Source organism: Panthera leo, chromosome F3 (genome assembly GCF_018350215.1).
Source record: "Panthera leo isolate Ple1 chromosome F3, P.leo_Ple1_pat1.1, whole genome shotgun sequence".
Taxonomy (NCBI): Eukaryota; Metazoa; Chordata; class Mammalia; order Carnivora; family Felidae; genus Panthera; species Panthera leo.
The window spans coordinates 41865652-42005237 of NC_056696.1; the positions used below are offsets into that span (position 1 = coordinate 41865652).

At 52.4% G+C, this 139586-nt stretch overlaps 4 protein-coding genes, 1 long non-coding RNA gene and 1 pseudogene across 10 annotated transcripts; 3 read left to right on the plus strand and 3 right to left on the minus strand.

Annotated features, from left to right (window-relative positions):
- The first annotated feature begins 1042 nt into the window (after positions 1–1042).
- On the plus strand, positions 1043–35178 carry ADORA1 (adenosine A1 receptor). 3 transcript variants are annotated; one of them, XM_042926008.1, is made up of 3 exons: positions 1043–1128; positions 1997–2394; positions 33222–35178. In XM_042926008.1, the coding sequence occupies exons 2-3, from the start codon at positions 2054–2056 to the stop codon at positions 33859–33861; spliced, it is 981 nt and encodes a 326-aa protein (XP_042781942.1). In that variant the 5' UTR covers positions 1043–1128; positions 1997–2053; the 3' UTR covers positions 33862–35178. The 3 variants fall into 3 exon arrangements, with proteins under 3 accessions (XP_042781942.1, XP_042781941.1, XP_042781940.1); XM_042926007.1 differs by lacking the exon at positions 1043–1128 and adding an exon at positions 1505–1649; XM_042926006.1 differs by lacking the exon at positions 1043–1128 and having other exon boundaries at positions 1505–2394.
- A 533-nt stretch (positions 35179–35711) lies between these two features.
- Positions 35712–43937, minus strand: MYBPH (myosin binding protein H). Its single transcript, XM_042924781.1, is given in 14 exon segments — positions 35712–35782; positions 36644–36716; positions 36718–36831; positions 36957–37093; positions 38333–38492; positions 39100–39241; positions 39436–39525; positions 39527–39632; positions 39996–40088; positions 42555–42672; positions 42674–42723; positions 43476–43610; positions 43728–43758; positions 43761–43937. Coding segments are annotated over 14 exon segments (1497 nt in total).
- Positions 43938–47012: 3075 nt separating this feature from the next.
- Positions 47013–55510, minus strand: CHI3L1 (chitinase 3 like 1). 2 transcript variants are annotated; one of them, XM_042924985.1, is made up of 10 exons: positions 55331–55510; positions 55062–55091; positions 53923–54124; positions 53373–53429; positions 52603–52753; positions 51408–51529; positions 49988–50111; positions 49072–49254; positions 47897–48013; positions 47013–47662 (listed from the first exon to the last, which is right to left on the minus strand). In XM_042924985.1, the coding sequence occupies exons 1-10, from the start codon at positions 55383–55385 to the stop codon at positions 47522–47524; spliced, it is 1182 nt and encodes a 393-aa protein (XP_042780919.1). In that variant the 5' UTR covers positions 55386–55510; the 3' UTR covers positions 47013–47521. The 2 variants fall into 2 exon arrangements, with proteins under 2 accessions (XP_042780919.1, XP_042780920.1); XM_042924986.1 differs by having other exon boundaries at positions 55361–55509.
- LOC122211670 lies at positions 48867–84955 on the plus strand. 2 transcript variants are annotated; one of them, XR_006198772.1, is made up of 3 exons: positions 48867–48900; positions 68083–68213; positions 84657–84955. It is a non-coding gene; the product is annotated as an uncharacterized LOC122211670 (long non-coding RNA). The 2 variants fall into 2 exon arrangements; XR_006198771.1 differs by lacking the exon at positions 84657–84955 and adding an exon at positions 78074–78799.
- On the minus strand, positions 82844–99509 carry CHIT1 (chitinase 1). 2 transcript variants are annotated; one of them, XM_042924983.1, is made up of 11 exons: positions 99095–99509; positions 93503–93532; positions 91052–91253; positions 90400–90456; positions 88897–89062; positions 88544–88668; positions 87797–87920; positions 85743–85928; positions 85308–85421; positions 83842–83968; positions 82844–83284 (listed from the first exon to the last, which is right to left on the minus strand). In XM_042924983.1, the coding sequence occupies exons 1-11, from the start codon at positions 99495–99497 to the stop codon at positions 83049–83051; spliced, it is 1770 nt and encodes a 589-aa protein (XP_042780917.1). In that variant the 5' UTR covers positions 99498–99509; the 3' UTR covers positions 82844–83048. The 2 variants fall into 2 exon arrangements, with proteins under 2 accessions (XP_042780917.1, XP_042780918.1); XM_042924984.1 differs by lacking the exon at positions 99095–99509 and adding an exon at positions 94626–95023.
- Positions 99510–104905: 5396 nt separating this feature from the next.
- On the plus strand, positions 104906–105946 carry LOC122211669 (annotated as a pseudogene).
- The last annotated feature ends 33640 nt before the right edge of the window (positions 105947–139586 follow it).

Genomic DNA, 139586 nt, shown 5'->3' on the forward strand with positions numbered 1-139586 from the left:
CACATGTTCTGGTTGAGGGTCTGCCCCCCAGGTGGTCCTTGGTGGGGACCAGTGAGCCACCTCAACTGTAACTGCACCAGGAGGCAGCCAAGGGAGGGATCAGGATGGGGCGAAGTGTGGAGGGCACTGTGTCAGGAGTCAGGAGCCTGGTTTCTTACTCTGGTCCTCTTAGGATTTTGCTGGGTGATCTTGTGGAAGTCCCCTCCTTCTTTATCTATCAGGGCATTTAATTTATCTATGAGGGGATTGGATAGGATACCTTATGGCTTAGGTACTTAGGTGCTGTGAAGAGGGAGAAGGAGGAAAGAAAAGGGGCACAGAAGGGGTGACACCGGCCAAGATAATCTTAGGAAAGTAGGTCACTCCTCTGAGCCCCAGTGCCCTCATTTGTAAAATGGACATTGCTAATAGACTAACAGGCCGTTCTGAAAGAAAGAGGAGGAAGAAATATAATGACTCAGATAAGAGCCTGCAAAGTGATGTGCTCTGGAAGGATGTTAGTTCCTGAGACTATGCAGGGGCTGGCTTCATGGGAGAGCAGGGTTTCAGGATTGAAGGGTGGGACAGTGTGTAGAGCTTCCAGCTGACTGTGGGGGGAGGTAGGGGTGGGTGGGGGACATCCCGGAGCCCTGCAGGTGAGAGGTTGTGCGGTGTCGGGTGCAGGGGTGCCGCCGGAGGCCAGACCAGGGCTCCGGGTATCCCACATAGAGAAGGGAACCGGTGAACACACGGAGGCTGCACCTCTGTCCACTCCCGAGACTGGATTCACACACCAGACCCTGCGAAAATCTCACATTTTCCCAGCTTTTCTCACCCAGAATCACTTCCTTTGTTTAGAGGAGGGGGTGGGGGAGGAGACGGAGGGCGAGGAGGGAGGGGCCCGCGGGTGCCGCCGCCGCCCCCGCCCCCTCCCGGTGTGCGGAGCCCGGTTGTCACTCAGCTCCCGCGCCGGGGGCGACGGAGGCGGCGGCGCCCGAGTCGAGTCCCAGCCAGCTACCGTCCCCCTGGACCTCCCAGGATCGCCCAGGCATCCCCGGAGCGAGCGGCTGCCGAAGGCGTCGAGCTGGGAGGGCGCAGAGACACGACCGTGCAGGTAGCTAGGAGCTCTGCCAGCTTTGGTGACCTTGGGTAAGTCTGTGCCTCGGTTCGCCGCTGTGGCTTCCTAATGGGGATGCAGGAGAGTGTTGAGAGGGGCGGCTAGACGTCCCTTGGGACTGGGGTGGGCGAGGGTCCGTGGCCCGGGAGGGTCCCTGGAGCGGAACCAGGGCACTGCTGGGAGGCGGGCGCCAGCAGCGGCTTGGGTGGGTGGCGCCGGGCACGTGTGTGCGCCAGCTGGGCAAAGGCGGGGCCCGCGCCCCGGTCTGCGGCTGGGCTCGGTCCCCCAGACCCACGCCTGCCAGCCCAGTCCCAGGTGCGACACCGGGGCGCTACCTCTTTAAAAGCGCCTGGGGCTGAGCCTCCGCCGCACCATGTGATTGCTGGAAAGGCCGGGCTGGGAGAGCTGCGGCGGGAGCCCCAGGACGATGAGCCGCCGCGCGGGTCCCGGAGCCCAGCCCTGCCCGGCGCGGCCCCGCGGCTCGGCGCGCCCCCAGGTGCCCGCAACTTTGGGCACCGCCTCCGGGACCCCCTGGTGGCCAGCGGGCAGGATGGTGAGCTCCCTGCAGCCTGTTCTGTGGGCATGGGTGGGCAGAGCCAGGCAGAGGGACCCCTGTGGGGTGCGTGTGTGTGCGCCCCGGGAGCTGCCTCACACCTGATAAAGGAGCCAGTGGAGGAGTGAGCGCCGCTATTTTAAGTTGTCGAATGGACCCTCTGGGGAAGATAAGGGGAGGGGACAAAGATCAGGCAGAGAAAGGGCCAGGGTATCCCGCCAGCCTGGGCAGGCACTGGGTGTGCCAAGTGGGGCACAGCTCCAAAGGGCAGCGGGAGTTTCAGAGCTGCCCGGGCTCCCCCTGCACCTGCCGGCAGGCCTCCCCACCCCAGGCTTCCGTGACCACAGGTGCCTGCCTCGTGCCCCTTGGTGCCTGCCTGCTGATGTGCCTCGCCTGTGCCTGTCATGCCGCCCTCCATCTCGGCCTTCCAGGCCGCCTACATTGGCATCGAGGTGCTCATCGCCCTGGTCTCTGTGCCCGGGAACGTGCTGGTGATCTGGGCAGTGAAGGTGAACCAGGCGCTGCGGGATGCCACCTTCTGCTTCATCGTATCGCTGGCGGTGGCTGACGTGGCGGTGGGCGCTCTGGTCATCCCACTAGCCATCCTCATCAACATTGGCCCACGGACCTATTTCCACACCTGCCTCATGGTCGCCTGCCCTGTCCTCATCCTCACCCAGAGCTCCATCCTCGCCCTGCTGGCAATTGCCGTGGACCGCTACCTCCGCGTCAAGATCCCGCTCCGGTGAGTCCAGAGCAGCTGAAGGTACCCCTGCGCCCCACACTCGGTGGCTCGAGGGCCATCTAGAGAGGATAAAAGGTAGAGCGTAAGGCCCCACAAAAGCCCGATATTCCGCGGGCCGTTGTGCCCCAGCCCTCACTCTGCCTTCCTGTCCTCTGCTCTACTGAGGGAGGCCGAGCTGCAGTGGAAGCCGTGAGAGCCTGGGTTGCTGGAGGAATGTGAACCTGGCAGTGCCCACGACCCCAGAGCTGAAGCTGCGGCTGCTCTCCTGACGTGGCCAGGAATCCCAAGGCTGCCTGTGCAGCCTGGGGTGGGGGGTTTGGAGGGGCAGCCAAGACAGTCGCAGTGAGCTCAGGGTGGGAATAAACAGCTCCGCCCGTTCCGGGGAGGTGGAAGGGGCAGAACAGATTGCTGGAGTGGGGCGAGGATGGACTGAGGGGGACGTACCAGGGGCAGAGGAGTGCTGCTTCTCGAGCCAGACCCGGGCAGGCTTCCCGAAAGAACGCAATCTTCGGCTCTCCTGTTCTCTGGCATCTGTGGCCAGCTCCGCCCTCCAGGGCTGTCCTTTGAACCCAAGCAGTCTGATTACTTCTGCCCAGCTCCCACTCATGGGATCCCCGTTGCAGGCAGGAGGAGGGAGAAATTCAGGCACTTGCTTTTACTGTGCCTGTTCTGTCCCTAACCCACGTGTGTCTTTGCCAGTCACAGCGGAGGTGCTTGTGCTGTGCCCAGGCAGCGCCGGGGTGGGTGGCCTGACAGTGGCAGCCCTCGTGCGGGTGTCCAGTCCACGACGGGGCCTGCCAGGCCATAATCTCGTCGCCAGGCAGTGCCTGGGCCACCCAGTGCCAGCGAATGCCTGGGCGCACTGCCAGGGCTGGCCCGGCTGGGATGCTCTTGTGAGGCGGGCTCGCCCCCTCTTTGAGTCTTGTCACCAATAGGTTCCCTTTCTACCAGGGAGCTCTGGCCATCTCTGGCACCTGCCATCCCCAGAGTCACTTCCATATCTGGGACATGGGGCCTCTGGCCTCACTTGGCAGCTTGCCCGGGGAAGGCCTCGGCGCCCACGCTTCTCCTGTTTGCCTTGCATTTGTGCACATTTACCTTTTCAAAGCTTTTCTTCATGCACCACCTTTTCCTATTCCCTCCGTGATCCCCTAAGGGAGGTGGAGTAGGAGCTGGGAAAGGAGAAACTTCAGAAAGACCCAGAGGGTCTCCCCAAGCTGGTGGGGAGCACAGCCTAGATTCCACCGCCCACCTTCCTTCCTGATTTCCCCCCCCCTCCCCCCCCCCCCCCCACCATCCCAGACTCTGCGCCTTGCTTACGGCCCTCACACTTTCCCAGGGGAGGGGGGTGAAGATGGCTGCTCAGGGGACAGGGAGAGGCACAGGAGGTGGCCCTGGAGCCCCGCAGGCACAGCCGCAGAGGGGCCTTCATGCTGCCATTAGTCCCAGGTCGTGGCCGGGCTGTGCAGAGGAAGCTGGTCGCAGCCCATTAGAGTGGGCTGGGCCTCTGAGCGGGACCATTACAACAACGTATTGCCACATTAGAAAACTCACACAGATACGCAGATGTAGGAAGGCCTGCTCAAGAAATTCTGTCTGCTGAGCGGATGCCAAGGTGAACCAAAGGCCTGATCCTGCTGTGACAGAGGTCACAGGCCTGCCGAATGTGCCCTACTTGCCCTGTGGGGAGGGGGCTGGCTGTGCCAGTAGGGACTGCAGGCTCGTTCTTCCAGGAGGCAGCTGTGGTTGTTCCTTGCTCCAGCTTCCGGGAGCCAGGGGTCTTGAGGAGCCGCTGCCTTCCGAGGGCCGAGGCAGGCGTGTGCACAGAGGCTAAGAATACAGGCTGGGTTCGAATCCTTGCTATGCATTCCAAGCCGTGTGACCTCGGGAAGGTCGCTTGTTAACCTCGTGAGGCTTCAATTTCCTCATCTATAAAAGGGGATATTAATAATAGTACCTTCTTCCAAAAATGATTGGAAGAATATAAAAAACCCCTATATATAAAACACTTAGTGCTATGTAATGCACTCAGTATTATCTGCCAGCCATTCAGTGGTATGTTTATGTTTGTAGCTTTAGTATCATTATTCACGTATGGCTCAAAGTGGGTCTGAATGAGCAAAGCCCTCGCCCCCCACCCCACCGCGCCCTGGTGCTTTCAGACAGCAACACACACGCCCCCACACGCGTGCACATGCGCACGCGCACAAACCCCGCGTTTCCAGGCAGATTTCAAAACACCGTTAAGTTATATTTGTACATGAACTTGTACTTTTCTTCCTGGGTGGATTGTCACTGTGTCAAGGGCAGTGATCTGAGCAGCAGCAATTGCATTTTGTCCATTTCTGCAAATTCTCCAGAATGCCTCGCCCAGTGTCTGGCACATGGAAGACACTCAGGAAATGTCGACTGAATTGGATGAGTTTTCAGAGCTCACAGGGTTGAGCCTCAGGCAGGCATTCCAGATGTCTAACCTCTAACCTTCTTGCGGGAGACTAGACCGCCCGTGCATTCTTTTTATTTATTTTTTATTTTTTTAATGTTTATTTATTTAATTTTGAGAGAGAGACAGACAGACAGACAGACAGAACACAAGTGGGGGAGGGGCAGAGAGAGAGAGGGAGACAGAATCCGAAGCGGGCTCCAGGCTCTGAGCTGTCAGCACAGAGCCCGAGGCAGGGCTCGAACTCATCATGACCTGAGCCTAAGTCAGACGCTTAACCAGCTGAGCCACCCAGGCACCCCATCTGCCCCCTGCATTCTACTTCAGGGATCTGACCACGGCTGTCCCAGTAGCTCAGGCAGTTCCTTAAGAGCCGCAACCCCGCAGTAGCTTGGGAGGGCCCTGCCCCATGGAGAGGAGTCTCCTCCGTTAGAGAAAGGCTGCTGTGGTCTAGCTCCTAAAGCCAGGATCCTGGAGGCTGGGCTGACGTGATGGGCCACTCCAGGCCCTTGCCCGTCACTGCCAGGTCCCCCTGCAGGAGGAACAGCATGATGCTCCCTGGGCAGTTACAGTCAGCAGGCTGCTGGGCCTGGGGGACTGTCTGTCAGCCAGAGGCCCCCATGCATTTGACTTGCTGCCCTGACAAGCCAGTCGGAGGTAGATGCCTTGGATGCTGGGGAGTAATACTGAGCAAGCGTTGGTGAGACATCTGTGGGGTAGCCAGGTGACAGAGTGAGCTTGGGCCCCTCCCCAAGCAAAGCATGGTTCGGTCAGTCAACCACAAATTTTATTTCATTCCATTTGGCAGAAAGCCAAGAAAGAAAAGAAGGTTCACATCCCATAGTGTGGTCCAGTGGCAAAAAAAAAAAAAAAAAAAAAAAAAAAAAAAAATTAAAAAGGAAGAAAGAAAAGAAAAAAAGATCTCAAATTGTTGATTCATCAATAACCTGTGGTCATTTACGTGTGTTTTGCATCCTATTTGCATAGCACCTCCACAGGCCTGGTAATCCACACCCCATTACCCCCTGAGCTCGTAGTTCTAGGGAATCTGCAGTCTTTATCCACCACTCCCTCACCCTGAGTTTGCTTGGTGGCCCTCGGTGGCCTACTCCAGGGGGCTGGTTATGGGGAGGAGTGCCAACAGGGGGCTCCCCGGCCAAAGCCCTCTCTGTGGGGAGGAGACCTGAGCAAGGGTTACCTGTGGCCAGATAGGCTGGGGTGGGGTTGAAGGGGCGGTGGATGCTTGGGAGTCAGAAAAACTTGAGTCTGAACCTTGCTCTGTTACTTCCTAGCCCTGCATCCTTGGATGAATTATTCAAACTCTCTGAACTTCCCCTCCCCCCCCCCTCCCCCCACCTCATGTGTTAAATGAAGGGACTAGATTTGAGGTCTCTGAGCTGCCTTTTAGCTCTAACTCTGTGGTTCTTCCTTATCACGACTCCTGAGAAGGTTGTGTTTTTTAGTTCCTAATGGGTAGGAGCTAGGCACAGTGCTATGTTTTTTTTTTTTTTTACATGCTTCATCTCATTTAATGCTCCTGGCTTCTCGCTAGGAGAGGGCATTGCTGTCCCCGCTCTGTAGACACTCCTGTAAACAGGTCTAAGGGGCAGGGAGGTTCAGTAAGTTGCCCTGACGAAAGTCTTGTCGCCAGCAGAGACAGGATTTGAATCTGGGCCTGTCTCACAGCCGTCTTTAAGCAGGGAGCCCCTGTGCCTCTTGAACCGGCCCCAGGAAACTATGGGGATTATGGAGGAGTTTCCTCAAGGCTGTCAGTGCGGTGATTTTGCTCCCCCGGTCTTTGCCAATGGCCCTCGTGCTGTGCCCGTGCTGGGCGCCTCCCTCTGAGTCCTCCTCACCTTCACTCCAGTGCTGCAGCTGAGCCCCAGGCAGCCCTGCCTCTGTCCACAGCTGGAGGCCTGCCCAACTGGGCTGCTGACCCGGGGAGGCACAGCGAGGAGTGTGGGAGGCCAGCATGCTGGGGCCGGGGAGGAATCTGGTAGATGAGGACATGTTTGCTGTTAGGCATAAAGTTAGCGGGCCTGGGTCTTTCCGGACACCCAGCGTGCCTCCTGTGGGCGTACCCCAGCAGGCGACCGTCTGTGTCCCCGGAGGCCCCGAACAGTTGTTCTCTATGGTGACACTGCTTTCACGGGGGGGTAGGCCATCTCCAGCTCCCCTGCGGGGTGGGGTGGTCAGAGGCTGAGAGTGGCTGGGGAGAGGAGAGCTGGCAAGCCCTGAAGCCTGACTTTCTCACACTTGCTGAAGGGGAAAGAGAGGCCCGGGACCCCTGTGTGTTCAAGGTCGGTCAGTCACGAGCTCTTTTCCTCCCCTCCGATCCTGACTCTCGCCCCCAGCGTCTGCTGTAAAAGGCTGGGGCAGGAGGAGCCCTTGGCAATCGCCACTCCTGCAGGAACAGAACAGAGAACGCAGCCTCCCCAGGGTCAGTCAGCAGATCAGTGGTGGGCTGAGAGGGGGAAAGTGAAGAGAGATGTCCCTCTGAGATTAAAAAGGACATTTCTTTGTTTGACCGAGGGCCAGCCTTCAGGTGGCTTATGCTGAAGAGCGTGCTGAGTGAGGGGGGCATAGACTTCAGTTGAGAGAAATCTGGATTCGTTTCCAGGGCGAAAGAAACTTCTCCCAGCTGGCATCAGAACGGCTTCCAGGAGGCCTCTGAGTGCTTTAGGAGTAAGCTTCCCAGGTGTTCGTGCTGCTTGGAAGCAGGGGAATGGCCACGACGTCCTCCCGAGAAGCCCTCTACCAAGGGCCATGGGTGGAACCTTAGAGGCCATGTCCTGACATTTGATACTTATCTCCAAGCATGAAAGCCATCTCTGTTTCCTGTTCAAATGTTGAGACATATAGGAGGGAGTAAAGATGGTAAAGTCACCAGTAATTCTACCACCTACACGTAACTAGTGTTAACATTTTGCTGTTCCAGAGAATTTTTCCATGTGTGTCTATATATATCTGTACCTCTAAATATAGATAGATTATAAATATAACTTTCACACAGTTGAGAGCATGGATGGTTTTATGTCCCATCCCATTTTGTTTACTTAATGCATTATGAGCATTTCCCCATGTCAATAAAAATGATTCTGTAAGAATTTTATGAGGGTAAAAACCGGATTGTCTTTTCGTCCATCTTTTTAGGTCTCGGCTGAAACAGCCCCTCCTCCGGGTGGACTTTTCTGACCTCCTCTCCACCTGGACCAGGCCAGTTTCCTCTGTTAGGTGCCTTGCGTCTACTTCTTGCCCATCGCTCGCGGTCCAGCTGGTTTTTCTGGGCTTGGTAAACACCGAAATGGCACGTGTCCCCGTGCCTGGCACGGAGGAGGCAGGCTGGAAGCACTTTCTGAATAAATGAGTTTCATATTTTATTTACTCATGCTTATATTTTGGGCCATTTGGATCCTAACTACAATGATACCCACAATTCACATTGTTGGCAGGGTCAGGGCCAAGCCTAGAACCCTAGGTGAGCACAGCTTCCAGCCGTCAGGGTTTTTTAATTTTTAATTTCTAAAATATTTCCCACCTCCCTTTACTCCACCTCTCCCCACTCCTCCTGCCCAATTTCATGGAAACGGCAGATCCCCAGACGTGCATCGGTTTTCCTCTGCCCGTTTGCCTTTCTGGGCTCAGCAGGGCAGGACCGGCTGGGCTCCGGGCCTAGTCCTCGTTGCCTAGTCTCTATTCCCCGAGGCCTGGACATCCTGTTTCCTTGCCCCTTGGTGAGGACAGCTGTCCCCGAGTGGGAGAGGCTTGGAGTGTGGCACTTGCTAGTTGGCTCCACTTGGCAGGGTAGGCACAGAGCAGAGAGGAAGGAGGACAGATGGTTCCTTGGGCTGCGTGAATTACCCCGTCAGCCTCAGTCTCCTTAACTCAAGCCCAGAGGAGGCTGCCAACTGCTGCAGAACGAGAAAAGGCTGGTGGGTAGCCATGGGACGGGAGAGGAAGAGGAAGCAGGTGGGTGAGTGGACCTCGGTGTTCATGGCCCCTTGGAAATACTGGCGCGGGGGTGGGCAGGGAGGTGGAGACAAGGGCCTTCCCTGACCGCAAAGACAAGGAGATGAGGCACCTTTTCCTGCACTGCTCTTCACCCGGGGAGTTTTATCCCCAGCGGGATTAGGGGTATAATGTTAGGGACATGGTGACTTTCATAGATCTATTTCAATTTTTTTTAATGTTGTATTTTATTCTTGAGAGAGAGAGAGAGAGTGTGTGTGTGTGTGTGTGTGTGTGTGTGTGTGTGAGAGCAGAGAGACAGAGTGTGAGCGGGAGAGGGGCAGAGAGAGAGGGAGACACAGAATCCGAAGCACGCTCCAGGCCCTGAACCGTCAGCACAGAGCCCAACGCGGGGCTTGAACGCACGGACCGTGAGATCATGACCTGAGCCGAAGTCGGACGCTTAATTGACTGAGCCTCCCAGGTGCCCCCCATAGATCTATTTCACAAACTGACTTGGAGCACCTGCCATGTCCCAGGCACTTTGCAGGGCTACCTGTAGATACAAAGATGGGTGGGCTGGGCTGGTCTCTACCTCCATCTGGGGGCTCTTAGCCGCTGTTGAACTTGTGGATTCCTACAGACCAAGGTGGCTGAGGACAAACTCCCAACCTGCCTATGGTGGAAGTGGGGGTGTCAGGAGACTGGCACTTGGCACCTTAAAGTGCTTGGGTGGGGCCGCTGGACCCTTCTCTACATTCAGTCTCTGCAGCCCAGGTCATGTGGCAGAGGCCCTTGAGGGATATCTTCCTGCCACCTGCCTCCGGAACTTCTCTGTCCTTTGAGAGAGTAGGGCAACTGGTTCCTTTTTCTTGTTCTCATGCAGAGCCCTGATCTACTCGTTCGTTCATTCATTCATTCATTCATTCATCCATTCAACAAATACTTATTGAGTGCCTCCTATGTGCCAGGTATTGTTATAGATATTCTGGACGCAGGATACGTTCATTAACAAAACAAAGATCCCCCTAGAGTCTGCATTCTAATGGGTTGGAGGACAGATGCTAAGTAATGAACACAGTGCCTAATATGCAGAGCGTTAGAAGGTAGAATGTGCCAATGGGGGAAGGAAAAGAGCAGTCTAAGTGGGATTGGGGATGCCAGGGTGGGGGTGGAGAGAGAGGGTTGCAGTTTTAAATGGGGCAAAACCTTAGAGGTGAGGGACTATGCTGTGCAGATATTGGGAGAACATTTCACACGGAGGAGATACTTGGAGCAAAGGTCCTAGGGAAGGAATGTACCTGACGTATTTGGGGACTGGCAAGGAGGTCTGTGCAGCAGGGGTGGAGTGATAAAGCTGGAGAGTGGTCAGAGATAGGGCTGGAAAGATGATAAGCTACTGGCTTAGAGGCTGCTGGAAGGACATGGGCTTTTATTCTGAGGGAAATGGGGAGCCACTGCAGGGTTTAGAGCAAAGAAGCAACATGGTTTGATTTAGGTTTTAAAGGTTCACTCTGCTGCTGTATTGAGACTGCACTGTAGGGGCGGGCAGGGGACTAGTTAGGAGCTAATCACATGAGAGCAGAGGTAGGTACCCTGAATCAGTGTGATGGAGAGATGACAGTGAGAAGTGGTTGATTCTGGATGTGCATGTTCAAAGTTTATTTTTTATTAAGGTAAAATGTTTATATAGGGAGGTGCATACGTCTTAAGCATACAGCTCAATACATTTTTGCATGTTGATATACCTATGTGACCACCACTGTGATCAGTATTTGGAACATTTTCAGCACCCCAGAAGGTTCCCTTGTGTCCCTCCCATGCCCTCTGAAAGGTCGCCACTATTCTGACCTTTATCCCCATGGACTGATTTTCCCTGTTCTTGAACTTTTATAAAGGGAAATCACATAGTGATTTGTGTCTGGCTTCTGAAGCTTAAAATTACGTCTGAGAGTCATCCCTATTATTGAGTGAAACAGTAGAATTTTTTTGTGGGTTGGCTGGTTTTTGTTTCTGTTTTTTTTTTTTTTTCTCATTGCTAGAATTCCACTGTATGAATGTACGGTGACTTGTTAAAATTCTGGATGTATTTTGAAGAAAGGGCCAATGAATTTGCTTATGGATTGGGTGTGGGATATGAGAGAAACAAGATTCCAGCATGACCCAAGCTTTAGTCCGAAGCCACTGGAAAGATGGAGTTGGCATTATCTAAGGCGGGAGAGGCTGTGGACGGTCCAGGTTTTGTGAGCAATAGAGTTCAGATTTAGACACCTTGAGTCTGGACTGTTGAGCGGGTGGTTGGATGGATATGTAAGGATGGGGTTCAGGAGAAAGGTCTGGACTGGGGTCATAAATGTGAGAGCCATTGGCCACGTGGATGGTGTGTAAATCCCCAAGGGGCCGCCGTGAGGTCTCCAAGAGCGGACGAACAGATAAAGAAGAGACGGGAACTGAGGACCAAGCACTGAGAGGCTGGGGAGAAGAGAAGGCTCAGACGTAGGAGGAAAACTCAGAGCCCCCAGCGCCCTGGGTGTGGTGTCCCAGAAGCGAAGCTTGGAAAGTATGTCAAGGAGAAGTGAGGGATTGGCTGTTTCAGATGCTGCCAGTGGATCGAGTGATGTGAGGACTGAGAATTACTGTTGGATTTAGCAAGAACAATGTCAGCGGAGGGGTGGGAGCAGAAAGCTTGACTGGAGAAAGCTCAAGAGAGAAGAGGAAGGAATTGAAGGCAGTTGGCGTAGATTTCTCTTTTGAAGAATTTTGTTACAAAAGGATCAAAGTAATGGGGCAGAAGCTTTCAGGCGAAGCGGGAACCAGGCATTTTGTTTTGTGTTGTTTTCTAAGATTGGAGGGGGACCTGGGCACACTCGTGTGCCCCTATCTCACGATCCAGGAGAGAGTGCAAAACCGGTGTTGGAGCCAAGGAGAGAATTTCTGGAGTGCAGGCTTCGTTTCGGCAGCCCGGGTGGGGACAGACACTGGTGGGCTGGCTTCGAGGCGCTTGGAGATGGCCTATCAGGCAGGAAGGCAGGGCGTGTGGGCGCGGATGCTGCCAGGTGAAGTTCTCTTCTAGTGTTTCAGCTTTCTCGGTGAAGTGGGAAGCAAGGTCATCAGCTGAAAGGGAGGATGTGGGAGGAGGCAGCGGAGAGAGTAGCAAGCGGGAAATAATTCTCTGGAACTGGGGGAGGGAGTAGACTCGAGACTCTAGTCTAGACTAGACTCTCTATACTCGACTCTAGCGTAATTGGAGGCAGCATTCAGGGCCCACCCGAAGTTCATGGTGATGAATTTGAAGCGAGACTCTGGCGGCGTGGCCTTGTGCTTATCACAGGCCGCGTTCAGCAGCACTGGCTCAGGCATGGAGCGGATGGAGAGTCCCTTCCCTCATTTAGAAGTGCCAGACTTTGGACCAGACGTTAGGTGTCTAATCGTGGTCAAGAAGTTGGCCCTGGTCCCTGGAGCTTAGGAACTGGTGTAGGGAGAGAGCTAGTCCACAGATAAACAAGCGGGTAGCTACAATGATAACTTCCGGGGAATTCAAGGAAGGAAGCCCTCTTTCTCCTCTCTGTGGCTGGCTCTGGCTTCTCCAAACCCTGAGTGTGTCCAAAGAGACCCACAGGTGTTCGAGGACTTAGGTGGGGGCCTTGTAGCCCTTGTGGTTCCTGGGCAAGGGTTTGGATTTTATTCTGAGTGCGCTATGAAGCCTCTGAGTGCTTTAAGCAGGGAATGACGTCATCTAAATTACATTTTTAAAAGGCCAGAATTAGCCAATGAAATATTAGGAAATCAAATCCGGTGATAGGTAAAAAGGATAATATATCATAACCAAATAGGATTTATTCCATGTGTGCGAGGGGGGTTTAACACCGAAAGAACTCAATCAGGGTTTAACACCGAAAGAAATCAATCAGAACTCATTGACGGAAAAAGGTCACCCTGCCTGCTGTGTGGAGGATGGGCCGGAGGGGGCAAGAGAAGACGATAGGAGGTCATGGCTCTGGGGGGAGGGCGGGGGTGGGCAGGGAGTCCAGGAGGCAGTAGAGATGGAGAGAACTGGAAAGATTTAGGGTATGTGAGAGTTAGAACCCACTGGTAATGGATTAGGTGTGCAAAATGGGAGAAGGGGTCAAATATGAGTCCCAGATTTATGGTTGAAGCCATTGGGTAGATGGCGGTGCTGGGTCTGTAGAGAAGGAAGAAACCGGGGGTGGGGGTGGGGGTGGGGGTGGGGGCAAGATTCAGACCCTAGTAGATACTCAAACGGAGGTGATATGATAACGGGTCCTCTGGTGGCCTTCTCTCTCACTCATTCCCCAGCTTCCTGTCCTTTCATGTGGCCCAGCAGGTGGGCCCCTTCTTGCCTCACACAGCCTTGTGGAAGGAGCCCCTTGAATACCCAGCAAGCTTCCTGGGTGCCTCCAGCTGCTCCCTCTTCTCACCTCACTTCTTGGGAGGCTATTGGCTTTCTTAGGCTGGAGCCATAGCAATAAGGCTGTATGTCTTTGGGCCCCCTGAAGCTGCCAGAAGGAGACAGCAGACTTGGGGGTTCTTCCTTGCTGCCAGGCTCCATTCAGAATGAGACACAGTGGCTTCTGGGATCGCTAAGGCCCCCAAGTGTCTGTCTGTCCTCAGGCTCCCTTGGGTGCCACTGTCCCTGGAGTCTCTGTGTGCCTCCAGAGCCTCATGTCCCCCCCTCCCCACCCCCTGCATGGCTGGAACCCACCAGACCTAGCACCATGGATTGTGCTGGTCCCCTGCAGGGTGGTTGTACCTCCCCCTACCCCCCCACAACAGGCTCCTCTGACGGCCACTGTAGGGCACTGAGTGGTGCAGTTTCAGCTACGGCAGCAAAGAGCATGGTAGTCACTAAGCAGTTATCAAGAATCAGCTCTGACACTCCCCCCCCCCCCCAACGATGGGCAGAGCGGGTGGGATGGGGGAGCCCCATCTGGGTCTTTCTTCCTGGCCTGCTCGGAGAAGCACGGTCTGTCCTTCCCCGAAGAAAGCGGCCACGGTGCAGCCTGATCTCGGAGGCCACTGGTTTCCGATTCTCCCCTCTCCACCCTGACTGAGGGCCCAGACTACCGCGTGGCAAGTGCTGGTTCTCAGTTCTTTTTTTTCTGTCCCGGCGGAACCAGGAGCTCTGATACGTACCCGCCCAGCTGGAACGGGATCTCACCAGGCAATGAACCTCTCGTGGGGGCACAAGAGGGGAAGGTCTGTTGGACAAAAGCCCCTCTACCCTACATATTTGTAATGATCCCCTTTTTGGAGAGGCTTCCTTCTTCCCCTGCTTTAACGGAGCTCCATCAGTGGAACAAAGGGTAAAAGCAGTCTCCCCAGGCAGACGGTTCAGCACTTAGAGCTGTGCCATTTTGGAGTGCTTACTTAACCTTTCTGAGCTTCCATTTCCTCCTCTGCACAAGAGGCTGCTTAATACTTCCTTCTAAAGGTTGTTAGGAGGCCTAGTGATGAGATATGTTAAGAGACTGGCACACAGTAGGCACTCAGGAAGTGGGGGCTGTTACTATCGTCAAATAATCCTAACTCATTTTTCATTTACTGCTTGATGTCACGTGGCCCCTGGGGTCCCACCGGGCTCAGATCTGTGTCACATGGGTTGTGTGCCCTGTGAGGGCAGGGTGTAGATCTCTCCATCTGTCTTGCTCGTTGTATCCCAGTACCTAACACATGTCTGGCTGGCACCTAGTAGGTGGCCGAGTCAGTGTCTGTTGGGGGAAGGAATGCGAGAATGCTGTCACGGAGGAAGGAAGGCTTAGGGGGGCAGATGGAGTGGCCACCTGGGGAAGAAGTCGATTGGGTCTTTTGTATTCACTCACAGAGGTACTGGAGCATGAAGGGTTATTTCATTAAAACATTCCCAAGAGATCAGAGGGTGGGGGGCTGGGAGGCAGAGCGGTGAAAGGTCTCACCTGGGCTTACCAAGCAAGTTGGGGAGAGAATCCTGGTCTCTGGACCCCAGCTTGGCTCCCTCTGCTCTCCACGCTCCTGTTTCCATGAGGGGAGGGGATGTGAGCAGCCCCTCCCAAGCCCTCCTTGTCCTTCTGAGGGGCCGGCGTCTGAGAGAGCTGAAGCAAGGGCTCCCCTGGGGGCCGCTGGCTCTGTAAACGCTCCCTGGGGAGGAAAACATTCAGCGTGTTTGGGGACTCAGCAGACACACCTGCCAAGGTGGCTCGTCCCCTGCAGAGTAAACACAACCCTCCCAACCCCCACATCATGGGCCTCCTGGGGCTGCCTTGATGACAGTGGCCCCGCGAGGGCTGGGGAGAGACACAGACACCATTCAGAGTGGCTGTGTCCGGCCCCAGGGACTGACAGTCTGAGAGTGAGCCAGGGAGCCAGCTAGGGGTGTGAAGGAAGGCCTGACGCCTCTGCCACCACCACCTGTAATCACGACAGGAGGCCACTGTGGCTTCAGGCTCTTAGTGGGGTATGTGTATTCATATATGCACACCAGGGTTTGTGTGTGTGCGTGTGTGCGTGTGTGTGTGTGTGTGTGTGTGTAGGGGGTTGTAGCTTTTTATTTTTATCTTTACAAATAAAAAAAAAAATAATATCCTGGGCTTCCAAACCTTTCATTCAACCTTGTTTGCTCCCCCCTGCCCCCCCCCCACCCCAGCTCACACTCTCTGAGGCCCAGACAAGAGTCCCAGCCAAGGCTCTTTCCTGTTTGTGCTCCCCAAGGCCCTCATGCCCCGCCCACCACCATGAATCCTCCCTGACAAAGGAACACAGTTTGTGCGGTCAAGTCAACAAGCGTTTTCTGACGACACAGGTCCTGTCCTCAAGGGCACAGACCTATAGTCTGGTGGGTGAGACACGGTTTACCAGTGGCCACGCAGCAAGAAGCCTGAGTAGGCCTGGCCTGCACCCAGGCACACAGAGCCAAGGTCACTCCCCCAAGCCTGGGATGCTCAGCCCCACCCCTCCCTGTACCTGTGCTTAAAACTCACTTTCCCTGGCTCCGGGCCAGTTACTTCTTAACCTGTGCGTCCTTGGAGTCTTAACATCTAAGACCATATCTTAGACACACACCCATACACCCCGGAAAGCTGTTTTCTTTTCTCCTCTTGTCTAATTCCTCCTCATTCTTTAATACTCAGCTCAGATGAGACCTCCTCCAGGAAGCCCTCCTTGCCCTACCTTCATGTGCCCACAGTTCTTCTTCAAGGGCTTTAAACACAGCTCTTGCCAAACTGCACGGAGGTAATCTCCGTCACTTGCCTGCGAGCACTTTGCGGGGGTGGGGGTCCAGGTCTATGCATCTCTGTCCCCATGGTGCCCAGCATGCTTTCTGCCCATTTTTTGTTCCCATGACTGGTCCAATGAATCAACGAATGAATGGTAACAGTAGCGAGTGATTCTTGAGCACCTAAAATGTGTGAGGCCCTACGCTGAATACTTTATACGGACTCCCTAATTTCCACATTTTCTGAGAAGCTGAGGCTCAGAGAGGCTGAACAACACACTGTCAGTCACATAGCTGCCAAATGTAACCAGAAGTGTTAAATGAACGGCTGAATGGATGGATGAAAAGATCCGTATTTGAGCCTTGACTCCAACGCTTAAGCTGGGTGATTCGGGATAAATCACTTCCCTCTTTGGGTCTCAGTTTTCACATCCACAAAATGGGCCGAATCCCCATCCCTACCACCAAGAGTTGCCTGCGAGACACCGTTCTTGCAATGGGAGGGGAGAATGGCTCCGTTGTTCAGGGGTATGTTGGCGCGGGGACGAATGGGGGGGGAGGGAGGGTTACCCCACCCCACCCCACCCGCACCCCAAATCTGCTCTCTGGCCTGCAGTTCCAGGTGCTGCCCAAGGGCTGGCCTGACTGCCCGGCGCTGAGGTAGCAGAAGGAGCTGATGTCTCCTGCGGGGCTGGAGGTGCATGAGGGAAGCAGAGACCCAGGAGCCAGATGGAGAGCTGCCGCTAGGAGATGAGGAGGGTCAGGAAGTGGGTGCTGCCCGACGCTTGGCACAGGAGCCAGGTCTGCCTTTGGAGCTGGTGTTGCAAGAGCAAGCCTCTCCCCTCTCGGGTGTCTACCACCTGCTGGAGGTGCCGACAGCTCCTGGCTCCTGCGAGATGGGCTGTGAGATGGGCCCCCGGGCGGTGGCTGGCTGCCGGCAGGCTGGAGGGTGTGCGCCACGAGAGACTCCCGGACCACACCAGGCGGGAGGCGCGCCTCGAGGTTGGCCGGGAAGGAACTAGCAGTGACTGGAGGTGCAGGCTGGCCCGGGCTTTAACGCTTTAACTCCCCGGTGATGGGGCAGCCCCTGGCCCTCCAGGGGTCCGCAGAGATGTCTCCTCCCACTGCTGGAGTCAGTGAGGCGAGGAGGGGCCTAAAAAAGGCCTGTCAGAACGTGGCCTGGGTCTGAGCTCCGCCTGCAGGCAAGGCTTGAAGGAAAAATGTTCAAGGAAGACACCTGTGAGGAGAATCAAGGACAGGGGGCCTTCTCCTGAACCGGGGTGGGGGGGTGGGGAGAAGTGATTTCCCAGTCTGGCCAGTCCAGAGGGAGACCGGGGGCTGGGAACCAAGAGGCTGACGGGTCTGCCACTCGGACAAGCCACCCCACCTCGCCCCACCTTCACGGGTAGAAAGGATGCAGGCTTCTCGGGGGTGTTACCAGGATCCGCTGAGCGGTGTCCGTGCGGAGTCTGATGAAGGATAGGGGAGCCGAGGGGCACAGAGGCCCAAGTGCATCGAGAGTCAGGCTGGCCACACTGCCCTCCCAGCCTGGGCTCTGCTACTTACGTGTTCTGACCTTAGGCAAAGTCTCTGAGCCCTCAGGTGCTACGTATGAAAATGGAAGTAATAATATTTGGCTCACGCGACTCTTGAGAGGGTGATACGTGAAAACCTAACGGCTCCCTCCAGGGTCATGGGGCTTGTTCTTCCCCTTCCTGCTGTTTGGTGGGAGGGGGGAGGATGGATGGATAATGGTGTGTGTGTGTGTGTGTGTGTGTGTGTGTGTGTGTGTGTGCGCGCGCGCGCGCGCGCATGTGTCTTCTGTCTCTGGTGCGATTGGGGTGGACAGCTGACACTCCCATCCACCAGTGTGGCTTGAGGGGTTCCTTTACATGCATGCCAAGGCCTGCCGTCGTTGGGGAGCTCAGCCTTGGGGAAGTTGCAGGCCTGGGAGGCGCAGAAAGCCCTGTGCACAGGTAGGGGTGTGTTCCATCACTGCCCTGGAGAGAGTGTTTGGGCACCTCCCTTCCTGCTCTAGGCTCTTCCATGAGTGCAGGGATGAGGGGGTCCCGAGGAAGGAGAGGTGTGGGCTGGTGGGAAGGGAATGCTTGCCCGGGGAGCATCTCCTCGGTGTCGGGAGCAGCACTGAGCGCCTTCTTTGTCAGCATATTTGATTTTATGTAGTCCTGAAAGGCTGCGATCAGCATCATTTTACACATTAAAGAAATAAGGAACCGGGGAGGTAGAGTCCCTTGAAAATTGTGACCCAGCTCCTAAGGAGCAACACTTGGATTGGAGCTTGGCGCCTGCCAGATACCAAAGTGGATGCCACTTGTGAAATACCCACTCCCCACTGCCACTGTGCTCAGGGATTTCCAGACCGGGAACCGCAGCCCCTGTCCTCAGAGAGCTTCTGGGCGGCAATGGACACGGGACACAAGATTTTGCAGACGGCGAGATGGATCGGCACAGCCTGAGCTAAGATGGCTGAGACTTCTGGGGCAGAAATGGCCAGTGGGTGCAGGCCTGGCCTGCCGCCTGGTTTCCTTTAGGCCCTGCCTGCTTTCTCTCAGGCCCCGGGGCCCGCACGTGCTCGTTTGCCCGGCCGCTTGAATCACAAGCGCAGGGAAGCTAAATCTGGAGGCGTTGTCAGCATCAGGGCAACGGAAATGATCCCACGAGGTCCACAGAGGTGAGAGTGGTGGAGACGGGCTAGAGAGGCCTCCCAGCAGGCCCTGGGCTGGGTCCTGGCGGCAGGGGGTGCTGTGAGGGGCTCAGGAGGACCTCTCTGCCACCCACAGGGAGAGTGCATCCTGCAAAGAGCACTGGGCCCAAGTCAGAGGAACCTGGATTCAATTTCAACTCAGACACTAGCCAGCCAAGCTGTGGCCTTGGGCACGCACTGAACCTTCCTGGGCCTCAGTTTTCCAATCTGTAAAATGGCAACAGTCTGTTCTTTTTTAACCTGGCAAGCTGTTTGCAACAAGTAGGATCCCTGGCTGGGAAGCGCTTTGCGATGGTGCTGGGCTGTGTCATTATCATGTTGCCAAGGTGGCGAGCGTCTTTATCCTTTCTTCTCCCATGCTGGCTCTTTTCTGTCTGCACGGTGCGGGGGGAAGCTATCCATTAAGAGGAACAGGTCATACGGGTGGCTTTGCGATGAACCTGGCGGGGACTTGTGTTCCTGTTTCCTGTAGGATACAAGACAATGCCTTTCCTTTTTTTCTGGGCTCCTCAGTCAGCCTCTCCCCAAACAAGGGTGCGGGGGGGCTACTCTTGTGCCAGATATTGTGCCGAGTGCCACTGGGTCCTGCCACCCACACATATTATAGTCTGAGAGGCTCAGACAAGAGACACCAAGGGATGAAAGGCTACGGTCCCTATCCTCCCTTCCCTCACAGCCTCACGGGAACACAGATGTGTGAAACACAAAACACCACCTTTGGAGGTGTTCCAAAGGTGTTCCAGTTCCGGTCAGCAGCGCTATGACCTTGGGCAAATCACTCCCGGGATGACTGAGAAAAGAGGGAAGGAGAGACTGTGTGCAAAACTCAATGCCAGACGGTGACAAGGGACACACCGGGAGCTGGGCCTGGCAGATCTCAGCTCCATTTTACAGATGCAGAAGCCAGGATTCTGTGAGGTGATACAATTTGCTGACGCGGCAAGTTTGAATCTGATTCAAAGGCAGGCCCTCTAATGCCTGTTAAGAGCCTGCTAGTGCTGGGTTAACCTGGAAATTCTTGCTCCCCGGCCAACCGATGTGGCTGTCAGGGATGTGAGTACCAGCCGAGGAGGTCTGAGGAAGGGGAGGGGTACGTGGTCGGGCCTCTGCAAGATTTAAATGTTGGGGGCCCGGGGCGCCTGGGTGGCTCAGTCGGTTAAGCGGCCGACTTCGGCTCAGGTCACGATCTCGCGGTCCGTGAGTTCGAGCCCCGCGTCGGGCTCTGTGCTGACAGCTCGGAGCCTGGAGCCTGTTTCAGATTCTGTGTCTCCCTCTCTCTGCCCCTCCCCCGTTCATGCTCTGTCTCTCTCTGTCTCAAAAATAAATAAACGTTAAAAAAAAATTTTAAAAAATGTTGGGGGCCCCCGAAGGTGGACCTTCTAAGTAGCCCAGATCGTCAGCATTGGTATCAGGAAAGCCACTTCGGTGCCCCCAGCCCCACCTCCCTCACCCCTGTGGCGGCAGTGCGTGTCCTGCCTGATTCTTGCCTGGTTGAGTCCCCAAGGCCCATTACTGCCAGCCCTCTGCATCCTCTTTTTCCAGCTCTGAGCACGACGCTTTGAAGTTTTCGTGAATGGTAGATGGAAAAAAAAAAGGGCTTTGATTTAATAAGCTTCCTCCTCCCCCACACACATCGTAATGTGAGATTCCGCCATCCAGGGTCGTAGCAGATGTGAGTGATTTACAGGGCTTTGCAGAAGTGGGAGTGACTGAAAATGAGTTTATCGATCAGCCCTCAGAGAAGCTGCCTCGCCGGGCCCCTGCTCTGGGACGCTGCCAGCCGCTCTGGCTGCTCTGTGCAAAGGACAGGGGTGCAGGGCAGCTCCCTGCAGAGCAGAGAACAGGCTGGGCCCCACCTCCTCCCAGGGCTGGCAGTGAGGAGAAAGGCTGGCCTTGCAGCAGAAGGAAGTGTGGTTAGACTCTTGCTACAACTATCGAATTAAGCTGGCTAAATGTACTGGGCTGGGTGACAGAAGCAGGACCCAAGCATGAAATCCTGAGGATCCCATAGCAGGTGCCTGATCTGTGTGTGCTTGGTGCAGGGTCTTCTGTCTGCTGGGAGGGAGCAGGCTTCCTCTGACCCTCCCTCAGACTTTATCCACACTTCTTTTTTTTTTTATTTTTTTCAATGTTTATTTATTTATTTTGAGAAAAAGAGAGAGGGAGAGAGAAAGAGAGAGAGAGAGGCGGAAACAGAATCCCAAGCAGGCTCTGTGCTGCCAGTGCAGAGACCAAAGCGGGGCTCGAACTCACGAACCGTGAGACCATGACCTGAGCCGCCCGGGCGCCCCTGACTTTATCCACATTAAAAGTGATTATTGACATGGTCGGATTAATATCTACTGTGTTTGTAATTGCTTTCTATTTCATTAGATTTGTTCCTTATTTCTTCCACCTGCCCCCTCTTTTTCAGCCTTCTCTGGTTTTAATTGAGCGTTTTATACGAATCCATTTTCCTTCCCCGAATATTGTTGGGTGCCTACCGTGTGCCAGGCATCGCGGCAGCTGCTAGGACACAACACTGAAGCAGACCTGGGTGCTGCTCTGGGGGTACTTGTGGTTTTATGCTCCAGAGGAGAACAAAGAGTTCAACTTATTGTCCCATGTGGGGAGGAGGAGGGCGTCAGGCTCCATCTGTGACCCAGGAGAGCCAACATCCTACCTCCTGCCACGTGCTGTCCTGGAAAGGGGGATCTGTGCCCTCCCTGAGTCCACCCGGGGGAGTGTGGGTGGGTGCAGGTGTCCCCCCTTCCACTGCTTCTGGAGCCCCCCCCCCCCCAGCTCATTTCCGTGGCTGGGGCAGAATAGAGGGGGGCCACCTGAGCCAATGCAGGGTGGGGGGCTGGCGGGGCTCAGGGCCAGCGGCTGTTGCCCCGTTCTCCCCCCGTGTGCTGCTGACAGGGAAGGACTGGAGTCTGGGCTGGGCCTGGCCGGGGACTTGGCCGTGTGGGGCTCGGTGAAAATGCACACGTGCAGTGAGATACACGGCAAACAAAGCATCGGGAGATGCCGACCAGCAACCGTGGGAAAGTGCTGGGGTTCTCACTGCTGTTATTTGGGCTCCAAACCCCACTGAGCTGGATGTCCGTGGGGAGAAAGGCCAGGACCTGGGGGGAACACACAGCTCCTTCCAGGTCCTAAGAGCAGTCCCGCTTTTGGATGGTGAGGCAGCAGAAGGGACTGGAGTTAGACCTGGGAAGGATTTCCTGATATAAAAGCAGAAGATCTGGAGTGGAGGCCTGATGGTGGGAGTGGACTCTGGAAAGATATCCAAGGTGGAGAATTGCCCCTGCCCTCTCTGTCCTCCCACATCCTGCCATCTGTCACATCTTTTCTAGAGGAGAGGGCTGGAGGCTCTGAACGTTAGGAAGCCCCCTGGGAACAGTTGCCTCCCCAGGACGAGCATCCCCGTCTCCTAGGCTGGGGAGGGTCTGGCAGAGGCATTGCCTGTGACTCCAGGCTCAGCCGCGGCGCAGAAGGCCTGTCTCCTGGGTCCCAGCTGGGCTACTGCCTTTGGGATGCTCTGGAGTCTGCATGGGATCTCCCTGGCAGGGGTTACGTTATGGTCCCTTGATGGACATAGGCTTTTAGGCAGATGCTGACTATCCTGTGGTTTCTAGGCCAGGAGATGCTCAGAAGGGAGGAAGGAGAAAGAACGCGGGCTCCCCCTGAGTCTGCCCTGCTGCTGTCTGCAGTCTCCACACCGGCCACTTCCCCCGAGAGAGCTTTACTGGGCCCAGGGCCCTGTGTGGGGTTTCGTGCGGGGCTGAGCAAGCTCCCATCCTCCCCTGCTCCCTCCCCACCCCGGGCAGATCAGGGAACACAGACTAATTCTGTACCAAGGTTGAGTTAGGTGGGAGAGCTCCTGCGAAGAGAAACTGAAGCCATGTGGCCAGTCTTCCAAAATGAAGCAAGCAACTTTTTTTTTTTAGTTTGTTTTTTTTTTTTTAACGTTTATTTATTTGTGAGACAGAGAGAGACAGAGCATGAGCGGGGGAGGGGCAGAGAGAGAGGGAGACACAGAATCGGAAGCAGGCTCCGGGCTCCGAGCTGGCAGCCCAGAGCCCGACGCGGGGCTCGAACTCACGGACCGCGAGATCGTGACCTGAGTCGAAGTCGGCCGCTTAACCGACTGAGCCACCCAGGTGCCCCAGCAACTTTTGAATCTGTGTCCCTGCAACCTGCTTTGCATCTCTTTAGGAGCTGACCGTATTTGCCAGTGGAGTCAGGGGTGTCCCCTGGGTGGTGAAGTGATAAGGTGAGGTGACCACGCTAGGCCCCAGCTGCCACTATTGACCCAGGGCCTAGACAAGTTAGCGCACCAGCCCCACGGTCACAGTGAGCCAGCAAAGGGCGTCTTCTCAGGAAGGCCACTGTGCCGAGGACAGAGCTGAGGCTCCAGTCGTCACTTGCTCAAGGCCACGGGCTGTTAACCAGTGGAGCTGCAGCTTGAACTCGTTCAACTCAGTCAACAGAGCGAACTCTGACTCTGCAGCACACTTCCTTCATTCACTTACTCCTTCACTCACCCCCCCCCACACGCCTCTTTCTCTTTCTGGCCTTTGTCACTGCCCATCGTCCTGTCTGTGGGGCACATAGCTAGAACACGAAAGCTGAGGGGAGGAACTCCCTTCTGGGAGACTGTGTGTGCCTCACCCCCACGGCCCTCGGGCCCCTCCTCCCCGCACTGGGAGAGGAGTTTGGGTCTCAGGCCACCCCCCCACCCCTCCAGCCCCGCTTTCTGTTAGCGCCAAGCTCAGCTCTCTATATAGGATGATCGAACGCATTCCAGAAGAGGGGGCACACCGTGCAGAGCTTGGGAGACATCTGGCTCAGTCCCACATCATCTCGATTGAGGACACAGATGCCCCAAAGGGGAGGGGTCTCACCCAGACCAGCTCACTCCCAGCAGAGCCTGGACGGGAACCCCTCTCTCCTGACCCACACCACAAGGAAGGACCCCAAGGGAGGACTCTGTCTCTTTGGGGGTCCTGAGGTTGCTGCCACGCGGACAGGCAGCACGGGCCCCTCTGTGCTCTCGAGCCCAGGGAGGTGCTCACGTTCCCATGTCCCTCCTGCCCTGCCCCGCTGACGTGCCAGACACACTGGAAGATTCTTGGCTGCCTCTGGTCAGTGGCCACTGTCTGAAGAGGCCAGAGAGGCCTGTGGAAATGATCCCATCAGGTCCCTCTCCCCAGAGGCAGGTCTTTCCACTTCACTGGAAAAGGAATTTGGCCCTTCACCACCACGGTCGGTCGTCACAGTAAAGGCCTCGCTGCACCAACCACTCACAGGCCATTAAATCCGTATGCAGACAGGGTGGGTTTTTCCGTCCCACCCACCAAATGAGTCAGAAAGTCACCCTCGGCAGGTGGGGCCATTTGGCCTTGGTCTTTTTGCCATCCTGGCCTTACCTGACAGCAGGAGAGAATTAAGTCTCAGAGCAGGAAATGGCCAGGAATGCCGAGGTCTGGGTCCGGTTTCCCCGAGCTGCCTGATCAGGTCAGACCCCCTCCTTCTCCAGGGCCACCCGGTCACTGGGATGTGGGGCCACACCTGGCCTTGGGAGTCAGAGAGCTGCTTCCCATGGTGGGTGGGGAGGAGGTGACTGCGTCTCAAAATCACCCAGGGCATCGTCTGTTCGGGGACATTCCGACTCACCCTGGGCTGGGGGAAAGGACTGAGGATGGCAGGCAGATGTACTTGGAAAATGTGCCTCCTCCGAATCAGAGAACCCTGCTCCCTACGCCCTACCCCCTGCAGCTGCCTTTGCAGCTCTGACAAATCCAGATCCCTCTCTGTAAGGATCAGGGAAGGCACACCCACAGAGAAGAGGTGCTTCGTGGGGTGGCACGCAGGCCTGGGGCAGGACTGGTGATGCCAGCTACACGTGCAGCCTGTGAGCCTGGGCTTCATGCCGGGAACCTCGGCCTCGTGTGTTTCGGCAGGGGCTGCTCTCTCGTCACCCTGGCCGCTCCCTTTGGGCAGGGGCTGTGCCTACCTGTCAGACAGAGAGTTCCTTTGGGGCAGGAGCTATGTTTTTTTCTGCTCGCTCCCAGATCCAAGGGAGAGGCTCTGAATCTCTAGCGGGGAGGGGTGGGGAGGCGGCTGGTTTCTGAATCACATACGCACACTTGATGGTCTGCCCACCAGGCTGTGGAGTGATCTGTCCTTAGCAAGTGACCAGGAGCTATTTCCAAGGCCCATTTACACTAATGACCTAATCAATTTATCCGCTCTTTTCTTTCAAGTTGCTCAGAGCATCCGCTCCTTCTCTCTGTAGCCTTTGGGCTGGTCCTGGAGGTATCAGACAGATTTCCCTCTTGGGGACTGGTGACACTCGTATCAGACACGGTAGCTGATGCCACAGGGTCTGAAGTGAGCAAAATTCAAGGCAGGGTTACTAGGACCCAGGCATCCTGGCCCCTCCCAATGACCCCTGATCCAGACTCCCCTGGGCAATGTAACTGTTAAATATTTGGCCCCTGGAGTGTGCCCAGCACCTTTGATTGTATCTGGTTTCCTGTTCTCCTTTGGGAGGAAGAATTTCTCTGCAGGAAGTAGTTTAATAGTCTGAAAGCCTTACTTCCCTGGTCTTGGGATCCAAGTTTCCAGTCGCAAGTGGCCAAGATTCTTGATAAGAAGGGAGGCAGGAAGGAGGGGAGAACAATGTAGCCTCGCTCCTTCTCAGACACCGAGGAAGAGGGAAGGAGAGGTGGAGGGTTCAGTACCCGACTCTCCAACCCGTAGGGCTGCAGATACACGCTGACAGCTCCCCGCTCCCCTCCCCAGCCCTCGGGCCCAGTGCTCTGGCCACGTGACTGGGAAACAGGGACAGCCAGACCTGAGGACCTTCCCTGGCCTCAACAGTTGACAGGACACTTCATCACCCCTGTCTTCCAACAAGGCCACATTCAGCCCTTTCCAAAACGGCCATGTGGCTTCTCTCCCTCTTTCTTTCTCTCTCTCTCTCTCTCTTTTGAGTCAACACATACTTGTGAAGAGTCTGGTCAGTTCTCTCATCCCCCTGGCAGGGAGTTCTCTGTGATGACTGTGTTCAGTTCTTCCTGTTCTGGCTTCACTTCTGAGCCGCTGGGGTCTAACGGGGAACTCAGAGATCATTGAGGTGTTTACGGCTGAGGGCCTTGAATGCCAGGAATTGGTTCCGCAGGTGAGGAAACATCTGAGAGGCCAAATGGGATAGTGAGGTAACCCAGAGATTAGCAGCCACGGGAAGGTAGCCCTGGGCCGAGGGACAAAGGGAGGAGGTGGGTCCTGGGGCCCAGGGGCTGGTGGAAGCTGGGACCACGGTGGGCATGTCTGCTGGGCGGTAAGGCCAAGGAGCCGATGTAACGGCTGCATAAGACTCACAGAGAGGGGTAGAAAGATCCTGGCTTTCCTCTCCTCCCTCGGTGCTCCAGTGCTCACCCGCAGACCCCCACCGACTCAGGAGCTTGGGAAACGCAGCCTGCAGGGCTCAGCCCCTGGTGACACACAGCAGGGCAGAAGGAGGAGGGAGGCTGGGGACAGCCAGCTTCAGGCCCAGGTCTTGTGTGTGCAGTGACAAAGTGCCCTGAACACTTCCTCTGTTTGGCAAGTTCTCCATCCACCAAAGAGAGATCTTTCGGGTCTCCCCCCTTCTCTTTTCTCTGTCAGATTCTTCTTTCTTGCCCCCGTCTTGTGGTCTGTTCATCACCAGGTGACTTTCGGAGCTTTGGCCTGGTTTGAGGAGGGTTTTTGCTCACGTTCTCAGGGTCCACCGAAAAGTCAGTGCCTCGTCATGCGCAGGAAGATCCTCCCTCGGAGGCTCTGGGCAGGGAGAGGCCTCCCCTCTGTGCACAGCTAGGGCCTCTGACTGGAAGTAATCTTATCTGTGAAAAGGAGCCTATTCGTGAGGCACGGGACCCATGAGGAGGGGCACGCCCATGGCTCCCACTAGGATTTCGCTTGAGATGGAGACATCTTCTCTGGGCTGCGGGCTGGAAGACTGGGGAAGTTAGTTCTGGCCACGGTTCGCAGGGGCAGCGCTGGGCTTTGGGCCGCCGTGGAAGTGCTGGGGGCTGGCTGGTGACCTGGTGGCTCTTTCTCATACCTCTCGTAAGAGGCCCTCGTCAGAGCGGCCTTACGTCCCAGGACCTAAGCAGGAGACCCGTAGTTACCCAGTTCATCAGTGGGCTCCCACAGCTCCCAGGGCAGTGGGGAATGAACCAGGGAATGATTTTTTCTCAACCAGGGCTCTATGATTACTTCCAGGGCTCTGGCTACGCCTTTCTTATCTGACCTTCGCCAACTGAGCAGCTACCATTTAATCTTTATTTCTGGTGCCCTGAGATGTACTCCTGTGATAGGTCCTCAACCAATCGTAGATGATTGAATAAATCATTTTTTTATTTCTCACTGAATAAATTTTATTTATCATGGGATAAATCATAAGTGATTGAATAAATGGCCGTGTGGATTCGCTTACCCGTTTCTACACGTATCTATTCATTTGTTCAGCAAATAGTGATTGAACGCTGTTCGAGGTACCGGGGTTGCGGTGGTGAGCCTGCAAAGTAGGGCCCTGTCCTGAGCGGAGCTCACATTCTGCTGGAGAGAAACAGATGATAAATGCATATATGTGTATGCATATGTGAAGACAGAATGAGAGAGAGAGAGACAGGAAGTGATAAGCTCTATCAGGAAAATTAGGGGCGCCTGGGTGGCCCTAATTTTCCTGATAGAGCTTATCACTTCCTGTGTCGGCTGAGTGTCTGACAGATTTTGGCTTGATTTTGGCCCGGGTCATCATCCCGGGGGGGTGGGATCGAACCCTGCATTGAGCGTGGAGCCTGCTTGAGATTCTGTCTCTCTCTCTCTCTCTCTCTCTCTCTCTCTCTCTGCCCCTCTCCCCTACTCTTGCACTCTCTCTCTCTCACTCTCTCTAAAAGAAAAAAGAAAAAAAAAAGGAATTAAACAGGGCAAGAGGTACAGGGTGATGGGGGCTGTCTTGCAGGGCGGTCAGGGAAGCTTCTCTGAGGAAGTGACGTCTGTGCTGAGATCTGAATGAGGGGAGATGGACAGAAAGCATCTGCCCCCAGCTGGACAGAAGCGAGGGCCCAGTGATGCGGTGTGGACCTCGTGGGCAAGAGGACTGGGGTTCAGAGTAAGGGGAGGGGCCCCCGGAGGAGCCAGGGGTCGGGGAGACTTAGGAAACGGTATCTCCCTCTGCCCAGTGGTCAGGATCACAACATGAGCATCAGCTTGATGATTCTTCCTCTCACCTGGACGGCCAGATTCAGCAGCAGGTCCCATTGGCTCGGTTCCCAAGTGCGTCTTAAAGCCGTCCATTGTCCCCTGCCCCTGTGCCGACCAGAGAACACCACCTAATCTCTTGCCTGGATGGCTAAAATAGCCTCCCTGTGGTTTTCTTGCTTTCCCGGCCACAACTCATTCTCCACATGGCGGTCCGAGGGAGCTTTTAAAAACAGACGTTGGATGACATTACTCTTCTACGTGCCATGGCTTCCCTGCACTTAGAATACACCCCAGAACCTTTACGGTGGCCCTCCCGGCCCTAGGTGTGTCCCTGACCACAGCTGTGACTGACCCGCCCTGGTCCCTGCCCTCACTGGCCTCCCTTGCTGCTCTCTGTGCCTTGACCTCCGGCCTCAGCACCGGCACCTGCCTTACCTTGTTTTGTTTTGTTTATAATTTTCAAAACCAACTTACTATAGCAGCATGAAGCCCTCCACACTTAAGGCCTATTACTAGTGTGTTTTCAAATTTTTGTAGTTTTCAAGTGGACCGGCCGTGCCTTCTGCCGGAAGGCTCTGCCCACCCCCCGCTGCCACCGCCCCCATCGTTGCCTGGTTGGCTCTTGGTGATCGTTCGGCGCTCAGTTCAGCGTGTCCTCCTCAGAGGGTCCCCTCTGCCCAGCGGCTACTCACTCCCTCGGGGAGTCCTGTTGACTTCACTGTCTGAGCTGATCTGTTTATTTGTTTTTTACGTCCATTTCCTGTCCCCTTGCTTCGAGAAAGTTACTTTCATGAGAGCCCGTTCTCTTCAATATTTCAATGTTTCTGAACCCTAAAGGTGCCCAGTGAGTATCTGTTTAGTGAATCAAAGGGAGGCACCTGCCCGCTGGGTTGCCCCGACACCTGCCGCTAAACATCTAGGCGGCTCATGAACAGACCAGTCTGGGGGCTATGAAGAGGTCAGACCTGGAGGGAGGAGGGAGGCTCCCAGGCAGGTCTAATGGCATCTTCAGAACGGCTCAATCCAAGCAGCTTGTCTGGAGCAGGCAAGGCTCACCATGGCTCCCTTCCACTCTGGGGTTCCACCCTCCAACCCCCCTCAACGCCAACTTACGGGAGTGCCAGAGTTGGGTCCAGCCTGAGCTTTGGACTTGGAACGATCTGAATCTTAGAAGTTCTGTCTCTGCCTCTGTCTGGCTGAGGGACCTTGGACGGGTCTCATCATCGGAGTCTCGGTTCCTGTAGTTGAAAAAAATGGAAATAATAACCATAACAATACCTAACTCATAGGACTGTCTTTAGTCAGTGCCTGGCCCACGAAAAATATCAGTAAGTGTTAGCTCCTATCCGCATTGTTCTTGTCATCTTTACTGATCAATTAGCTGTTATTTTTTCGATGCCCCCCTCCCTTAGCCTCCGGAACCTCCCCTTCCCGTGTGGCACCCCTGCCAGAGTGTGCAGGGGTGTGGCAACGGCATCCTCTGCCCTGCTCTCTTGAGCGTGGGATTTGTAGACCTTCCCCCTATGTCCGCCTCTGAACCACGCTTGCCCTGGCAGCATCTGTGGTAGGAGATTCTTCCTCATTCAGCCGGGCCGGCGCTCAGGGATGGGAACTCCCCTGCCCCTCTTTCCCGAAGCTCTTCCTCTCCCTCTTGGAGCCTGCCACCCCTCTACTCCAGGTGCACGGTCTTTCCATGTTTTCACTGTCATCAGGAAGGTGCTGGCTCATAAGCGAATTCATACCCTGAGTTAGTGCTGTCTTGCCTTTTAAAAATCATACCCATAGAGGCCAATTCTTAACCCAAAGGGATCTATCTCACCAATGGTGGGATTTTCAGCACTGTGAGGGAGATACTTGAGGTGATGGGGCTGGTGCCTTCAATGACATCCGGAAGGTGCTGCCTGCCCTGTGTTTTGATGTCTCCAAAGTTTGCTCCCCTGCCGCCCCCCCCCCCCCCCATGTCTATCTGAGACTGCACGCTCCTGAGGACAGCCGTCTGTCTGGCTAGTTCCCAACACAGCCGCGGGGGTGGTGTGGCCTCAGGCCCCAACTTGGGAGGGATAGCCCCAAGCATGGGAGAACATTCAACTTGCCCCACCCCATGTGCGCCCCAGGACTTGCAGCCTCTGTTTCTCTTTCCCACGTGTGGGGAGAGGTGAGTTTCTCCCTGGTCCTGGGACACAACCCTTCCTGTGAGAGCCCGCCCCACCTCAGCTAAGGTCCTGGGTCCAGCCCTTTCCCACCATGGAGAAAATAGCAAGAAAAACAGATGAGAACTGATACCCTAAGCTGCAGGTCTGCTGGGACCTGGCCCTGGAGGAGCCCCAGGAAAGCTTTAACCCCGGGGCTCCAGTCAGGAAGGGTGAGGGGAGGAGGGGTGTGGGCGCCTCTCTAGTGAGAAGTTGCCTCCTCCCTCTCTTGCACCTGGGTTACTGTCCGTACCCACCTCCTCTCTCAGTGGGTCATCATTGCCCGGGTGTGGGTCCTGGGTGCCCCCCGCTCCCACCCACCCCCCCGTCCCCCCAGTCCCCAGGCTAGATGACAACATGAGGTCACCTTGTCCATCCCCGCATCTCTGGGCAGACCCTCTTTGGACAGGGTCCAGATGTTCCCATTTTAAAGCTCGTAGGAAAGGGGCATTGCCACTCTGCCAGTCAGCCTGTATCTAAGTGACCTGTAGGGAGCCTGGTGCCCCGAAGGAGAACTGGTCTCAGAGTCACGAGACCCTGATAAGTTATCGGCCGTTTCGGGGCCTGGAGTTCCTAATCTGTGAAATGGTAATCCCATTACGTGCTGCATTCCCAGGGTGGTTGTGGGGATCACCTGAGACGTGAATGTACAGGGCTCTGTAAACGATAAATGGATATAAATCGGATGTGCGATGGGCCGCGGTGGTGGGGTCAGGAGGGGGGTGCCTGGCCCCCAGCCTTCCACAGCCGCAGCCCCATTTGGTCCTGCTGAGGCCCACCCTGGAAACCCGCTTCCCCCAACCTCGCGGCAGCCATGGGAATGTCAGCCTTCTCTCCCGGCAGAACGGTCCGTGCTCCTTTGGTCTTGCCCCCTAGACTCATCCAGAGCTTCTTCCACCATGGGATGTGTGGGGAGCACTTCCAGATCATCAGTAATGAGCCCGGAGCCAGATATCTGAGAGCCGTTAGGCTGTGTTTTGCTGAACATCTAGAGACACTGGAGGTTTTCCAAGTGGGAGCGTTTCTAGGGGCTTCGAGGGGTAGGAGCTCAGGCACAGGAGCATTGGTGGGGTGTTCACAGACTACTTCCCTTATGTTATTTTTTCTGTCCTTACCATCTGAAGTGGGGTCCACTGTCTCATTTTACAGAGAAAGGGTTGATCTAGTAGGCTGCAAATTCCAGTCTCTGACTTTCAGTGTGTGCACCAGGCTGGCCATCCTGCTGGTGGTCCAAGAGGTGGGAATGGGCTTCAGTTGCAGCCAGATAGCAAGGATTATGTGTAAGAAAACTTAAGGAAGCACAAGCGAACTGGGTGCCTTCAAGGCATCTTGGTGCTCCGGGGACACGAGGACCCTATGATCAGAGTAGGGGAGGGGGCACCACACTGAAGGTGTCAGAGTCAGCCAGGGTCCCCATTTCTCCCATTGGAACGATAAGGAGATTGGAAATGAGGTTCCTAAAGTCCCTTCTAGTTCTTGCTCTCTAGATGGGGTAAGGGGATCTGGTTTCTCCCTCCCCTCAAATCGTTCCCCTTCCCATCCCTATAAACCTTCACAGAGCAGGGGGCTTTGGTGCTTGGAGAGGTGTCCAGGGTGAGAGGGACCTTAAGTATCATCGCCGTGAAGAAGAAAGCCACGGATTCTGCAGGCACAGGACAGAAGCAAATGGAGTCCTAGGGAGGCCTCCCCTTCCACCCCTGTGGGTCTCAGGAGCTGTTTACATGCTCAAGAGGGCACTCCATCCATCTCAGAGGCTGCATTGGAAAATAACAACTGGGCAAGTTGCTGCGCTGAGCCAGCTCCTCGGCATAGGGCCGGGCGGGCCCCAGCCCCTGGCACTCACTCCAGGGAGGTGTGTGGGCAGAAGACATGCTGGTTACTGGCTGGATTGGTTTAAAGGGAAGTGGGGAGCTCCCAGGACGCTGAAACTCTCTGCCCTCGGTGGGGGCGCCGTCACCGCCCATGGGCAGCCTCGTCCATTTTCCGTGTCATCCAGATGTTCTCATTTTCTCCGTGTGTCATGACACAGAAAAGGCTGGAAAGCTCTATCCCCTGACATAATCTGTTCATTTCCTTCAGAGGACACACGGCAACCTGTAATTGTCTTGTGTATTTATTTTCATGTTGTCTGTCTCTTTGCCCAAAATGTGAGCTGTGGAGAGGCCAGGGTCCTTTACCTAATACCAAGCACAGAGACTGGCGCTTGGCACAGAAAACACCCCATCTGTGCAGCAAGTGCACCCATGCATGCATGCATTCATGTGCCTTGTTTGCAGCGAATGCTCAGTGACCATCAGTTATCTTTCCCGAGAATAATTCTCCATCAGCTTGGGGGACAGAGATGGTGCTTGAACTCAAGCCCTCAGGAGATACGCATGGACAGTGATTGGAAGGGGAAAGGGGAGGTAAGCATGGAAGGGGAGATGGGGGCACCGGTAGGGAGGAAAGGGGCAGGGCCAACAGGAGGGAGGTGTGGAAGGCTTTTTTCGACAGTTGAGTCAGCTGGCCCAAGGGGAAGAGTGGTTCTTCAACCCTCTGGCTGTTTTTGGTCAGTGTAGACGTGTGTGAGGAAGCACAGGAAAGTGCCACCACCTTCCATGTGGCCTTGGGCGGATCACGTGATTGCTTGGAACCTCAGTTTCCTCATCTGTCAGATGGGCACTCATTCGTCCGGTGCTTTCCTACCCCGCGAGGGCTGTCGTGAAACAGTGACGAGAGGTGACCGACGGGGACGTGCCGAGCACACGTGATTGATTTTTACTTTGGTGATTTTATTAAAACTCTTCCGGGAGGTCCTTTGTTGTTTTCTGTCCTGATTTTTAATCTTGATTTTTCGTTTGTTATGATTTTTATGCTAACCAGGCTTCCCACCCTCTGCAGGTGAGATGCACCAGTGCATTGTAAGCTCTGGCCCAAATCTTGGATCCTGGAGACTCGGACCTCTGGCCAAAGACCGGCACCTCCCCACTCACTGGGTCCTGGCTGGGGCGGGAGCCTCCTTTCGGGGCCCCGTAGGGGCTGATGGAGCCTGGTGGGGGTGGGGGGGGACTCACACTCTGCCCTCCCCTTCCCCAGGTACAAGACGGTGGTGACTCCCCGGAGGGCGGCGGTGGCCATCGCCGGCTGCTGGATCCTCTCCTTCGTGGTGGGCCTGACACCCCTGTTTGGCTGGAACAAGCTGGGGGAGGTGGAGCGGGCCTGGGCGGCCAACGGCAGCGAGGGTGAGCCCGTGATTGAGTGCGAGTTTGAGAAGGTCATCAGCATGGAGTACATGGTCTACTTCAACTTCTTCGTCTGGGTGCTGCCCCCCCTGCTGCTCATGGTCCTTATCTACCTGGAGGTCTTCTACCTGATCCGCAAACAGCTCAACAAGAAGGTGTCGGCCTCCTCTGGCGACCCACAGAAGTACTATGGGAAGGAGCTGAAGATCGCCAAGTCGCTGGCCCTCATCCTCTTCCTCTTCGCCCTCAGCTGGCTGCCCCTGCACATCCTTAACTGCATCACCCTCTTCTGCCCTTCCTGCCAGAAGCCCAGCATCCTCATCTACGTCGCCATCTTCCTCACGCATGGCAACTCAGCCATGAACCCCATCGTCTACGCCTTCCGCATCCAGAAGTTCCGGGTCACCTTCCTTAAGATTTGGAATGACCATTTCCGCTGTCGGCCCGCACCCCCTGTTGATGAGGACCCCCCGGAAGAGGGGCCCCACGACTAGACTCCACCTACTGCGTCTGCCTGCCCCCATCAGGGGCATCTCAGCCCAGTCCCACCTCCCCACCGGTCCCACTCCCTGAGCCTTTCTGGCGGGGCTGTGGGGTGTGGATGCCCTGCACCTTGGGTTCTGGAGGAGGTTTGGCGGGGGGGGCCGTTCATGGGGAAGGAGCCAGGTGACCTGAGGGGAGGAGGAAAGTGGCTTGAAACTCCCCACCTGTGTGACCATCCCACAGGCAGCCCGGTGCTTCAGGCTGGACTGACCTGGGGAGACTGAGGCTGCAAAGGGGCCACGTGGGCTGGAGGGCAAGCTTGGGCTCCCATGGCAGTTAGGGGAGCCTGCTTATCTCTGGTGGTGGTCATGCAACCCTGGGACCAAGCCTAAGGAAAGGAGAGGATCCCCTCCAACGTGGATGGAGAGAAAGAAACTGGGCTTCATGGCCCTGCTTTCTCTCCTGTTCTGTAGGAGAAGGTGGCAGAGCCACGGAGGGGCAGGAATCAAGGAGCCTCCGTCTCAGCCTCCCGGGACCCTGAACTCCCAGCTTTGCTGGGCGTCAGGGTACCTGCCCTCCTTGCCCTGGGGAGCCCAGGTTTATATCTGGGAGAAGCAGAAACGGCGGATCCAGAAATCATCCCCAACCTTTGCTTTATTCTCCACCAACCCCCGGAGGTAGAGGCTCCTGGGTAGAGGAGCCTGGGTATAGAGTTGATGTGCAGGCCTCATGCAGCCACCAGGTGGCAGCACTGAGCCATTGTTCTTGCCCTGAGTGTCCCAAGGTGCAGCCTCGAATGTACCCGTCATCTGGGCCAACCAGCTCCACTAGCCCCTGGTGATGGCCTGGACTCCCCTAAGTGACATCCGTCTCTGCTCTTTCTGGGCCAGATGGAGAGGAGAGCCCCAGACGTGCCAACATGAGGGCGCATTCTGCCTGCCTGGGGAGGAGGGGACCAAGGGAAAGTGCTGAGGTTGGGCACTCCTGGGATGCCATGGACCAGGCTGGAACAGGCCAGGGGAGACCACAGTCCTGAGAGTAAGGGAGGGGAGGTCTTGCTGGCACTTAGATACCCTCGGTATCCCTGGCATCTAGCACAGTTTTCAGGGGCTTGGGGCTCTGTTGCACAGTCTAGGCTTTAGAGCATCTGGGGAAGGGTCCGCCCTCTGCCAAACTCGGGCGCCCCGTGTATGGAGGGAGGGGGGCAGGGTTCTGAGCGTGGACAGCAACTCCAGGCCTTGAGTCCAGGCCCTTCCCTTTCTCAGAGGTAGGATGTTCCCTGGCTCCCAAGGAGGGCCACCTGACTAATAAAAGACTGTGAACCTTGATGGAGAGCACACCCCTGGCTACCCACCCCACCGCCCAACCATCTGAGGGCAATAGACAACCTCAGCACAGAGGAGCAATGGGGGGGGGGAGGTGGGGATGGGGAGGAAGCAGGGAGAGGGGAGATACGGAGGCGTTCAGAGCAAGGAGGGTTCCAGAGAAGAGGGTGTCTGTTCGCGTAGTTAGGCTGTAGGCATAGCAAACCCTGACTGTGAAAGCGAGATCCTAAAAAAAGCTCATGTCTGGAACTCCCCACCCTCCCATGACATCCTGAGTCCCCTCCCACTGGAACCTTCCTCAGGATGTCATTCGTGGAGACCCCCTCACGGTGACACATCAACCCCCCGTCACCGGGACACAGCGCCTCCCCCATCACAACGATGCTCGTGGTCACAGAGGCCCCCGCACTTTAACACCACACGCCTTTATTTGAGTGCTTCTCGCCCAGGCTGCAGCTCTCTGCAGGGGCTCTCCAATCTCTGCACTTTCCAGGCCCCCTCGCATGCCCAGGGAGACTGGCCGGGGCCCGCCAGGCCTACTTCTGGCTCCTGGGCTCCAGCCTCTCGGGGAGGAGGCTAGGCAGGTACCAGGGAGCAAAGCCATCTGCTGTCACAGAAATGGGGGTCTGGGGCATCCGTGGAGCTTGATGCTGAGCCTGGTGGCCCCAACCCCCCCTGGTCTGCAGCACCTGGCAGAGGACACGTGTCATGAGCCCTGCTGTTAGGCAGGGCTGGGCTCCACCTGCCCTCTGAAGAGGAGAGACAGGGCACAGGGACATAGGCCCTCTCTTTCCTTCCCAGGCCTCCTGCCCCAGGGGCCCCATGTCCAGCTCTGAGCTCTGCCTCTGCGGCTCCGGGAAACTTCCCTGCCTGTCTAGAGCCTCAGAACCCCCTGGGGAGGGAAGGTGAGGCATAGGTCATCGCCCCCACATTGCTGCCAAGGAAGTGCCCTGGTCTAAGGGCACGCAGAGCCAAGGCTAGACCCCTGTCTCGGGTGCACATTGCCTGACGCTGCAGATTTGTACCCAGAGCTGACCACCACCTTCCCCTCTCACCCCCACCCCCTGCCTGACCCCAGAGACAGCGGGTCCAGACATTTACCATTCTCATCACAGCCTCCTGTCGCTCCTCAGTGCGTGGCTGAGGCCGGAAGAGATGCCGCAGTTAGAGTGGGGGAGGGGGACAGCTGCAGGGGCCCCGAGTTGGGGGCAGCGGGACAAGAGGGGCTCAGGGCTACACCCCTTCACCCCAGTCAATGGATCAGTCTGAGTGGCAGACTCTATTACCTCCTTTCCCTACACCGGGCAAACCTCCCACTTGGAAAATCCTTCTGACAGCCAGACCTCTCCATCTTTACCACCCTCTGTCTTGCCTTGATTTCCAGCACCCAGCCTCATCTAGCCCAGCAGGAGAGGCGGTGGCTTCTCCTCTTCTCCTGTCCTTGGGAGGACCCTCCTCATAACCTTACCTTTGACCTCCAGCCGGCCGGCCACAGATGCCTCCCCTAGCACATTGATGGCCTTGCAGGTGTAGAGCCCAGAGATCAAAGGGGCTGGGCTTCCGGATCTCCAGGGTGCAGACACCTTGCTCAGAGAGGGCGTGGTATTTGGGGTCACCCTGGATGTCCATTTTGGTTTTCATCCAGATTATCTTGGGCTAGGGGAGCATCGAGAGCAGAGGAGGGCTGGGATGGGCTTTGAAGGAGCTCCCTGCATGGATTCAAGCCACTGCCCCGCCCGCCCCCACCCCCACCAGGACATAGCAGGGCTTCACCCCTTCACCTTGGGCAGTGCTCGGACCCTGCAGAAGAGCTGAGTGCTGTAGCCCGGGGTGGAGGTGTGGTCAGCCAGGGGCAGGGTAAACGAAGGGGCTTCTGAGAAGTCTTGCTCGACAAACCCTTTAGGCTTGGCAACGATATCTGGGTTCGGGAGAGAAAGGGGGGCAAATTCGAGGTTATAGGAGTAGACCTCTTAGAACTAACCCCATCCATTTTCCTAAAATAATCACGATAGCTTACACTTAGGTGGCTCATTTAATCTGCATCGTGTCCCTCTGCAAGCGTGAGTGTGTTATCCCCATTTGACAGATGGGAAACTGAGGCCTTCATGGATGCGTGTCTTGCCTGATATCACTTGGTGAGTCTGGGGTTTAAAGGGTAGAAAATTACACGAGGACCATGGCTCTCTGATCAGAGAGCTGCTGGTCTGGAGAAGGATCTTAGCATCACAAGGGCAGGCGACAAGCCATTTCATGGCTGCCGTGGGATGAAGGAGCTCTGTGGCAGGATCCCAGGCTCCTGTGATCTTGGAAGCCAGGGGTGGCCAACGTGTGGGAACGTAGAGACTGAATGTCTCAAAGCGGCAGAGGAAAGCTGGGACCATGGCTGGGCGGGTCAGCGAGGGGACCGAGAGGGGAATGAGCAGGAAGACTGGATAGAGGAGAAGCTCTTGGCTGAGGCTGGGGACCTACAACCCAGAGATACCATATTTCATTTCTGTTGGTCTTGGGAGACCTGACTGGCTTTCCTTTTTTAAACAAAAATTTCTTCCTAATTCTGTGTAGCTCGGGCCGGAGTTGAAAAGAGTGTGCCTTCCCAAGCCCACACAGACTCTGCATGGGGGTGGGGGGAGCTGGAGGTCACAGGGCGACAGGGAGAAAGGGCTTGGCATCTCACATTTGACTCAAGCAGGCCGGGTGCCTGTGTGGAGACAGTAAATACCCCCCTCTTTCTTATCCGTCTCTGTGGTGTTGTATCAGGGTTGCGAGGCTTGTGTTTTAGCAAACTCACTGGACAATACCCGCCCACGCGCACTGCCCTTCAGAGCAGTTCTCTTGGGACACTGCACATTAGCCCCAGTGACTGCTACGATGCCGGCAGCCACCAGCAACGGCAGAATAAGTGCACAGCCTCCCCAGGGGTGCATCTCGTCTGTTCCGATGTGTTTGTTAAAATCAATCAACTGCATGCATTTCTTTACAGCCGCTCGTGGGAATGCGTGAGTGTGTGCGGAGCTGTGGCAGGGGTGAGGAGAGGGAAGCCAACGTCCCGGCTCGCGGCCCCCACCAGAAGCCCGCAGGGAGGGACGCTGACACGCCAGGAAAGGCCGAGCCCGGCAGTCAGTCCTGGCTTGGTGTCTGCTCCCAGGCCCAGACCCACCTGCCTTCCGGATCCGGGCTGGCTCCTTGGTGACGGCGGCCAAGGTGCTGAGTCCACACAGGTTCTCCAAGAAGACCCGAAAGGAGTAGGCGTTTCCCACGATGAGGTCAGAGACGGTGCAGGTGGTCGGGTGGTAGCGCTCCAGCACCGTGAACCATTGCTGCGGGAACCCCAGCCCTGTCGTCCTCCCCTCTGACCCCTGCCCTTGCCCACCTGGCTCACCCTGCGGTCCCTTCCTCCGAGGGGCTCATTCCATGCCCTTTCCCTGGGGGCTGAACCGTCCAGCTTTGGGAGAAGGGGTCCCTGGGTCACTCAGATGATCTCTCTGGGGTCCTCAGAGAATTCTGGATTTTTACCACTCCAGGGGTGGCCTGAGGACCTGCAAACTCACAGTCACCTGGGAACTCCTTGGAAGTGCAGGATCTCAGTCCCCACCCCAGAGCCACTGAGTTAAAATCTGCATTTTAGCGAGATTCCCAGGTGATTCATAGGCGTAATTACATTTCCAGAAGCACTGCTCTAGACCTTGCAGGGCCTCAGAGAGTCACACACACACACACACACACACACACACACACACACATACTCCTTGCAGTCTTCAGGAGGAAACTGAGGCCCAAGGAGGACAGGGATCTTGCTAAAAGCCACACAAGGAGTCAGGTTGGCGGCAGTTAGACTAGGACTTGGTCCCTGGACTCTTGGAGGGCTGGGCCTTCCTGGCCACCTTGGCCACTTCCCCCACCCCACTCGGCTCCAACAGGCCTCACCCCTGTCATTTTGTCTGCCTTCTGCACCACGTAGCCCAGGAGCTCTGTGTTGCCTGGGTCCTGGGGTGGTGTCCATTCAAGGGCAACGTCGTAGCCCCAGACGTCCAGGAGCCAGACGCTGCTGGGGGGCCCAGGTTTCTCTGCGGGACCAGAGTGTGAAGAGGGAGTGAGGGGGGAAGGCTGGGCTTGCCACAACCCCCCCGCCCCCCAACTCCAGCCAGGATCTGGCTCCTGTCACAGTCTCTGGTCTGATCCCTTCAGCTGTCAGCTCTGGGGTAGGAGGTGGGGTATCTGGACCCCCAGCAAGTCAACCCTGCCTCCCCTGACCCCGTCCCAACCACCAGGATGTCGATGGCTGCCCTGGCCTCCGAATCTTCGAGATGCACAGTGAGCTCGTAGCGGCCTGAGTCGGAGCTCTGGGCCGAGGACGGAGTCCTGGTCCCCAGTGCACACGTGCACTCGCTGGCTGTCCAGGGCGTGGCCACTGTGGGTCAAAGAGGCCTGAGGCTTGGGACTCCCCCGGAAGGGAGGAGCTTTCGGGGCGGGTGCAGGAGGCTCCAGCACCCCCATACCCACTCAAGTCCAGGGATCTCTGGAGCCGTGCCCAGGGGAAACGGCTTCATCAGCCCTTCCCAGGAACGGCACCAGAAGTTGGAGACACACATGCTGCTCACAGCCTCGTTCTCCAGGTGTCCAGCCAGCCCTGGGACCACCCGCCCTGTCCACAGGCTGGAGAGTCGCAAGAGTGCCGTGTACGACAGAGGGAGGGTGAAGCTATCGTGGTGGGTCTTAGGCCAACCTTCATGGGGATCCTGACATCCCCTGGGCTTCTCTGACACATCTCAGATGGGGGCCCTGATTTCCATCCAGGTCGTTATCCTGGGCAGGAGCCACACCTACCTGGAAGGGGATTTGCAGACTGACGGTCTCTCCCACCTGGCGGATGCAGGTCTGACGACGACGGCAGGGGACGTGGATCTTGGGGGCCTCTGCGTCAAAGTGAGAGTTTAGGCTTAGCCCAGCAATAGGGTTGCTGGTTGGAGGCTACTGTGGCGGGGGTAGGAGACAGCTGGTGAGGGTCACTGGCTGGGCAGGAGGGCTCCGAGGGGTGTTCTGGGGCTGCCTCCTTGGCGGGCAAGGCAAAGCTCACTGCTGGAGATCCATGGGCCCATATTCCCTAAGGTGCTTGGGGAATTGAGAACCAGGAGGTTCCAGGAGGTCAGGGCCTCCATGGTGTGAAACAGTAGGCATCCCGGGCACTCCCTTGGTGCCCTGACCTTGTCAGGCTGGGATTTGCCCTGCAGCCCAGGCATTCCTGGGCTCCAGATGGGTCCTGGCGGGCTCCTTGGCTCCCCCTAGTGGGGAATCAGGTGTGGCACCTGTTGGCCTTCATTCCCAGGAAAGGCGTCAATGCCATCTTCCTCCGAATCCAGCACCTTCCTTCCATTCCACACCAGCCATGGGCCTCCAGAGAAGCCCCTCTGAAATTGATTTGCTCACTTCTCTGTTTCGAGGCCACATGGGAGGATTAGGAGCTTTCCCTTCTTAAATGAGGCCGGAGCAGACATACCCCCTTCTTTCTCCGTCACCCCTCTCACTGCCTTTCAGTCTCACAATTGGGAAATCCTTCCTGAAATCTTATTTCAGTCCCATGCCAGGGCAGGGAGCCACCTTCCTGACCGTCACCTAATCAGGTGCAACCGCTAAAGCCACTGGGCATTCCAAGGGAGCCTGCAGCGGCCCCTGCCGTTGTACCCCCTGGGCGGGGCAGCAGTGGTGGTGGCCGGGGCCCCTCAGCAGGAAACAGGTGGCAGCAGTTGGTGGGTGGCACACAGGCTGGAGGGGGAGGAGATGGTGGGAAGGAACACTGTGTCTCCGCGGATTAGCTGTGCAGGCACTTGGCTCTGGGAGCCTAAGGAGCAGAATGCTCCAGGGGCAGCTGCAGGGGGCCAGGAATGCTTGGCAGCTCCAGGTGGCTAAGAAGGGACAGCTGAGCAGCTGAGGATTCTGGACAAGGGCCCCACCCTGCCCTGCCCAGGAGGAGGGCCTGGCTGGTCCCTCTTTGTTCACAGCCTCCCCTCCCTCTTCTCTCCAGGAAATCCCCTCCTCGCCTGCCAGAGGAATGTTAATGGAGTCGTGGGTGCTGAGTGTGGCTGGCTCCTTCAGTGCCGTCCGTGCCTTGGAGCAGAGGGCCCAGGACCCTGCACCCTCTCCGAGTCTGAGCTCCATGGGGCAGGTCCAGGACCCTCCCAGCCAGGAGGGCTTCCTGCCACCTCCAGGCTAGAGTCAACGTGTCCATACTGTGGCTGCTAGGGCAGGGCCATGTCTCACACTCAGAGGATGGGAAGGTCCCAGAGAAGACTCCCTGATGCTTGGTGGCACGTGAACGGTCTTGTGTGGGAGTCAGGCTCTGGGATTGCCGCTATTGGGCTGGGTGACCTCGAGGGAGTCCCTGGGCTCCTTGGGACCTGCTTGGCTTAGATGGACCAGCCGTGACAGTCTAGGATTCTGATCTCACTAGCTCCGTGGCCCCACATCTCTTGGGCCTTGAAGTCGAGAAGTATTTCCTTGAATCCAAACTTGACCCCTCCTGTGGCTATGAAGCTCACTCCTTTTTGGAGGGCTTGTCCAGAACTGTGGGGGAACACTGTCCCCCTGTGGGTGTGGGGGAACAAGAAGGAAGGCCACCTGCTGGCCTGTGTCTCTCTTCACCCTGGGCCCTGGGCTGTCCCCAGAGACCTCGGATCAGACCAAATGACTCACTGCCATTAACAGACTGAAACCTGAGCAGCTCTGGGAGGGGAGCAAGGGTAGGCTTGAGGCTAATGCACCCTGCAAATAGAAATCTTAGCAAGGGGACAGCAGCTGGCCTCCTAGGTCCCCAGTACACCGCTGCCCTCTGGGGATGGAGAAAACTTCCCAGGCCTTCTGTAGACTCTTGTCTTCCTCCCACTTCCTCCCACTTCAGGACACGGTGGGATAAGAGGCAAGCGAAGACTTCTCTCGGTTACAAAACCTTTGGGAAGATCTGGAACCCAGGCCATAGGACAAGAACAGAAAATGGGCAGAAAGTGAGCTTGCGTGGCCGCTGGAGGGGCTCAGATTAGATAGGAGGAAGAACAGGATGGCTCCTAGCATTGGGACCCTGAGGCAGGTGACTTGGGGAACTTGAGCTTTCAGTTCGGGGGGGTCAGGGAGCCCTTCCCCCCCAACGCTTGGGGGCTGGGCCACTCGGGGAAATAGCATCTTTGACCTCCAGAGGCTTGCTGCTGAGGAACCTGGAACTTTCTTAAGGCAAGCTGGTGATAGCACGTGGCTTGTGCTCGTGAGGGTGGGATGGGGGGGGGGGAGAGGACGGTCCTGTTTCCTTGGCCTGATGGCCTCAGTTTTCCTACCCATTGGATGAGGTGCCTGGGAAGGGCTCGGGGAGCAGGAGACGAAAGGGTGGGCCTTACCGATCATCTGGATGTGGACAGGCTGCTCTAGCACAGCTGGTGGGCCGGCCCCCGCAGAGCTCACTGCAGCCACACGCAGGAAGAATTGGTCTCCCGGAGCCAGGTTCCACACAGTCGGTCGGCTGGGTCACCATCATGGGCCGGGCATTCATGGGCACCCCCTCAGAGGCTGTGGAAAATGGGGAGCAGGCAAGGCCCCTGCTTCATGGCCATGGTCATCCTTCTCAGAGGGGCTTTCCTTTTCCCTGGTGATCTGGGGAAGCTGACCTCCCTCTCTGAGCCTCATTTCTTCCTTGCTCCCCTTCCCTGACTTGTCAAATGGCATCAAACACCCCTGGTGTTCGAGCCCTGGAATGGTGGCCAGAAAAGCCCAGAGAGGGTTGGACACACTTGCCACGTCATGCAGCAATGTAGGGGCAAAGGCAGAAGCCAGGCTGAACTTGGCCACCGTGGAGGTGAACGGCACAGAGGCAGCAGGAATTGGGCCATTGCCCTGGTCCCCGTTTCTCCTCACGGTCTCCTGCTCTCAACTGTCCCCTACTCCCAGCTTCTCTGGTCCCCACCTCCTGCTCGCCCTCCCCCAGCAGGGCCCTCTGCGACTCAGCATCTCCTTCCCTTCTCAGCAGAGCAGCAACCAAGGGACCCCTACCCTTCTATCTGATACTTGCTCAGAGGCTCTCTGGAGCTGGACGACAGGGGGTCTCCCGAGGTCATTTGGACAACCCCCCTGCCTCAGAGGTACATGGAGTGAGCACGAAGTGGTAGGTGAGTGGGTTGAGGGGACCACTTGCACTTCATCCTTCTGTATCTAGCCCCCCCCCCCCACCCCAGACTGGCCCAGATGCAGGGTCTGGGGGCTTGTCCCTCCTACCCCCCAGCCCACCACCCCTGGGTGTACGCAGGGCTTAGCCCAGAGCTCACCTCCCTCTCGGCAGAGCTCTAGCACATAGCCCTGGAGCCCCAGCCGCCCTAGCCTCTCTGGGGGCTCCCAGCTCACGGTCACTGAGCTGTCGCTCACATCCTCCACGGCCAGCAGCAGCGGGGCACCGGGGATGTCTGGGAGAGAAGTAGGGAGAGATGAAGAGGCCTGTGGTGGAGAGCTCTCCCCGCTCCCCTCCATTCCCTGCCATTCCCTCCCCGCTTCCCTCCTCCACCTGCCCCCTCTCTTGTCACCTTCATCTGGAGGTGCAGGTTTAGTGGCTGCGGGGGTGTGGGGGCCGGTGCCTGAGGGGCAGGCTCCTATGGTGCGGGAGCCTGCTCTTCCCCAGCAGGCTCCGATGCTGCCATTTCTCCAGAAGGCTCTGCGCTGGGTGCCTTGGCAGACTCAGAGGCGGTTTCCTCCGGACCACAGGCGGGGGCCTCCGAGGTGGCTTTTTCTGTCATTGCTGCGCCGGCTGAGGGGTCAGGCTGGAGTGTGCAGGGGTCAGCAGGGGTAGGTCTAGACCTCCAGGATGCCTGGGACACCTAGGCCCAGGCTTATATAGTCAGGGGCTGCCCCACCCCCGGCCAATGATGATTCCCAGCTGTGGGGTCAGGTCAGGTGGGAGGACTGGTGGGGTGGGGAGACGCCTAGGCCAGGAATAGCTCTGGGGGAGGAACTGCAGGGTCCCTTGAGGCGCGCACTACCTCGTCCATCGCTCTGATCGGACCTCGGTGGCCAGGGTGCTGGTGCCCGGATGGCAGGAGGGCACAGATGGGTGAGATGGGACGTTGCCTCTGGAGGTTGTGCCAGGGGCCAGGGCAGTGGGAACAAGAGCTCCCATCTGGAGAAGGAACCCAGATCGGGCATTGTGCTTGGCCTCTGTGGAGCCACTTGTACCCAGGGCTTCTCAACCTGGGTGCTGGGACCCAGACAGCCTGAAACAGCCCTCCCTGGGGAGCCCTGCCAGCTTTGCCCTGGTATTCCACACTCCCCTTGGCCTCACGTTCCCTGGGCCTTCTCACTTGTGCTGTGTGAGGCTGAGGGTTCTAGAGAGGGAAGGAACTGAGATGCCCAAGGTGGGGCTAGTTGGAGGAAAGTCTTCCAGAAATGGGACCCTGGGAAGGGGGTCGAAGGCTTCTGGCCACTGCTTCTGCTGGAGAGGCTGGAGAGGACACCGTCTCCGCGATCTCTGCTCGGGGCCTCAGTTTCCCCATGTAGTACAGAGAGCCCTGTGACAGTCCCCTAGCCCTTGGGAACGAGACAAAGTCACGAGGCAGAGCTGGAAGAGACCCTGGAGGAGGACAGCACTCTGAAACTTCTAGACTCTTGGCAGCAGGGCATGGGCACTTGCAGTGGGGGTGATGAGGCAGCTGCAACCAAATGTCTAGTCATTGATTCGTCCATCCAATAAAACATTAAGATTGGTAATCATTTAATAAGCCTGAAAATACCAAGTGCCTGGGAGAAGGGGAAGCAACAGGAACCATCATGGCTTGTGGGAGCGGAGATCGAAGAAATCCCTTCGGAAAAAGCGAGACAGTATCTAGTAAAAGTAGACAATGGGCTTATCTGTGACCTGTAGTGACACCCCTGTAGTGACACCTTCACGCACGTACCCCCAGAGACACGCACGAAAACATTCACAGCAATCTTATTTGTAATAGCCTGCGCCTGGTGAAAACGGCTGTCCCTCAATAGCGGAATGCATCGCTATGACATCATCACACAGCATCACGGGGCTCAGGGGTGCGCCTGTAATCAATCCAAAATACGGAAGGAAATGAACAAACTTCAGCTGCGTGGACGATCTCACAGACATAATGGGGAACGAAAGGAGGAAGGCTCGCGGAACGGGGAGATCCCGTCCGCGTTCAGTTCAAAGGCAGGAAACGCCAGGCTCTCTTTCTCGAGGGGCTTCCGTAGGTGGTGAGGCCGCAGAGGAAAACAGGGGCAGTCAGAACAGGGGCTGCCTCGAGGCAGAGGGCCGGGGAGGTATGTGATGGTGGAGTTTCAGGAGCACTACTGAGGTCTCACTTCCTGTCCTGGGTGGTGGGTACGCAGGTTTTCACTAGTTACTAATTCTTTACATTAAACAAATACATTTTATGCACCCTTTAAAAATATTTTGTTTAATGTTCATTTATTTTTGAGAGAGAGAGAGAGAGGCAGAATGTGAGCAGGGGAGGGGCAGAGAGAGAGGGAAGCACAGAATCCAAAGCAGGCTCCAGGCTCTGAGCTGCCAGCACAGAGCCCGATGCGGGGCTTGAACTCAGAGACTGTGAGATCATGACCTGAGCCGAAGTCAGACGCTTAACTGACTGAGCCACCCAGGCACCCCTTATGCACTCTTTAGCATGTACGATATATCCCATAATTTAAAAATAAATACACGTGTCATTTATTTAGGGCCCTCAGCCATATGCGTGCTCTCCCCCTAGCCGGGGCTGGCCACACAGGAGTGGGGCCGCCTTTCACGGCTGGCTGTCTTCTTTGGGGAGTGGCAGCGGAGGGTCTGGAGAGCCTCGGGGTCCAGCCCTGCCTGGGTGCCTGTGTCCTCTACCAGGTGACTCAGTGTCCTGCCAGGCAGGGGGCGGGCCCTGGAGACCCGATCCCCATCCCTGGCCTCTGACTCTGCAGCTATAAGTGAATGTGACTAACTCTGCGGGCCCCTGAGTCAGCCCTTCGGAGCCTGTCCCGGACTGGGGGAATGGTGGCTCTAGGAAGGAGGAGGGGGGTTGGCTGCCCTGGAGGGTTTTCAAAGACCCTTGTGTGAGGGGGTGGGCGAGGGGCAGGGATTGAGGGTGCCTGGCCCCCCTCTCCAGCGATGAAATGCCAGGTAACCCCCTCCCCCCATTAACTCCGGCCAAGTTCTCATTTTCTTTGCCTTTAGCAGGGCTGTGACCTTGGGATCAGTTGCATTGGCCCAGCTCCAGCTCGTTCAGATTTGAAGGTGGCCAGTAGGTACTTCCTTCCCTATACCTCTAACCCGTGTCACAAACCACTAGGCCAAGTCACAAATAATTCCCTCCAAACAGGAGGGAATCCACACATAATTCTCTTTGACTTTGGAGTGTACATCTGGACTCTTGGGTAGAAGGCATGCCTGGGGCCCTGGGAGTGCTGATGAGGGCATTTCTACCTCATAAAGGCTGGAAGACTGGCTTGTCTTCTGAGCCCATCACATCTCATCTATATTCCTATCCCATCTGCCTGCCACCTGCTGTCCCTGGTCAGCCTGAGCAGAGGAACCTTGGTCTCTGCTTGGGTTGAGGGCCGAGTGTGTCCTAAGAGGGGAAGACAATATTTGAACGGCCATCAGCCCTCTTGGGTTAAGTCCACAGCAGATAGATCTGCAGAGGCTGGCCTTCTTTGGGGACCCTCTGGAGCCCAGTGGAGGCCAGGGTAGCCTCACCTCCTACAAGCTCAGGGCCCCCAAGCCTGAAAGAAACGAATCCAGCCAGAAGAGATAGGGGAGGGGAGCCCAGGGAGGATCCCACCGGGCCACAAAGAGAGACTGAAGCTGTACCAACACACCATTAAACTCTGGTGATTTATTGAGCAGCCGCTGTGCAATTAGGAAAGGGAAGTAGGAGGGGAGACATAACATTCCTGGGTGCAGGTTTCAAGTTGGGCTTCGCTGAGGGTGTAATTACTGTGGCCGCTCCTTTGAGAGTGACGTTTGGCTCCTCGGTGGTAGAGTTGGCCAAAATGGGGTCCTTTGGCAAGGAGGCTTGGGGGTAAGGGAGTTGAAGAAGTCCCCGTGTGTGGGGCTGGGGTCATTGAGCATTTTCATAAAGCAGCAGGTGTGTGCTGTCCCGGTGGCTTACACTGTGCTGGCGCCCAGGCCTTACCTGCCCGTGGCCCTGCCTCTACCTGCTTGTCCACTAGAGCTGAGCTCAGATGGCTTCACTGTGGCTCTCTGCGTGGGGTCCAAGGGAGGGAGACTGAGGCTTAGTCGGGGACTCAGAAGGGTGGGCGATCCGGCTCCCGGCCGGCTGGAGCCAAGGGGAGGGGCAGCCCTGCCCCACCGTGTGCAGGACAAGGGCTAAGCCGCAGCGAGCGCATCCTTGATGGCAGTGGTGAGAGGGAAGGGCAGACCCCGGCCACAGAAGGACCCCCGGAAGTCATCCAGATCCACAGCCCACACCATGGCACCAGCCAGCTGCCTGCTCCTCAGGTACTGAACCTGGAAAGGAAGACCAGAGTGGGCGGAGCTGGGTTCCCTGGGCTAGAGTGTGTATGAAGGGAACGTGCCGCCTAGGCCCCTCCCCAGGGAAGAAAACAGCAGGTGCCTCAGACCTGACCGTCCCCCCCCCACCTCAATAACCCAGCTCCCTCAGTGCAGGTGACCTGACTCTGGCCGCTTGGAGAAGGGGTTCCCTCTCCCTCTTCATCCCGGGGCACGGCCTTGAGGACCTACCTTGTTTTTGACGCTCTCCTGGTCATCGTACCCCACCCACTGGTTGCCCTTGGTGGCATAGGGGACCTTCTGGACAGAGAGTCTATGGACCGCGGCTCCCTTGAGGAAGTCACAGATCTGAGCAGAAAACGGGGCAGGGGTGGCATGGGGAGCTGTGTGAGACTTCGCAGGTCACCGAGGAGATGCCATTCTCCAAATCTCTTTCAGCCTCTTGCTTCATCCTGCTGACTACATCTGTCCCCAGCACTGCCCGCCCCCCCAGCTCAGATTGCAGTCTTCATGCAAATTTATGTAAAGCAGATGCAAATGCCCTATGGTTCTGTGGGTGCTGTAGCCTGAGGGCATTAAAGGGACTCTGGTTTGCTTCTGGTATTTTTTTAAATATACTTTATTGTCAAATTGGCGACCACACAGTGAGTACAGTGTGCTCTCGGTTTGGGGGGTAGATTCCCGTGATTCATCGCTTACATGCAACACCCAGTGCTCGTCCCAACAACTGCCCTCCTCGATGCCCATCACCCACTTTCCCCTCTGCCCCCCCCTCCGATCCACCCTCAGTTTGTTCTCTGTATTGGAGTCTCTTATGGTTTGCCTCCCTCCCTCTCTGTTTGTAACTACTTTTTTTCCCCCTTCCTTTCCCCCATGGGATGCAAACTGGTGGAGCCGCTCTGGAAAACAGTGTGGAGGTTCCTCAAAAAATTAAAAATAGATCTACCCTATGACCCAGCAATAGCACTGCTAGGAATTTATCCAAAGGATACAGAAGTGCTGATTCATAAGGGCACATGTACCCCAATGTTTATAGCAGCACTTTCAACACTAGTCAAATGATGGAAAGAGCCTGAATGTCCATCCACTGACGAATGGATAAAGAAGATGTGGTTTATAGATACGATGGGATACTGCTTGGCGATGAGAAAGAATGAAATCCGGCCATTTGCAGCAACGTGGATGGAACCGGAGGGTGTTATGCTGGGTGAAGTAAGTCAGTCAGAGAAAGACAGGTGTCGTATGTTTTCATTCAGATGTGGAACTTGCTTCTGGTATATCTTAAACGGGGATGTGGGAAATGATGGGTTGACACTAAGGACTGGCTCGAGGCGGGTGAGGTGAGAAGCTCACCTTCCCCAGGGCCTCTGGGAGTGTGGGGATCTTACCTTCTCCCTCGTGCATACCTCATAGTAGGCCAGGATCCCTTCCTCCTTGGTGAACTGGCCTGGTAATCCGGGCCCGGAGATTGGGGCTCCCACACCCGTCGTGGAGGAGGCCAGAGTGAAACTCCTCCCGAAGGCGGGGATGCCCATCACCAGCTTATTGGCTGGGGCCCCCAGCTTCAACATGTAGCCCACGGCGTAGTCCTGGCAGGGGGGAGGAGGGGAGGGCATGAGCAGTTAGGGGAACTGGCCGTGCAGGACAGGTAAGATCATACAATTGTTGGTGCCGCCCTGACGGGCCGAGCTCCAGGTCTGCCTTGCATCTGGGATTCCCTTCCTTCCGGGAACTGATAATACCAGTCTAAAATGCATTTTGTAGGGACGCCTGGGTGGCTCGGTCTGCTGGGCACCTGACTCTTGGTTTCGGTTCAGTTCATGATCTCACGGTTCCCGGGAGGGAGCCCCCCGTCAGCACTGCGCTGACGTCGCGGAGCCTGCTTGGGACTCGCTCTTCCTCTCTCTGCCTCTCCCCTGCTCATTCTCTCTCTCTCTCTCTCTCTCACACACACACACACACACACACACACACACACACACACAATACATAAACATTGAAAAACGCATTCTGTAGTTTCATTCTCAAAAAAATTGTCTTAGGTATAGGAAGGGATTATTACTATTTGGCAGCCAATCAGATGATTGGCTCAGGTCACACAGCAAGCGAAAGGCTGTTCTAGATTAGACTCCTGCCTCCTCCGTTCCGGAGCCGTGGAGAACTCACAGACTTCGCGCCTTAGTTTCCTCATCTGCAGAGTGGGCCCCATAACGCCTCCCTTGCAGGAATTCCTGAGGTGCACAGGCTTGGTGTGTGAGCCCTGGCAGGTGACAGGTGTCTGTGGTCCCTTCCTGGCTGGCCACCCTCCTTCCAGGCACTCACGACATTGTTGAATCTGTCAGCACTTTTATCCTCCGGGCCTCGGAATAGGGGGCTATGATGTCCTGTGGTCTGACGCCAGGCTCCGTGAAAGTCATAGCTCATAACGCTGATGAAGTCCAGGTGTCTGGGGAAGAGAGGTCAGAGGGCGAGGCAGGAAATTAGAAAGGCATCCATCAGCCCAGCGCGTCGTGAACAAGGGGAGGCAGGAGACAGGCCATTAACCCAAAGCCCCGTAGGGAACCTGTGATACACTGTCCAGGCCGCGTGACCACTTCCCCTGGGCCACGCCCCCGGGGGGTGGGCTCAGAGCCCCACAAGTGCATTTAAGGCAAGAATGGAACTCTTCTGTTATGCCCCCGGCACACATATGGGAACTGGCTCTATCCTGCCTCCTGCCCTCCAATCTGCCACGTTCATCTTAGTGAGAGCAGATTAAAAGCGGCATCGAGGGGCGCCTGGGTGGCTCAGTCGGTTGAGCGTCCGACTTCAGCTCAGGTCACGATCTCGCGGTCTGCGAGTTCGAGCCCCGCGTCGGGCTCTGGGCTGATGGCTCAGAGCCTGGAGTCTGCTTCCGGTTCTGTGTCTCCCTCTCTCTCTGCCCCTCCCCCGTTCACGCTCTGTCTCTCTCTGTCTCAAAAATAAATAAAACGTTAAAAAAAAATTTTTTTTTAAAGCGGCATCGACAGACAGCCTGGTGGGGACAGAGCTGGACCAAAGGAGCACTGGGGTGGGGAGGGAGGGTTACACGCACGTGGGTGAGAGGGACCACGGGTAGGTTGTGTGAATATGAGCCTCAGGTGTTCGGGGCAAATGGTTGAGAACCGCCTAGTTCCTACCTCCTAAACGATCAATGTAAACACTGCATCTACACCTCCCCAAATTCTAAAGATTCTAAAAAGTCATAGTAAAGAACCTTCGTTCTTTATCCCCAGGTTTCTTAAGCTCCATGTCTTTGTTCCACTGCGACATCAGCCCCGCTGGGCAGTGAGCTGCTCATTCTCACATGCATCAGGGGGCAGGGGGAGGAGGAGGGATGCACAGAGCGGGGGTCGCCCGTGTGTGTGCAAGCACACGGAGGCGGTGCAGAAAGGCACAGTTTTCTTGCCGCAGTCCGGCATCTCCAGTGACCAGCACTCTGTGGAGAAAAGCCTGGTGTGGAGGAAACGTCCCTCGGTGGCTGGCCGGTTGGCATATCATTTCCTACTTCCTTTTCCACAAATACCTTCATAGAAACTCTCCCAACTGGTTAGCACAATCCCCCCAGGGACTACTATGCCCCCATTTGACAGATGGGAAGACCGAGGCGCAGAGAGGGGAAGTGACTTGCTCAAGAGCACACATCAAATGTGTGGAGGAACGGGGACTAGAAATCCAGTCTTCTGACTTTATGAGGAGCGCTGGGGCGGCGCGGGGGACTCACGGGGATATCTGGGCGATGTCATAGCCGTTGTCGATGGCAACCTTCCCTGCAGACACGGCTGCGCTGAGCAGGAGCTGTCCTGCTCCCCTCTGGGCTTCCCTTGCAAACTCAGCCTTCATTTCCTGGTTGGGAGAGATGCAGGGGAGTGAAAGGGGCCCCGGCTGTGTGAGAGGGAGCCTGGTGAGAGAGACAGAGGTCCCTGAGCATGTCATTGGCTTTCCCCATCTGCTGGGCTCCCCAACCTGACAGGGCTTCGGTGGAAATGATAAAGCCACCAATTCACCTTGGGCTCCCCCATCCTTCTCCTAAAAAAACCTGTTTGGACCAATCACATCCCCACACCCCACACACACCCATCGACACTCAGTCGCTCCCTGTCCTAGAGGGACCATGAGGACAGACGGTGATCCTAGTTGGCCCACACGTCAGGTTGGAAGAAATTTGCTTTGCGGTCTGTTTTGTTCAAGCCAGTACGTGAGATGACAAGATTGAAGTGGTCTTTAAATGTACATTTAGTGGTCTTTAAAATTAAAATTATATCGGTACTGTGGACAATTTATTTAAAAAATTTTTTTTGGTTAATGTTTATTCACTTTTTGAGAGACAGAGACAGAGTGTGAGCAGGGCACGGGAGAGAGAGAGAGGGAGACACAGAATCGGAAGCAGGCTCCGGGCTCCGAGCTGTCAGCACAGAGCCCGATGTGGGGTTTGAACCCATGAACTGTGAGATCATGACCCGAGCCGAAGTCGGACGCTTAACCGACTGAGACACCCAGGTGCCCCTTGTGGACAATTTATTTAGGTGATCACTCTGTCCCTGGGGTGGTGGAGATGTTTGGGCTGCTGTCAGATGTGGCCAAGTGTCCCCAGTGCGGGGCATGCTGGGTAACGGGCATCTGGGACCAAACAGTAGATGATGATGCCGCCCCACTAAGTGGGTGCCTGGCCTCCTGCCTCGGAGGACCCCAGCCCACCTCCCATCGTGTTAATAAGACGTCTTCCTTGCTGTGTAAGATCTTGGAGCACAGGCCAGTTCGTCTTTCCCATCCCAGGACCCCGTGGCCAGGAGGTGTCAGGCCCTCTCTGCCTGCCCTCAGGAGACCAGCAGCTAAAGACCACTCGCGCCCCCCCGCCGCCCCCTGGTGCCGGCTCAGGTCCCCAACGTCCCCACCCCTCTCTCCGACCCCACCAGTACCTTGACCAGGGTGGTGAAGTAGGGCTTGTCTCTCCGCCCAGGGTGGAGCCAGGCCAGGTCCAGCCCATCAAAGCCATGGGTTCGCAGAAATGGCGGCACCGACTTGATGAAAGTCCGACGACTCTGGGTCGTGGAGGCTATTTTGGAAAATCTAGGACCCAAATCACCCCAGTAGAGGGCTCAGTACCGACGTGCTGGGAGCCTTGGCCGTCGGGAGGGATTCTGAAGCACGTGCAGCCGCGGGCCTGGGCCCCACAAGCTCTAGAAGGGCATGGCTGGGATGGGATCCCGCTCCAGGCATCTCAGAGACAGCTTCTGTAGTGTCATTTTCGAAAAAATTGTCATACGAGCCAAGCCACTTTGGAAAGGTCATAACCCGCACCTCAGTTTCCTCCTCCGTGAAGTGGGGATCCTGACCCTCTTTCACAGCGCTGCCGCGGGCATTTCCTGTGACCGTGGCTGGATGGGTTGCCCGACATGTAGCGATCACTCTTTACGTGGCAGCCAGTAGGGCCACGTCTCCCCTCCTTTTTAAGCCCTGCTCCAACCCTACCCACCCCAGGGAGTCCTCCCAGGCTGTCAGCACTCCGTGTGACCCTCTGCAGGGCCCTCTCCCTCTCTGGGCTCTGGTTTCTTCGCTATACATGGGGTGGGCGCCTGACAATCATTTAGGCCTAACCGGTCTGGAGCCCCCGTGACCCCGTAGAGTGGGTGGGGAGACCTACGCCTCCTCACCCCCATTCCATCAGCCTTTGGGGGATGGGTCTTACCTTTGAGAACCAAAGCTCCATCCGCCCACAGACAGAAGGGTCTTCAGGTTGGGGTTCCTGTGGGGAGCAGGGAGACGGGGGGGCCGGCGTGGAGTGAGGCTGTCATGACACTGGCTGGCCCCTGTTTGGGAGGCTGTCACAGGCTTCTAGCTTAGGTGGGATGCCTTTCCGACCCTGAGAATCAGGATTCTAAGAGGCATAGACCTTGCGGTGGTCACTCTGAGGTACACTGCCCATTTTTGTTCCCCTGAGTGGGGAAGCCGGGATATGGCAAAATAGAGTCATGAGTATTTTCCGTGCTTCCTGGAGAAGCACCCCCAGTGGGGGAGAGGGCTCCCCTCAGCCCGCCTTCCAGAGCCTGCCTCTGTCGTCGCCAGATATGGCCCAACACGTGCCCTCATCGCCTGCTCCCACGGAAGCCCAGGCCCTCCCACTCCCCACCCCGGGCCCCGGGGGCCCTCATCCATCCTCCCGAGCAGAGGCACCCTGCCCTGGGACCAGCCAGCCCCGCCCTACATCTCCCTCCTTTCCTGGCAGCCTGTGGCCCGACCTGTCCTTGAGCGTGTTCAGCGTGTCGTAGAGTGTGACATCATTCCACTCCCAGGTGTCGATCTCATTGTTGCTGATGTTGGCAAAGCTGTAGATGACGTGGGTGCAGAGGAAGGGGTCGATGGCATCTGGGAAGCAGCTCCCATCACCCTCCCGGTACTGGGACCAGCTGGTGTAGTAGCAGACCAGTTTGTACGCAGAACCTGAAGACGGAGCCCGGGGTGGCGCCCGAGCCAGGACTGAGCCAGGGGGCCTCTGGCTGAGCCCCGCGCTGAGCACCAATGGGGCACTGGGCGCTGGGGCCGAGATGTGAGCAAACTTAGAATTCTAAATGCAAGGGGCTGGTTCGGTTCCCTCTGCCTCTGATGAAAATGAGGCTGATTCTGAAAATGCTTTGAACAGATTAAATGCCGTGGATGAATATCCTGTAGACTTAGGACACGGCGCTGTGTGCACTGAGGGTAGGGGCTGGTGAATAAAGGTAAAATGGGGCTCGGTGCAAGTAAAGAAGGCTTCCTGGAGGCAGTGGCTTTGAAGGAGAGGAGGGACCCAGCCCAAGACGGCAGGTTCAGAAGACCCTGGCCCTCAGGGTGGAGCCTCGCAGATCCTGCAGCGTCGTTGATCGGGGCCGCTCTGGCCCGTTTCTTCTCTGCCTTCCTGCGGGAGTGTCCCTAACTTGTCACCCACCCAGAATGGAGGTCCCCAGGCCCCCTCAGCCTGTCCCCCAAACTGGGGCACAATCGCAATGGGCCAGGAAGTTCTTCTCCTCGTTCTAAGTCCTCCTGCTGCAGAGTAGGCCTTTTCTGCCCTCTCGGTTATGGAGGAAGAACCGTGGGCGCCACTCCCCCGTGCTGCTTACCGGGCCCATGGGTGGTGCTCACCAGGCCGTGAGTCCAGGCCTTCATCGGACCCGAGCCTTTGAAGGGTTTTTATTTTGAAAATTTTCCAATACACAGAAAAATACAGAAGAAGAGTGTAATAAACATCCATATGCTTATCACCTTGGTTTAACAAATGCTAATATTCCCGAGCCATTTGAATCACAGAAGACACTGGGAAGGGCTCCCCTCTGCCAAGACTTCATCCACATCACCCTCATCAGACCCCTGTCTCCCGTGACTTGAAAGAGGGGTTACTTACAGCTCTGGAGCAGCACCAGGACCGCAAAGCCTGAAGGGAAATCCAGAGTCAGACCCCCTGTGAGTACATCCTGCCCTTCCTTTCTGCTCACCTCCCCTCCCCCCCTCCAGGCAATCTAGGGGTTAACACCATTTGCCCTGGTGCCTCCTCCTCCTCTTCTTCCTCCTCCTCCTCCTCCTTCCCCCCCCCATCCCCCCAGCAGGTAGGAGGCCAGCCTCTCTGTGCAGTGGCTCTGTGGGCTATCTCTGGCTCTCAGCCTGAAAACGCACAAGCAGAACAGCCTTGACCAGCCCAGAGACCTGTCTGAGCCGCCCTCAGAACCATCCTGGCTGCAGCAGAGAGGGGCACGGTGTGGCCAATTCCGGTGCCCTCAGCTCCTGATGTCCAGCTGCTTAGATAGGGCGTCTTCCCCACACCTCGCACTTCCTTTTTATATCTGTCCCACTCCACTCCCACGAGCTCCAAAACGTCTCATTTATGGGAACTGACCCGTGTGGAGGAAGAGGAACTACTGTGGCTGGGACTCGCAGGGGAGGAGCTCTGTGGGCTGCCAGAGGAAGATTGAGAAACCTTGGAGAGTTTTGAAAACTCGGGCCAGGTCTTCAGGAGGCATGTGCCACCCACTGGGGTGATGGTCTGGTGACTCCTGGGTCAGTGACCCAGCCTTATTCCCAGAGACCTGCCTCCCTTGCCTTCTGCCCACCCCACCCCACCCCACCCCCACCTTTCTGCCTGCAGTCTCCCAGCTTTCCTAGCAGCCTCTGCCCCTTTGCATCGCCAGCCCTCCGTCCAGGGCCCTGGCCGGGTGGAAACTGGGCACAGTGAGTTCTGTAACCCGCAGCGCCCCAAACAAGGCTGTAATTTCTTTTCTCCCCAGGTCAGCAGTATCCTGCCTGACCTGCTCCCCACGCAGGCTTTCTGTCTCCAAGCCTGTTTCCCACAGCCTGGCCTGTGAGTCAGGTGAGGCTCAGACAGCCTTTTAGCGATTGATGGGCTAATTTTTTTTTTAACTTTTATTTTAGAAGAGAGAGAGAGAGAACTCCCAAGCCGGGGAGGGGCAGAAGGAGAGGCAGAGGAGAATCGCAGCAGGGAGCCCAACAACATGCTGATTATTTTCTAATGGAAAGCTGCAGAGGAGTGGGAAATTCCCTGGACTGCTCTCAGGCCTGCTGCTGTTTTGCTTTCCTTTTTGAAATTCCAGTTATAGGATTTGTTGCCAACCTGGGGCTGCAGTGAATTGCCACAGAGTTAATTCCCACAGTTCTGGATTTCCCCCCAGGAGCAGATCATTCCAGAAGATCGATAACCTCCATGATCTCTCTCAGTGATGCTCCTGAAACCCACACCTAATGATGTCACGCCCCACCCCCCCCCCCCCCCCCCCCCCCCGCCAAGTCCTCCTGTGATTCCTTATTACTCTCAGGGTAAGAACAAAAAACTTCCTTTAAAAATGTTTTTTAATGTTTATTTATTTTCAGAAAGAGAGCACAAGCAGGGGCAGAGAGACAAAGACACAGAATCCAAAGCAGACTCCAGACTCTGAGCTGTCAGCACAGAGCCTGACACGGGGCTTGAACTCACGAACCGTGAGATCATGACCTGAGCCGAAGTCCGATGCTTAACTGACTGAATCACCCAGGCGCCCCCGGAACAAAACTTCCTAAGGAGGCTCTGCATGGTTTGCCCCCTTTGTGGGGATACTCTTTTTGGCCAAAGATCCAGGGCAAGCCCATTCTTTGCAGGCTGTAAATTAATTAATAGGCAGTGAGTGAAATGTCCCAAATTCCAAGAGCCAGAGCAGCTCAGAGGGCTTCTTAACAAAGCCCTATTATTTTTACCACAAAATTAGGTAATAATCTGACGTTAGCCACCCTGGTTTCACAGCCTTCTCTTGGTGAGTGAGGTCTCTCCTTCTTTCCTCCCTTCCTCTCCTCTGTAAAACTGGGACAAGTCCCCTTTATTGTATGAGGAGTGGACAAAAAGGAGTTTGTCCAGGGTCACTCTGTGCATACTAAAAGGGTCACTGCTTTTCCTTTTAAGGCGACTGCCTCCCTTTGGACCCTGGATGGCAGACAGTGGTAACGCCAGTCAGTGATAGCTTTTCCTCCTTCATTTGGGCACTGAGAAGCGAACTTCTTCTAAACTTTAGCAGAACTGTTACAAAGTAGCATGCAAGAAAAAGTTTCATTACAGCCGGCAGGAGGTTAAGAAGACCCTTCCCATTTTCACTCTTCCTTTGTTAAAAGTTATCTCATAGGCTCAGATTTGCCCAAGCCTTGTTGTCCTCTGCCCCTCTCCAGACCAGTTTATTAATTCTACACGTTCTGCATGAAAGCGGCAGTGTCACAACAAATGGCAAAGATACTCCTGGGCCTGCCTTATCAGTGTGGCTAAGTGTTCCCTAGCTCAGCGCCTCCCAGCCTCCTCTCACCTCCTGCCCCCTGCATCCCCACCTCCACCCGTCTTTCATACCCTTATATTTGCTCTACTGTCTCCCACCACAGGGCTTTTGCACATGCCATCCACTAGCCTGTCAATAACGGAAGGACCTGAGCTTTTATGCTGCTTGCCAGCTAATGAGATAGACAGCCACAGTTTCATGGATTCTGGCAGAAGACATGAGAATCCTAGGTCAGAAGCAAAGGACTTATTCATTGCGGGGCAAGAAGCATGGATTTCATATTTGTGTCCTTTCCTGTGATGAGAAAACAGCTATTTTGAATTGCAGCCTCAGCATTTTATAGTATGACAACTCTGCTCACCCTCAGAATCTGAACATTTAGATAAGGACCCGAACTTGGGATTCCTGCTACAAGTTCCTGCTTTTCTTTTCTTTTCCTTAAAAAAAATTTTTTTAATGTTTATTTATTTTTCACAGAGAGAGAAAGAGAGAGAGAGACAGAGCATGAGCGGGGGAGGGGCAGAGAGAGAGAGGGAGACACAGAATCGGAAGCAGGCTCCAGGCTCTGAGCTGTCAGCCCAGAGCCCGACACGAGGCTCGAACTCACAGACCGTGAGATCATGACCTGAGCTGAAGTCAGTCGCTCAACCGACTGAGCCACCCAGGTGCCCCTTTGCTTTTCTTGATACACCTTTTAAAATAATCACTTAGAGCTGAGCTGGTGAAAAGTTACTGACCTCTGCCCCAAGCAGCTTATAAGTAATTGGTGCTTTTTCTTTGTCTCTTGCCCGCTGGTGACCTGGGACAGAGGACCGTCCTTCTCTCTAATTACCATTTATCCTCATTTCTGAGATTTGTAAGTGAGAAATCTTGTGGCTTTACTACTCTTGTGTGACTGCACTGAAACTGTGGAGGTTTCCCAGAAAAACAAAAACAGTACTACCCTACCAGAAATATAGCACTGCCAGGAATTTACCCAAGGGATACAGGGGTGCTGATGCATAGGGGCGCATGTACCCCAATGTTTATAGTGGCGCTTTCAACAATAGCCAAATTATGGAAAGAGCCCAAATGTCCATCAACTGACGAATGGATAAAGAAGATGTGGTTTATAGACACAGTGGAATACTCCTTGGCGATGAGAAAGAATGAAATCTGGCCATTTGCAGCAACGTGGATGGAACTGGAAGGTATTACGCTAAGTGAAATAAGTCAGTCAGAGAAGGACAGATACCCTATGTTTTCACTCATATGTGGACCTTGAGAAACTTAACAGAAGACCATGGGGAAAGGGAAGGGAAAAAATAGTTACAAACAGAGAATGAGGGAGGTAAACCATAAGAGACTCTTAAATACAGAGAACAAACTGAGGGTTGATAGGGGTTTGGCGGGGGGGAGGACAAAGTGGGTGATGGGCACGGAGGAGGGCACCTGCTGGGATGGGCACTGGGGTGTTGTATGGAACCATAGGAATCTGCCCTAAAAACCAAGAGTGCACTTTACACGCTGTATGTTAGCCATTTTGACAATAAGTTCTATTAAAAAAAAAATAAAAAATAAATATTTACTGAGTTAAAAAAAAAAGGGGGGGCCCCAGGGCATTCACTTCCCCAAAGTGGGAGCTTTGATGCTGAGAGAGGTACCTAATGACCGCGTGTGGATGGCTTGTGCCTCTCCATCCAGCATGTCATAATCTGCATATCCTTTTCATTTTTTATTTTATTTTTTAAAATTAATTTATTTTTGTGTGAGAGAGAGACAGAGAGAGAGAGTGCCTGCGCACGCACACGTGTGAGCTGGGGAGGGGCAGAGACAGAGGGAGAGAACCCCAAGCAGGCTCTACACCCAGTGCAGAGTCCGACGCGGGGCTGATCTGAAGCCATGAGATCATGACCTGAGAGGACATCAAGAGTCGGACGCTTAACTGATTGAGACACCCAGGTGCCCCAATCTGCATACTCTTAATATAACACACCAGTGTGGGGCCCCCAACACACTTCCCTTGGCCCCAGGTTCCAGGGGTGATGTTGGAACAGCCCAGGTGGATCCTGTGTGTGCAATATCTTGCGTCACGGCGGAGGAACCGAGCTTGAGGGACCCAAATATTTTACAGTGAGCGGTAAGCCTGACTCTCCTTGGACCTTGGGGGAGACAGTATCTTTATTATACTGGACAGTACACAAAGCTGCCTTTTGCTCCAGGGGAAAACACTGTTTCTGTCTTCCAAGGCTGTTTGCTATACAAACATAATCAAAAAGGTAGCCTGGAACAAAGACGGCCTGTTCCTCTGTTCAGAGGCTGTGCAAAGGTGCCGTGGGGACTTGTCTCCCCACACTGCCCTTCTGTGGCCAGTTTACTCCTACTCGTCCTTCACACTGAGGCTCAGCAAGCACCTTCAGAAAAGGCAGACGCCCCGGGGAGGGATACCGCCCGAATGGAGCTGTCAGAGTACTTTGTATCCCTTTTCCTAGTACGTGACTGGGTTGCAAGTTTACATCTTGCGTGTGGATGTGGATGCCTTATTAAGGTCTGCCTCCCTCACTAGGCAACAGGTACAGTAGAGGCAAGGACTGGGCCAGTTATTTTTAAATTTTATGTTTTTCAAGTTCAAGTTCAATGAACATACAGTGTTATGTTGACAACTCTATACATTACTTAGTGCTCATCACAGTAAATGTATTCTTCATCCTCCTTACCTGTTTCGCTCATCCCCCTGGCCCACTTCTCTCCGGTAACCATCAGTTTGTTCTCTATATTTAAGAGTCTGTTCTTTGTTTCTCTCTTTTTTTCTTTGTTTGTTTGTTTTGTAAATTCCACCTATGAGCGAAGTCGTATGGTGTTTGTCTTTCTCTGACTTATTTCATTTAGCATTATACCCTCTAGATAGATCCATGTTGTTGCAAATGGCAAGATTTCTTTCTTCTTTATGGCTGAGTAATATTCCATTGTATATGTAAGTATAAACTTTATCCATTCATCTTTGAATGGACACTTGGGTTGCTTCCATATCTTGACTATTGTAAACAGTGCCGCAGTAAACATAGGGGTACATGTATCTTTTCAAATGAGTGATTTTGTTTTCTTTCAGTAAATACACATTCCTAGGAATTATTAGGTCATATGGCAATTCTGTTTTGAATTTTTTGAGGAACCTCCATACTGTTCTCCACCGTGGCTGTACCGGTTTGCATTCCTGCCAACGGTGCGGTCCTTTTTCTCTACATCCTCGCCAACACTTGCTGTTTCTTGTGTTTTTGACTTTAACCCATTCTGAGAGGGGTGAGGTGACATCTCACTGTGGTTCTGATTTGCATTTCCGTGATGATGAGTGATGTTGGACATCTTTTCATGTCTGTGTTCGCCTTCTGGTGGCTGTCTTCTTTGGAGAAATGTCTGTTTATGTCTTCTGCCCATTATTAATTGGGTTACTTGGGTGTTTTTTGTTTTTTTTTTGGTGTTGAATTGTAGAAGTTCTCTATATATTTGAGTACTAGCCAAGATTGGGTCCATTTTATTCACCGTTGTATCTGTCCCCAGTGCTTGGGGACACATAGTAGATGCTTAGTAAATTTTTTTTTTAAACGCTTATTTATTTTTGAGACAGAGAGAGACAGAGCATGAATGGGGGAGGGGCAGAGAGAGAGGGAGACACAGAATCGGAAGCAGGCTCCAGGCTCTGAGCCATCAGCCCAGAGCCCGACACGGGGCTCGAACTCATGGACCGCGAGATCGTGACCTGAGCTGAAGTCGGACGCTTAACCGACTGAGCCACCCAGGCGCCCCAGTAGATGCTTAGTAAAGAACTCACCGAATGACTGGATAAATGAATGAATGAGTGATCTCAAGATGGCACATAACTCCAAACTCTTCTATTTTGAGTTTGGAACCTGCTGTTTGTGAAATTTCATCTCATGCAATCATTCTTGTCACTCTGAATAAGACTCTATGCTACACTGGTTATCCATTTACTCATTCAACCAAGGCTTATTGAGCACTTTCGTTGCACCATCGGAGGTGGCAGGGACAGAAAGATGAGTAAAAACAAAGTCAGTCCCCATCCTCTTGAAGTATACAGTCTGGCCAAGAAGACGGACATGAAACAGAGAGTCACATAAATAAGTAATTTATTACAATTGGGAGAAGTTTACCAAAACAGTTCTGAAGGTCGGGAGACTTTATACTGGGGCGGCGGTGGCGGTCTGGGTGTCAGGGAAAGCTTCCGTAGGAAGTGATGTGTAAACTGAGGTAGGAGGGAAGGCTAGGTGCCGGCCTGCCTAAAGAGCATGTGAGGCAGAAGAAGCAGAAAGAGCCGGTGTAGGAAGAGGCCGCCATGTTCCAGGAACTAGAAGAAGAACTCAAGAGCGTTTGAGGCAGGGAAGGGAGTGAGGGAGGCACAGGCGAGGCTGGGTCAGGATCCTGAATGTGGACAGAACTACCTCTCTGAGGACAAGTTCCTGGACCCTTACGGTGGCCTCTTGTGTGTAGCCGTTTTGAGGATCCTTTCCTTTTGCGTAGGGTGTCAGAGCAAACAGATGCGGTGTGAACTTCCCACCAAACATTTGAAGGGAAGGGTGTTTTTTTTGGCGGATGAATTTTTCCTCCAGATAGGAACTTCGGCCAGGTGGGAGTTCAAATTCGTTTCCAAAACCTCAGCTCCAGTTCTGTGTTGCTGTTGGCACATAGCACACGCCACCAGAGACTCAGAAACATTTAGACAAGAAAACAATTACTTGGGGAAATGGAAAAGGAGTCAGACTTCAGAAAGAGAGACTGGCCTGTCAAATACAAAGCGCAAGTATTTAAAGGGAAAAACAGATGACCAAGGCTACCATATTCATGGTGGAAATCAGCTGCTTCTTACACGTTCATCATGTTTACAACCTTTCTTCACTTAGCCTCATCAAAATCAGGGATAAAATTGTTTTGGTCAGAGCATCCATACTTTTGAGAACGAGTCAAAGCTAATTATTTTGGAGGCCTAAACCAGTCAGGATAAGTTGTTTTTGGTTTACCTTCCCATGAACAATGTCCACACCCCACCAACTGCACCCCCAGTGGTAGGTACTCAGTCATGAATGGAGCAGGGCCGGTCTTTGCTTCTACAGTTTTTCTTTCCTCGTGGGCAAGTTCTTGCTGTTGAGAAAATTTAAATTCGATTAACTCAATGTCTTCAAATTAATATTTTTATTTACTTAAAAAAATTTTTTTTAACGTTTATTTTATTTTTGAGACAGAGAGAGACAGAGCATGAACGGGAGGGGCAGAGAGAGAGGGAGACACAGAATCGGAAGCAGGCTCCAGGCTCTGAGCCATCAGCCCAGAGCCTGACGCGGGGCTCGAACTCACGGACCGTGAGATCGTGACCCGAGCTGAAGTCGGAGGCTTAGCCGACTGAGCCACCCAGGCGCCCCTTCAAATTAATGTTTTATTTTACTTGATGAAAATTTACTTCCATAGGTATACCAAGCAGCATTGATTAATGCATAAACGCTTTCTTTTTGAATGGCTAACAAAACTTGAGCTGTGTGATACTGATGCTTTATGGTGAACTTCTGTTTGGAGGCTTTGTAAAGCTCCTCGGGTTATAAGTGACTCTTATGTGTCAGAAGGATCTTTACTATCTTTATTAGCATGATTTTCTCTAAAATTCCCGTATGTGTTAATATTTCTGGACTGCCAGGAAGTGAATATTTTTACTACCTGTAAGGCTGGAATTTCTTGAGTCATAAGGGCTGTCCCAGAGAAGTTTTCCTGGGAGGACTTTATAGGTGTCATTCCCCCATGTAAATCGTAGTCTTTGTTCCTTATGGGTTTGTCACACCTAATTAAGTGGGATTTTTGGCATGGTCAATATCCAAGAAAAAGGACAGATTCTTATTGAACCTATGTAAATAACCTACATGGTCGTATCAATTCCCTCTAGAATTCCCTGATGTCGGTTAATGTAAGTATTAACCATAATGAAGCCAATTCATTTAGTCCTAGGTAACTAATATTTGTTTTTGCTGCTCTTGGGTTAGGTAGACTACATCTGCAAAGTTTTATGCTTTTAAATTGTTTGCATATGCGACCACTCAGCTCTGCTGTTGTAGTGATAACCCAATGAGCAGTTCTTTGTTGACATTTTTCTATTATTTCTTCCAGAAGACTCGTTCCTAATCTTGAGCTTGTAGCAGCGGCCTTTATTAGATGCAGGGAAAAAGGAAATATCATCTGTAATTATAAGATTAATTATCATCTGTACAAATGAGATTAAATGGTTCTAGTTAATCAACAAGAATGGAGGAACTTGGGAGTCTTTTATTAAGGTATAATATGCAATCAGTTTGTGAGACCGAGGGCATTAGCAAATCCCTAGCGCCTTTATTTTATGCCATAAAGTAAGAATGTTACCAGTTGACGAGGATAATTAAACCTAGGGACAAAATTTAAAGTCAATGAATGTGTTGACAATTATCGTGTCAGTCTCTGTACACGAGTATCAGACTGTTCCTTTTCAAAGTGAAATGTGAACCTGATCGTTTTCACTAGAATCATGGAAATGTTTAAACCAATGCATTTTACTTATAAATACTTAGTAAAACTGAATGTTTCTTTTTGATGAGCAGGAATAAATAGGACGACTCTGACAATTGTGTCGGGCTAATCAACCATGTGGAGAATGGCAAACAGAACTCATTACTTTTCATATATCCCATTTCATAAAGTGAAAAAATAAGTCCATGCGTTAACGATGGCCGTCTCGAAAACCTATCAATGGTTTGGTGTGAAAGATGTCTTCACAGTTTTACTCTTCTGCATGAGGGGCCCGAATTTGGGCAAGGTCAAATTTGAAAGAGTTATGAATTTAAGTACGAGATATGAACTTAATTATTGGACGGCAGAAACTAGTTATAAACAATGCTTTGACAATATATTTTTAATTTTTTTTAAGTTGCTTTATTCCGACAGAGAGACAGAGAGAGTGAGTGGGGGGAGGGGCAGAGAGAGAAAGAGAGAGAGAACCCCAGGCAGGCTCTGTGCTCTCAGCACAGAGCATGACGTGGGGCTCAAACTCACGAACTGTGAGATCATGACCTGAGCCCAAACCAAGAGTCGGAGGCAGCCACTCAGGTGCCCAGCAATATTTAAAAAAAAAAAAACACGCAGAAATAGGTAGTAATTATTTAGGAAAATTAATGTTTTCCAAAAGAAGGACTTTATGTTAAAATGTAAAAAAAATATGCCAAAAGAACAAAGAATTAACAGAATCTGTTTACAAAAAGGGACTTGCATTATTTGGGAGTAGGTTATATTAGTTAGAAAAACGGGCAGCAGATCTCAATGCTGGGTGTGTTCTTTGCATAGATCATTAATGTAACAATTTATAGTAAAGAATACAATACTCATGGATAATTTAATTAACATCAAGCCAACCCATTTAAACAATTAACACGTCATTTCTCCTTTCAAACTCATTATTTATAGCTATTTTATACATAAGAAAATGGATTTTACTTTCCCCTTGGACCATCCAAGCTTGTTGCATAACCTCAAATTTGTCTCTTACTATTTTCTTTTATGTTTTGCACACAGACATTTTTAGTTTATGATAAAAGTTTTTTTTTCTCCTGATTAAAAAATATATCTGTTATCTTGCATGTACATATTATTATAACTGATCTTTTTTTTAATCTTTCTTTTAAAACTCTGTATGTACATTAACATAACCCAAAGGCATTTATACAAGCTTTCAACCTGTTACTGCTGGTTATGCTATGCTGTATTAAATAACAGCAGGGGTATTTTAAAATGATGCTATTCGAGTATCCAAAAATTGCTTATTATTAACTCAAATTAATATTAGTTTAAGGTCTTATGGTTAACTAAGGCTCTGGAAGTTATAATCTGACACATTAACACTGTGTGTCCTTTTAGCATTCTACAGAATAATCTTTTTCTATAAAGATACTACCCTTTATTATTAACTTACCTGAACTCTGTATTTTGCAATTTTGTAATCTTAGATAAATTGATGTTAGTTTATGACCAGGAAAAATGGTAGAGAAAAGTTAGGCAATTCAAAATAATTGCACTTTCTACAGGCAAATAAACCCACATTGTACAGACTAGAATATTGCATTCACATTGGTTTTATGATGGTGGTAGAATCAGGGAGAAGACATAGAGCTGTTTACAAACCCAAATTATTAAACCAGTTTAATTTTTCCAAAGAATCGTCTTGATTATAATATTATACAAATTATTCTGCTTACACAATTATAGATGAGATATTAAAACTTTTAAGATTTTTTTTTTAATTTTTTTTAACGTTTATTTATTTTTGAGACAGAGAGAGAGACAGAGCAGGAATGGGGGAGGGTCAGAGAGAGGGAGACACAGAATCTGAGACAGGCTCCAGGCTCTGAGCTGTCAGCACAGAGCCTGACGCGGGGCTCGAACTTACGGACCGTGAGATCATGACCCGAGCCGAAGTCGGCCGCTCAACCGACTGAGCCACCCAGGCGCCCCTAAGATGTTTTAACAGTCATGCTTTTGCTTATTTTATACCCTAGTAACCAAGATCACTAATTAAGCCATGTTTCCCCCCCCCTTTTTATAATTATATAGTTTAGCAACAAATTATAAATTTTAGTTTTAGCAAGAAAAATAGTTTTAGCAAGAAAAAAATTCACAAAAAGTCAACAGATTTAAAGCATGAAAGTAGAAAAATATTTTAGAAATCTTTGGATTCTTCACATTTATGTGAGTGCTTGATAGGGTAATATTTCTTTTAGGAAAAAGAAGTTTGCAATAGGTGCTTAGTCCATTAGGTTTGAAAAGATCTTAACCATAATCTGACCTATTAACTTCCTCCAGGAGTGAATAAACTGTATCAGTTCGCTTGCTCAAAATGTTTTCCTTTATGTAAAATAGATCATTTTACCAACTCCTGTACAAGTTGGAGGAGCTAAGAGAATCTAAGATAGAAACAGGCACTACCAGCGTCTTTTAAGAAACTTGATCAATTAAGTCCTATAATCAAGCAACCATCAGGTCATTCGAAGGACGTGTTCTTGAAAGTCCGAGTAATTTGGGGATTTCCTTTTGAATTTAGCAGCACACGTTCTCTCTCTTATAATGCCCATATCCCTCACAATAATAACCTCCTTTTAACCTCATATATAAGTTTCCGAAGAGAGGTTAATTTTGAATCATTCATTACTTAGGGACATTCAAGAGAGGTTTTGTTTCCTTTCATCTTTGGTATAGGGTGTTCACCTTTGTCACTATCAACAGCTATTGGGACCATAATGAGTACACGATACAAACCAGAACTTTGGGAGGCATCTGGGTGGCTCCGTTGGTTGAGCATCTGACTTCAGCTCAGATCGTGATCTCACGGTTCGTGAGCTCGATCGGGCCCTGCATCAGGCTCTCTGCTGTAGTGCAGAGCCTGCTTCGGATCCTCTGTCCCCCTCTCTCTCTCTGACTCTCCCCTCCTCACGTTCTCGCTCTCAAAAATAAACATTAAAAAAAAAAAAAAAAAAAAAAGCCAGAACTCCGGGATAAGGAAGAGCTTCTGAAATTAGAACAGAACTTCCACCGGTACCAACACGAAACATGCGAACACAGAACCCGATCAAGAGTTACAGAAACGCACACACAACCCTTTTTCAACCTCTGTATTCTCAAATGCCGGAAACCATCAGAATCCTCAACCACATTCCTCCCAGAATCCTCAAACACATTCCCCTCACCAAAGCAAAAGCGTACCAGGGGAATCCGATTCCAGAACGCCCGTGGGTTGCCCCGGGACAGAAACCACTCCGTGGCCAGGGTGATTGCACGGTGGTCGGCACTGCTCCTGCCACCAGTGTGGGCACAGCCGGCTGTAGCTCCCTCAGAACCAGAAACGAACTTGGCCGAGAACCCGATGCAGCTCCGTCAGCTCAAAGGAGAGTCCCCAGAGGAGCCAGGGGAGGGTGAGGGCTCCACGGCCCTGGGTCTGGACGAGGTGTGCGTGACCTTGACGCCATCGGTGGGAATCCTAGGAGTAAGCTGTCAGGGGAGAACCAGAGACCAGTGCTTTTAGGAAAGGGAAGAAAACAATCACTTGTGAAAAGTGTGAGGGGGCTGCTTTTCTGACAGCCAGCAGGTCAAATACAAAACACGAGTATTTAAAGGGAAAAATCAAAAATGACCAAGATGACCGTGCTTACAGCGGTCTATTCGTGGTGGAAAATAGCAGCTTTCTCACATGGCTGTCATATTCAGAACATGCCCTCAGATTTCGGCACAGCAAAACTCAGGGATCAAGTGTTGTTTTTGTTAGAGAGTCCACATTTCTGGGAGGTATTCAAGGCTTATTGTTTGGGGAAACAGAGCCAGTTACGACAGCCCTGTCGGTTTTTTTCCTTTTTTTTTTTTTCTTCCCTTGACTGTGGCATATGAAGTGCTTAGTCACTGGAAACAGGGAAGGGGGTGGGGGGGACTTGGCTGGCTCAGTCGGTGGTGCCACTCTTGAGGTAGTGGGTTCAAGCCCCGTGTTGGGAGTAGACATTACTTAAAAAAATAAGATCTTAAAAATAAATAAACAAACAAACAAACAAGGCACAGCTTCACCTTTTGTTCCTGCAGTGTTCACATACGTTTGGTACATTAACTAAAGTCAGAGGATCATGAAAACTGGTCTCTCTAGAGAAGCCACATGAAGATAATGGACACGTGATCTTACCGGTCCCTTCAGCTGACCTGTCATCAGTTTCTTGGTAAGTAGACAGGGTGGGGAATGATCCGGACACCATTTCTGCCTGGATGGGTGGGACAGCCATGTGGGGGGCCTTCTCTGTAAGGGAGCCAGGGACCCCTGCGGGTCTGCGTCCTCTGGGCAGCGGACTAGGAGGAGAAAGCTGGGTGAGGCACCACTCAAGAACTCGGGGCCGGGATTCCTCGCCCATCCCGGAGCCCCTAGATTAGAGACATGTGTGTTTATTTTATTTTTTATAAAACCTCTGCCCTTGCCCGTCTTGTTAAAGAAGGGATGACCACTCTGGCTCATCCGGGCAGCTCCCTGCCGGCGGTCAGGCTTACTCATGCCCACCTCTCTTACCTCCACGGACCCCTCAGATGAGTGACTTCCTCTCCCTCCCCAGCGCTCTGCTCTCAACTCTCCACTTCACTTTTCCCTCCTGCTTCCAGACTCACCTCCTCCTGGAACCTTCCTCTTTCACCAAGCTCACTTCTAAGGGTTCTTTCCTCTGGCTCTGGCTTTACAACCATTGCATTGTGGGGATTTGGGAACACCTGCCTGTGTGGAGATGTGCTTGGTTCCTGTGTGTTCCAGCTTTCCTTCTAAACTGAGCACTCTCTTTTCCATCTGCTGCACATGGATCTCCCCGAGGATAGGATCTCTTTCCTCCTTTCCTCTTCGGATCTGGTGCCTCCTGGGAGCAGAGTCTGTGTCTCTTTCCACTGAACTTCTCCACCGCCATATTTGTGCAGGGGTCCGCCTCTCCACAGATCTCGTCAGCCCAAGGACAAAGGTCTCTGGTAAATGTCTTTGGATGATGATGATGGTGATTTCAAGCCACCGTGTCGAGGAATGTTTTGAAAACAGACAGTGTTTTTAGTGACCCTTTACTGGGCCTCCCTTCCTGTCCGGCTAACAATCATACACTCCCATCCACTAGGACAGTCTTCCCCTTCTCCTCTCCATTCAAAGTACGCGTTAATGTGGGGCGCTTGGGTGGCTCAGTCGGCTGAGCATCCGACTTTGGCTCAGGTCATGAGCTCACGGTTCATGAGTTCGGGCCCCACATCAGACTTTGTGCTGACATCGTGGAGCCTGCTTTGAATGCTGTGTCTCCCTCTCTCTCTGCTCCTGCCCCGCTTGCACTCTCTCTCTCCCTCAAAAATAAAAAAAACATTAAAAAAAAAAAGTACAAGTTAATGGAATGCACACACACACACACACACACACACCCTCTCACTTCCAGAAGCTCTAAACCTCAGCTACTAGTGTGTGGCTCTGACCTGTCTAAACAGCCCTTGTCACCATAAGCGATGGTCCCCTCTCTGGGGTTGTTTCTAATGCCAGGAGAAAAGCAACGCTGGTAAGGTACCAAGCCAGGGCCCCAGTGAGCTGAACCCTGCACTACACTGTGGCAGGTGCAGAAAGAAACCTCTCATTCCCATTCAGCTCTGCCACTTGCTGACCTTGGGAACATTATTCCAACCCTGAGAGCCTCAGTATCTCCCCAGGATTGTCGTAAGTGTTAAAGGAGACGTCGTATGTAAGGCTTTGGCACACTAAGCAGAGGTACAGCAAGTGTTAGTTCCCTTCCTCCTCCACCCCCAACCTCAACTTCTGGCTCTTCCGTGGGCTTTCCATCTTCTGCACTTGAGATGCTCCCGTGGCCTCTCCATTATGCACTGAACTTGAGGAACACTTGGGCAGAGCTACATGGATCTCTTTCACCATAGCCAGGAGATGATTCAGAGAACAGTGAGAACTTCTTTAAGGGCCTTCAACACTAAAAGAAGCAGCTGGAGGTTTCTGCAGACCCTCTGTCTTAGGAATTTTAAGCTCGGGCCCTTTGGCTTGAGATGACATAAGGTCCCTTCTGGAGCCTGGGAAATGCATGCATGAGGTTTGGAAGAGAACAGCTTTACATGGTAAGAAGATTGTGGTCAACAGAATAATGGCTCCCCAAAGACACCCCTGTCCCACTCCCCCAGCACCTGGGAACGTATCACCTTACATGGCAAAGGGGGCTTGGAGGATGTGTCTAAGTTAAGGAGAGCTGAGAGAGGGGAGATTATTTTGGATTACCCACGGGGCCCAAGGTAATCACAAGAGTCCTTCAGACACAGAAGAGGGATGTGGTGATGGAAGGCAAGGAATGCAGGAAGCTTCTAGAAGGTGAAAAAAAGGAAAGAAAATGGATTCTGCCCTGGGGCCAGAAGGAACGAGCCGGGCTGACTCCTTGACTTTAGCCTCGTAAGCTTATTTTGGATTTCTGACTGTCAGATAACAGATACGTGTTGTGTTCGGCCACGAAGGTTTGTGGGATTTGTTTCAGCAGCCCCAGGAAAAGAGTACAGAGGTGGTTTTCTCTGTCGAACAAGAAAGCCAAGAGTAGGTGACTTTGTTTCCAGGTCTCCCAGCTGCCCGCCCCAGGGCCCGGCCTGCGGTTTTGTTTCAAAAGACGTGGCCCGAAGCACAAAGTGCCCTTTTTCCTGCTAAGGCGGCCCCTCCGGGAGGTGATGTGAACATGGTGTGCACCTGGTGCCCCTGACACGTTGAAAGGAAGTGCCAGCTTCCTTAATAAGAACAAACTCCAGGCAGGACCACGTGGGTTAGCCCCGGGAATAGAATTGCCACGTGGGCAGGGGCAACGGGGCTGCATGATCCCTCCTCTGTCCCCAGGAATCACCTGCATGCACCTTCCCCTTGAAAGGTTGTCACAAGGGGGCCTTGGAGACACTGGTCATCCCTTCACACTCTGGCCTAGGAGGTGGCACACTGTCCGTCTGCAGAACTGAACCTGAACCAGGTGTTCAGACAGCCTTCAGGGGAGGCTCCAGGGTACCAAGGGGACGTGCACACTGAGTGACCGGTGCCATCTTCTCTCCTTGTTCCACGTGGAGAGGCCATCTTTCATCCCCTGTTTGGGGATGCACCGTGGCTCGCAAGCTGGGGCCCAGGAGAACCAGGCCCGAGAGACGAACCCTTTCTGGTCTGCCTAAGGCCAGTCTTCTGAGCTCTGGTTTCCAATAAATACTTGTCCTTTCCCTGGTGGTTGCAACTGATCACTTTTCCTCATCAGGAAGCCTGTGCTCCCCACCTATGGACATGACCTGGCTCCCCAGTCAGGCCGCAGGAGAACTGAGAGAAAGCACCCGTCACTCAACAGCATGTTAATTATCCACCTACACTTTTGGTTAAAGCACTAAATTGCTCACCGGGCCCCAAGAGTCTTTTGGTTGAAAATTTCATGCCATTTATCCATCCTGAGAGGGAAGGGGGGCTTTCTATGAGTGCCAAATGCTCAACACATTGTATGCCAGTCATCCCCTGCCAAATCCTGGGAGGAAGGTACTAGTCTATTCCTACTTTACAGCTGAGCAAACTGAGTCTCGGAGAGGATACTTTCCCCAAAGTCACACAGACTTTAATGTGGTGGGTCAAGGGCTTGAACTTGGAACCTATGGCCTTTCACCTCTTGAGTGTGCGGGTCGTTTAAGAAAGGCCACCCAGGTTGTGGGGAGAGCAGGTGGAGAGGGGGTAGAGGGACCATATTGTAAGAAAACTCATGATACATAGTCAGACAATGGAACGGAACAGTTGAAACGGGGACTGCCCTAGATAACCGGTAAGATCTTGCCAAGAAAGGAAGTCAGGAGCTAACTATAGAGCATGGCCATGACTGTCAGAACTCGGCTGGTCTCCGGACTCCGTCACTTCTCCCTGTTGGTGATTTTCCATTCTCCCACTGTTCCCCTGCAGGACTAGCTTTTAAACCCTGAAACCGAAAGAGACAGCCAGGAAGCTAGCAGCCAAGGAGTCTTTGTCCAGTTCTGCAGCTAATTTTGGAGGAGAAAGAAACCCTACAATATGGTGTTTGTGTGGGTAGTTTCGAGAAATGTAAAAATAAAGGGAGCGGGTGCTGAATCCTGGGTAGCCGAGAAGGAGGAAGACAGGAGCTTGCAGGAGATGGCCTGGGATGGAGACTCTACCTACCTTTTCTTTCTGGAATAGTTACTGAGCCCCCATGAGGTGCCAGGTCCAGGGCTAAGCTGGGTGGGGTGTGGAGTGAGGTTTAGTTTGGATGGTCGGAGAGTCGTCTCGGGGGAGGTGGCCCTAAGCTGGAATCTGAGGGATGAGAGGGGAGTTGGCCATGTCCAGAAGCAGGGAGAATGATCTAGATAGAGAACACCATATGCAAGGTCCCAGGGGTGAGAGAAAAAAAAAGAGAGAGAAAATGGTGATGAGAGAGAAGGGTCTGGTCAGGGACCCTTGTAAACCATGAAGGGGTTTGGCCCTCAGTATTGTCAGATGCCATTGAATGTTTAAGCAGGGGGTACGCCACAGGATTTGTGTTTTGAAAAGTCACTCTTGCTGTCTGCCGAGACCAGCTTTGGAGGGGGACTGGAATGGAAGAAGTGAGAGCGTGAACAGCCATCAGAGAGGTCCAGGCAAGACGTGTGGCCACCTGGACTAGGCTGGTGGGGGGGGACATGGGGAGAAGAGGGCCGACTCTAGACATTTATTGGAGGGGAAAATCAACCTTACTGAGGAGGTGAATGTAAGAGCTGAGGGAAAAGGAAGAAACAGGAATCACTTTGGGGTTCCACCTCAGCACATGGAGAGGTGCTGGGTAATTTTCTAAAGTGAGGCACCCTTGAGGTGCAGACAGGTTTTATAATAAGGGATTCTATTTCAGGCAAAGATGAGCTGTTTACACCTCATCGGAGTGGAGAGAGCAAGTAGGCCGGTGGATGTACGCTTCTGGAGCTCAGAGGGGAGGTCTGGGCTGGAGATACGCAAGTGTGGGAACCATTAGCATAACCATGCTATTTAAAGCCCTGGAAATGGAAGAGATGATCTAAGGAGAGAAGGGCAGAAAGCCCTGGGCAAGCCCTGAGGCATTCAGATGGGTAGAGGTCCCGCAGAGGTGGAATAGACCCAGAAGATGTAGGGGGCAACCACCCCATTCACCCAGTTAGCAAACCCACAGGTGGTGGCCTGGGGCATGTGCAGCAGAGGCTGGGGACGCCAAGGCATTAGGACAAGGCCCTTGCCCTCAAGGGGCTCACAGTTTATGCAGGAGCAGCCTTAAGAGCCAATATTTACATTACAGTGTGGTATAGTATTTATAGAGATGGGCCCAGAAGAAGGCACTGGAAGATCCGTCTGTAGTCTCAGGTGCCAGAAACAGGTATGGCTGAGTCTATGGAAGGGGCCGTGGACCTCAGGAAGATGGAGAGAAACGATGCAGGGACTGAGAATTCTTTGGGATCCGGCGTCCTTCCTTGAGACTCCCTAAATCCCCTGGACCCACCGGCCTCTTCCTTCCAGAGCCCCCACAGGCCATGAGCGACGCTAGGGAGCCCTGCTCCTTTCTCATTTCCGCCCCACCTCCAGCCCTCTAGGTCCCCTCCTCTGTCCTGACCGGCTCGCTCCCTTAGGAGGAGAACTGTGTTCTGAAACAGGATTAGCTGGACGGCAGAATGGCTGTAGCCTGGAGCCTTGCCCCCCATTATAGCGGGATATTGTCCCCAAAACTGCTACAATGAAGCAGCAGGAAATGAATCCTGCTGTTGAGAAATCATGCATGTTGACCAGCTTGTATTTCACACTGCTTGAGGAAAAGAGAAATCTGTCTCACTGAGCTTTTCAGAGAGAAACGAGGTCAGTAACCACCCCCCGCCCCCCCGTCACTGCAGGCCAGAGCCCTCCACCAACAAACCCCCACTCCTGGCAGCTGCTGAATGCCACGGACTGGGCGCCTCTTGGGCACTTGGCTGCCTGGCTCACGGTGCCCGCGTGGCTCACTCTCCTGTGGTTATGTTGAGTCCACAAACCCGCATAGCCTGGCTCCAACCTCTCCCTCCATCCTTACCTCGCGCTGCCTCCTTCCTGTGCCCCGTACCCGGTCCAGTCTGGACAAGCCCTGGGGATCCTGGCTCTCAACACTTGCCTGGTTAACACTCTGCCTTGGAGACTGAGGAGGCTCTGAACCTGCCTTCAGGCTCAGTCTCTGTGTTGGTGCCTCTATTTGTTAAACCTCTCACTGCTCCGTCGTTCAGAGAGGATTTCTTCTTCCTTTGAACATGTTTAGTGTGTTCCCTTTTCATTGTTTATGGCTCATTTAATCTTTAATTATAATGCTTTGTGGGCATGCTTTATCTCCCCTCATGGACTCTGTAAACTACAGAAGATCAAGCCTCGTGTCTGGGGTCAAGTCTCATTTATCTCCATCCACAGCTTCAGCAAAGAGCTTGGACATGCTTGTGGAGTGGATGAGGTCTGGTTAAAGTTGCAGAGGGGATGTGTGCTGATGTGGGAAATACAGTCTAGGGCTTGATGTAATTGGCTCCCTGGGAAAACGCACCTCTGCTAAGAGAATCTATGAAGGGATAGAGAGTAGTTTGTCCATCCATCCACCCATCCATCCACCCATCCATCCATTCAACAAATACTTATTAAACATCTATGCCAGAAGTAATGTTAGATACTGGAGATCTAGTCCTAAGTCTGGATCAGTTCTTGCTCAGGCAGAGATTCTGTCCTAGCCCAGGGACATAGATAATAAACAAAGAAAACATCACGTAGTGGTAAGCGTCACTGATAAAAATAAGTCAGAGTGATGTGCTCGTGTGACAGTCAAGTGGTTGGGGAGGGGGTCTCTGAAGAAGCGACGCTAAGGAGAGACCTGAAGTGGGGTTGAGGTGGCAGGGGGAGGTGTGGGCATGAGCTGTCCCAGAGAGGGGAACAGATGGGACAAAGCTTTGAGGTCGGGGAAGGTGGGGACCGAGATGGGATGAGTTTAATGGGTACAAGGAACAGAAGGAAAGCAAGAGTGGCCGGATCCTGGGGAACAGGAGGTGATGGACACAAGTGACCCACAGTTCAGCAGGGAGATGGTGGTGACACAGTCATATGTGCGGACAGAGTGCGTACATACAGCATGAGGTTCTGGCCAAGGTATGGATTTGGTCCTCACTCTAATTATTACCGATGTGTGAACTTGGGCAACTTTTCTGAGTCTTAGCTTCTTCCTTTGTAAAATATCTAATTTGTGGAATTTTTGTGAAGCAGATGGTATAATGGAAATAAGCACCCACGCTGTTGACTACAAATGGTAACCTGAAATCCAGGTAGTAACCTAAACACCAGGCATTGCAGGATGAGGGACGACCGGGAGCCCAGAGCTAAGCAGGGACAAGTTAGCCCTTGTCCCGCGGAGGCTTCCTGGCTCTGTCCTCCTCTTCCTCTCCACCACCCGACCTCTCTCCTTCCATCTTTTTCTTACCTGATTACATTTCTTTTTATTCTCACCACAGTTTCTTACTCTCAACTTTCCTTCACATTATTTCAAATCCCGTCAGCTCGACTGCCCCAAATTTAGAATCAAGACGTATTTTTAAATACCGATTGTTGAGTATGGTTTTGTCTTCCTTTAAAAATCAGGTGTGTTGGTATGGAGGTTCCTCAAAAAATTAAAAATAGAACTACCTTATGGCCCAGAAATTGCACTGCTAGGTATTTATCCACGGGATACAGGTGTGCTGTTTCAAAGGGACACATGCACCCCCATGTTTATAGCAACAATATCCACAATAGCCAAAGTATGGAAAGAGCCCAAATGTCCATCGATGGATGAACGGATAAAGAAGATGTGGTATATATATATATACAATGGAGTATTACTCGGCAATCAAAAAGAATGAAATCTTGCCATTTGCAGCTATGTGGCTGGAACTAGAGGGTATTATGCTAAGCGAAATTAGTCAGAGAAAGACAAATATCATATGACTTCATTCATAAGAGAACTTTAAGATACCAAACAGATGAACATAAGGGAAGGGAAGCAAAAATGATATAAAAACAGGGAGGGGGACAAAACACAAGAGACTCTTAAATATGGAGAACAAACAGAGGGTTACTGGAGGGGGTGTGGGAGGGGGGATGGGCCCAATGGGTCAGGGGCATTAAGGAATCTACTCCTGAAATCATTATTGCACTATACACTAACTTGGATGTAAATTAAAAAAAAAAAAAAGTCAGGTGTGTTGAATGCTGTTACGTCCCTGTTAATGGAAAACTAGCAGCAGCCTCCGCACCTAAATTAAGTAATTTTCTGTGATCCTATGGCCCTCGGATGATTATTTTTTTCCACTGAGATCACTGTCTCTTAATAGAAAATGGCTCCTACCACTGGATTAAAGGATTAGAAAGAGATTGTCTCAAGGCATTCGGGGACTGGTGCGCCAGGAGAAGGTCTCTCCACTGGCTGAAGAGTGGAGATCTAGACGCCCTCCACAGGCCAGTAACCCCTGAGTCACTCCAGGGATGCTCTGGAACATAGCCTGGACATCATGTTCAGCCACTGGCTGGCTTCAGATCTGTGGCTTCCCTGCAGATGTGGAACAGGGCAGAAGGGAGGGCAAGGGCAGCCTGGCTGGAGTCTGCAGGGGAGATGTGCAAAGACAGGATCTGGCATAAAGGGTAATGTGAGATGTCCTTTTCCCATTCTTGAGGCTGCCTGTAAACAAAGGTCAGGAAAGGACAGGTTTCGTGAGTGTGAGTGTGTGTGTGTGTGTGTGTGTGTGTGTGTGCGTGCGTCAGGTGGAAGAGGGAGCCACAGAGAGAGACCCCCACATGCTGTTCAAGGCTTGTACTGAAAGGGGCCTTGTGGTTGGGAGAATAAGGTGAGGGGCCAATACGTAAGCCAAATGGAGGCTCTAGCTCTCCCTTGTTTTTCTACTTTCTGGGAAGGGACAATCCAGTAGCTGGTGGTGGCTCGCTGTGGCTGGTAGGTCATCTAGTCCAACTGCCCACTGTTCGGTGGGACACTGAGGACCCAAGCTAAGTGACTTGCCCAAGTCCTCTCTCACACAGAGAGGCAGAGATAAAGGCCTAGTGTACTTTCCTCCATACCAAGTCATCTTTGAGTCTGGGTGATGGCGGTAGGAACATGGTAGAGGGACAGACTCTCTGTACTCTGACTTTAGGGATCCCAGATGTCTAGCTTCAAGTCCTGCCCTGGCTCATGTTCCAGAGTCTGAGCCCCTTATGCTCAAGGTCTGCCTTTCAGTGGGGCAGGGCTGAGGGGAGCCCTGGGTTGTGCACTGGAAGGCGGCCCAAGACTTATCCATGGACACAGAGAAGCCACGTGGGACAAACAGAGAGTTAACTTTAAAAATCAATAAGGTAGAGATTTTCATCCCCACAGAGGCCGAAATAAGGTCACATGAACTATCACTACAGCTCAAGGATCTCAAATTACACTTGATCTTGCCCAAAAGGCCGAGAAGTGATCAAGGATCTCAAATTAGATGCCAGGAAGGTGCTTAGGGAAAACAAGCCCCAGCCCGTGGGGCTGGTCTGATTTGGAGGGGTCTGGCTCCTTGGTGTCTTAGAGGCTCTGCTCCAGAAGATCAAGGGCAAATTGTAGTGATGGCAGAAGTTATAGGCACTGGGTCCTCCTGCCATTTTCCTTTGATGCCTCCCATTCTCAGGTGGCCCCTTCAGTGTCCCTTCTTGGAATGAAGGGCCCAAGGGGGTGGGAGGACTGGGAGGGTGTCCTTAGCTAAGCCTGGCCTCCTGGCTGCCTGGTCTCATCAGTTTATCACTGGCCTGGGCAACAGCTGGAATGGCAAGGGCACACTGAGGAGGGAGCGGGTGGTGCCGGGGCCAGATCTCACATGCCATATGGTAGGGGCCGAGGGGCTGGGGCCTGGCAGGAATGTCTGTTCCCTTCTCCCCACTCCCATGCTAAATAGAATGGCAACACCCAAAAGGAATTCAACAGTGGGCCTTTGGAAGCCATCTTTCTCTCCCTGTGACAAGTTTTTAAACACATTTTTTTTTTTTTTTGCCCAAATCGCTAAATTAATGAAGAAGAATCTGGCTGTTTTCTCTTTGCACCAAGCTCTGAACACGACAGCAGACAGTGGGATGAGCATAAGGAGTGCTCCATGGTGGTAATTCCGCACTGGACCAGGGCCTGGCCTTGGAGCAGGTGCGTGACCTGGCAAGGGGGTGCCCGGGCGGCCTCTAGCTGCTCCCCGTCAAGGGCCACTTGGGAGGGACAGATGGAAGGGAGAGACAACCAGCAACCTCCCTGACTTTATCTCAGATTAGGGCTTTTTAACCAGGGGACTGCAGGCCTCTCGACCCTTAGTGAGTTCAGCTCTCGGCCTGCTCAAGACAAAATCAGAAATGCGACGGTTCTGCGACCACTATAGGACATTGAATCAGCACTTACAAATGAGCCTCAAGAAAGCATGGAGCTGAGATGGCTTTCCTGGTGACAGCTACCATTCAAGGAACAGAGAAGTCCTGGGACACAACTCATCCAGAGAGTGGAAAGAGGGAAGCTCCCCAACTCGTTTAATGAGGCCAGCAAAACATTGATACCCTAAGTCGGTTTATTATTAACCTGGCCGGTAGCGGTGATGGCAAGGGCATCCTAGCGTGTGAGAAACAAAACACGCAGGCCCATCTTGTTATTAATATATAAACACAAAAATGTGAAACACAGTATTGGCCAGATCTGGCGATGCACGGGAAAGATAACCCATCAGGGCCATGTTGGATTACTCCTAGGAATGCAAGATGAATGTAACAGGGGGAAAACTGATGAATGTAATTTGCTTTATGAACAGAATAAAAGCAAAAATCTATTGAAAATAAAATCTTCCTGAAAAAATTCATAGCCCTTCTTATGGAAACTCTCAGGAAACCAAGAGTAGAAGCAAACTTCCTTAGTCTCATAGAAGACGTTTGTGAAAAACCTACGATAAATCGCATACTTAACGGTGAGATGTTGCAAATATCCCCTTTCAGGCCAGGAACAAGGTAAGATGACCATTATCACTGCTTTTATTCACCACTGTATTGGAGGCCTCAGCTAGCACAGTCGACTAGAAAAATAAACAAAGGCATAAGGCTTGGAATGGAAGAAACAAAACTTATTCGTGTAGATAATACGATTGTCTATATAGAACACTCTGCAGAATGATCATTAAAGTTAGTAAGAGGGTTTGAAAAGTTTCCTGAACACAGCATCAGTTTCCAAATGTCAGTGATGTTATTATAGGCTAGCAACAATTAGCCAGAAAATTTAATTTAATTTATTTTTTAAAGTTTATTTATTTTGAGAGAGACAGAGACAGTACAAGTGGAGGAGGGGCAGAGAGAGAATCCTAAGCAGGCTCTGCACTGTCAGCATAGAGCCTGAGGTGGGGCTGGAACCGATGAATCGTGAGATTTCTTTCTTTCTTTTTTTTTAAGTTTACTTATTTATTTGGGGGGGGGGCACAAGGGGGGCAGGGACAGGTGGAGAGAGAGAATCCCAAGCAGGCTCTGTGCTGTCAGTGTAGAGCCTGATGTGGGATTTGATCCCACGAATCAGAGGATCATGACCTGAGCTGAAAAATCAAGATTCAGGTTCAGACACTTAACCAACGACTAAGCCACCCAGGTGCCCTGTTTTGTTTTGTTTTGTTTTTTAAATTTAAGTAATCTCTGCAACCAGAGCGGGGCTTGAACTCACAACCCTATGATCAAGAGTCACATGCTTTTCTGTCTGAGCCAGCCAGACGCCCCTAGAAGAAGACTTCTTAAACAAAATGCAGGAAGCACAAACCATAAGGGATAGGACTGGCAAAGGTAACTACATTAAACAATACTCAAAAAACGAAAAGCCACACCTCAAACTGGGGAAAGATATGGTCAAACCTACATCAAAGATCTGTGTTCAGAATATGTAAAGAACTGTTACATTTCAATAAGAAAGAGACAACACAATAGAAACATGGGCAAGCGACACAACAGATTATTCACAAAAGAACAAACACAAATAGCTTGTAGACGTAAGAAGATGCTGAAATGTAAGTAATTAAGGCAATGCGAGTTTAAACTCGAGTGAGATGCCATTTTTACACCTCACAGATCAGCATAAAGTAGGGCATAGGAATGGTGAGGATGGGGTTCACTAGGTGCAATGGTAGGGAGTAGTTGTATGTCCACTTTGGGAAAACCTCTGCCCACACCTAGGAAAGTTGAACTCGCATGTGTCCCAAATTGTACACATGGGTACCAATAGACAGGCTCAAAAGTGTTTGTAGCAATGTGGTCCACGTTAGCCCCAAACTGGAAACAACACCCGCGTGTCCTGATAGCAGAAAGAAGAGATTGTGGCATGGCATGTGGTAGAAAATTATGCAGCAGTGAATAGGGTGAGCTCTGGCTAAGTGAAGATAAGAAGTGAGCCAGAGAAAGCACCACCTGGTACGTTTCTATTTATATAAGGTTCAAAATAGTCTAGAATAAACAACTTCTAGTCTAGGAATAGACGCACAGTTGATAAAGCTATAAGAAGACGAGGGAATGAATAATCGAAATCGAGATAGAAGGGTGTAGGATTAGGGAGAAGCGCATCAGTAGTTTTGAAGGTACTGGTAATGTTCTGTTTCCTTACCTGGGTGACAGACTCATGGGAGATACTGAGCATACATATTTGAAACACTCTTTGGTCTATATGCTAGATTTCAAAATTAAACCACAATAAAAACAATAGAGTTTCACTGCTCACGTAGGGTGTGGTACATTTGGAAGTGGATACCTGTGGAGGTGTACCAGGAGAGCTTGGTCCCAGTTGGGAGAAGGGATGGGGCTTAACTGTTTGCCTGGGTTCCGGCAGGTGTGTTAGACATGGTGGTGAACGCTATGAACGTCCTCAGAGAGAAGGTCGGAGGGACCTGTCCTTCGTGGGGCTGAGAGTGGTCATCGCTGTTAGGGAGAGCAGCCAGACATTCGTGGGTTAAGCCACCAAGACATGAGTGACACAAAAATCCTTTTCAAACGCTATTACTCAAAGCTGATCCCCCCAACAACTCAAGCAGCATTTGCACCTGACTCGAAAGGCCGGCTCTGTACAGGGGTGCGTCCCCTACTCTATAAGTGGATTGTGTGGGGCTGGTGGGGCGGTCTGATAGGTCAAGGGAGAAAGTTTAGTTTAAAAGTAGTATTTGCTTTGGGGCTGGGGCTCAAACCTCAAACATCACAGGGGTGATGACAGACTATGGGAGGTTTCTCATGAGAAGCCAGCATGGCTGAGCAAGGTGGTCTGGGGACCCGGCCACCAAACTGGGGTGGGATGAAAGGAAATGAGACCAAGGGATGAGGCTGGGGCCTAATGCAGGGCTTTGACTCTATGCTGATGATGGAGACTTGACTCTCTGTTCTCCAGAAGCTGTTGGCAGCTCTTAAGTAAGGGAAGTGTTAGGATTTGATCCAAAATTTAGAAACGTTGAGCTGGGGGCTAGATGGAGGTTGGCCTGGACAAGGGAGGGGCAGGAGGCAGGGTGACAAGTGGCACTGGCCTGAGCCGACACAGGGACCCTGGGTTTGGAGAAGATCAGAGAGAAGCCCTGCTTAAAACTGTCCTCAACATGAAGGTAGCACCAATGTCACAGTGACGATGTAGGGGGACTTGGGCTGTTTGGGGACCCATAAATTCTGCTACAAGGAGACTCTCTGCTAGATTCTTGACTTACCCAGCCCGCAGAAGGTAAAGAAAGGACAGAGATGGGAAGAGGGAGGGAAGAGTGAGTGCTGATCATGATGACGAGGCTTAACTCCACCCAACAGATGAGGTGATGAGGTTCTGTTTCTTGGCCTCAAGTCACACCGCTAGCAGGTGACAGAGCCAGAAGCCAGCTCTGCACCCCCCAAAAGGAAACCGCCACCCTGGACGCCGTTCTGAGCAGTTAGGAGGCTCTTGTCAGGCCTGGATGTGGCGCGTCCCCTTCGAGTTGAGACCTCAAAGGAAGGGCATGTGTGGTGAGCAGACCTGTGCTCGGGGCCGAAGAAGAACAGATTTGTAAAGGCCCAAGGACAGGCGGGGCGTAGAAGCGGGGAGGTCATTTTTATGGGGATCTGGTACCGGCTGTACTAGGGTGAAGGGCCAGGTCACCTCCTCTCTCCTACATGTCCCCATCTCCTGCTGCCTGCCTGAGTCCCACCCCAAAACCCAGCTTGGGTGAGTGCATGGCAAGATGGACCATTAGGTTACGTGCAGATTTTCTTCCAATGGAACGACCAGGCTTCACCCCAAAGCTGCAGGGACCATTTGCATTGCTCGGTTATCCGGGATACTGTGTGTGCAACGTGGCCCATTTAGGACTCAGTTCTGGACTCGGAACTGGGTTAGTTAGCCTTCTGTTTAAATACCTGTAAAATGAGGATAATAATTGTCCCTCCTTTGTCTGGCATATAGGAGCAGTAGGTGATAGAAGGCCTAAAACAGGATTTATCTCAAAGGGAGCCCTGAATACCTACCTGGGGTTTGGATTCTTATTTTAATGCTGGGTGGCCATTGCAGAGCCCTAAGGCAAGGAAAAGCTCTTTTCTGCTCCATCTAGTGTGAATCTTGGGAATAACACCCGAGTGGAGGCCAGCAGGAAACGCTCTCCAGCGAGGTCACCAGTGCCTTGAGAGCTGCCCACTGGAATGTGGGCACCCCGAAGGGCCTGCCTTCCAGCCTGGCTCAGACCTATGCATGCCTCAGGCCACCCTTGCCTCTTGGCTTCCCCACCTTCCCAGTTTTGAACTGACAGTGTGCTTAGAGAGGTTCTGTAAGTCACCACACCCGGGGACCGTGGGGAGCAAACCATAGATTTATTTTGCAAGTAAAAGGTCCAGAAGGACCATAGGAAAAGGAACTCAAGGCTGAGAGCAGAAAGCTTGGATACAGAAAAGCCACAGGGAGGTCTCTAGGATTGGAGCCCCCAGGGAGAGCTGCAGAGGCAGACTGTGGAGTGACCCCAGCGCCTGGCCCGGTGGCTGGGGCTGCAGGGGCCCTGGGCACTCAACTCCAAGCGCAGCATTTGCAGGAGGAGCTGAACACCAGGCTCGCTGGGCAGCTTTGCTGGAATAGCCGCCCCCCTGCACAGCTATAGTAGCTGGACTGGTCCCCAGGGTTGGGGTAGAGCCCGTCACCTTTGCCCCGGCAGAAGGTGTCTTGTTCGAGGCTGGGGACACGCTCAGGTTCAGAAGGCTGGTCTGGTGCGGGGACTTCAGGTCCTGGCGGGCCTAAAGGAAGACCTGGGGAGACAGCGAACATTCAGCCAAGCCTCCCCCAAGAGATCCCAAACCTACAGGCCAAGCACACGGGCAACCACCACAGGCAGGCCGTGGCTCAATACCTCACCACTCCCCCCACCCAAAGGCAGAGCACAGCCAGGTGCCCCACAGCCACACTTAGGCTGCAGCGCAGCTCAACAGAAAACACGGGGGTGCCAGTGGCCATCTATCATCTGCAAAGACCAGCCACACACTGGCGAGGGCCTCCGGGGGTCTTGCGCTGCAGGTGAGCGCAGGCTCTCTCTTCGAAAAGAGAGGAGCAAAGCTGCAGCTCCCTGGCTGAGGGCCGCCAGAGGCAAGCCCTGGACAGGCGTTGCTGCCGTCAGAAAGGGGAAGAAGGGCCTGAAAAGAGAATGGCTTCCAAAGTTTCCTTGGCCCCTGGGGGTGCATGAAATTTGGGAAATCACAGGATTGGAATAAGCGTATTTCCCCAGAAGGAGCCAGGACCTGTAGTTCAGGGAGGGGGTGTTCCTACTCTACCCGCGAGTTCCGCCTCTGGTCCCTGGCCCCTTACTCACTCAGCTCCAGCTGCAGTGCCTTGATGAGGGGATATGGGCCCTGGTTACAGAAGAAGCCAGCGAAGTCGTCCATGTCCAGCGCCCACACCATGGCGCCACCCAGTCCCTTCTGCTTCAGGTAGCTGGCCTGTGCACAAGGAGCAAGGCGCAGGTGGAGGGACCCGGGGGAACCCGGCCCGGCCTGTCCCAGAACCCGCTTCCTCATCTAGATAGGGCTCTTTTTCCAGCACCCCCAGGTCGTGAGTGGTCAAGGCTTCTGGACACAGCCCGGGGCGGGAAGCCTAAGCGACTGAGTCCTGATCCCTCTGGAATCCGCCCGTCTCAACAGGAGCATGGCCTGGGTGAGGGTGAGGGAGCGGGTTTGGGGAGTGGATGGGCGTGTGAAATTCCCTAGGTTGCAAGCTTTGACAACTCCGTCTTTTCTGTGCTGGGCTGCTGTATTTGGGGGCACGGCCTGCGGGTTGTGATGAGTCCAGTTCCCCTAGGGATGACAAAGCTTCCCCAGAGATCCGAACAATTTCTTGTCTTTAAGTCTTTGTCCTCCCCGAGGGCCTTCTTTCCTCCACCAGATCCCTGAGGTTTCCCCAGTGAATGGCTGTGTGTTCCCGCAAGTGGGTTTCCCCGTCCCCTAAGCCTAACACGCCATGCGGGGAGTTGGAGAGTAGGGCTGGTCTGGAGCCCTTGCTGGCCCCAGTCTCCCATTCTGGCTACTTCCCCTCCAGCGGTGAGGGCCGACAGCTTGTTTTCGGAGTCCAGCCTGGCCTCTCCTCCCCACATGTCTTTGCTTCTCAGTTTCCTCGCCCTTCTGTTTTCAGACCTTCTCGAAGACCCTTCCACCGTGATCCCTTCTCCCATCTCCCCGCCGCCAGGATCACACTCCCTTCGCAATTCTCCCAGAGCGCTTTGTCTACACCTCTAGAGGGACCGGCCACTGTCTGCCCTGCATCACAGCTGACGTGAGATGTCCGGATAGACAAACCAGAGCAGGTGCCTCTGCAGGAGTTCGTGATCTCATGGGGGAGAGAGGCATGGAAACACACAAATACGCTTGTTTTGAGTCGCTGATACTGGGCAGGAGTGGGGAGTCATATAAGTAAATCAAAAGGTCTGTAATCTGAGCATGCACAAATGTTGTCATTGAGCTGAATAAAATGATATATCCCACTGTATGTATTTCTCCTCTTCATATGTCTGTAGAATTTGTATTTTATTAAATGCAAACATATATATATATATGTAATAAAATAAAAATTCTTTCAAGAGTGGTATTTAACGTAGGGCAATTTTTTTGTGATCATGCCTTTTCTTAATCAATAGTTGGTAAAAATACAAAATGCTATCACACGAAGACTTGTGAAATGTTTCAGAGGAGATTCCTCTTTGGAGAGGGTCTGGATGCTATCATTCAATGTTATTGACCTGGACCCATCCAGGACCACCCCCCTCCCAGCAGGGCTGGGCCTCACCTTGGTTTTGAAGCTCTCCACATCATCAAAGCCCACCCACTGGTTGCCCTTGAAGGCATAGGGCACCTTCTGGTCCATGATTCTGGGCTTAGTGGCCCCCTTCCAGGAGCAGACCTGTTAGGAGCAGAGGGCAGAGCTGGGGCAGAGGCAGGGGGCACCACAGACATCTGTGCCTCTTTGCCCAGAGGAGACTAGAGATTGGAAAATTCCTATCTGAGGAAGTCTGGAGAACGTAGGAGGTTCTAGATTGAGTGACCTAGAACCCTGGATTCAATGAGGCACTGGGATTGGATTATCCTTAATCCAAGATGGCATAAAGGGGTTGGGCTTCACTTGGCCAGAATTTGCTGCTCTTGGCATCCTCACTCAGAAACTATGGGAGTAGGAGCACCCCCCACCCCAGCCCATACTCGGGGCCCCGTGGAGTTTTCCCACCTCATAGTAAGCCAGCAGCCCTCCCTCTTTGGTGAAGGGGCCAGGGGTTCCAGGCCCCGTGGCTGGGGCCCCCACTCCAGTGTTTGATGGGGAGGCCATGGTGAAGGATCGTCCATAGGCAGGCATGCCAAGGATCAGTTTGTTGGCAGGGGTCCCCTTCTGCACCCAGAGTTGCACGGCAAAGTCCTGGTGATGGAGAAGGAGGGGCAGGGTTAATTTACTTTGCCTTCGGCCTGGTTCTGGTCATCTAAGGCTGCGGGCTTCCGATGGGCTTTAGTGTTCCAACACCGTCCTGTCTTCTTTAGGTCTTGTCTTAGACCCTCGACCCCAGACAACCATTGGAGTCAGACAACCATTCACGGGGCAAATATTTATTGATGGCCCATTGTGGCCAGGCTCTATGCTTGGGATACCTCAGTGAGCAAAGCGCCCGAGATCCCTTCCTTACTCAACAACTTAACCTTGCTGAGCCTCGGGCTTCCTGTGTGTAAAATGGAAGCAATAGAAATGGCAAGAACGAAAAGATGTAATGCACGTGGAAGGCCCAGCATAGTGCAGTAAAGGAAAGCTGCGATCATGCTCATCATGCCCATTATTGTTGTTCTAGGTCTCACCCAGAGTACGAGAGCAGGGAATGGGGTCCGTTTTATTTACCTCTGTATCCCTCATGCCTCGAACAATGCCTGACACTTAGATGCTCAAATAGAAAGAACAAATGAGTACACGGCTGCCTCATTTGCCTCTGAACGGGACCGACCCCATCGTGTATTACTTCACGTAACACCCCCAGCCTGTGACATGAGGAGGTACCCAACATACGTATGTGAAATAAATGAATAATGAAGATTCTTCCCTTAAGCCAGGATTACAGGCTCACTTCCCCCAGGAAGCCACTCTGTTCAAGTACAAGTCCTCCTGTTACTCTGCACCCTCTTAGCACTTAAGTCAGGAACATTTTTCACTACGTGTATTCGTATTTATTTCTTTTTGTTGGTCTACATGATTTATCTCTGATCAGATGGGAGCTTATTCAAAGGCAGAGGTCAAGGCCCCCTGCTCAGCTCTATGGCACCTTGTGTAAGTTCAGAAAAGTCCCCCTCTGGCCGGAGGCAGTCCCGGGCACACAGTATAGAGAGTAGAAGGTCTCCTTGTAAGAAGAGAAAGGCCTCCCTCCCCCTGCGTGGATCCAGAGCATACAGCTGGGGGAACAGGGTGCTGGTGGGATTTCGGGGCCCTCACCTGTCAGCTGAATGTCTTTGGGTGTCGAGCTGCCGAGCTGGGCTGGCTTCCCCCAGGACCCATACAGTTTTCCTGATGGGGGTGGAGGGGTCTGGGCTCTGTGTGAATTATGGATTCCCGACTCAAGCACTCAGAGATGGCTCCCTTATTTGCGAAAGAGCCACAGAATCTTAGATTGTTCTACCTTAGCCGATGCACCAAGACGTGGGCTCCCCCAAATTAAAAAGCACTTTAATTTAGGGCTGTTTTGGTTTGTTTTAAAAGAAGAAATAATATGGTTGTTCTTAACTTTCAAAGTGTCGAGTGGGCTTATAAAAACCCTCCAGGCTGCTTGGCGAGGGCAAGTTGGGCAGGAAACCACCACTCACCCCAGTCTGAAACCCAACCTGCCCTTTCCACGTGCTGGGGTAGGGGGTGGAGGCGGCTCGTCACTGAAGGTGAATCAGTGACAAGGAGTGAATGGTCACCCATTGTTTTGAAGGAAATGGGGTAGAGGAGGTGAAGGAAGCAAGAGGTCATTTTTGCTGGACATTCAAGCTCAAAGACGGCTTCCCAAGTAGCCACTGCATTATTTGATGTCATTCAGTTGGTTTGCTGTGTCGAACATCAGCCAGGAGGCTACAGAGAAGTAAGGCTTCCCCTCAGCACTGGCACAGGACAGGAAATAAACAAGCAAAGAAAGGAAAAGTCCGGGCTCCTCTGTGCCCTGCTGGGTTATCCTGCCTTTCTTTTCCACTAGGGCCTCGAGGCTCAAAAGAGGCCACCTGACAGGACCTGCGGATGGGGGGTCCCGCCTCACCTCTGCAGCCACTCACCACGTTGAGTTCGGCCGCTGCCCCGCTCTCTCCCTGCCTCTTGTAGAGGGGGCTGTTATGTCCTGTGGTCTTCTCATAAGAGCCATAGAAGTCGTAGGCCATAAGGCTGATGAAATCCAGGCTCCTGCAGGAGGCATGGAGAGAGGGGTGACGGGCTAGTGAGCAGTCCCTCCCTGCTCCCACCTGTCTTCAGTGTGTGGCCTGGGAAGGGCCCTCGAGGTAAGAGGCAGCGGTGCAGGCTCCCGCCTGGTCCTGGGAGAGGGGATTAGACAGCACTCCCTAGTTCCCCCCTTGTACTCTTACCGTTTGGGAGGGAAATCTAGCTCAGTGTTGTTAAAACTTTCGTGTGCACGTGAATCACCCGGGAAAGCCATTAAAGCGCGGGCTCTAATTTTAGGAGGCCTGGGGTAGGGCCGGAGATTCCGCATTTCTAACGCTCAACACCTTGGGGTGCAGAGAGCCAGACGACTTGTCCTCTTGGTTTCACTCTTGCGCTCCCAGGGTGCTTGATGTTAAGACCGAGTTCCCAAGGAAAAGGGCAAGGATTCCAAAAGAGAGACTCCAGGACACTGGAGTAAGCAGACAGCGTGAGCAAATCCTTCCTGGATCTGCTGGTGGAGGGGTAGGGCTTTCCCCAGACGGTACCTTGCAGGTGACCATCTGCTCTAGTCCTGAGGCGACTCAGCCCGACCTCGGTCTCTCCCACCTCAGAGAACACACGTTCCACGCCATCGGCCTGAGACTCACTGAGCAATTTTGTCCACCTCGTATCCAGCCTCTATGTTCTTTCTCCCGGCCGGGACGGCTGCGCTCAGAAGGAGGCGTTCCTTCCCTGACGTCTGGGCTTCCCTCTGGAAGGCAGCGGCCAGGTCCTGCAGAGGTGGCTCACAGTGAATACAAAGGCAGGGGCCAGGCTGGCCCCTGTGGGCCCCAAGCAGATGTTCACTCTCAGGAGTCTGAAAACTGACCGCAGGGCTCGTCTGGGCTCTGCACATACCCAAAGCAACAGACCTTGGGGACAGAACAGCACCGGCCTGTCCGGTGAGGCCACCAATCTGGGTTCCCCCGCCCCAGGCCAACTGGGTGACCGCCAACCATACCTGCACCAGGGCTGTGAAGCGCTGCTTGTCCGAAGGAGGGCTCCCCCGGCTCCCTGGGTACTCCCAGTCAAGGTCAAGGCCATCAAAATCATATTTGCGCAGAAACTTAACGGCTGAGTTGACGAAGGTCTGACGGTTGTTGGCTGTAGCCACCATATCTGTGAATCTGCGAGGTGATGAAGGGCAGTATGGGCCTGTCTTGCTGACAGGAGGCCACTCTCTCCCTCACAGGCAGACGAGAAACTACGCAGGATATTTGTGCTTGGCTGTTCAGGCCAGGAGGATGCTGGGAGGGCTGCTTCAGATGCTGCTGGGATATTTGCTGTTGACTTACCAGCCAGGCCTAAGGAAAGGGACCGTCTAGAAGGGTGTCCGGCCCCCAGGGCACAGTGACTTGCCAGGAGCTCTGCCTCCCCAAACTCCCTCCACACGCCTACTGCCTTGTCCCTGCTCAGGGAATTGTGGTCCCCTGAATCAGAGCCGGCTGTCACCCGAGGGTAGAGGTTTAGAAAGGTGGGAACAGTTTCTAATATGAGCACAAAGGGAAGTAGAAGGAGCTGAGTAACCTGGAAACCTGCTGCTTTCGTTCTCTGGTGGGTCAATGTGGTCATTTTCTTCAAACTCACACTTGTAAAATGCTTTGTGCCATCACTATGACTAGTCTGGAGCCCCTTAAAATCCCAAGCTGCCCCAGGAACCCCCTCCCCACATCTCCTGATTCCCAAGATCCCTATAAGTGTCTCGAGGTATTTATAGAGGGATCCTACTTTAATTGGTTTTCTATTCATTTACTGATTTAATTAATAGCAGCACTTAAGTGGGATCCATGTGCCTGGGAACCCCAGGCTAAGAATCCCCTCATTCCAATAAAAGATTGGGGAAGGTGGGTCATAAATTGTATCAGGTTTTCAAAAGGGCTCATGATCCAAAAAGTTTTAGAAAGAGTAGTTTAGAACTTTGGGAACCATATATTGTGGACTTTCTAGGAAAAGTCTAGTTTCATATGTCCCATTCCATCATCTCCCGAATTCCTCAAAAACGTCCTAGTCCTCAAAAATGCCCACAGTTTGGCATCCGAGCTCGTTCTCACAGACTGCCTTTGACACCCAGGAGTGGAACAAAAATTCTCAAACAAGATATCCTGTCTCAGAGCTCAGGAAATGTCGTCACTGTATGTTGTCTGAGGTTAGTTGGGACTCTCCCTGTACCCATTTCATGGAGGAAGACACTGAGGCCTGGAAAGAGGCCAGGATCTCTCCTGTGCTCCCGGCAAGACCGGATGTGTAACAGTCAGAGCTAAGCCCCCTCCACAGCCCTCCCGATGAGGCACCACGAGCCCAGGAGGAAGGTCAGCCCCCAGAGTCCAGGCCGCCCTCCTGATCCCCCACCCTGACTATATTCCACCTGGCCTGATTCCCAGAACCCACTGGCCGGGTTCTCTCTTGCCAGTGAGTCAGGTCACCACCCAGTGGCTCTGCCATACAGGTGCCGTGGCCAACTCACTTCTGAGTGCCAAAGTTCCAGCCCCCGATGGAAAGCAGTGTCTTCAGCTTGGGATTCCTGGGAAAGATAAGACAAATGCCAGAATTTGCAGGTTTTAATGCCCAGCCAGTTCCCCAGGCTCACCTCACTGACTGGGAAAGCAAGGGCTTGTGGGTGCCCTGATGGGCACTGATGGGGTGGGGGGGAAGGTGTAAGTCCCTATGCACAGATCCTGGGTGAGGGGAGCTCTAGATTGGGAAAGAAACAGCATGCTCTTGTCTTCAGGGGCCTCCTATCTGTCTGGGGAGACATACACATGAAGAACTCAGGAAGAGAGATCAGGGCGTATCTGCAGAGCGGCTTTGTCAAGAGGGTGATAACACGGGAGCTGAAAAAACGCATAGATTGTAGGAGGAAGAAGGGCATACATTCCCAGCGAAGAAAACAGTTTCCCAAGCCAGATCCCACCTAGACCTAAATGGAAGGGCCCTTCAGGAGTCCCTATCTACCCCTACTCCTCCCGTATAAGCACAGGAAAGCCCAGAGAGGTGATGTGACTTGCCCAAAGCCACACAGCAGGTCTGTAGCAGGATTGCAGTGCTGGGGAAGGTTTTTGGCTCTGGAAAGAGGTTCCTGCCTCCACCAACCCCCATCCCCGTCCAGTGCAACTCACATCTTCTTCAGGCCGTTGAACTCCTGGTAGAAAACCTCATCATCCCACTCTATGGAGCTGAGCTGGTGATTGGTCATGCCCGCAAAGGCATAGATGAGGTGGGTGCACAGATTGGGGTTCACATCCTTGGGCAAGAAGCGAGCAGCTCCCTGTCTGTACTGGGCCCAGTTGGTGAAGTAGCAGACCAGCTTTGCAGCAGAGCCTGGCCATTCGGGACCAAGAAAAGAAATGGTGGTCAGAAGGGTCTGCTGAGGACTGACCCCCTCTACCTAATGCCAGAGGGTGTTAAACATGACACTTGATCGGCTGACAGCGGAGAGGCAGGACTTTCAACGTGTTGCTTGGAATAGTTCAGAATGTTCATTAAAATGCAAATACAGGGGCGCCTGGCTGGCTCAGTCGGTTAAGCGTCCGACTTCAGCTCAGGTCGTGATCTCGCAGTTTGTGAGTTCGAGCCCCGCATCGGGCTCTCTGCTGACAGCTCAGAGCCTGGAGCCTGCTTCAGATTCTGTGTCTCCCTCTCTCTTTGCTCCTCCCCTGCTCATGCTCTGTCTCTCTCTGTCTCACAAATAAATAAAAACATTAAAAAAATTTTTTTAAAAATTAAATGCAAACACTTAAGAGGCCCCAGTTACAAGCCTGAGTTTGTGGTTTAGTCTTGCTTTAAATATTTTACATTTTCTTGTTATCTCTTTTTTTTTTTAATTTTTTTTTTAATGTTTATTTATTTTTGAGACAGAGAGAGACAGAGCATGAACGGGGGAGGGTCAGAGAGAGAGGGAGACACAGAATCTAAAACAGGCTCCAGGCTCTGAGCTGTCAGCACAGAGCCTGACGCGGGGCTCAAACTCACGGACCGTGAGATCATGACCTGAGCCGAAGTCGGATGCCCAACCGACTGAGCCACCCAGGCGCCCCTCTTGTTATCTCTTATAGAGAATCTATGTTTATGAATATTGCTGATAAGGTCCTAATAAAGAGCTTGTTTTAGCTAGGAAAAGGCAGCTTGTTTCTGGAGTCCTCAGAAAGTTTGGGGACTTTCGTTGGGTGGGTGGGTGGGGATGTCTGTTCCCAGGGGGTTGATCTAGCGACAAGGGCCTCCACTGAGGTCGGTGCTATGTTAGGTTGACAAGATAACCAGAAAGCAAGAATGCTGGTTCTTACTCCTGTATCTGCCAGAAATGTACTTTGGGCCAATTGCCCCTTCAGCCCTGGCCCAGGGTCCCCATCTGAAAATGATTGTGTGGTCTCTGAGGGCTCTTCTAGAACTTGTCATCTGTGAGGGTATGGTTTGCACAAGCCAACATTTTATGCCAAGGACTTGGCAGAATGGGGAGTTTGTACTGGAGCACATCTATGGCCAGTGTCTAGACTCTAGGACTTCTTTTTGTCCCAACAGGGTCTCTCCACAGTCCCCCCCAGCCTCCATTTGGCCACTGAGAGATCAGGGGAGGGGAAGAAGGTGCAAAATGGCCACAGGAGGCTGTGTGGGAACCCAGCACATGAAGGACTATTTGGGACCCCCCTGGGCAGATCGGTGGCTCCCGAAGGGGAAGCTGGAGTTCTTGGGTCATCACTGGCTCTAGCCAGAGGCCAGTTAGGAGTAGAACTTGCCAGAACTTGCCACTGGGGGCTGAGAGTACAGCCTGTAGTGATACAGGAGGAGGGTTGGTGAACTCCCCAAAGCGAAGAGTTAACCCAGGGAACACATCGTAGGACCATCTAGGAAGAAGCCCGGAGTCTCTTCTTACATCATATCCTGTCGTATCATATCAAATATCCTGCGGTGCCCGGGTGCCTCATTCGGTTGGGCCACTGACTTGATTTTGGCTCAGGTCATGATCTCATGGTTTGTGAGGTCGAGCCTCACATTTGGCTCTGTGCTGACAACAGAGAGCCTACTTGGGATTCTCTCTCTCCCTCTTTCTCTGCCCCTCCCCTGCTTGTGCTCTCTCTCTCTCTCTCTCAAATAAATTAAAAAAATAAAACGTTAAAAAAAACGTTATGCATGGATTTTTGTACTATAGGGGCAATGAAGTACAGTGGTTAAGAACAGGGTCTCTGGAATTTTCATGCCTGGCTTGAAATCCCAACTCTGCTGCTCTGTAGCCAGGCAATTCAGCTTCCTCCTCCATACCATGACAACGACCATCATTCCTACCTCAAAGGACTGTTGTCCTTCCCCCAGGGAAGGGGCCGAGGGAATCCACGGCTACCCTCAAGAAAGGCACCCCTTATGGGGGCGCCTGGGTGGCTTAGTCGGTTAGGAGTCCAGCTTTTGATTTCGGCTCCGGTCACGATCTCACAGTTCGTGGGTTCGAGCCCCACGTCAGGCTCTGTGCCGACAGCAAGGAGCTGGCGTGGGATTCTCCGTCTCCCTCTCTCTCTGCCTCTCTCTCTCTTTCAAAAATAAAATCAACATTTAAATGACAAAGGAAAGGCACCACTTACCCCATTGGATCATCAGTAGAACTATCAAACCTGTAACAGCACAGGAGAGAAGGCAGAGGTTACGAAGTTATTTGCATTTTTCCGGGCCCTGTATGCCTATTGAGACACAGTGGGTAGAGGTGGTCAGAGGGGGGTAGACCCAGGATGGCTTCCCGCAAATCAACCTTCCTCTGTCCAAAAGGGACCCAGGAGGGCACTGTGTCCATCCCTTCACCCCCAGGCCAGACGGCAGGGGCCCCTCCCTGGCCTAGACTAGTCCTAGAGCTGATGGAAGTTTCCATGAGTTGAGGTTGTCCCTCCCTAGAGCGCCAGTGGAAGACAGTGTGTATTGAGAAAGATCTAGGAAAACCACTAACTTGTGAGGTTTTCAGAGAGAAAGTTTCCCTTTTCGAGCAGGCAGGAAACCTGGGGCTGTCCTGGGGCTGGAAAGAGCCAATTTGGAAGGGTTAGGCCAGAGATCCCATCTCTCAGGGAGGCCTCTGTGCCTCTGCTCACAGCCAGTATTTACCACATTCTGTGGCTTTCCCGCCACGCCTCTCAGGAGGTTAGCTGAGTTCCCAACATGCTTGGAGACCTAGGCTCGGCAGGACTCCTTTAAAAAGATTTATTTCACCTTTCTGATGACCTTGAATTTTCCCATTCACCTAATAAAGCCTTGCAAGGGCTTGCAAGGGCAAGAGAACTTGCAAGGGCACCCAAGGTCGTGGCCCCCAGGCTGCCCGCTTTCTTGCAAGACAACCACCACGGGGCTGGGGAAGCTGCTGGCAGGGGGCATCTCTTGCATGAGGACCAAAAGCAGAAGCCTAAGAACGTGGGAAAGACAAAACCACCCACCGCAGTGGTGTTCACCGACTCTGGGCTTCCAGGACCCGGAGGGGGCGAGGGGGCACAGGAAAAGTCCATTTCAGCCTGTTGAGAAAAGCCTTTCCTTGCAACACAAAGGCTCTTGAACTGAAAGAGCCAAAGGGGGCCCACAGGAATAGAGGCAGAGGAAGGAATAGGATGGCTCTCTGAGGTTCTCCTGATGCTTCGGTACCCTCCCAAACAGCGCCACGAGGCAGAAGCCACCTCCCTGCCTTACAGCCCCCAGGGCCCCGCCCACTGTCCCTGACGGCCTACTCACCTGCCCGGGCCATGGACCGTGCCATGGCGCTGGCTCGGCACCAGTCTCCAGCCTGTGCAACCGACTCTCTAGACCCTGCTCTCCTTTTATCAGGCTGCCTCGTTCCATCCTAGCCCGGAGTGGTGAAATCAGGGGGTGGCAGAGGCGGGCCAGAGGGGTTGAGGTGGGGCGCGCAGGGCTAGGTCACACAGCGTGGGTTGGGCAAACCTGACACAATGGCCTTTAGCAATTCTTGGTTTTCTGGAACAATGGCGGTGGGTAAACCGGGCCCTTAACATGACCAAACCGGGAGGCAAAGAGAGGGAAGCAGGAAGTGTTTCTAAGCCTCCTGCTGGACAAGGAGGGTTCTGATTTCCTTGGAGTCAGTTGGTGAAGACCTATGAGTGATCTATAATTTACTGGGCTCTGGAGGAAGAGGGATGACTCACAAGTCAGGGGAACTGGACTCCAGACCAGCCTGCTCGCTTGTTTCTTCACCGCCCCCTCTGCAATCCACGTGCCCTCTCTGTAAGACGATGGGGTTGCAAATGTAATATATATTTCATAAAAGTCAAATTTCATCACTATCCACATGACGCATATGGACACAATGGATGTATTTTATATCCATCGATTGAGAAAAGTACATAACGGCAAATAGCAAGGATGAGCTTAGTAGTAGTTTTAAATGCCTTTGGTTTTTTGCCTTTTTTTTTTTTTTTTTTAACTAAGTTCCACGCCCGACCTGGGGCTTGAACACATGACCTGGAGATCAAGAGTCATACGCTCCACCAACTGAGTCAGACGGGTGCCCCTTAAATGCCCTGTTTCTTACAAGTCATAGGGAGCTGTATTAGTTTCCTACGGCTGTTGTAACATATTCCCACAAACTGGGGGGCTTAAAATGACAGAAACTCATTCTCTCTCAGTTCTGGAGGCCAGAAGTCTGAAATCAAGGTGTTGGCAAGGCCATCTGTCCTCTGAAGTTTCTAAGGAGGAATCTTTCCTTGTGCCTTCCAGCCTCCGAAGGCTCCTGGTATTCTTTGGCTTGTGGTGACATTAAGTCAATCTCTGTCTCATGGTCTTTCCCCTGTGTCTCAGTGTGTTTTCTGTTGCCTCTTAGTAAGACACTTGTTACTGGATTTAGGGCCCACCTTAATCCAGGATGATCTCATCTTGAGATTCTTACCTCAGTTACATCTGCAAAGACCCTTATGCCAAATAAGGTCACATTCTGAGATTCTGGGTGGAGATATCCTGTGGGGGGGCGGGATGGGGAGGAGTACCATACAACCCACTCTGGGACCTAACCATGTTCACGTTACTTATTCTGTCTGCAGACAAAGTCTGGTGTGTGCATGAACTCCAGGGTCCCAGGCAAAACTTGGCAGCTTTTAGATGATCTGATCTTTGGTCCTTGACCATGGATCTTTGGTCCATCGAGTGGCCTGGATGGCTGAGTGCGAACATTCTGGGGCAACAGGCTCTGAGGTCAGTTTGCCTGGATTTGAATCCCAGCTCTGCCATTTACTATCTGTGCAACGTCGAGCAAGTTCCTTAACTTCTCTGAGTTCCAGTTTCTTCATCTGTAAAATGAAATGCCCAGAGAATTGTTGTAAAGGTGCTACATGTTGGTAGTTATTATTCCTGGTTCTGCCCAGTCTCTGTGTGTGTCAGAGATCTGAGGGTGGGACCCCCATGCCCAGTGCCCCCGGGCCCTGTGTCCTTGCTTTCTCTGTAGCAGCCCTGGCCCCTTGTTTTGGTCATTTCTGTTCCCTTCATATGGGGGTCCTGCAAAGGAGTCTGCTCAGGGTCACCTGAGATCTACAGAGGTGCTTCAGCTCCGGGGATGTGAACGAGAAGGGGAGGGGGAATGTGGGAGTAAAGATTGCTTCACCAGAGAGGCCGGTTGCCTCCTTCACTTGCCTGCCACCCCCATACACGTACACATGTCAGCTTTGAGATTTTCTGACTCAGCTTCCTGTCCCCAAGAGGACCCTGCACTGCAGAGGCCCAGGGTTCTGAGTTGCTCCAAATACTGACCTGTCCCAACTCATCTGGGGTCCCTAGGGCACCCAATAGCCCAACATTAACATCACTACCTTGATTAATGCAGCTGATTCTCCTCTCCTTCCCCCTCCCCTTCCTCCTCCTCCTCCTCCTCCTTCTCTTTCTTTTTCTTTTCTTCTCCTCCTTCTCCTTTTGATTATTATTATATTGTTTTCTTTTAATTTTTGTCCCAGACCATTTCTCCAAAGGAAAATAAGTAGAAACCTAACATATGAAATAAGATCCTCTAATTTGCTCTGCTAAAAAATCTTGTGATGGTCAGGAGATCTGACTTGTCTTTTCGATGCTAAAATCAACACCTCGTCAACATCAGCTCCCATGGGCACCCCTGTGGGGGAGAGATTTCAGTCGGGTACCCTGGCAAGCGCACATATATGTCCTATTTCCTAAAAACCAACCATAAACACCATAAACTTTGAAATGCTAAAGGTGTTGCCATTAAAATAAGTAATAAAAAAAAAAAAGCATGAAGGGTACCACCATGCTGCTCGGCATTGTCTTAAAAATTTTGGCTATTATACTAAGAAAAGGGGAAAAATACGTGTGTGTGTGTGTGTGTGTGTGTGTGTGTATGATTATGATATAACTGCCAATAGTTGTAGATATGTTTGGATATCTACAAAAGCCTTCAGTTTTCTAGACTCTAAAAAAAAAAAAAAAAATAGACCAGGAATAAAATAGAATTTGCTGGATTTAAGGTGAATATACAAAAATTAATAGCTTTTCTGTACGTTAGCAGAAACCAATTAGAAATAGAAGCAGGGGCAAATGAATCCACAGGAGTGTCAAAAGCTATAAAATACTTAGGACTAAATTGAATCACAATAAATTAGATAGTAAAATCTACAAAACCTAGTGCAGGACATAAACAAGATCCGAACATGTTCCCGCATACGGAAGCAATATCATAAAGCATGTCAGTTCTCCTCGAGTTCAAACAAAAAGATAGCAATGACCAGGGGCATACTATTCAAAACTTACTATAAACTTGTTGAGATCAAAGCATGGAACAGGCATCAGGACAGACAGACAGAGGTAGATTTGAGCATACGTGGAAAACACGTTCAACAAAAGCAATGTTTCAACTGAGTAGGAAAAGGATGTTTCATCAATGTCAATGACTTAATTGTCTACCGAAATGGGAAAAAAATCAAGGTTGTACCACTTGCACCGTATATAGTAGCAAAGACAAGGGGCAGGATGAAGGGGTGCCCTGGGAGTAAAGGGGGGGTGGCCAGAACCCAGCCCGAGTAGGGGAGAAGACGGGGGAGGTGGTGCTCGAGGAGAGCTTTGAGAACTAGTAGTTTTGCAGACAGAGGGAGAACGGCAGGATGGTTCTGGCCAGATATTCACTCACGGATTTGTCTCAGACAAAACCTCCCATCAGACTGCAGGGACAGCGAGATGGTTAAAAACCCTGCATGTATCCCATCAGTTGAGAACCACTGATTGAGGACAGCAGGGTGGGGTGATCTCTGCTAAGGGGGTCTGGGTGGGAGGGCACTGGACATGCCGGCAGGAGAGGAGAGGAGAGGGGTGCGTTGCTTTACTATCTTGGACTTCAACAATTATGTCTCAGGCCAGGTAGGGCACATTCGAGGCTGACCTGATAGGCAGATCAAAACTGCAAAATATCAAGGAATACAAAGCTGCTGCCTGGAGGTGGGGGCCTGGGGAGGAGAAGGCAGGCCCATGTCCTGTGAAGCTAGGGTTGAACCTTTCGCGGGCACCGACCCAGAACACCCGCGCCCCAATTTCTAACTCAAGTACGAAAGTCTCAGCCCCCCAGTGCAGGTGGCCCATGTCTAGAGCTGAAAGGTCCTGGTATCTTCTAATTGATAGCACACCAGCCCTTTGCTCCTTGACCCCCTCCCTCCTGGGGCAGCCTTCCCGGCCCCTCAAATCTTACAGGGATCCATCTGAGTCAGGCTTTGCCTCCTCCCCAGCCATGCTGGTCCACACCATCTCCTGTGATCTGGGAACAATTCCTTCCATCCAGAACAGGAAAGCACTCCCTGCTTGGGTGTGCTCAAGACAGAGCTGGGTGTGCCTCAGTGGATCTCCCAACCAATGACCTGAGGGGCTTTATACCCTTCGTTCCATGCCCATTGGTTTCTCCCACCCTCTCCCAGTGCCCCCCACCCAAAAACACAAATTCAAGTAAGACTGGTGCGACTGATATACAATGAAACTTCAAGATAAAGCCCCAGCCCAGCCCACCCCAGAGCAGACTCCTATACAGACATTTTAGAGCCTCCTCCGGTTCACATCCATCCCGGTTGTCCGAGTTGGGGTTAGTGACAACCTCGCCAAGTCTCAGTTTCCTCATCTGCAGAATGGAGATAACACTACCTATCTTACTTGCGATGTGGATCGAGTAGATAGTGTGTGAAAGGGCTTAAAAGTGACAGAGCACCAACCAGGTCTTATGAGGAGACCACGATCACAGTGGCTGGCGTGACGCCCCTCTTCCCTTGCTGCACACAGGCACCACATCCCTGGAGCTGCCTGGGCCTCTCCCCACACGCCTCTCCATGCCTCCCAGGGCTGAGCCTGTGCTGAGCCTTCAGATGCGTCCGTTAACTGCTCCTTCCCACATTCCAGCCAGTTCTTCCCCATCACGGTAAAAGGCATCACCGTCCACCCTCTTCCTGCAGTCACATGACGCTTTCCCCCACCCTCACGTGACCAGATGCTACAAGAAGTCCTCCCTCCTCTTCCACCTCCTCCGCCACCAGCAACCACCATTAGCTCTCGCCCCATCCACTGAGGGAGCCTCATAACTGCCCTTCCTTCGTCCTTCTCTTGCCCCCTGCTCGTCATTCTCCCCACAGCAGCCCGGCCGGTCTTTGAGAAACTTAGATCAGATCCTCCTGCTAAGACCCCTCTGAACTCAGAATAAGAGAAGGGACCGTGTCTGTTTGCCTGCTACTATGCACCGACAGCCCCAGGGGCTGGTGCATACAACAGGAGGCCTCAGTTAATATCTGTTGAGTGAGCTGATTGTTGGACGTTATTCCTCAGTATCCTTCAATACTCAATCAATGTCAAGTGCTCAGGAAGTAGCTGCTTGATGTGAGACATGCAAACCTCCCCTAAATATACAAATATACTTGTATGATCTAAATAGACAAATCAAATCTCCTTAATATATTAGCAGAAGCCATTCTCTCCCAAGAGTAGGTGGGGAAAGAGAAGCCAGAGAATTTGCAAACTTGACCAAAGCCGGATACAAGAGGAGGCAGAGCCGAGTTGGAGACTCCTGGGCTCTTCCCTTTCCTATCCAGGCACCTTCGGATGAGCCTGAGTCTCAGGCGACAGTAGAGCTCATGATGGCTGGCTGATGTTCCTTCAGTCATGCTGACACTCAGGTCTGGGAGTCAGGGCATCCTTTGGGGACAAAATGCATACAGAGTCCACTCTGGCCATGAAGATTGTGGCCTTGTCCGTCCAAGCGTCAGCTTGTTTCCAGATCCTGGTGGACCATAACCCAAGGGGAAGTTGCTTCTCTTACCAGTAACAGGTTTGAGCCTGAGGCGGTGGGCAGGCCATGGGTACCAGAACTGAGAGGGAAGGATGCGGTCCGGGCAGAGTGGGTCAGGATGGGAAACACAGCGTACTCAGCCCCCAAGGCTCTCCCCCCACCTGTCGGGTTCAGACGCCTGACATTCCACACAGACTCCTTTCCTCCTCTTTCCTTTTCTCTTTCTTTCTCTCTCTCCCTCTCTTCTTCCGTCCCTTATATATTTCTACACATGATTATTGATGTACAACAATGTCCATTACGCTCCTTGCAACATTCAAGAATGTAACATAAACCTAAAACAGGCTTAGGTGTTCCCTCTTGAGCCTGGAATTTTATATCCCATTAAAAAGGAATAAAGTGGGGCGGGGGGGGGGGGATCCTGGGTGGCTCAGTCGGTTGGGCATCCAACTCCTGATTTCAGTTCAGGTCATGATCTCACAGTTTGTGAGTTCAAGCCCCGCATCAGGCTCTTTGCTGATGGTGCAGAGCTCTCTTGCCCTCTCTCTCTTTCTCAAAATAAATAAATAAACATTAAAAAAAAAAGAATACAGGGAATGGTTGTCTTGCTCAGTTGGTGGTATATGTGACTCTTGACTCTTGAGCCCTATGCTGGGTGTAGAGATTACTTAAAAATAAAATCTTCCACAAAAGAAATAAAGGGCGGGGAGGTGGGGGGGGGTCGCCTGGGTGGCTCAGTCAGTTAAGCATATGACTCTTGATTTTGGCTCAGGTCATGATCTCATGTTCGTGAATTCGAGCCCCGAATCAGACATTGCCGGGCTGTCATTGCAGAGCCCGCTTGAGATTCTCTCTCTCTCACCCTCTCTCTGCCCCTCCCCTGCTCCCCGTCTCTCTCAAAATAAATAAACTTTAAGAAAGAAGAAAGAAAGAAAGAAAGAAAGAAAGAAAGAAAGAAAGAAAGACCTTCCTTAATACCTTGTTAAAGGGGAAAAGCAAGGTGTACCCATAGCACCTGACAGATTGAACTAAGGTATTTATCTCCACTCTCCTGAAGCTCCCCCAAAATAGCAGTTAAAGGAATAAAATGACATAAGACGGAGCAAATGGGAGAGGGGACCAAAATAGATGAGAGAGGTCAACAAACGTTCGACCATGCGTTCAAATGTTCACCTTTGATGATGAACACAGAGTGAACAAGTGGACCTAACTCAGCAGACCTGGAGAAGCCGAGACCTCAGACTGCAGGTGACGAGCCCACAGGAAGCAGGGGACTCATGCCAAGGCACCCTGGAAAGCCGCAGGAGTTGGCAGAATGTCATGAAGTGGGGCGAGGCTGACAATTATAGTTCTGGGTGAACTGTTACACCCCCAGATCCACTTTTTCCAGTGGCCTTGCCTGTCCAAATGGGTTCTGCCCAGCGTCTCGGGAGCCAGCCAGAAAATGCAGGGAAGGACCAGAGCGACTGTAGACTTGGGAGCACCTTGCTCAGCACAGAGGGGAGTGAGGATGGGGGTGTGGACGCCAGACTGAAGACAGAGACGGATGACCGGAGAATTACGTGACAGTCTGCATGTGGGGTGTTCAGACCCCAGCCCTTCGCTCCACTACAGCCCCGAGCCGGGCATTGAAAAGTTATTCTCAGGGAAAACTGCCAAGGGAAAGTGACTGAAGCTCTGACCACCAACACTCCAACGCCGTGTGGGGGCCCCCAGAGGAATACCCGTGTCCTGGTCCCATCACCCCAAGATGGGGCCTCAGATGAGAAACCTCCCAAGCCCCAGAGCTTCCGATGGTGATGATTCACGATCGCATGCGCAAGAAAAGCCAGGATCACCAGATGCTTGATGAAAGAGTCCCCACGTGAAGGATGGACCAAAACAAACAGAAAAAAAAAGGAACTTCAAGAAACCAGAGCAGGTGTCAGACAGGGCTTCGGATTTTCTTTTCTTTTTTTTTTTTTTTTTTTAATTTTTTTTTTTTTAACGTTTATTTATTTTTGAGACAGAGAGAGACAGAGCATGAACGGGGGAAGGTCAGAGAGAGGGAGACACAGAATCGGAAACAGGCTCCAGGCTCTGAGCCATCAGCCCAGAGCCTGACACGGGGCTCGAACTCACGGACCGCGAGATGGTGACCTGAGCCGAAGTCGGACGCTTAATCGACTGAGCCACCCAGGCGCCCCAGGGCTTTGGATTTTCAACCTCGGGCAATTACGTTCTGACTATTCACAATGAGCAAACATCGCTTTCATTATTTACAAAAAAAAAAAAAATGGTTGATGAGCCTGTTGGCTGTATACCTTCTAGCTCGCAACTACTGTGCCAGGCGTTGGGCACCGAGATCCACTCACAGCCGCTGTCTCTGTGGAGCTAATAGCCTGCAGGGTTAGCACTGCTCTGGGCTGAGGTCATTCCTCAACGCAAATCCCTCGGGGAGGCGCAGCCTTCTGCGTAACTCACGCTTCGGCCCCTTGGAGGGAGCACTTTTGGTCCCAACCACAGGCTTTGAAGCTTTTCTTATCTTCCCCCAAACTTGAAGCTGAGACTCCTTATCACTCAAGGTTTTAAACGCGTGCAGCGGTGGTGGCCTTTAGCTCGGGACCTTGGACCGGGACTGCCCCTGAGATGGGTTCCACTCAGCCTCTAGGGAGCCAGGCAGACAGGATCGGCCAACACACACACACACACACACACACACACACACACAAAACCCTGCTCCTTGTGGGAACATCTCAGCCCTAGAAGGGTTCCCTCAGCTCCCACTCAGAGGTTGTGCACAGGCTTCTATTTCAGGCACTTCCATCCACACTCCCCGCCTGCTGAGTGACTCCGAGGACGTGCTTCCTCTCCTGTGGGCCCCCCAAGGCCATCATGGGGTGCTTTGTCACATGCCCTGGGCTGGGCCCGGGCAGGGCCCGGTGGGACACGTCATACATCGTGCCCTCGTACACTCGTGTATGATTCTCACTCTCAATTCTGGGCCTTTGAGTTTTTCCTTTTTAAAAAAAAAAAACTAGCGTGCCCAAGCTTTGTGTATTTCACTCATCTTTTGAAGGAAAACACTCTCATATGTTTACTCATTGATTCTACAAGTTTAATAAGCTGGGAGGAACCCTTAAATAGTGATTGTGATGAACTGCTGGAGGCTGAGGGCGGGCTAGCTTGAGAATGAAAAGCCGCTGGGGGTCCAGTCTGAGGAGCGGTGTCAGGCGTTATAGATCTTCCCTCCGGAAGCCCCACTTCCTCCTCACGTTACAGTTTAGAGAAAGATCTCTTCAGGGGCGCCCGGGTGGTTCAGTCGGTTAAGTGTCCGAGTCTTGACTTCGGCTCAGGTCACGATCTCACAGTTCGTGGGATCGAGCCCCAAGTCGACTTTGGGATTCTCTCTCTCTCTCTCTCTCTCTTCCTCTCTCTCCGCCCCACCCCCACTTGCATGACCTCGCGGTTTGTGAGATCAAGCCCTGCATCGGGCTCTGCGCTGACAGTGGGGGGCCTGTTCGGGACTCCCTCTCTCCCTCCCTCCCTGCCCCTCCCCCTGCTTCTGCGCTCTCTCTCTCTCTCTCTCTCAAAATAAATAAACTTTAAAAAAAGTGTTAAAGAAATTCTTCAGAAAGAAGGGACATGACACAGGTCACAAACTCAGATCTGTATAACAAAGAGCACCAGAGAAGGAATAAATAAAGATACAATAAAATCTTTCATGTTTCCTATTCTTAATGGATCTGATAGATAAGTCTTCAAAGTAATAATAGCAACAACGTGTTGGGGGATTATAGCATATGGATAAGTGAAATGAATGACAACAATGTTATGAGGGACAGAGGGAGGAATCGGGAATATTCTGTTGTAAGGTTAGCTGCACACTCGTGAAATGGTATAGAAGCTGGAGTAGGGGGCGCCTGGGTGGCTCAGTCGGTTAAGCGTCCGACTTCAGCTCAGGTCACGATCTCACGGTCCGTGAGTTCGAGCCCCACGTCGGGCTCTGGGCCGATGGCTCAGAGCCTGGAGCCTGCTTCCGATTCTGTGTCTCCCTCTCTCTCTGCCCCTCCCCCGTTCATGCTCTGTCTCTGTCTCAAAAATAAATAAATGTTAAAAAAAAATTAAAAAAAAAAAAAAGAAGCTGGAGTAATGTTAGTTGTAAACGTATATTGCAAATACTAGGACAACCACTAAGAACGGTTTAAAAGAAGTACACGGTATGCCGATATGCTGAAAGAAAAGAGGAAGTGCAATCTTGTGAAATGTTGAATTAAAACTAGAGAAGGCAGGAGCACCTGAGTGGCTCAGGAGGTTGAGCGCCTGCGTTCCACTCAGGTCATGATCTCGTGGTTTGTGAGTTTGAGCCCTGTTGACAGTGCAGGTCCTGCCTGGGATTCTCTCTCTCCCTCTGTCTCTGCCCTCCCCCCATTCTCTTTCTCTCAAAATAAATAAATAAACTTTAAAAAAATAATAAATATAAAGACACAGATTAAAAGTAAAAGGACGGAGGGGCACCCAGGTGGCTCAGTTGTCTGAGCGTCCAACTCTTGATTTCGGCTCAGGCCGTGATCCCCGGATCATGTGATCGAGCCCCATGTTAACTCCACACCGAGCATGGAGACTGCTTCAGATTCTTTCTCTCTCAGGCTTCCATTCTGAATGCTTCGTTCCTTTCTCTGATCTTGTTAGTTTCCACTCGGAGTATCCTCTTTCTTGAAGAGAAGGTCCTTCATGATGAGAGATTTTGAGATGCTTCTGTCTCCTCTGCGTAGTTGGTAAGTTTTGGGTGGTGAAGACATGGCTGACAGGTGTCAAACCTTTTTCTAGGACTTTGCCAGGGAAATCAAAGACTCCCTGTAGGGAATTTGTGCCATCTCAAAGCTACATGCTCAGATTCAGCAAAAGAGAGAGGAGCAGCGTCAAAGAAGGGCAAGCAGGTGTGCTGACGCCGAGGACAGCCCAACGTACAGAAAGGAAGCAGGAGACTGAGCCGCATAGCCTTAGTGGAATTTTCCAGTGCTGCACTTGGGGTGGCGGGGCATTCTGGTTGAGTCTCCTCTTGTTTTATCAGGTGTTCATTTCTGTACTCCACTCCATAACAGCCCAAATTGTCGGCGATCCATCACTACATGGAGATGTTTCTTCCTTCCATCCATTTTCAGTGCTCTTTGCATGCTTCCTCTGTCTGTGCTTAGCAAAGTTGTCAACGCCATTTGTTTTCAAGACATAGCTGATCTAGCATCTGAGGTATCAGGGAGGAAGCCTCACCCATTCCCTAGTCTCAGCCAAATAATTACTGACATGCTCTTCAACCTTTTGCGGCAGGCTCTTTTTCTCATCCAGGGGATGTTTGTGAGTCTCCTTCTCAACCACCTTGTTGGTCAGCTCGTTAGTCTTCTGCGTATGTCCCTCCTCTACTCACTGTACTGCTTTGAATATCATTGGTTCAATAGAGGAATTGAAAGGCACCAGCAGTTGTCAAGCACAGAAAGGAACTGGCCTCACCACTTTGGATTTGGGTTGCCCTTGGCTTTCCTCACAGCAACGCCATCCTGGTATATTCTCAGTGGATGCCTCTTCCCCATCCTTGTTCCTCTGTTCATTATGGGCGGCAATGAAGCAAAGACCCCTGGCACGGCATGCCTTTTCCAGTGGCGCCTCTTCTCCTTGGTGGTTTTCTTAAGCAACAGACTTTTCCACAAGACGGTCTACCTATAGTCTGCCCTGAGTAGCCCGATCTCTGCAGAGAAATTCCCGTCACCGCCATCGCTCTCCTGCCAAACTGAAGGCTGCTGCCGGCCACTGAGTCACCTGCCATCCAAAGGGGATGGGTGGGATCGGAAGGAGGCTGTAGGATCTCTTTTCCTTGTCCCTTCCTCCACCTGGGAAGGCAGGACCCACTCTGCCAAGGGCCCTGCTGCATATTCCCTTCTCTCTGAGGAATTGGGATCTTTGTCACTGGTGCACATAAGGCAGAATCTTCCCGACCCCAGGATGTGGATTTTTGACACCGGTGATTCTGAATGGACCACAGGTTTTTCTGCAGCTCTTTTCTAGCACTTGTCGGCCCCCGTGCCTGGAGCGATTTGAATACTTTTTTCTTTTTTCTCCCTGTGCTATTTATCCTTGCAACTCCCCTTCCTGCCTTCCACCATCGTTGGATGAATGGATTTTGTAATTTTAGCTGTTGTATTTTGTGGACCGTTATTTTTTGTTGTTTTTCTGCGAGGCACATATATTGGATGTGGGAGGTGAAGGAATATCTCATTTGCTCCTGGTCACTCCCTTTATAGCCATCACTGTCTTGTTTCTTGTAAGTGAGGTTAGATTTTAGTCTCTCTTGCTTCACTGCAAAACGCAAACTCGAAAAGATGGGACAGGAGGAAAGACCTCACAGCCAGGTCTGCGGGTTTTGAGGAGTGATTTTCCTTCTTCCCCTTAATGGGGAAAAAAGCCTTTTTTTCACCGGTACATTTAAAGTTATCCAGCTGTAGGGAGGTACCAGTTTTGGGCAAGTGCCACTGCAACACCAAATGCTCAGAGAACCTGAACTTTTAACTCGAGATCTGAAGAGTACTGTTGGCTACTGCTGGGTCTGTGTGGCATTTCAAAGAAATACTGGTTGCTGCAAATAGGACCTGAAGGGGTAAACTTATTTTTTTAATGTTTATTTGAGAGAGAGAGAGAGAAGAGAGAGAGAGAGAATGAGCAGGGGAGGGTGAGAGAGAGAGGGAGCCACAGAATCTGAAGCAAGCTCCAGGCTCTGAGCTGTCAGCACAGAGGCCAACACAGGGCTTGAACCCAGGAACCATGAGATCATGACCTGAGCTGAAGTTGGATACTTAACCGACTTAGCCACCCAGGAGCCCCTGAAGGGGTAAACTTATTAAACCCATTAAGGCTGTGGGGGAAAAAAAAAAGAGTCTCTCTCTCTCTCTCTCTCTCTCTCTCAAAATAAATACATAAACTTTAAAAAAGAAAAAGTAAAAGGATGGAGAAAGATATCCTATGCTGATACTAATCAAAATGAATCTGAAGCAGATGTTAACTTCAGACAAAGCAGACTTCAGGACAAGAAAACAAGAACAAGAAAAATGATCAGAGATAAAGAGGGACATTACATAAACATAAAAGTGTTAATTCTCCAAGAATACATGGTAATTCTTAATGTGTGTATACAATACGACATCAAAATATTGAGGAAAAAGCTGAGAACTTCAAGGAGAAACAGACAAATCTATTATATTTGGAGACTTCAACACCCATCCAGGAACTAACAGATCCAGCGGGTATAAGATCAGTTAGAATATAATTGAACTGAGCAACACTATTAATCAGCTGGATCTAATTGACATTTATAGAACACTTCACTCAACAAGAGCATAATCCACATTCCCCACAAGCTTACATGGAACAGTCACCAAGATGGAACACATTCTGGGCCATAAAACATATCTTAACCTATTTAAAAGAATAATAGTCATGCAAAGTATGCTGTTAGGTCACAATGGACTTAAACTAGAAATCAGTTGGGGCGCCTGGGTGGCGCAGTCGGTTAAGTGTCCGACTTCAGCCAGGTCACGATCTCGCGGTCCGTGGGTTCGTGCCCCACGTCGGGCTCTGGGCTGATGGCTCGGAGCCTGGAGCCTGTTTCCGATTCTGTGTCTCCCTCTCTCTCTGCCCCTCCCCTGTTCATGCTCTGTCTCTCTCTGTCCCAAAAATAAATAAAAAACGTTGAAAAAAAAATTAAAAAAAAAAAAACAACTAGAAATCAGTAGCAGAAAGATGGCTGGAAAATCATAAGATATATGAAGGTTAAACAACACACTTCTAAGTAATACAAGGGTCAAAAAAGTCTCAAGAGAAATGAAAAAATACTTCAAGCCAGGTGAAAGTGAAAATACAACACCAAGATTTGTGTGATGCTTTGTTCTGGATATTTCCTTTGGATCTCTCATTCAGTTTACTAATTCTCTCTTTAACTGCATCTAGTCTGCTGTAAAATTCCTTTTTTGAGTTCTTATGTTCAGTTTAAAATTTTTTTTCAGTTTTATAATTTATATTTGGATCTTTTTCAAGTCGGTTATGTCACATTATTTAGTTTCCAGTTCTCTGCAAATATTCATCTATTTTCTATCTCCTTGAACATAGTAAGCACAGTTATTTTAAAGTATGTGTCCGATAACTGCAACATCCCTTTTGGGTCTGGGTCTATTTCTTAGTTGTTTCTACTGGTTTTCATTCATGTAGTTTTGCCTTCTCCTTTGTCCAGTTAAATTTTATACCTATTTATCTTATTTACTTTTCCTTTGTTTTGAAGTATAACGTATGTACATTACAATGTATACATCTTACATGTACAGTTAAATGAATTATTATAATGTGCACACCTGTATAACCTATATTTCTATTATGGTGGAGAACAACTTTGTCACTCCAGAAACTTCTCTTGTGCCTTTCCCAGTCAATCTGTAACCCCTCACACCAAAACCACTGATTTTATTCTATGGTCATAGATTTAGTTTTGTCTGTGTTAGAATGTCATATAAATAGAATCACAAAGTATATACCCTTTAGCATCTGGCATATTTCAGTCAGCATAACGTTTTGAGACTCATCCATAGTATTGTTTATCAATATTTGTTTCCTTCAATTGCTGAGAAGTATTTCATTGTATAATTATACTACAGTTTGTGTATACATTCCTCCTGTTAATTGACTTTGGGTTGTTTCTATTTTGGGGTTGTTATGAATGTAAATCTTCTATGAATATTCATGTATAAGTCTCTTTGTGGACATATGTTTTTATTTTCTTTGGTGCGTTCATCAGTTCAGGCTGCTATAACAAAATACCGTAGACTGGCTGGCTAAGACAATTAGCATTTACTTCTCACAATTCTGGAGCCTGGAAGTCCAAGCTCAGGATGCCAGCATGGTTGGGTTTTTGGTGACAGCACTTTTCCTGGTTTACATCTGACCATCTTCTCATGGTACCCTAACATGGAAGAGAGACTGATGTCTCTCTTGTCTCCTTTTATAAAGATTCTAATCCTATTCATGAGGGCTCCACTCTCCTTCCCAAAGGCTTCATTAATTACTCCCCAAAGTCTCCATCATATTGGAGGTGAGGTTTTCATGAATTGGGGGGAGAGAAGACACACACATTCAGTCCGTAACATCTGGATAAATATATAGGTGTGGAATTACAGGATCATTGAGTAGATGTGTGTTTAACTTTATAAGAACCTCCAAGCAGCTTTGCAAAGTAGTTGTACCATTTGACACATCCAAAAGCAATGTGTGAGAGTTCCAGTTATGCCAAATACTTGCCAACATGTGTTGTTGCTGGTTTCAGAAATTTTAAATATTCTGGTGGGCGTGTAGTGACAGCTCAGTGTGGTTTTTATTTTTTCCTGCTGACTAATGATGTTGAGCATTCTTTCCTGTGTTTACTGTCCATTTGTATGTCTTCTTATGTAAAGTGTCTGAGTCTGTCATCCATATTTTTCTTGAGTTGTTTGGTTTTGTTACTGTGTTATGCAAGTTTTTTAAATATATTCTGGACAGAAGTGCATGTTCAGATACATGTATTGTGACTGTTTTCTACCAATCTTTGGTTTTGTCTATTTCTTTTCTCAGTTGAGTCTTTTGATGAACAGCAGTCTTTAATTTTGAGTAAATCATATTCTAAGACTTCATAAAAGAAGTATTTCTTTTATGGTTAGCTTTTTTTTTTTTTTAATTCTGTGTAGGACATCACTTGACCATATGTGTGTGGGTCTATTTCAGAACTCTGTTCTGCTCCACTGGATGACTTCTTTTGACTTGTCTTCAAATTCATATGCTCCCATACCTATTTTTTTTTTAATTTTTTTAAACGTTTATTTATTTTTGAGACAGAGAGAGACAGAGCATGAACGGGGGAGGGTCAGAGAGAGGGAGACACAGAATCCGAAACAGGCTCCAGGCTCTGAGCTGTCAGCACAGCACAGACGCGGGGCTCGAACCCACAGACCGCGAGATCATGACCTGAGCCGAAGTCGGCCGCTCAACCGACTGAGCCACCCAGGCACCCCGCTCCCATACCTATTGATGTCTCCTTTGCTAGATGAAAATTTTAACTTTGCTACTTCCAGTTTTTGTCAAAGTGAATTGTATTCTAAAATCCCAGTTCATAATGATGAAATCTTTATTATACAGTATATAATTGTAAGAATTATCTTTATCTCATTTTTTTCTGGACTTTTGCATCATGTGAATCACAATTATTTAGTTTGTGTAGTTTTATTTGGTTCTACTGATTTAATTGTTCTTTGCCTTTTGTTTTAGAACTTCATTTTTTGAGTTCTTCATTTTGATTCACTTCTTAGCTGGCAGGGATATTTCCTAATGTAGTATTTTTTAAAAAGATTTTATGGAAGAGCCCTCCCACTACGCCCTCGCCCCCAAAGGAACCCACTAACATCTGTAGCAATTAACAATTTATTGCCTTTCAGCTCTAAATCCACCCTTCATATAAGCCTGGAACAGTTCTCCCTTGCCTGTTGGTACATGTTAAACTTTGTCAGTAGAGAGCGCTAGAGGAACAAGGTAGTGGGGAGAGGAAATTTCTGTTCAGGGTTCCAGGACCCCGGGGGGGAACCCTGGGGACGTTCATACCCAGCTAGTTTCGGCATCACTCCTTGCTGGCATCTTCGTGGCTAGTTCTGTGGGTGCCCCACCTGTTTTCCAAGATTCTGCTGCACCTTCACAAGGGTGATTCCCAAAGGAGAGGTGACTGGGCCAGTTTCCGGTAAAGTGCAGCACTCAGTGCTCTCCCAGGAGCAGCTTCCCAAAGGTTTCTGAGTGAGCCCTAGATGGCTTTGCCATGAGTTCATCAGCATCCCCCAAAAGCAACTTCCTGGGGAAATTACTTGGGCACCCAACAGAAGGCTTCCAGCCAACAGCCCCAACCTGCCATTCTCTGCTCATCAATCTTGGCTCTCTGAGTATGGACCAGCTTTGTCCAGAAACAACCCAGACAATTTCTCTGCCACCCAGGGAGCTGTAACCATGCTTCCTCCAACAAGAGCTGAACCCCAGCCTTGGGTGCTCCCTCCCCTTCCAAGTGTGTTTCTTCTTTGTGTGTTCTCTGTCAGTCCTAGGAGATTCTTTAATCTTCCCTTCTATTCCCACCGTGTAGTTAATTCCCTACACAAAATAGTTGATATTTCTTCTATCAAACCTTCCCTGTTCAAATTACTGTATGATTCCTTTCTCCTAGAGCAGAGGCTAAGGAAAACTGTGGGTCATTTTTTGCCTTCTCTACTCTGAATAGAAAGAACCAATGGAATCCTAATGCTATTAACATCTCTGAATATTGCACTGGTTTCTAGAATCTTCACAGAGCAGGAATCCTGCAGAATTATGGCTTGCTGGAAAGGTGCTATGTAGGGCGAGGTCATTGTACACGCCATAACAAGGCAGTCAGACCAGTTGGAGAAAGTGCTGCCAGTGTTCCATAAAAACTGTCCTTCCTGACTTCTGCTCCTAGGTTACTGAGCCTATTGTTCTCTTATAATCTGTTGGTTGGAATCATAGTCCTGTTTCCCTCTTTGAGGTCCTTCACACCTGCCCTTAGCCATCCTCCCTGCTATTGCCCTGCCCAGGCCCTGATCACCTAGCCTAGGCTGATGGCTTCCTCTGGGGATGTGATGTCCCATCACCCCATTCGTTCCTGAGTGCCCAGCTTAAGCTTCACCTCCTGGGAAGCTTCCCCACCAGCTTCACCCATTGTTTCTCCCTGTTCTTTCCTCTCCAATGATCTGTGCTGGTCTTAAAGATATTTTCCTAAATCTGCTTTGCCATGTAACTGATCATCCCTACCAACCTGAGCTGCCTTGATGAAACCTAATTCAGATTAGCCCAGGAAATGCACTTATTTGTGTGGAAATGGCGCCCTCTGTTGGTAAATGTATGTAATGACTGAAATTTTTTCATCCGCTTGCTGATCTTCATTGACTGCCCAAAGCAGAGAGAACCAGTGATAGCCAGGAAAAATTCAGCCGCCCCTCTCCACTCATCCCATTGCCTTAGCAGGTGAAATTCAATCCACTGACCAACCCACCAGATTTCTATCCCTTACTATGACACTAGAAGGTTTCTGATGCTCTGGTCTCCTGGGTAACAATGTCTAACATTTTTTTGAACACTTGCTGTACATCAGGTATGGGACTAACTTCTTTATCTATATTATATCATTGTATCTTCAGAGCAATTTTATGAGGTAAACACTTGGGTCAGGTTCCCTAAAAGCAGATTTCAGCACATGTGGTCTACTGAAGAAGAACTTTCAGGAGAAAGAAAAAGAAGCAGGATAGGGCAGGGGATGGAACTAAGTGAGGCTGTGGTCTCAGCTGTGGACCAGCATCAGCCTGATCCTGCAGGGGAGCTCCAGAGCAGGGATTGTACCAGAGATAATCCTACCTTAAAGTAAGGGGGTTGGCCTTTCCTGCCCCTGAGTCAGCCAGTCACTGACTGCAGGCCCCCAGGCAAGGCAGCTTCCATTCAGCCAAGGGAACTCACTGGAAAGGAAGACCTGTGAACTGTTAGCACCAGTCTTCACACAACTGCGGGTCAACTAGCCCAGGAAAGAGGATCTGGCTGGGCACAAAGTGTCAGCAACAGTGTTTTTATTTCTACTATGCAAATGTGGAATCAGTAATCTTTCACATCGGTAAGTGCTTTGCAGAATTTAGCGTGTTTTCATCAATTCAATTTCATCTCATTCAATGTTGCAGTAACCTTGAGAGGTAGTGATTATAATGCCCCTTATAGGAACCAGGGAAGTGACAAGGTAGGAGAGTTCCTCCAGATCACCCAGCCAGATAACTGTCTTCTCTGTTTGTGAATAGCATCTTCTCAGATATAGAGCCAGCCGTTGTGGCTCCTACTTCAGATTCTCCTCGGTGATGTGAAGGTTCTAGTGGTCTACAGTACGATCGTAAAGCCCTTTTAACTCAGACTAAGTTCTAATGAAGCTGCCAACCACCCCTTCTGAGATTGGGTAAAAGAAAACATACTTCCTTCCCCAAACGGGGCCATGCCTTGCCTACGTGAGATTGTTCTGGGCTCACAAAACTCCTACAACACTCCTCAATGGAAAGAGCATTGCTCACCTGTTTTAGCAGGCTTCCTTGGCAAAGTTTCCTTAGAGGCGTCCCAAGTGGCCACATTCTGTCAGAGGAGACTGGGGTGGGGTTGGGGGGCTACCTGAATGCAGCTTTCACCTACCCCAAGAGGTTGGCCGTGTAGCAAGTCCAATGGCAGAAAGATGGAGTTTCCTGGATCTCAGGGGGAATATTGCCTCCACGACCCTCTCAGGGGCCTGGACTTTGGCCTCAAGGTGCCTCTGGATCCATCAAAGACCCCTGGGCTGCCTCGAATAAATGAGCGTGAAAAGTTGCATTAGATAAGCTTCCCCCTCCACCTCCTCCCATGCCATCATGGTTCCAAGGAATGCTTCACACCCAAGACCTTATAGCAATACAGCTGGAATACACATGGGTGCCCCAGAAACATCATATCGTGGTAGAAGAATGTGGGTTTAAGATCTCATTGACTCAGGTCCAAACTCCTACTCCATCACTTACTAGGTATCTCAGTCAGGGTGAGGTACAAATGAAGGTAACAGAAAACCTGCACCAACGTGGCCTTAACAAGGTGGTTTATGTTTCTCCCGCGTAAAAGCCTAGAGGTAGTCTTCTTCCAGATCACTGTTCTGCTGTTCTTATTGGGTGGCCCTTGTCCTCACGGTTCAAGGTGGCACCTAGCTGCCAAACAGCAAAATAGAAGTAGGAACCAAGAGGAAGGGGCAGAGGGCACAAAACAAACCGCTTTAAGGAAGGTTCCTAGAAACTGCCACAAGACTTTTACTTCTCACTGGTCAGAACTCAGTCACATGACCATGCCTAGCCACACAGGAGGCTGGGAAATGTAGTCTCCTTTCTGGGCAGCTCTAACTGCCTAGACAAGTAGTAGACAATTATTGGGGAACTACTAATAGCTTCTACCACGGAAGGTGTGTGACCTTGGACAAGTCTCACGACCTCTCTGGGCATGGAGATAATGCTACCTTACCTTATACAAGCTGTTGTTAGTAACTGAAACCTCACGTGCAAACCATCCAGCCCAGAGCCCGGAGCATGCTGCGCACCACCTCCCTTTTTTCTCCTCTCTGATTCCAGGGTTCTGGAATGTGCGGTTTCCGGAATTCCTCTCAAATGTGGCCAGGGCTCCTGTAACCAGTTTCTGAGTGTTATCCCCAACCTGACTCCCAGGGTCAGCCCAAAAATTTCCCAGGGCTTCTGCGGTTGGGCCTCAGAGTACTAGAATAAGCCAATAGTGACTTGCCTCATCCCCACGCCTACCCCCCCGGAATCTGTGAAAAGAGATTCTCCCCACCCACCTTTCTTAATCAGCTAGCGATTTTGTGCAAGAGAACACCGGTCGGTCGCAGCTCCTTCACTGGAGCCTCAGATTCGTGTCCTGGTGCTGGTGGCTGAAGCCCGGGAGAGTCAGGATTATTCAAGGAAAGATCTCAGAGGTGCAAAAGCCTGTACAAAGTCTGGGGCAGCTCCCCTGACGAGGTCTCTCTGTGCACAAGAAGGGACCCGCTCCTCACACACATCAGACTCTTCTATCAAAAGACTCCCAAAGGCTGAGAGCGTGACCCTTAACTAGATGCTCCCCTGACCCCCAAGTTTAGAGCATAACCCAAAGCAAGTGACCATAAGTAAAAGCATTTCTTCCAGCCTCCTCTCGCTTCTTTGAAATGCACTCGAGGTGTACATTTTGCTGGGTTCCTTCAGAATATATTTCCCTAAATTTTTTCCGGTTAAATTAACTCTCCGGCAAGATATACCATGTTTTTCCTTCAGATTCATCTGGCCTTGGCCCAGTGTACATATTTCTTGGAGTCGCTGCATTATCCCCTTCCCTTCCTGCACAGCCTCATGCCATACAACCATGGCATCTTGGTCTTTGAACAACATGGGTTTTGCATTGCACCCGTCCGCCTCTATACAGATTTCTTTTGACAAATACACTCTAGAGCTGTAAATGTAGCTTCTCTTCCTGATGACTTGCGTAATAATATTTTCTTTTTTCTAGCATTCTTGTAAGAATCTGGTATGTAACACATATAGGATACAGAATAATGGCTAGTCGAGTGTTTATGTTTTCGGAAAGACTTTTGGCCAACAGTAGGCTCTTAGTAATTAAGTTTTGGGGAGTCAAACGTTACCCTCGAATTTTTGACTGTGTGGAGGGTTGGCGCCTAATCGTCCCCCCCATGCTGTCCAGTCAACTGTGTTATCCTCGCTGCCAGATTTGCAAACTGAGATTCTGAGAGGTTACGCAGATTGCCCAAGGTAACACAGAGAGTAACAGGTTGAACTGGGATTCAGATCCCAGTCTATCTGGTTCCAAATCCTGGTCCTGTAATTATCATGCTACAGTAAACAGGGGTAACCCACGGCCCATACTGGAACTTGTTGCTAAGGGATCTTGGCCACACAGCAGAATGGGTAAGTAGGGTGTGCCGTGAAGGAAGTCTTCTCGCAGGTGAGGAGATCGAGCTTGGGGGACTGTGGGGTCATCGACCCCAGTGGTTACCACCAAATCAACCAAGCAAGAAGTCCGGAGGCTGGAGAGGTGCTGTGACTAATAACATGGGATCAGCTTGGGGCTCACCCATACACTCTTCATATCACCCTGGCCTCAAGGGCAGAGAGCCAGGACCAGGTAGAAGTGAGAAAGCCCTGGATCCCTAGGCAGAAACTCTGAAAAGGAAAAGCTTCTTTGGGAGCTGCAGTCAGTCATGAGGAATTTATTTCAGCCTGAAATCCGGGGGTGTCCAGGAGGAGGGACGCCGAGGTGGTCCCGGCCCAAGAAAAGCAGAAAGAACGTGGACGCTGTCTCGACCTGTAGGTTCTCTAGAAGGCAGAAGAGGGGCCCCTCGCTAGAAGGACTAGTAAGTGGCCCTTGTAATCCCGGAGAGGCTGGGTGTCGAGGAGAGGATGACACAGGAGACTCCTGACATGGAGGGAACGATCCAGGCCTGGCTCCCCGCCAGAGACACCATCCTGGCCTCAGCCTCAGGAGTCCCCCAACCTTCACCTTTGGGGCCATTTCACCTTCGCGTGTAAATTCAGTGTGGCTCCCTGCCTGAGGATGCGATCTCTTGGTAGGTCCATCTGGCCTGCTTTTCCCATGATTGAGAGCTCCCCCCTTAGGAGGGCCATGGCAGGCTCCTTCTCCTGGACCCCTGGTTCCTACCACAGGACCCTCTACCTTCTAGGCACTGATTCCACAGCGATGGGTGCCCGCCTTGTCCCACTGCCCCTGTCTGACCACGCACCTGTTGAACATCAGTAATTCCTTTGGCCTAGATGCTCACGAGTGGGCCTAGGATGTAGAAATGGCTCCTCAGCCCCCTTCAAAGAAGCTTTCCGTGTCACACAGCCACCTCGGGCGTGTTCACACCACTGAGTACGAGGAGCTGCTGTTCAGGCAGGTCACGTGGAGCCCGATGGTGTCAGCCGTGTGGCGTTGGCCACTGTGCAGCCAGGGAGAACATGGCAAGGGGGAGGCCTTGGCCAATGGAGACGAGAAGACACTGCAGACTCACCAGCAGGGGGAGCCGGGCCTCCGTGTTGGTCTACGCCGCCCGGCTGGGAGCTGGGCACGTCTCCGCAGGTGTTGGCTCCTGGAAGGCGTGTCAGGCCGGGAAAACGCACCCGGTCCCAGGGGCCTAAAATAGCTGACGGTGTTTATTTAAAGCCAGTCACCCTATCTCACCGGCTGACTCCCCTGGGTGTGTGCGTAGATAGAAGTACTTGAGTGCACAGAGCGTGCGACAAGCCGAATGCGGGGGCAGTGGCTCCGTGTGGCCCTGGGTTTGTCCTGAGTGGAGGGAAGGGGCCTCTCCCGTCAGCCCATGTCCCGGGTTCCAAGCAGTGGCCAGGCAGCCTGTTTCCTGGGCTTGGAGATGGGGTCCCCGGTGCTGGGCAAGGGTCTGGAACACCTTGCCTCTGTGTTCAGTCCAGAAAGGAGTCACTCTGTAGGTCCTACGATGGGAAGGACCCGCTCGGGTGTCCTCTAGAGAAAGCCCCTGGAGGCAGCCCGGCGGGTGACCCCTGTGGCACACACACACACACACACACACACCCCTTTGCTCCCGCTCCCCAGTCAGTGTAAATGGGCCCAGGATGGAAGAAGTCTCCCTTCCTTCTCTTGCCAGAGGAAAGGGACTAAAGGTTGCAAAAGAGCTCTCAGGTTCTTGGACAAGAAGGCAAAACAAAACAAAACAAAACAAAACAAAACAATACAATACAAAACACAAAACGAAAAGCTCAGCGAGATCACGGTCTTGCCCCGAGGCCAGAAATTGCTCAAGTCAAATCAGCCAGCCTGGGCTCTGTCAGCAGTGAGCCCTGGGAATGGACCCGGGCTGCGTGGGCCTGATGGGGACAGGTTCAGAAGCATGGCCTGGGCCCCAGGGCTCTGGCCTGAGGGGGAAATGCTGTCCGCTCCACAGGAAATGCAGGAGAGAACAGCTTGCAGGATGCAATTCTCCCAAAGACGAGTCAGACTGTTTCGAGAAAGGCCTGAGGCCCCACGGGGGCAGAGAAGGCGAACTCGGTCTGCCAAGTAGAAAAAGTGTTCAGGGCCTTTCCACCGCCCAGTCAGCGGCCGGCTCTCTTCTTGCTTTCCCGACTCCTCAGAGTGCCCCCTTTTAAACACTTCCTGAAAGGCCGCTGTGTGACCATCCTTCCCAAGTTGGGGACACAAAGAGCTTACAGAACAGGGCTGGCGCTGGACAATCACCACAGAGTGACAGGCCCTGAGGAAGCCCCTTGATGGGAAAGGTACCAGGGAGGGCCAGCTACAAGGACACCTGAAGGAAGCAGAGAAGTTGTCGAGGCCGGTGACAGGAACGAGGCCCAACTGCGATTCCTGTCCTGGAGGGACTTAGGACCAGTGGGTCAGGCAGGCACATCTGGTGGTGCTGGCGACCAGGCACACCTACCTTTATTCTGTGAGGTAGATCAGAAAGTGGAGCTCAGATAAGTTAACTAACTTACCTCAGGACACACAGCAAGGAGCTCTGACTGCACGTCCCAAGCCTTGACTGGTTCTTTCGATAGCTTCTGCCCCTGCCACCGCCCCAACCGCCCGAGGCAGAACCTGGGTGGGAACAACAGGGCCTGACTTAGCTTGACGGGCCTAGAACTCGTTTTCCTTTGATTTTTCAGGTACCAGGGTCGGTTAACTTCTGGGGGGCTTGGCTTACAGCACCAAACACACAGGAGGTGGAGGGGCCAATCATATGCCCTCCCTGGAGAGGTCATTACCCAAGAACGCAGGCTTCCGAGGCTGGGACTTGGATGATGCTACTGGGCGTGACCTCGGCCACGTGACTTCTCCTTGTGGGACCCGGCTTCCCGACCTCTCAGTTGGGGCCCCAACTCAGTTGAGGCTGTGCAGAGGATTAGACTTGAGCTGTGTTAGGTGACTGACGCCTTGCCCGGCGTGCAGACGGGACTCCGTAAATGGTAACTGTTTTGTTATCATAGTGATGTGGATTTTAGAAGTGTCAAATTCAGGGGCCTCATTCATGTAACTATGGCGCAGCGAGGGTGTAGGATGACGAGACCTCATAAATGGATGGCTGTTATAGCCCAGGGGCGGCAAAGACCAACTTCACAAAGAGGCCGAGGCGGGAGGCTTCCCACAGACGCTGGAAACAGGTCCTCGCGCGCCTCTGCCCTCCTGGGTCCTCCCTCAAATCCCGCTGGTCCCCCTTTCCAGCTCGAGTGCACAGAGCTTTTCCAAGGGTCCACTCTGGGCACTCCGGGTATGGGAGCTGGGCAACGCAGAGTGGTCTGCTCCCCGACACTCCCCGGAGTGCTTCTTGCCTGGCGAGTGCTCCTTTCCGGAGTGCTCCTTCCTGGAAGATCTGAGGGCCCCTGAGGAGTCTGGAGATTTGGGGTAGCTGGGTAGGAAAGAGGCTGTGGGTAGCTTGGTTGAGCACGAAAAGAAAAAGGTCTTTTCTTGTCCTCTGATGGCCCCCTCCCGACGGTGATCCCTACCCCACATTCTGTACACAAACCCCTGAGGGAGACAGGCAGTCCCCAAACAGGTCTTCCTGGGGAGCCCTGATTCAGACACACCCTCTAAGAAAGCACACTCAGGCCGGGTCTCCATCCTGCTGCGGTTAGGAGCCCGGGGGGGGGGGGGGTGCCGTGGAAGCATGCATCAGCCTGGAGCACACGGGCCAGTCATGTGCAGCTTACAAAATCCCCGCAATGCTACCACCTTAATCCCTGCTCACAGCAGGCCTGCGGGGGAAGCAGAGCAGGTGCTTGGTTTGGGGTTTTGTTTGTTTGTTCGTTTGTGTTGGGCATTTCAGAAACTTTTATTAGTAGTCCCTAAACCTCAAGAATCAGGGGGTTTTTTGAAAAGTGCTCGATGCGTAATGATTCAGCTCTTGAGCATTTCGTTAAAATCCTGCCACGTTCTAGATCGTGTACAACCATCTCAATTTGCTAAGGCTGGGAGTTTTACTGCCTCCTTCGTTTTCTCAGGTGCGGGGAAGGGGAGGTCGTACCGTGGTATAGACCCTGCAACCTGAAGATTTGCCCCACACCAGCCTCGACACAGAGGCCACCACCGTCGTTCAACCCGAAGTCAGTGCGGATGTAGGAACTGGGATTCAAGCTTAGAGTCAAAGTGGATGATCTTATGCAGATATCGTAGCCTCACACGCTTGAACAAATATCTCTCACCGTGCTGCGGCGGGCCTCCCGTGATGCTGGTGACGCAGACAGGCAGCGAAGACATGCGGCGAAAGGCACAGGATCTAGAGCCAGACTGCCTGGCCCAAATCCTGGGGAAGATAGTGCCATGGGCCCGTTACCCAACCTCTTTGTGTCTCAGCTGCATCATCTGTAAAATGGGAGAGCAGATTTTTTTTTTTTTTTGATTAAAAATGTTTTATGGGTGGGGACGCCAGGGTGGCTCACTCGGTTGAGTGTTGGACTTCGGCTCAGGTCATGATCTCGTGGTTTGTGAGTTGGAGCCCCGCATCAGGCTCACCGCTGTCAGCGCGGAGCTCACTTCTGATCCTCTGTCCCCCTCTCTCTCCGCCCCTCCCCTGCTTGTGCTCTCTCTCAAAAATAAATAAGAATAAATTTTATTGAGGTGCAATTGACATACAGCGTATTAGTTTCAGGTGTACAACGTAATGATTTTGATATTTGTCTATATCCCAAAATGATCACCACGATAAGAGTAGTTAACATCGTCACCGTATGTAGTTGCAATAAAATTATTGTTCTTAGAACGAAGGCTCTTAAATCCACTCTCCTAGCGGCTTTCAAATATACAATGCAGTAGCATTCACGGCAGCCCTGTACTGTACATCACATCCCCATAACTTATCTCTTTTATAACTGGAAGTACCTTTTGGCTCCCTTCACCCATTTTGCCCACTCCCCCCGGCCCCCGTCCTCCCCTCTGGCGACCACCAGTCTGTTCTCTGTATTTACAGGCTTGGTGTTTTGTTGTTGTTCCACATATAAGGGAGATCACACGGTAGCAGGTGTTTTATTCCCATTTTCCAGATGAGGAGACTGAGGCCCAAGAGGGAAAGGACGATATCTCTCACCCGGAAGTCATGTGAAGAGCAGGACTCTGCTGTCTCCCAAGGTCCCTGCAGCTCCTGATGAATTGGGTGGCTCAGGAGGGTGGCCTGGCTGACACTGGGCTCCACTTGGCTGCCTGGTGAGACATGCCAGGTCCTGGTGCTCCAGAGGAGAGGCGGGTGCCCAGTGCCCTCCCCGATCCGGGCCCCGACCTCTGGGACAGGGCTCAGCCTCACAAAGAACTGCCAAGAACGTGGGCTCCCCCTCAGCCTGGAGCAGAAGGGGTTAGTAAGCCCTTGGGGGGCGGGGGGCTTCACTCTGCGAATCCCTGTGAGTCTGGGTTTTCTCTGTTTTGCTGTCCTCCTGCTTTTTGCTTTTTTTTCCCCCCCAGAGTTGACAAGAGAGGGAGAAACTGATGTAAATTTCTGAGCTGGGGATGTGGAAGGGGAACTAGGCTGGACTCCGTGGCACCTCAGCATCGATTCTGCCCTATTTTATTTTATTTTTTATTTTTCTAAACGTTTATTTATTTTGGGACAGAGAGAGACAGAGCATGAACGGGGGAGGGGCAGAGAGAGAGGGAGACACAGAATCGGAAACAGGCTCCAGGCTCCGAGCCATCAGCCCAGAGCCCGACCTGGGGCTCGAACTCACGGACCGCGAGATCGTGACCTGGTTGAAGTTGGACGCTTAACCGACTGCGCCACCCAGGCGCCCCGATTCTGCCCTATCTTAGCAGGTCTGCTCTAGCTGGGGCTTTGAAGATCGCCATGGTTAAAACCCACGTTGGTTGCCCCATCTCTCTGTCTCTAGCTGTCTGTCTGTCTGTCTCTGTCCCTGTTTCCTGTGCCTTTTTTGTCTTTCTCTCCATATGTACACATATGTGGGTATACATGTATATATTTATATACATATACTTGTATATACCGTATCTACATATTCACATGTGTATCTCTAGATATGCATATACATATACATATATATTATCTTTCTCTGCCTCTGTTTCCTCTCTCCTCATTAATCTAACGTAAAGGTCATAGAGCTTCCCATGGATGGGACGAGGGTCATCGTATCCACTCACTACCTCTGACCAGGGTGGTCCCTGAACCACTGGAGGAGGGGGGGGTTAGGTTTTCAAACCCAATTCTCCTTTTCACCCTTGTCACGGGGGAGTCACACAGTCTCCATATCTCCCCCTTTGGCCAAACTCACATCCTTTACTCGGTAGTTCAGACACTGGCCTTGGAGTCCGAGGGGGAACATGGTAAGATAGGTCAGATCCTGGCCCTGCCCTCTGGGTGATGAAAGGTGGTGCTTGATGGGACTGAGCCTTGCCAGGGGAGGGGAGGAAGCAGCAGAGGCAGTTCAGGGAGTGTGGCAAGACGCTGCCATGGCCCTGCGTGAGACTCGAGCCAAGCACCGTGTCGGAGTCTATTTATAGGCACCACACGCAGAGATACACATGCACGGGAGAGTACTGTTTGTTTCCTGGAAACACGTACTGGTTCTCATGGTCTTACCAGATATGGCGAGCAGCGTCATCCCGAAGCAGGGAAAACCACGTCCTCCTGCCCCGGGCATCCACCGCCAGCGCCCGCCCCCAACCATCTTTGGAAAACAGATCTGACCGAATCTCTGCCCCTGGGAACCCTGCGGTGATTTCCCCTGGTTCTCAGGAGGAGCTCTTTCTTGGGCAGGCCTGAGGCCCGGCAAAGTGCCACGGCTCCACTCCAGCCTCCCGGGCCTCTCTACACTCTTCCCAAACCAAAGCACCTTTCGTGCCCTTCTCTGGGTGTGCCAGACCACTTTCTACCTCTGTGCCTCGGCACACACAGGGCCCTCAGCCAAGAATGCTTTTCCATCCCCGATTCTTCTGGTCCCCTCTTCTCCCCCTACTCCAGCCCCGGCCCCACACCTTCCCCTCTGAGGTGTCTTTTACCCCCCGTATGGCAGCCCGGTCCTCTGAGGGCTTAGGACTCTGCACACGCATCTCTTATAACTCTAGTTATTTCCACGCCTATCTGTCTCCTCCTCCAAACCATGCATTCTCCAAGGTCAAGCACTGTCTCTTACTCATCTTTGCATCCCCGACATCGAGTCCGCTGCCTGACGCAGGGTAGAGGTGCAGCAGAGAGTTGCAGGGGGACGAGTGGATAAGACGGTCACAGCGGAGCTGCTAAGGGCTCAGGGTTTGCTTTCGGGGGAAGATGGGGCTTAAAGACCAGCAACAGCACTTGAGGGTTTTCAAGGTACTGAGCCTCTCTGTCAGTTTCCTGGTCTGTAAAGTGCCTATAACAATCAAACCTCACTTCAACGATCATTGCAAAATCTGAATGATTGGCACACGAAGGATTTCACGTGGCACCCGGTATGTGCGAACGTAGAATTTTTCTTACAACCCTCGTTTTGTCTGTCAGCAAATCCGGTAGGCCCTTCCCTTAAAATATCCAGCCACTTCTTATCTTCTGATTGCTAACAGCCCATTCCAAGCTAGCATCATCTCTCACGGACGTGATGGCCTCCTCCTTGGTCTTGCTTCCACTCTTGTCCCACATCATCTGTTTTCAACACGGCTGCCAGAGGAGATCCCTTAAATATGTAAGTCACATCTGGTCACTCCTCTGCCAAAATTCTCCTTTGGTCTTCCTGCCTCACTGGGAGTGAAAACCCAAGTCCTTGATAGGGCCTGTGGGGCCCTCTGTGATTAGTCAATGCGATCTCTGATTCCATCTCCTTGCCTTCCCTCTTTTGCTGCTAGCTCCAGTCACACTGGCCAACGTGCTGTAACTCAACCCTGCCACACACAGCTCGGCCCCAGTGCCTTTGAACTTGTCATTTCATCGACCTGGAATTCTACTCCTGTGACTCCCTTGCTTACTTGGAGCCTTCACTCAAATCACCTTCCCCGTGCAGCCCTGGTTGGGGTGGGGTGGGGGGAGGGGAGGGGGGACATTGTCACCCCATTCCCTTGAACCTCTCAATCATATACTTGCTACCAACACCTTCTAACTCCCTTCTCTCTTTGTTAGCCTTTATCATGACCAGAAATCTAGATTTCATTTATCATCTTGTTCAGGGTCTGTCTCCCTCAACGGAATGTAAGCTCGAAGAGAGCAGGGACTCTGCCTGTTTTGCTCTCTGCTGTGTGCTCAGCCCCTAGAGCGGGATCTGGCAAAAAGTCAGTATTCAGAAAGTGCTCTCTGGAATAAACAGATCATCCCAGGAAGTTTTGCTAGAGGGGAAGTTTCCCCCCTCTGTCGCCAGAGCTTGGGGCCCCCAGACTGCCCCGGTGAGGGCTGGTATTGCTGTAAAATACTGGGACAGCGGCATCTGGGCTGGGCCGGGGCCCCTCCTCACTGCCCCTGGGCGGCAGAACTGACTCAGGAGGCAGAACCCCAAACGAGGCTTCTGTCCTCAAACTGGATTTTCCCCTTCTTCCAGCCCAACCCAGCTGCATCTGGTAGAGGCTCTGGCCGGGAACTCCAAACTCATCCTTTTCCCTGGAGAGGCTGGGCATTGGGCCTGGGCTCCAGGAAGAGGAAATGGCATGTGAAGATCCCCCACAGCTCGAAACCTGGGGGGCACTGCCATAGCCACCCCTGTCCAGTTTTCCTGGGGTTCCCACAGGGCCTTCGTAGGGGAAAAACCAGGGCCATCTTTCTTAGTTAGACTCAGTTTCCTAAGAAAGCACCACCCTCATGGCTTCACATGTCTGGGCCCAACCCCAACCCCAGGCCTGCTAAATGAGAGTCCCGGAGGTGACACTCTCCCCAGCCCCCCACTCCTGCATCTGCCTTCTATAGCTCCCCCTGGAGGTTCAAACGAGACATGAAGGTGACCTCCTGGAGCCGAGACGGTGACCTTCTCACATTCCAGCCACCCTATCTCGCATCTCACCCCCTCCCCTGCTTCATTTTCCTCCTCAGCACTTCTCACAATGCAATCTGATACAGTATGTGTGTATTCCCTTACTTATCCTGCGTAGTATCTGACCTTCCCCCGCCCACCCCCACCCCTCACGCTAGGAAGGGCTGTTGTGTCTGTTTTAGTCACTGTTGTATCTCCAGTGCCTACCACAATGCCCAACACACAGTAAGTGCTTTAGCAAATAGTTGTTGAATGAACAAAGCCTTCCTTGATGAGATCTCGCGGTGAAGGAGGGGGAGCGCAGGGAGGGAGACAAGGATCCTTTGAAGATCAGTAAGATTGTCCCTGCCCTCCCGGGATTCTCCGAGGCCCCAGGCAGAGCAAGACCCAACAATCTCACATGAGCTCGGGTTGAGTCAGCTTCCACCTGCTACCTGAATATTGAGCCACCTTGCACAGAGTAGGGATAATGGAGCCGGGGACGAGCTGCACGCTTTTCGCCTCCCAAGACTCCCTCCCTTTTGCCTTTACCACTCCCGCTCCTCCTTAGGCCCTCTTCTAGCCAGCAGACCTCCCTGGGCTACTCTCCCCCTCCCCCTGGCTCTAAGGAGCACAGCGGCCAGCGCTCGACGGTCGGCGGCCAGCAGGGCTGCAGTATCGTCACTGGGCCCCTCCCAGGATCCTTCCTGCCTCCCTGAATAGACTTCGGGTTTGCCAACAGCACAGACCCTATCTTATTCACCTTCGTTGGCCAGAACCTACAACCCAGAGGGTTCCCAGTAAGTCATGAGTCTGTGGCTCTGGGGGGAAAAAAAAAGCCCATGGAACACAGTCATGTCCGGGGCTTTGTGTATGCTAGGGCCCAGTGGGCACCCACCAGAGGGGTTTCCTCCATCGACAGCAGCTCTGTCTATCATACAGGGGGTTACCTGTGAAGCAGGGGAGTCACAGCGACGTGCCTTGATGTTGGGGCTAAGGCACCTGCCTATTTCCTCTGACCACTACCTCTGGCAATAATGGCCAACGTTTATTGAGTGTTGACCATGGGCTAAGTGCTGTTCTAAGCATTCCATAAGGATTATCTCATTTAATTCTCGTACCATTTTGGGGCAGTGACTATTATTATACACATCACACGCCAGTCAGGGCCTGAGCCATGGTGGGGATGGAGGGTATGGAGTGGTTGGTGGGGTTGGGGGAAGCCCCAGCACGGATGCCGAGGGGGCAAAGGAAGAGATGGGGGGAGAGGAGGGGACTCCACCAGCAGGGAAACCCCCGGTTCACACGAAGTCCCATGAGTTTTTCCGAGCAGAGAGACCTAGCCCCATGTCTATCATGCCTCCGATCCTGAAACCACAGGGTCTCTGGCGCGTCCTTTGAGATTCCCCAGTCTCTACAAGCTCAACCTTCAAACACGGAACCCGGGAAGCAAGGATCTAGGCTTGTGAATATCCACATGATACGCTGGCCATTCTTGGTCCGTTCAACCACTCGGCTTCTCGCTTGAATTAGAAGCAAATAATAATGCAATCTCCCTTCCCTGTTCCTGTTCCCCACAGCCTCCCACAGAGGTCTCCCCTAGAGGGCAGGGCCAGGTCAATTTCACTCTGGGAGACCTCTCCATCCTCCCTGCCGTGCCAACCCCAAGACTAGGAACCTCTCTTGGGCCTCTGGCCTTTGCTCTGCTCCCAGACCTCTGCCTCTGTCCTGAGACCACTCTGTCCAGGCTCCCAGCTGTGAGTGACGCATCACATACAGGGGCACCGGGTGCTCCTGGCTACAAAAGAAGGTGGGAAGGTGAGGGATTGTGACAGGGTGTGAGAAAATCAGAGAGCAGGAGAAATCGGAGATGGCAGCAAGGCCATGCCCTCCCTCCCAGCCTGGAGGCCGGGTCATTAGACAGGGTCTGTAAATAACATCTGAGTGGCCTGTGGTGCGATGTCTGAACCATGACGTTCTACTCCCCAAATAGACCTTGACTGTGTGCTCCGGGCATTCCGTGGGCCCTGGGGGGAGGCACTGGAACTTGTTCCTCCCCCTCAGGGTACTCTAGAGGGCATGGGGGCATGGGGACCCCCAGCTCCTGGGTTTACGGCAGGGTTCTGCCGAAGGTAGGGTAAGAGCGACCTCTGCAACATGCCTGTGTCCCTGGAGCACTCAAAGTCCTGTTTTCAACAGTTCATAAGAGTGACCAATACTGTTGTGTTTTCCCCCTGAAAAGGACTGGATCCAGATGCTCTGGGGTCACTACAGTGGTCCCAAAGGAAGTCCCTGTGTAAGCCCTACAGATATTCATTCACTCCTGCCCCTGGGTTCTGGGCCTCCCAGGAAGGCTCTGAGAGAGTTCAGTGGGCAGACCCCGAGTGCTCACTGCTGGGGGTGGCTGAGAAGAGGCAGGGTGGAGGAAGACACGGCCAGGGCCACCTACAAGTGCAGCCGAATGTTCTGTTCCCATTACAGTATCTCCCCCACCATCCTCCACACCTCCTGCCTTCCTGCCCTTCTCGCTCCAATAATCCCTCCTCCTCCCTCTGCAGGGCAGAATCTGCCATCTGCCGCCTCCCCCGATGCCCAGGGCCCTGCCGGGGTAATCTAAACGACTTGGGTAACCAAGATAAGAGTCTTGCTGCAATTAAACATTGACAGGCCTGAGCGTGGTGCTCGGTTGCAGAGAAACTCCCGGGTCAGTCCACAGGGAGGCAGAGAGACCACAGCAGCTGGGCCATTAAAAATGGATGGAAACCAGCCCCTTGCGAAGGGGCTGTGTCTCTTAAAGTGGCAGTTCTCCAGCTGGCCGAGACGGAGGGACCAGGAAGACCCAGAGAGGCCAGCAGGACCCAGATCCAAGGCTCGCTACTCCTACCCTTCCCGTTCTATTAGTTGGGTGGAAAGAGCATTGGCTCTGGCATCAGGCATCCTTGTTTGGGTCTTAGTTTGACCCCATAGCATGGCTTTCAGCACCCTGAATCTTACTTTGTTCATCTGTAAAATGGGCCTACTTCTTATCTAAAGGTCTTTATAAGGATGGACTGCAGTAGCGTATATGAGTTATCCGGCACAGTGTCTGGCCAAGAGAAATGATTACTGAAGGTGAGCCCCCTCTCTCCTTTCTCCGGGAAGGGGCTGACTTTCTCCCCAGGCTGAAGTGTCCTCAGGGAGCCGCTCTCGGAGTGGGTGGGACCTTCCAGAGACCCTGGTCTCATTACACGTGTGCTTGTCTATCTCCCCCGCCGAACAGGAAGAACCTTGAAAAACAGCTATCTCGACCACTGCTGATTTCCCAGTAATGTCTGGCATAGACTAGTTGCTTGAAGAATGTTAAATTGAATGCAACTGAAAAAAATTGAAAAAAAAAAAAAAAAAAAAGCCTTTAAAAGGACTCAAATCAGGCCAACAAACGGAAGGTTTGTTGACAAAATGTCCAAAGACGGAAGGAACGGAGATCCTATGGCACAGGGAAGGTCATCACAGGCTGCCCAAGTTCACGGATGGTCTGACACCCCTACTTCATAATGGAGGGGACTGAGGCCCCGCGAGTCAGCCGCGGAGCCCAACATTTCACTGGGCTCCCGACTCCTGGCTCTGGGCTGGAGAGCTGGGGCTGGGACCAGGAGGCACTCAGCCCTAGCCTGTGAATAGGGCAGGACTCTCTTCCCTGCCCCGGTGCCTGGAGGGGTGATATGACTGACCTCACAGAGTCACACAGAGTCAGCTGAGCGTGATCCTGGAGCCAGGTAGCTCTCTCTGGATGTCCAGGCCAGCACTGTGCCCTCTGCGCCCCCTCCCCGGGGCACCCAGAGTTTCCTGTTTGCAGGATAAAAAGGTCCTCAGCTCGTTTTCAGTCTTGGTTCTAGAAATTGCACCCGGTACTTCTGAACTCTGGGAGGTCAGGCGTTAGGAGGGAGTCTTTGAAGAAGGTAGAGGATGAGCCCTTTCCCTACACGCTGCCCCAAATCACCCACTGAATCAATCTGTTATTAAGTCGCCCTGTCACTGTGGGACCTTGAACTCTACCCCCATGGAGCCACCTGGTAGCAGTGGGGTGGCCCAGGGGCCAAGCCGGATGGGCCCCTCCTCAGCCCTGAGTGGCCTGCCAGAGCAGGGGTCAGGAGTGGGAGATCCAGGCCCAGCCAGCCTTTCTGAGGAGTCCAGCCTATTCTGTGGGATCATCGTGAAGATTAAATCACGTATCATGAAGGTTAAATGCGAAAGTTCTGGCTGATAAACACTATCAGTATAAAACATATTTGGCTGGTAAGGGACTGAATGAGTCAGGTCAGAGACACTTGGCCAGGCAGGTTTCCCACACTGAAGAAATTCTCAGACCTTCCACCTTCCAGGCCCCCAGACCAGCTGTTATCACCCCCTTGGTGGTGGACCCTCCTGTGGCCTTCACTGTCCACAGGGGACGGGCCTTCTCCTCTTGCTAGACCTGGAGTTCAGAGGCCAGAAGAAATACCTGTATATATGCTGGCCTGATTTCAGTGGCATCAGAATCAGGGAGAGAGCCTCATTTCATAATAGCAGAGAAATAGATTAGAAGGCCTCTTGAGTGAGGTCCTATAATGACACTATCTATTGAGCCCGAAGTGTTATTGAGACCTGTGGCCTCATTAGTCACAAACAATCGTGTGTGATATGTGTAATTCCCGCCTTACAGATGAGGAAACGGAGGCGCAGAGACTATTAGGGAACTTGTTCAAGCTAAGAATTGAACCCAGGCAGTTTGACTCAGCAGCCCAAAGCCCTGGTTCCTCCTTACACGATGCTATCTCCATTTGACTACTCTGGGGAGCCTGCTGCCTGAGGGGGAGCTCTTGTTACAATGATCAGGCCTGAGGAAACTTCTCTGGACCTCTGGAGGGAGATTCAAATCTCTCTCCCATCCAGTTCCGGGTCTGCTTGATAAGCTAGGCATAGAGATATGTTGTGTCTTCTAGAACCTTCTGCTCCCCGGGGCGGTTAGGGTGTTTATTGGAATAGGGCTTCCCGCCTCAAGGGCTCATCTGCCCCAGCAACACGGGCAGCGCATTGATACAGCAGTGACAGCTTTCAGACAGGGAGCCACCGGGTGCTGGGGCTGCTTGCCTTTTGCCACACCTCCGAGAGAAGAGACCAGCTGGGCAGGACAGCCACTGAGAGCTGAAAACCTGAGACCCTTGTCCTTCTCTAAAAGGAGAGATTTCCGCAGCCCCTCTCCTGAGGGCCCGGCTCTGCTTGGTTTTCTGGGCTCCTCGGGCAGGCAGCTGCCCTCTCGAAAGCCCCGTGAATCCCAGATTCGCTCGATTCATGACGAAGATACACAAAACCCTTCTATAGCCAGAGCGGGATTTGTCCATCAAGTCCTAAGCGGTAGAAATAAAGTTTTGCCCCAAGGAGCTGTCTGGCTGTGTGTCCTCTCCAAACTACACACTTTGATTCCCTACACTTATTGTTGCCCTGTGCTGCGGGGCAACAAAGAGGCACCAGCCGGCCGTGGATCAACAAGGAACAAGCTTTTATTCTCATGACACTAGGAGCGGGCAGGAGCAGTTAAGGCAGGCGCACAAACCACAGAAAACACTTGAGGATACGTGCCGTACCCCACAAGAAACAGGTGTACCTCTCTGTGGCACAGCCTGAGTAAATGGGCCCTGAGTGAGATGCACTCAGCCACCCAAGGAGGGAAGACTATTTGGGTTTGAGGAAAGGACGGCCCCTTGTAGAGTCGGCAGTTCAGGTCGTAGTGACCTGGGCTCGGTGGGGCTGGCAGGTGGAAATAACGCGTGAGCTGGCACCGTTCATAACGCGCCTTCGCAGCCACATCTCATCTCGATCCTGACGGCCACTCTGTAAGCAGGCTTCACCACCCTCAGAGGAGGAAACTGAGGCTCAGAGAGGTTGCTGAGTGGCAGTGAAGGCAGGGCTGCTGACTCACATCCTTTCCCCCTACGTGGAAAGCCGGCCCTCCCGGAGGGTGAACGCCTGGCTTCTGCAGAAGCAGCTTCCTCCCGGCCTCGGGCAAGGCCCTTCGCAGACCAAAGTCATGGTGCTAAGAAGTGAGTGTGTAGAGGGCCACACTGATGAGGGCTGGTGTCCAGACAGCACAGAGGCAGCTGTGAGCAGCCGGGAGCTGATCGCCCAGGGAGGGTGAGGACAGGTCTGGCCCAGTGGCCGGCGGGGCACCCCAGGGAGACGGGTGGGGCTCCAGCTAGCCCAGGGGCAGGGGCTAGCCAGACAGAAGCCGGGCTGTGCCAAGGTCTTCAGTCACCAGAGGTGAGGGCACGATACAGCCCGCCTCATTTTAAACCGATCGGCAGGAGGACAGCTGTTTTCTGTTTCCCTAGCCAGCACCTCCTGTGCCTCTTGAACAGGTGGCCTGGCCTTGTGTGGGTCCGGGAGGGCTTGGGTTAGTGCTGCAGCTGGGAGGAAGCAGAACTTGTGGCCCGAGCACTTCCCTTTTATTCTTTTATATTTGCTCTCTTCCCGAAGAGGAGGGGAGCACGGAGGCTGGAGGCTTTCAGAGGCTTCTCCCAGCCTTGGGAACCTAGAGCAACACCGCTCAGCACGACCGCTGGGGGTGATCCTGGGCTTTGGGAAGGGCAGGGGTCCCTGAGGCCCAAGGGTGCCTTCCCTCCTCTGCCCTCCTCTCTTCCCCCCCCCCCTCCCAGGGGACAGAAGTCCGCCTCCCCAAATTCTGTTGGGGCCACCTGCCTTGGCCTCTGTCCCTAGGATTTGCTGATAGACGAAAAGGAAACTAGCTTTTACTGAGCCCCTACTAGGCACCCTGCCCTGGACACTGGGGAAATGAGGCAGACAGATTTCCCGCCCTATGGAGCTGTCCACCAGGGAAGCCAGAATTAAACAGCCGTGAATCCTGAGGTCTGAAGGGAAAGCCATCGATGGAGCCGTGCACAAAATGCCCACAGCTGTGAAAAGAGACAGACTCAGGTCCAGGAGAACGGGAACAGGAGGGAGAAGTCACCAAGTAGAGAATGGGTAGCTGGGGACCTTGAGTTTATTTACTCCTTTTGAGAGAGAGAGAGCATGTGCACCATGAGTGGTGGAGGGGCAGAGAAAGAGACAGAGAGAGACAGAGAGACAGAGAGAATCCCAAGCAGGTTCTGCACCATCAATGCAGAGCCCAGTGTGGGGGTCGAACTCACACCGTGAAATCATGACCTGGGCCGAAATCGGACGCTCGGCGACTGAGCCACCCAGCGTCTTTTGAAACATGTTTATTCCCCTGCCTCTCACGAGAAGAGAAGCCAGCCAGAAAGTATACTCCCCATTTCAGGGGTAAGGAAACCGAGGCACAGGTGGGACATGAACACCTGTGGTGTTTCCACACTCACTGCTCCTTCATCAAGGTCAGGCTGGGCCCCGGGTGGAGGAAGGGGTGGCTGAGGTGATGAGGCGCTAGGGGAACAAGAGAGCCTAGGGGCGGGGGGGGGACCCCGAACACCTGGCAGTTCTGGCTAACTTTCCCCGTGGCGTCCTAGAGAGGGCTTGTTCAGTCACCGCTGCTGCTACGAAAGGTAGTAACAGCTACGACTTGTTGCTTCTACGTGTCGGTTGCACATATATTGTGCAAGAGATGAATAGTTTATAAGCACAATCACTTTGAATCCTCCGAAGAACCAGTAAGATAGACACCCGTATTCTTTAAAAAAAATTTTTTTTAAATGATTACTTATTTTTGAGAGAGAGAGAGAGAGACAGGGCACAAGCAGGGGAGGGGGAGACAGAGAGGGAGACACAGAATCCGAAGCAGGCTCCAGGCTCCGAGCTGTCAGCACAGAGCCCCACGTGGGGCTTGAACCCACGAACCGGGAGATCACGACCTGAGCCGAAGTCGGACGCTCAGCCGACTGAGCCGCCCAGGCGCCCCGACACCCGTATTTTTAAAAAAATTTTTTTTCTTAACATTTATTTATTTTTGAGAGACAGAGAGAGGCAGAGTATGAGCAGGGGACGGGCAGAGAGAAGGGGAGACACAGAATCTGAAGCGGGCTCCAGGCTCTGAGCTGTCAGCACAGAGCCGGACGCGGGGCCCGAACTCACAAATCGCGAGATCATGACCTGAGCCGAAGTCGGATGCTTCACCGACTGAGCCACCCAGGCGCCCCTCGACACCCGTATTCTTATTTTTCAGACAAGGAGATTGAGGTTCAGAGAGGTTCGGCAGAGCTAAGACTTAAAAGTCCACCTTCACAACCACTGTGCAGGACACTTTTACCCAGCCCCAGGATGCTGGCCCTTGAAGGAAGCAAGGCCTCTGTTCTGCACTGTCTTCAATTCCCAGCCTCAAAGCCGTTTTCGACTAACCACCCTGAGCCTGGGCATCGAGGATGGTGTCCACAGTCAAGGCAATCCTGGGCGAATCCTGGGCAGATCCCCCACAAAGGAGGGCCGCTATCTCTGCCCCTGCCCCCCGGTTCTCTCTCTCTACGCCTGCAGCTTGGGCACTTCTCCACCAGCAATCCTCCACAGGGGAAGTAAAGAGCGGAAGTGGGCCTTAGACAGGGCCGGGAGGGCGGGTAGGTGAGCACTGTGGGCGGGAAGGGACAGTCTGGGAAGCCCTGGGGACTTTCCCCTGGGCGGAGTTCCTCCCCCAGAAGGGCCAGCCAAGTTACCCAACCGCAGCTCAGCCTCTGCCTGAGTTTCTGGCTCTCTCCTCTGTGTCCAACTTCTCTCACACCCTCTCTGCTTCCCAGCCCCTCCCCTCCTTCTTGGGACCCTTACTCCTCACTGCCCTCACCCTCTCCCTCACAAATTCGGGTGACACAGGCAGGTCTCTAAGAGCCACGCGCCAGCAGGTTTCACCTGAGCACAGCCGGAGGGACGCAGACAGGAGCACCTCCACCCCCCCACCCCTGCCCGAGAAACCTGGTGGAAATGCCAGGCCCGAGTTTCTCTCCTTGTGGTTTCCAGGCCTCTGCCTAGCACTAGGCATCCCGAAAACTTCCTTTTTAAGGCTTATCCTCCGTCAGCCCGTAGGCCAGACCTCTTTTTATTTGACTTGGCTCTGGCGAGGGTGGGAGGGAGGTGGCTTGGTAAAAAGGGAAACCAGTCCCTTACAGCAGCGCCCCTCGTGAGGCTTTTGGCGGGGGGGGGGGGGGGGGGGGGGGGGGGGGGGGGGGGGGGGGTGTCTCGGGGAGCACAAGGGGTGTGAGCCGTGTTGTTCGTTTAAGGGAAAAAAGAGATGCGATGGTCTCCCAACACACGGCAAAGCTCCTCTTCTGTCTCCAGAGTAAGAATAGGCACCATCATCGTAAGTGAAATACACATCCTAAGTGAAATACACTTGGAGACAAAACAATCAGCAAACGCACTTGCTCCGCCCAGGACCCGCGCCACCCCGGGGACAGAAAGTACCCACGCTCCCACATTTACACCGACACCCAAGGACCGATGCTCGATGCTCGGGGTTGGCCGCCCCGCAGGGGTTAAAGGGGTTAACCTGCCCCCGCTCCTCCTCCCCCCGCCCCCCGCCCCTGTCAGTCTGCTCAGCGTCACTTGTTTTCGTGCCGAGGCGCCCGCTCCTCCCAGCCGCCCGCTGACGTGGCCGCTGGTTCGTCACAGCCCCTGCCGACTGGAAGCTCTGCCCTTATATGGGTGTAGACTCCGGAGGGGCCGGGCGACAGCTGCCCCCATCCCCAGCCAGGCGCTCTGCTTCCGAGCAGCTCCCAGGCTGGGGCAAAGGTGAGCCAATTTGGGGAGAGGACGTGGCATTTCTATTTCCTTCGAGAGCTAGAGCCAGAGCCGGAGCAGGAGCGCCCAGGCGGGCAGTCTTGTCACCCAGACGTTAGCTCCCTGCATCGTCCCTCTTTGGGCTTCTCCAGATGAAAGGGGCACAACTAGGTTGAAATGCAGAGGAGGAATTGGCCTTTAATGGATGCACTCAGTTCCTGAATTCCCCGTGTCCCTGAAGTCCAAAGCTGTGATGTGGAGGCCAGTGTGTGTAGTGGGAAGGACCTCCTTGCCTCCGCTGGCTGACCTTCAGCCTCCTGATGCCTCCAGGCTCAGCTTCCTTGCTCATAAAGTATAGAGGATACTTGCCTTATGGATCAGATGAGCCTTCCACTTGTTGGTGCAAAACAGCTTTGTAAACTGTGAAGCCTTGTGCAAAATGACGGTCACTTTGTGCCCTGGAAGAACCTGTTCAGATGCCCCTTCTGAAGAAGCCAGGAGCAGAGGGAGGTCCACATGCTGACTCAACCTCTAGAACCTGCCTCTCTGGGGCCTCACCCAGCTGCTCTGGGAAGGCCCTTTGACCCTGTTGAAAAGTCTAAGTTTTGTAAACAGAGTCACCTGGTGTTTTCCCTGGATCCCGAGGCTGTGAACGGCTGTTTGGGGTCTCTGGTTAGTAAGCAAGTGGTGAGTGAGCTTGCTTGAGATGACCCTTCCGGTTAAACCGGGGAGGGAAACCAGAATTGCCAAAAGCCAGCAGGCCAGCCGGCCTTGTGTGAATGCCTCGCACGGTACTGGTTGGGCCTGTCTGACCTCCAAATGCAGCTCAGGTGCAGGATTCCCAGGCTCAACACGCTGTTTCCTGCTGGACACCGGCCGCCTGCTAGCAACTCCGCTCCAGCCCCTTCCGTTAATTTCAGACTATGTTTGCGCAATGCTCATCGGCCCACACTTCTCTGTCCACTGGCTGCTTGGCATACGGTGCCTTCCGTGGGCACGCTTCCTCCTCCTTGGCAACTTGAAGTTCCCTGAGGGCAGGGGCCATTTCTCCCCAAGCCAGACCGAAGAGCCCCCACTCTCCAGCCCTGAGAATGGGCACCAAGTCTCCTTCCTTTGATCGCTGGCTCTAAGACAAAAAGGACAAAAGGTGTTCAGATCCGGGGGTCAAGTGGTTGATTTATGAGCCATATGTAAATGGCAGTGAGTCATGGCGAGAACCAGACAGGGCGAATGAATCTCTATAGGGCTTACTCTCCCTCTCTTCCTCCCCAGCCCCTGACTTCAGTGATCCCCATGGAACAGCCTCACTGCCAAGTAGATTGCATGGCGTGCAGGGAGGAACCCTCCTTTGGAGGTGGTTGTCCTCTTTAAGTCAAGGCACTGGGGGGCAACACCCACAGCCATGCTCCCCATGGGTGAACTGCGTTAGCCGAGGTCAGCTGCACTTTAGGTGCTGGCTAAGAGTTGTTCAAAGATGCATTCCAAGATGTATGGGAGATCCAATGCTTTTCCTCACACTTTTCCAGATTCCTCCAGGAGTGGGGCTGGACAGCAGGGAAGATTTTCCTTCTCATCGCTGTCTCTGGCTTTGAGCTCCTGTTTTTCTCCAGGCGGACCAGATTGGGAATCGTCTTGCTGATCCCTGGGTGTTATCACTATTGTGAGCTGTGGATTTCAGTCCTTTTCCTTGGTGATTCCTCCTGTTTCTTTCGCAGAGTAAGTCAGCGTTTTCTACCCCCCACCCACACTTCTGAGCCTCCTTATGAATTCAGTGAAATAGTGAAAAGCCTTTGTGTATTTCAGTTCTTAAGCAGAGTCCTTCCTCCTAAGCCGGGCCAGGCTGGACAGGGGTGGTGGCCTTCCTGGACTTCTACGTATTTTTACATAAGGATGCTTACTTACTATAGATTCTTCTTTGAATTCAGAACGTGGGGGGCAGGGAGTTGTTATCTGGCTAGGAGCTTACCCATTCCCACTGAGATCATCATCCTGCTCAAATCTGGGGGCTCCCCCTTCTCAAAACCCTCTTAGTCCTATCTCATAGCATTCCTCTCTCCACTCACCTCAGGAGCTTCTGCCAGGGGACCCGCCTCCCTGCCTACAACTCCAGCTCTGGAGGGAGGCAGCAAAAACCACCTGCAGCCATTTGTATGACTCAGAGGACTCAACCCCTGACCCCAAGGGAGTTGTTTGAGCCAAGAAGGAGGGAGGGTAGGAAACTGTCAGCTGAGCACAGAAGGAAAGATGGGAAGGATGTTGCTTGCTATTTTCCCAGCCATTTATCCCTGACTCTGATTACTCCCACTGTCATCATGGGCTCTCATTAAAGCCCAATTGAGGATGGTACTAACTGCCAACTGAGAATAACTTCAGATCCCTTGGCTCCAATATTCCAGCATAGGGATTCACACCATAAATTTCTTCTTGAGTTCAGTGTGCGCATGCACACGTGTGTGTGTGTGTGTGTGTGTGTGTGTGTGTGTGTGTGTGTGTGTTGGGGGGCATTAATTTAACAGGCTAACTTGAATGCTTTCTTACGTTTCACAATGGAAACTATATAATGCATGTATTCCTTTTTTGCCTTGGTTTCCTGGAATCTCAAAGATAATTAAGGGGTCAATAAAGGAACGAATTCAAACACATGAGCAAATACCTAACGTTATCTCTCTCCCTCATACTACCAATTGGTTTCTGATCTTTAACATAATATAAATATATACATATAATTGTCTTCTTTTATATGTGGTTCAATATTTTAAGCTGTCTCAAATTCTTCTTGGAAGGAAGCAAAATATAAATTATAAGTGATAATAGTTAATATGTACTGGCCACTATTATGTGCCAGGCACTAATCTAAGTACTGCAAACTCATTTAATGCAACAGCTCTATGAAGTAAGAACCACTGTTAGCCTCATATTATAGATAAAGAAATTAAATAAGAGAAGGAGAAGGAGAAGGAGGAGGAGGAGGAGGAGAAGAAAAAGAAGAAGAAGAAGAAGAAGAAGAAGAAGAAGAAGAAGAAGAAGAAATAACTAAGCACAGAGAGGTTTAATAACTTGCTTAAGATTGCACAGCTAGAATTTGAGTCCGGGAAGTGTGGATCCAAGGTACATGCTCTAACCACCACACTTGAATAAATAAATTACAAGCTAGTTCAGAAGTTTAATTGTGAACATCAGGGTCAGTCATCAGAACAAGGCTGATCTACTAAGCAGCTGAGACCACCCATTCTTAATCTGCAGAGAGACTCCTCCCCACCAATTTATTCTTAGTGCTGGGGGTGGATACAGTAAGATTTAGAATCCTTTCCCATCCTTCCCCAGGCCCACCTCCGCCTTTTAGTGCCTTTTCTGACACGTCCATCACTCTATCTGTGCTTACGTTTTCCTTCACTAATATGGGAAGAATAACGTTTTCTCTCTTTCTACATCACTTGCATGGAGATATGAATTCAACCAGATTCACTGAGTCCCTACTATGTGCTAAGGACCAAGGTGTGTGCCAGGCGCTGAAGTACAAAGGTAGAAGCCAGACCCCGCCTTCAAGGGGCCCCAGTGGCACAGGGCTACGCAATGAACCGCAACACCAGCATATGAGCTATGGAGTCATAGACAGAGAAGGAAGTGACTAATTGCAATGGAGAGTTGGAGGTTGTGGTGAATCCAGGAAAGCTTCACAAAGGAGGTAACATAGAAACCAGGCCTTGAAGGAGTGAGTAGCCTTTTTGATGGGCAAAGAAGTGGACAAAGAGAATTCTAGGCTGAGCGCATAATATGAACAAAGACACAGTGGTTTCCAAGGACAAGTGTATGTTTAAGAAACGGAGAATCAGGTTAGTGGAGCTTAGAGACTGACCCAGATTATAAAGGCCTTGAAGGCCCAACAATGAATTTGAACTTCCTGTAAAGAGCCTTCAAAGGTTTCCAAGCAGGAGAGAGAGAAGATAAACCTGTGGTTAGAAGGAGCTCTTACAACAGAGGATAGACTGAGGAAAGGGCGTGAAGGGGCGTACTCCAGGCAAGAGAGACCGCGTAGGAAATCGTTGTGATTGTCTAGGCGAGATCCGATGGCAGGGAGCGTTAGTGGTGCTGAGGAGAAGATATTTCAAAAGGATGATTGGCAGGGCTTGGCCCCTAACTGGATGTAGGGCATCAGCTCAGGAAGGAGGCCTCCTGGATATCTGTCATCGAATCAGGAGATCTGCAATGTGGCTGGTGATCACATAATCTCCCGGGCCCCCAGGAGTCATCAATGCCGAGCATAGATCACAGATTAGGGAAGAGAGAGGGTGGCCCGAGCCACCCTCTCTTGTTACAGATATGCAAACTAAGGCTCGGGGCCCCGACTCCCAGTCTGGCCATCAGCCCTCTTCCCCTGAACCATATGGATCAAACGCTCAGCCTCCCCTGGATCTTCACAAACACCTTGGGCCTGGAGCCAGGGGGCTGGAGGAGGGAAGCTCTCCTTCAGATTCTTCCATGTGTCCCTCTTTCCCGAGTCTGTCTTTCTCCACACTTGAGGCCCCACCCCAGGGAGGGTGGGGGGCTGTCTCTGGCTGTCCCAGCTGTGATGCCAGCTTCCTGCCTGCCCCAGACACTCGGCAGCCCCGGGAGGCCCAGCCCCATTATGGTTCTGCCCAAACAACATCTGCGAAAGCTCTAGCAGTCTCGGGGCCTCTCCTCTTGTTTGCTGTCTGGAGATGAAGGAGGTTGATCCCGGGCCCCCAGGAGTGAGGATGAGGAGGGTTTACAACGTGTCTGCCCTCTAAGTTTGGGAGAGAGGCAATAAATTCAGCTTCAGATCTGCTGCTGCCTCCAAGTCCGTGTGTTCCCCTGATGAGTTTCCGGCACTTTCAGTCACACCTTCTAGTACCATTGGAGAAGACCCAGAGGGTGGAGGTGTGGGAGGTCACATTCTTGGGCGGGGGGGGGAGGCTCCAGGATAATAGACTTTTAACAGATAGTTTCCATCCTTTTGCTCTGGTGATACACCTAGGGAGTCACAGAAGCAAACACACACCGCTGGGGACCTTTCCAGGCAAATACTGGTCTGGCCATCTGTCCGCAGCTCCCCTTCACCCCCACCCACCCCCCCCCCCCAGCTCCTGCCTCACCTCTTCTTTGCTCTCTCGCTCTCATACACCCTCAGCCATCCTGCCTTGCCTTGCCTTTCCCCTACCATAGGCCAGACTGGCAAAGGAGGGAAGGAAACCAGAGCAT

What these genes read in the sequence shown, in the direction of transcription:
- CHIT1 (XM_042924983.1), bottom strand. Translation starts at nt 99,497, where the DNA reads ATGACGAGCAGGGGGCAAGAGAAGGACGAAGGAAGGGCAGTTATGAGG. An exon ending in TGGTCTCCTCATAAGACCTG is followed by an intron (nt 93,533 to 99,094) that starts GTTGGTGCTCTG and finishes GTGCTGTTACAG; the next exon opens with GTTTGATAGTTCTACTGATG. An exon ending in CAGCGGCCGAACTCAACGTG is followed by an intron (nt 85,929 to 87,796) that starts GTGAGTGGCTGC and finishes CTCCATCACCAG; the next exon opens with GACTTTGCCGTGCAACTCTG.
- ADORA1 (XM_042926008.1), top strand. Translation starts at nt 2,054, where the DNA reads ATGCCGCCCTCCATCTCGGCCTTCCAGGCCGCCTACATTGGCATCGAG. An exon ending in CGCGTCAAGATCCCGCTCCG is followed by an intron (nt 2,395 to 33,221) that starts GTGAGTCCAGAG and finishes CCCCTTCCCCAG; the next exon opens with GTACAAGACGGTGGTGACTC.
- CHI3L1 (XM_042924985.1), bottom strand. Translation starts at nt 55,385, where the DNA reads ATGGTTCTGAGGGCGGCTCAGACAGGTCTCTGGGCTGGTCAAGGCTGT. An exon ending in GACATCGCCCAGATATCCCC is followed by an intron (nt 50,112 to 51,407) that starts GTGAGTCCCCCG and finishes TCTCTTCCCCAG; the next exon opens with ACACCTGGACTTCATCAGCG. An exon ending in AGGAGAGCGTCAAAAACAAG is followed by an intron (nt 47,663 to 47,896) that starts GTAGGTCCTCAA and finishes CTTCCTTTCCAG; the next exon opens with GTTCAGTACCTGAGGAGCAG.